The following is a 144179-nucleotide window of genomic DNA, read 5'->3' as shown; positions in this document are numbered from 1 at the left end:
TAGACGTACACCATGTCTTCTTTTTCCATTTATCAGTCAGTCACCAGTCTGGCTCTTCCCAGAGTTCAGCTGCTGTCGGCGATGCTGCTGTAAACATCGGGGTGCAGGTACCCCTTCAAATCAGTATTTTTGTGTTCTTTGGGTAAATACCTGGTACTGCAAATGTTGGGTCATCACGTAGTTCTATGGTAACGTCCTGAGACACCTCCTTCCTCTTTCAGAGTGGTTGTTTTTTTGTCATTAATGGAACATGTTTCTTAATGCTCCTCAGGAAGTGATGAGTGATAAAGCAGAGGAGTCCGCTGTTGGGCCCAAAAGCCAAGTGAAACGTTCTGGAAAATCCATCACTCCGCCTCCATTTAAGAAAAGGCTGAGCATGCCGCTGCTGTCAGTGAGAGAGGAAGGAGAGGGATCATCCCAGCCTGGGGCCTCAGCCGTGTCCTCGGAAGATGGTGAGGATGCCCTGCCCGTCCTCCCCTCCTCTCCCTGACCTGGCCCAGGGCAGCCCCTCCTCTGGCTCCTCCATGCCTCGGGGTCAGTTCTGATCAAGGTCACTGGCTTTGGGTGAGGCTGCCATTAATTTCCCAGCCACACTGGACCAGGTGATCACTCTGTCCTTCATGGAGACATTCCTGGCTCCCCAGACTCTGCATTCTACAGATGTTCTTCTCCTTTCTGATCTCCTTTCTCTCCTCTTAACACTGTCGCAGTTCCTGAGTCCCACCGTTATACTGTCCCTCATTCCACACTGCCTCATCACTCAGCCAGGTGTTCCAGAGCTTCTGAGCTCGCGTCCTGCTTCCCCGCCTGAACGTGTGTAGCCCATTTGTTGCCGTGTACCCAGGGTGACCGTGTCCACACAGAAATCAGATCATCACATGCATATCCTGAAACCCATCATTAATTCCCGAAGCGCTCGGAACAGAGTCTGAGCTCCTGACGCTGGTCTCCAGACCTTGCACCTCCTGACCCTGCCATCCTCTCCTGCCATCTCATGTCCTCTCCGTGTCTTCCTTGCTCTCTCTGCCTCTGACCTTTGTTCCATGGCCCAGGCTTGTCCCTTTATAGGGTTCATGCGTAGCCTTCATGGAAGTCAGACCGCCTCCTCTGCATGCGCACAAGCCAGCTCTGTCTCTTGCTCCTAGCTCTGCCCCGGGGTCACCTCTTCAGAGCACCCTGCCGGACCATGCATCATGGAGGCCTCCTCTCCCACTCTGGCTCATATCCCTGCTGACTTCTTCCTAACACAAAATCAAATTGTGTTATTCCCTTTGCTCATTGTACATGTACTTTTTGACATCCACAGTAGTTATAACTTCCAAAAGGAAAGGGTTCTTCTTTTGGTTCACTGCTGATCCCCATTGTTGTCTTGATGTTTGGCACAGAGGAGCATGAGTGAATGAAGTAGATATGTCAAACTTGGAGTAAAATAATTTGTGTTCTGAAACAAAAAAGCCAGATGATGAAGATCATTAACTGACTGAGATTTCTAGTTATTTAGTGCTAATATCAGCCATCGTGACATCAAGTGACACGTTCAGCTCTTCCCCTTGTAGAGCGCATCAAGGGAACATTGAATCCCGAGTCCCGGGGCTCTGTGAATGTTTGTTGATTAGTTATATTGTCCAATTCTGTTTCTGGGTGTATGTGTAGTGACAAGAATAGAAGAGTCTTCTTTGTTGTATTGTTTTTCCTGAGGTCAAATTTCATACCTGATACATATATCTTGTACATTATCCTGCTATGAAAAGAAATATTAGAGACTGTGAAGCACATGGATGTGCGTATGGGGTTGTTGAAATGCACATCATTGCAGCTCCTCATTCAGTGAGGTTTCCAGATGCACCTGTCGTTCACAGTATGCAGGGGGAGGGGAGGGAAAGTGGTTGATCCCCACATGATGGCTTCTGGTCAAAATCTGATCTCCAGAGCTTTTGAATATGGCAGGAGATAGTAGTTGACACAGTTAGATTCTTTGTATCGTGATGTAGCCAGAGTCAACAAGGGTGGGCTGATTCACAGACCTGGTAGTGATGCACTGGTGGGAAGAATCATTCCCAGCTGTGTCTCTGCAGATGAGCCCAAGGTCACAGCAATGTCTGTGTTGGGAGATGTGCCAGATCAACTACCGATACCAGTGAGAATCAATATGGAAATAAAGGAGCGAATAAGGAACGAAATTCAACAGTTTGGAGGAAGTAAGTAAAATAAGAATTTCTGTCCATGAAACAACAGGAAATCATTCCCATTCTATGAATCAGAATAGATTCAACTGACATCTTGAGTTTCATCCTTTGCCAGAATTTGGTTTTCCCAGTTAGAATAGTTCCTCTTCGTTTTGACTGAAATGTCCCAGTAAACCTTTTTCTCTTGTTCTTTGGTATTTCTTAATTGGTTATTGTGTACTAGATTCCATTTCTGGGTATGCTCAGATGTCTGAAAGTAAGGATGGAACGCACAGGTACTCTGTAACATTTTAGCCCTAGAATGAGCTCTGAGTCTCCAAGATTGAGTTCTATCTCCTCTTTGTACTTTAGAAATACTGAATTTTTTCCCTAAATATCTTCAGAATATGAAAATATCCTCAAATTGCTTGAAGGAATGCAAGGATCTCCCGAAGTGCAGAAAAAATTTCTTGTATATGCCATGAAGGAAGCGGCAAGGTGAGTGTAGGAGGAACTGTCCAGTAATGTTTCACTGCAGGGCCAGTGCACTGCTCAGTGAGGGGTGGAGTTGGGCCCTGCCTGACTTTTCTCAAACCCTGATCCTCACTCAGAGTTCGTGTTGTCTCCAGTTTTTAGATTGCTATTATATGAGTCTCACTCGTTCTTCCAAGCTCAAGGAAACTTCTGGTCACACCTGAGTTTGAGGTGGGCCTTGACCTTGAACTGGCACTCTCTGTATTTACTGGTTTGTCTCTTACCATGCATATGTGTTTTTGGTTCTCCTAGAAACTGAGATTCTCTTTGCATTTTCTATAGAGCACCCTGCAACATCGGTTCTTTGGGTATCATTTGGTTAACAACTTGTCTCTTTATTTTCAGATATGAAAGACAAGACTTAATAAGTCAACTTGGGAATGCTCTAGATAAACTAGAATGTGACCAGTTTCTCAAGAAAGATATTGGTTCCCTAAACTTATAGTCCTGTTATCACAATCATCCATGAGAAAGCAGAACCAGTTGGCTGTCTTGGAATGTAACCAGATATTGTTGACTCCTCCTAGCAAGAGTTAGCTAAGAAAATGTCTTCTTGATGCTAAGAAAAAGCACTGCAACTTCCATGTTACAAGTTTCTGTTAGTAAATGTTGGGTTTTTGCCCTAAGCATTTTGTCTGAATGGCTAAACTGGTGTTTTTCTGTTTCTTTTCCACTGCGTTTGGGGATATTATTAAGTCACCAAGTAAATATTTTTCTTTTCATTGGCATGCTCTGGAACTCACTGGTAGTTATGGCTGGGTACTGTCTAACTATTTCTTATTCCCTTTGTCTGGGACAACCTCTCAGCTGGTTCTGGTGCTTGTCTTGAGGGGATGACTCATACCTTAATTCCTGGAGGGTCTGGACCAGTAGGTGTTCTTCCTGGATTGTATTGTTGAAATATCGCATTAACTAATCACAGACACCTGGGAGTACCAAGAAGAGCTCTAGACATTTCACACATACTCCTTATTAGGCCATCTGTATTGGCAATCCAGCTTCCTTTGATAGTCACGTTCCATGTCTCCACACCACAGAGGAATGCAACGTGGTTCTTTGGGCAGTCTCAATCTGCATTGCAGGGGAGTCAGTGAGGTTACATGTTGAAAACAATTCTCCACTTGCTGATCTTAACCTTGTGGGGAAGAGAAAGAAAATTTTGCTCCTAGATACATAAGCAGCAATAATGAGCAGACGTCTTTATGCTGTTATCCTTTGCTTGCTGAAGACAAGAGTTGTGTCTGTTACGGGAACAGCTCCATCTATCTGACCCTAAGATAGGGCATTCCACTTCCCAGGTTATATTGTCCCCATCGCACACAGCACTGCCACCATGGTCCAACCATAACTGAGGCTTCAGAAGATCATACCACAGTTCAACTGAACCATCATTTCAGGATGATAGGAAACACAATAGCTGTGAGATCCATGAGCATGTTACCTGGGAAGCAAGTTCCATGTTTATAAGTTCCAAGTTTATAAGTTCCATGTTTATAAGTGGAATTCCATGATGTTGGGAAGGAATTTTCTAAGTCCACACATGGTGTTCTACAAAGTACCCTGGGTGAGAAAGAAAACCCCTACCCAGAATAAATAAACCAATAAAGGTTCATGTACAAAGAGCTGCCCTCTCCCCAGTATTTTTGAAGCAGACCAGAATCATCAATCTGCCACTGGTAGTTAGCTGACTGACCCCGTGGGGGTATGGTACCATAGCAGGTGCTCAGTGTTGGTGTGTGCTGCTGGCAGATGGAGCAGTCATCAGTATCTGCAACACCATGAGTCTTGCTGAGTGGGAGTTCATGTTTATGTTCCATCACAATCTTCATTCCTGCTTCCATGATCATGATGCACCATTACTGTGTGGAAGATGGAGGGGTGCACCTCGGGAAGTATGAGGGTGCTCCTCGGAGCTCAGAGTGGCCTCAGCTGAGAGACAGCAGGGAAATGGGGACCTCAGTGTTACAGCCTTAAGAAACTACACCTGCCAATAACCTGAAAGGGCTTGGAAGTTGTTTCTCTCCATGACTCTCCAGTTAATGACCCAGCATGGTCAACATTTTGACTTCAATTCCATGTGACCCAGTCACGAAGAGAACCTAATCAAGCCTGCCTGGACTTCTCAGCTATAGAACTCTTTGAGAATATATTTATCTAGTTCTAAGCTGTTAAATGTGTGCTGATTGATATGTAGGAATAGAGGTCTAAAATCGGTTGGGCCTGCATATTGGGAAGTAAGAACTGGAAATCACACATGATATTCCTTCTTTTCCAGTCAAGTGGTCACTGGAATGTACGTGAGGTCATATTAGAGAACTTTTTCTTGTTCTGGGCCCCACTCCAAGCTGGTAGGTTTTCAGGTCACTTGAAGATGCGTGCCACACTCCTGTGAGTTCTGTGTTACATTCAGCCCCTGAGGTAAGAAGTGGCTTATTGCCAGCCTTTCAAGCTGAAGCCAAACTCTGGTGGTATTTACTGATAGGGGAAAAACCATTTTCCCCCTCAGTAACATATGCCGGGTACCTTGGCAGATGTTTGATTGCTAAAACAACAAAAGCACACGTAAAACAAGCAGCTGTACTTGAAATATTCATGTGGTGAGGGTTATTATAATTGCCTTTCCTTCTCCAAGGTCTGTCTGTTTCTGGACCAGACATACAGGTAGGTTGCAAGGGATGTCCTAGAATCACGACCTGCCCCTTTCAAATCTCAATGCTATATAATCAGTCCATTCCCTCCAAGGTGAAATGTTGCATTTTCTTTTACTATCTTCATAGGTAGGTAGTTCTCATGGCTTCTACTTGGCCTTTCCGACCATAGCAGCCTTCATTTCACAGGTCAGAGAGCCAACATGGGAATTCTATCATCTTCTGACTCTTCTAACTATACACTCTGAATTAGAGGAAATTAATAACCAGACAGTGGATTCAGGGACCAATTGCTGAGATGGGCTTGAGGTAAAACCATATTGATTCAATGATTTCCATGAGCCATTTCTGTAACCCGTGAAGTTTTAGTTCTCAAATATTAGTGTCAGTTCAGAGCCAGTATCAAATCTTCTCTTACAATTTGGATTACTAACTTTCTATCATGAGTTGTCACCCTATTAATTGGCCACAGGTCTGTTGGGGGAAGGTTGCAATAATGATTAACAGCATAAATATTTGGCAGTGTAGTATGGTCCTTCCTCGAGGGCAAGCCCACAGTGACTTCTGACCAACAGAGAAGAGAAATGCCACCATGGAGCTCTTCACAGATGTCTGGGCTCCCCTTAGAAAGCAATTTACCACAGACTTGGTGACAGCATCGTCCAGATCTCCCAAAGTGAGTGAACACCATCTTATATGGTGAATTCACTCTGATGTTCCAATCTCCTTAAGCCTTTCGCTTTCTTCCTTTGTAGTACACCAGGAAAGATCTTGCATTTCTTCTTAAGTCCTTTGGGACTTTCCCAGTAAACCAAGGGTGGAAGACTAAATGTTTTAGGGGTCCCCCAACAAATTCATGTTGAAATCCTCACGCCCGATTCAATAGTATTAGAATGTGGGATCTTTGGGAAATGATGGGGTCAGTAGGGTGGAGCCCTCATAAGTGGCATTAGTGCCCTTATGAAAGAGAACCTGGAGAGTTCCCTTGCCCCTTCCAACACGTGAGGACACAGCAAGAAGATGGCCATCTGTGACCAGGAAATGGGCCCTCTTCAGACATCAGATCTGCAGATGCTTTGATCTTAGACTTCCCAGACTCCAGATCCATGATAAATACATGTTTGTTTCTTATGCCACCCAGTCTGGAGTCGTTTTCTTAGTGCAGCCTGAATACACCAAGACAGCAATGAAGCAAACAATGAGAGGCTTGCTTAACCCTGAAGCAAAAGCATTTCATCCAGAGTCAGTAACTGTGGTCTGATTCAACTCGATTTTCCTTCTACCTCCACACCCCACTTCAAGGAACGATGCTCATGCAAATCCCCAGTATTTTGTGTATATGGATTTTAAAATGATGGAGATCTTTGCGTGACTTTTCTATCTCTGCAAGTGTCACATTTTGCTTTACAATACATGGCCTGTGGGAATATGAGACTTGTTAAGGGAATTGGAAGGAAAGTGAAGCAGTGGGTGTAGCTTCTGGGGCAGATCAGCAGGGCCCCACAAGGGTGCTACCTCAGGCAGGACCTTCACTGCTTCTCAGGCTAAGGGGAAATAACCTCCTCAGACAGGAGGAAGATTTGCTTCTACTGGCAAATTATCTCACAGAATTTAGCCGTTCAAATTCCTCAGCTTCCTCAGAGTCGGCATCTGGGTCCCACTCCAGGTGTCAGGATCCCAGCCATTACTTATCAGTGCCCTAATCTGAAGGCCAGAGACCTTGGGAATATGAGCATTCACATTGTGTGGTAAGCCAGCCAGTCACAGGACTAGACTTTGGCTAGGGTTTGCCCACATCTTGACCGTGAAGTGACAAGAGATAACTGGAGCCAGTTCACTGAAGCTTTCTGATCCTTATGTGGACCTTGAAGTGGGACTTTCAGGACCTGTGCGTATTTCATCCCTTAGTTCCCCAGTGGATTTAGAAGCAATCATTGATTTCAGTTATACCCCTTATTTGACAAGTGTGTTCACAGGTAGCTTCTAGTTGCTCACATGTACCTTTGCCTTTTATAGGGACTTCATTATAGGTACCCAAATGTGATAATTTGAGACACTTATTTGCTGCTTGCAATGGACTATCAATCCCCATTAAAAACTGGAATAAACGTCACTAAGGGCTTTATTTTTTCCTACATGTTCACAGCTAACACTTCTTTTGTTTTACTTGAGTTATTTAGATTTTAGTAACATTTAAAAATAGAAACAATTAGGATTTTTTATTTTTATTTTTTTTTTATTTTTTTTTTTAAATTTTTTATTTTTTATAAACATATATTTTTTATATACATATATTTTTATCCCCAGGTCTGTGAATCACCGGGTTTACACACTTCACAGCACTCACCAAATCACATACCCTCCCCAATGTCCATAATCCCACCCCCTTCTCCCCAACCCCTTCCCCCCGGCAACCCTCAGTTTGTTTTGTGAGATTAAGAGTCACTTATGGTTTGTCTCCCTCCCAATCCCATCTTGTTTCATTTATTCTTCTACCCACTTAAGCCTCCATGTTGCATCACCACTTCCTCATATCAGGGAGATCATATGATAGTTGTCTTTCTCTGCTTGACTTATTTCGCTAACCATGATACGCTCTAGTTCCATCCACGTTGTTGCAAATGGCAAGATTTCATTTCTTTTGATGGCTGCATAGTATTCCATTGTGTATATATACCACATCTTCTTGATCCATTCATCTGTTGATGGACATCTAGGTTCTTTCCATAGTTTGGCTATTGTGGACATTGCTGCTATAAACATTCGGGTGCATGTGTCCCTTTGGATCACTACATTTGTATCTTTAGGGTAAATACCCAATAGTGCAATTGCTGGGTCATAGGGCAGTTCTATTTTCAACATTTTGAGGAACCTCCATGCTGTTTTCCAGAGTGGCTGCACTAGCTTGCATTCCCACCAACAGTGTAGGAGGGTTCCCCTTTCTCCGCATCCTCGCCAGCATCTGTCATTTCCTGACTTGTTGATTTTAGCCATTCTGACTGGTGTGAGGTGATATCTCATTGTGGTTTTGATTTGTATTTCCCTGATGCCGAGTGATATGGAGCACTTTTTCATGTGTCTGTTCGCCATCTGGATGTCTTCTTTGCAGAAATGTCTGTTCATGTCTTCTGCCCATTTCTTGATTGGATTATTTGTTCTTTGGGTGTTGAGTTTGCTAAGTTCTTTATAGATTCTGGACACTAGTCCTTTATCTGATATGTCGTTTGCAAATATCTTCTCCCATTCTGTCAGTTGTCTTTTGATTTTGTTAACTGTTTCCTTTGCTGTGCAAAAGCTTTTGATCTTGATGAAATCCCAGTAGTTCATTTTTTCCCTTGCTTCCCTTGCCTTTTGCGTTGTTCCTAGGAAGATGTTGCTGCGGCAGAGGTCGAAGAGGTTGCTGCCCGTGTTCTCCTCAAGGATTTTGATGGATTCCTTTCGTACATTGAGGTCCTTCATCCATTTTGAGTCTATTTTTGTGTGTGGTGTAAGGAAATGGTCCAATTTCATTTTTCTGCATGTGGCTGTCCAATTTTCCCAGCACCATTTATTGAAAAGGCTGTCTTTTTTCCATTGGACATTCTTTCCTGCTTTGTCGAAGATTAGTTGACCATAGAGTTGAGGGTCTATTTCTGGGCTCTCTATTCTGTTCCATTGATCTATGTGTCTGTTTTTGTGCCAGTACCATGCTGTCTTGATGATGACAGCTTTGTAATAGAGCTTGAAGTCCGGAATTGTGATGCCACCAACGTTGGCTTTCTTTTTCAATATCCCTTTGGCTATTCGAGGTCTTTTCTGGTTCCATATAAATTTTAGAATTATTTGTTCCATTTCTTTGAAAAAGATGGATGGTACTTTGATAGGAATTGCATTAAATGTGTAGATTGCTTTAGGTAGCATAGACATTTTCACAATATTTATTCTTCCAATCCAGGAGCATGGAACATTTTTCCATTTCTTTGTGTCTTCCTCAATTTCTTTCATGAGTACTTTATAGTTTTCCGAGTATAGATTCTGTGTCTCTTTGGTTAGGTTTATTCCTAGGTATCTTATGGTTTTGGATGCAATTGTAAATGGGATTGACTCCTTAATATCTCTTTCTTCTGTCTTGCTGTTGGTGTAGAGAAATGCAACTGATTTCTGTGCATTGATTTTATATCCTGACACTTTACTGAATTCCTGTATAAGTTCTAGCAGTTTTGGAGTGGAGTCTTTTGGGTTTTCCACATATAGTATCATATCATCTGCGAAGAGTGATAATTTGACTTCTTCTTTGCCTATTTGGATGCCTTTAATTTCCTTTTGTTGTCTGATTGCTGAGGCTAGGACCTCTAGTACGATGTTGAATAGCAGTGGTGATAATGGACATCCCTGCCGTGTTCCTGACCTTAGCGGAAAAGCTTTCAGTTTTTCTCCATTGAGAATGATATTTGCGGTGGGTTTTTCATAGATGGCTTTGATGATATTGAGGTATGTGCCCTCTATCCCTACACTTTGAAGAGTTTTGATCAGGAAGGGATGTTGTACTTTGTCAAATGCTTTTTCAGCATCTATTGAGAGTATCATATGGTTCTTGTTCTTACTTTTATTGATGTGTTGTATCACATTGACTGATTTGCGGATGTTGAACCAAACTTGCAGCCCTGGAATAAATCCCACTTGGTCGTGGTGAATAATCTTTTTAATGTACTGTTGAATCCGATTGGCTAGTATTTTGTTGAGTATTTTCGCATCTGTGTTCATCAAGGATATCGGTCTATAGCTCTCTTTTTTGGTGGGATCCTTGTCTGGTTTTGGGATCAAGGTGATGCTGGCCTCATAAAATGAGTTTGGAAGTTTTCCTTCCATTTCTATTTTTTGGAACAGTTTCAGGAGAATAGGAATTAGTTCTTCTTTAAATGTTTGGTAGAATTCCCCCGGGAAGCCGTCTGGCCCTGGGCTTTTGTTTGTTTGGAGATTTTTAATGACTGTTTCAATCTCCTTACTGGTTATGGGTCTCTTCAGGCTTTCTATTTCTTCCTCGTTCTGTTGTGGTAGTTTATATGTTTCTAGGAATGCATCCATTTCTTCCAGATTGTCAAATTTATTGCCGTAGAGTTGCTCATAGTATGTTCTTATAATAGTTTGTATTTCCTTGGTGTTAGTTGTGATCTCTCCTCTTTCATTCATGATTTTATTTATTTGGGTCCTTTCTCTTTTCTTTTTGATAAGTCGGGCCAGGGGTTTATCAATTTTATTAATTCTTTCAAAGAACCAGCTCCTAGTTTCGTTGATTTGTTCTATTGTTTTTTTGGTTTCTATTTCATTGATTTCTGCTCTGATCTTTATGATTTCTCTTCTCCTGCTGGGCTTAGGGTTTCTTTCTTGTTCTTTCTCCAGCTCCTTTAGGTGTAGGGTTAGGTTGTGTACCTGAGACCTTTCTTGTTTCTTGAGAAAGGCTTGTACCGCTATATATTTTCCTCTCAGGACTGCCTTTGTTGTGTCCCACAGATTTTGAACCGTTGTATTTTCATTATCATTTGTTTCCATGATTTTTTTCAATTCTTCTTTAATTTCCCGGTTGACCCATTCATTCTTTAGAAGGATACTGTTTAGTCTCCATGTATTTGGGTTCTTTCCAAACTTCCTTTTGTGGTTGAGTTCTAGCTTTAGAGCATTGTGGTCTGAAAATATGCAGGGAATGATCCCAATCTTTTGATACCGGTTGAGTCCTGATTTAGGACCGAGGATGTGATCTATTCTGGAGAATGTTCCATGTGCACTAGAGAAGAATGTGTATTCTGTTGCTTTGGGATGAAATATTCTGAATATATCTGTGATGTCCATCTGGTCCAATGTGTCATTTAAGGCCTTTATTTCCTTGCTGATCTTTTGCTTGGATGACCTGTCCATTTCAGTGAGGGGAGTGTTAAAGTCCCCTACTATTATTGTATTGTTGTTGATGTGTTTCTTTGATTTTGTTATTAATTGGTTTATATAGTTGGCTGCTCCCACGTTGGGGGCATAGATATTTAAAATTGTTAAATCTTCTTGTTGGACAGACCCTTTGAGTATGATATAGTGTCCTTCCTCATCTCTTATTACAGTCTTTGGCTTAAAATCTAATTGATCTGATATAAGGATTGCCACTCCTGCTTTCTTCTGATGTCCATTAGCATGGTAAATTCTTTTCCACCCCCTCACTTTAAATCTGGAGGTGTCTTCGGGCTTAAAATGTGTTTCTTGGAGGCAACATATAGATGGGTTTTGTTTTTTTATCCATTCTGATACCCTGTGTCTTTTGACAGGGGCATTTAGCCCATTCACATTCAGGGTAACTATTGAGAGATATGAATTTAGTGCCATTGTATTGCCTGTAAGGTGACTGTTACTGTATATGGTCTCTGTTCCTTTCTGATCTACCACTTGTAGGCTCTCTCTTTGCTTAGAGGACCCCTTTCAATATTTCCTGTAGAGCTGGTTTGGTATTTGCAAATTCTTTCAGTTGTTGTTTGTCCTGGAAGCTTTTAATCTCTCCTTCTATTTTCAATGATAGCCTAGCTGGATATAGTATTCTTGGCTGCATGTTTTTCTCGTTTAGTGCTCTGAAAATATCATGCCAGCTCTTTCTGGCCTGCCAGGTCTCTGTGGATAAGTCAGCTGCCAATCTAATATTTTTACCATTGTATGTTACAGACTTCTTTTCCCGGGCTGCTTTCAGGATTTTCTCTTTGTCATTGAGACTTGTAAATTTTACTATTAGGTGACGGGGTGTGGGCCTATTCTTATTGATTTTGAGGGGCATTCTCTGAACCTCCTGAATTTTGATGCTCGTTCCCTTTGCCATATTGGGGAAATTCTCCCCAATAATTCTCTCCAGTATACCTTCTGCTCCCCTCTCACTTTCTTCTTCTTCTGGAATCCCAATTATTCTAATGTTGTTTCGTCTTATGGTGTCACTTATTTCTCGAATTCTCCCCTCGTGGTCCAGTAGCTGTTTGTCCCTCTTTTGATCAGCTTCTTTATTCTCTGTCATTTGGTCTTCTATATCACTAATTCTTTCTTCTGCCTCATTTATCCTAGCAGTGAGAGCCTCCATTTTTGATTGCACCTCATTAATAGCTTTTTTGATTTCAACTTGGTTAGATTTTAGTTCTTTTATTTCTCCAGAAAGGGCTTTTATATCTCTCGAGAGGGTTTCTCTAATATCTTCCATGCCTTTTTCGAGCCCGGCTAGAACCTTGAGAATTGTCATTCTGAACTCTAGATCTGACATATTACCGATGTCTGTATTGATTAGGTCCCTAGCCTTCGGTACTGCCTCTTGTTCTTTTTTTTGTGGTGAATTTTTACGTCTTGTCATTTTGTCCAGATAAGAGTAAATGAAGGGGCAAGTAAAAATTCAATTAGGATTTTTTAAAGGAAATCAAATAGTGGACACTGTAGGAGTATTATTATTAGTCCATTTTCTCTCAGATCATAGCACTATAAGTATTGCATTTCAGCTCCCAAATGTTATCTTTTGTAATCTGATTATCTACCTCTACCTCCACCTCTTTATAACAAGTCATTTCCTTTATTTTTTTCCTCTCTGTTTTTGATGTGTTTTTTCTTCCAAATTTTTATTAAAATTCTTATTTTGCTAACCCATAGTTTAATAGTAGTTTCAGGAGTAGAATTTAGTGATTTCTCACTTACATATAACACCCAGTGCTCAACACAACAAGTGCCCTCCTTAGTCCCCATCACCTATTTACCCTGTCCCCTACCCACGTCCCTCCATCAATTCTCAGTTTGTTCTCTATCATTAAGAGTCTCCTATGGTTCGCCTCCCAACTCCTCTTTTTTTCCCTTGAATATATTTATCTGCTTTGTTTCCTAAATTGCACATGTAAGTGAAATCATATGGTATTTGTCTTTCTCTGACTGACATATTTCGCTTACACAATATGCTCTAGCTCTGTCCAAATTGTTGCAAATGAGAAGATTTTGTTCTTTTTCATGGCTGAGTAATATTCCATTATATATGTGTATGTGTGTGTGTGTGTGTGTGTATACACACACACATACAGAGAGAGAGAGAGAGAGAGAGAGAGAGAGAGAACTTCTTATATCCACTTATCAGTCAATGCACATTTGGATATTCTCCATAGTTTGGCTGTTGTTGATAATGCTACTATAAACATAAGGGTGCATTTACCCCTTAGAATATGTACTTTTCTAACCTTTGGGTAAATACCTAATAGTGCAATTTCTTAATTGTGGGATAGATATTTTTAACTTCTTGAGGAACCTCCATGCTGATTTCTGGAGACTACTGGCTTTAAATCTAATCAGATTAAAGAAAGAATTCCAGAACCCAGAACAATTCCACAGAAGTCATCCTTATATTTGTTCTTTGTTCTCTAGAAACTCTGTCAGTATGTGTGTGTACATATATGTGTGTTTCATGGATTTGAAACTTCATAAGGAAGTGGTCTTATGCAAAGTTGTAACTCATTGAACAGTCTATAAGGTTGGTGTCTCCCTGTTGGACACCAGAGCAGCTCAGACACTCAGGAAGAAAAGATCACACTCAGGCCTAAACCCAAAGGTATGAGTTGGAACCCCCACAAAGATTTAACTGAAACTCATGTCTTGTCTTTTGCTTTCACCTTGAGAAAAAGGATAATCTGCAGAAACCTGGGCGTTTCACAATACAAAGCCCTTTCCTCTGATTCAGGTTACATGACTGACCTTCAGAGAGACCTTCCCTGACCACCAAATTCAAAGTACCATCTACTTGTGTTCCTTCTCTTCACCTGACTTCAACATTTTTCAATGCACTTACATCATGTGAGAGTCCCTCTGATTGTTTGGTGTTATCTCCCAACTGGAATGGAAGAGCCACTAGAAGAGTGTCCAGTTCACTGTTCTTTCACACCTAGATAAGCAGCTTCCACTTAGATGGTTTAGAGCAAATACCGAATGAATTACTTTTGACCCTCACAACCAGTCTGGGAGGTTGATGCTGTCAGGGGCCTCGGTTTGTAGGAGGGGATGTGGAAACACAGAAAGGTTCGGCATATAACCCCAGGCGATGAACAATATATGCTCATGGGTGGACCTGGAGCAGCCACGCAGAACCAGGGCTGGCTTGAAGCCAAGCTCTTCCCACTGCTCCAGGGCTGCCCCCAGACTTCACAGCCTCCAGCTACTCCTGACCCACAGTCTGCCATTGGTCCTTATTTGTCATCTGACCCTGGCTCTGGAACATTCTCTGCTCACTCTCCCTCCCTGACAGGAGCTCCCAGAAGAGGGGGGTCTTGCTTTCACCTGCCTCAAGCTCTCCCTTAGCTCTTCAGCCCTGAGGGCTTTCAGGAAGAGCTACCCTGTCAGACAGGGCTAAACTTCGGTCCCTCAGCAAATCCCTGGCCCACAGGGGAGTCTGCTGTCTGTATGCTCTCCAAATGAGATCACTGACCCCCAGTGAATGGCCCACGCAGTACTTTTCTCTGGCCCAGAGCCTGTAGCCTCTCTGAGGTATTGGGCGATGCTTGTCTCCTATAGGCAGCACCAAGCCTGAGCAGAACCTTTCCCAAGCACCTCAAACATGCCAGGGTAGACTTTGGTTTCTTACTATCCTTCTCACCACAACCCCACAGCCACCTAATGAGGCAGAGGTCACAATTTCCACTTAACACCTGAAGACCCTGACCCTGCAGAGAGCCTGTCCTTTCTCCAGGTCTAAGAGCTGGCTGGGAGCTGACACCAGAGTGATTCCCAGTGTCCCTCAAGCCATAGCGTGTGCTCACGGTGCGTGTACAGCACCTTGCCCCTGCTTCACAAAAGGGAACATGGATTCCTTACTAAACTGAGATCTACAGACTAACGAGTGCCAGGACTTTGTTTCCCAAGTGAAGAAGTTGTGAACCTTAAAAATAAATCTGTTGGGCCACCGAGGTGGCTCAGTTGGTTAAGCATCTGACTTTGGTTTGGGTCATGATTTCAGGGCTCTTGGATCAAGCCCAGTTTGATCTATGCTCAATGGGGAGTCTGCAACTCCCTAGCCCTCTGATCCTGCCCCTGTTCATGCTCTCCCTTTCTCATATTAATTAATAAAATCTTAAAACAAATAAAACTGTCAGTTATTGTGCCAACAAAATGCATTTATTTGGAGAAAACAGAGAATTGCAATCAAGAACAAACAAGTTGGGGCGCCTGGGTGGCTCGGTGGGTTAAAGCCTCTGCTTTCAGCTCAGGTCATGATCCCAGGGTCCTGGGATCGAGCCCCACATTGGGCTCTCTGCTCAGCAGGGAGCCTGCTGCCCCCCCCCTCTCTGCTTGCTTCTCTGCCTACTTGTGATCTCTCTCTGTCCAATAAATAAATAAAATCTTAAAAAAAAATAAAAGAACAAACAAGTTACAGCAAAACCGTTGGCAAGTCTGGAGAACAAAGGAGAAGGCTCTTTTATTAGGGGAGAATGGACCTTTGGAAGGCTGTTACAAAAGAAAAGTCCACAGCAGTAAACTGGGATTTGAATGTACAGCAGCTTCTCATTGGCTGAGCTGTGAGTGTTCCACTTTGTCTGGGCTGTTGCTGGGGGAGGAGGAAAATCTTTCTTCCTCCTGCTGGGATAGTAAGGGAGCAGCTGAAGTAGAATGGACTTGCATGGTAAATTTCCCCTATGGGTGTGCAATGGATAACCAGGGGTAGCGCCTCAGTGCTTCCCCTACTGGCCCCCCTTGAATCCAGTTTGGTGACCTTATGCTTTATAGGTCTTGTTTTTGTTTTTTTTTTTTTTTTTTTTTTTTTTTTTTTTTTTTTTTTTTTTTTTTTTGGTACGTTTTTATAAGTTTCATAGAGTGCATGGCAAGACCCCCCTTTCATGTCCATGTACAGCAAGATTCCCTCCACGGTTCAAGACAAGCACGTAAGGATTCTAGAAAAGGTTGTCTATGCAGTCCGTAGTGGGCTGTATATACTTGCCTTTAAACCGTTTTAAACAGTTTAAGCTATTTCAAACAGCTTAGCCATTCAGCCAGGAAGGACTGACAAGTGCAATCACGCAAGGGGCGCCTGAAAAGGGTGGGTAATTGGGGGAGACCGGTGGGGGAGACGAAGCATGAGAGACTGTGGACTCTGAGAAACAAACTGAGGGTTTTGGAGGGGAGGAGCTGGGGGGTTGGGTGAGCCTGGTGGTGGGCATTAAGGAGTGCATGGATTGCATGGAGCGCTGGGTGTGGTGCATAAGCAATGAATCTTGGAACACTGAGGAAATAAAATAAAAATTTTTTTAAAAAGGAAAAAGAGCTGATAGGCTGCCGCAACATTAGAAGTAAGTCTTATATGTGAACGAAAAAGGATCCCTTATGGGTCATAAGCGCTTATTCTGCAAGTAAATAATGTGTGTCTTTAGACTGATTTTCAATGCAAATCTTTTGAACAAACATCTGATTCTGGCCAAATAAATAAATAAAAAGAAAAGGAAAAAGAAAAGAGAAAGAGAAAGAAAAGAGCGGTGTAACTGTGCAGGCACCCTTGGGACCCCCAGCGCTTCCCCCATCCCTGCTCTGCAGCCACCCCAGCTTCCTACTTCCCTGCACTGGCAGCCCGAGCCCCAGCCCTTCCGGGGTCTCTGCAGCTGGGCTTCCTGCTGCCTCAGTTGTGCTCCCCAGGTCTTGTCGCCCTTCGCCTCTCTCCTCAAATGCCACTTCCTCACTGAGGGGCCTGTCACCCCATCTGAAGTGAGAGCCTCCGTCGTTGTCCTTCCGCCCCTTTTCCGTCCGCGCTACCACGACGTGCAGACAACGGGTCCGCTCCCTGGTGCTGCGTGGGTTCTGCGTGGAGCGCGACTGCGATCCCCTCGCCCGTGCTCCTGAGCCCTTTCTTCCTCATACGCAAACCCTGCCTTCGAGGGGCCACGGGAGGCCTTTCGCAAGATGTAGGCACCGCCTCTACGAGTTTCCTTCCACAAAAAAGGGAAACAGTGTAAATAGTTGACGGTCGGATACACTGGAGTGATACTTAGTATAAGACGCAGCCTATACGAGGAGGCACATGTCTGGGTCGGTGGAGGCAGGGCCTGCGAGAATCCACTCCCGCGTACAGGCAAGGAGAACACGGGCCAATCCTGCCGAATCAACGGGCTGCAGAGCCGTGCATCAGTCCATCCGAGCTCGGCACGAACCGGAAGTGCGTTCACTCCGGAAAGATGGCTCCGTCCCACTGGGGACGGTGGGCTTTGGGCCGTTGTGAGGAGCGCTACTCCTACTGCCCTGTCCTCAGCTCCGGGGTGGCCTTGAAACCAAGGACCTCACGTCCACAGTAGCTCGGAACACCAGCGACAGTCAGCCACGGGAGGGGACTAAACTGATGGGAGCTCCCCGCAAATCTCTGTTCCCACACAATTGTTACTATTTAATGTGCTTGGTGACTCCCTGAAAAGCACCGCTCCTGGGACTCGACCAACACAGAGCAGTCTAGAGCTCTCTCTGTGGGCACAGCCCTGTCGCCATCTTAAGGTGCCAGGCAGGAGCCCTGCAGGGAGTGTTGAATAGAAGGGATGACGGTGAGCAGCCTTGTCTTCCTTTCATTTTATGTGCAAGAAGTACTTGAAATGTTTCTCCTCCAAGAAAAACCTGCAAAGCAGAAGTGTGTAGACAAATTTTTACCAAATGCTCTTAAGTGTTCCTCAGGATTACGATGATGAAATAATCCCCTTCTGTTTCTGTTAAAACAATGGGCCACCTTTTTATTTGTGCACTCTCAGCTTTAAACACAACAAGCCTTTCACCTATTATGGGGAAAACATTCTGGTTCCGGGGCGCCTGGGTGGCTCAGTGGGTTAAGCCTCTGCCTTCGGCTCAGGTCATGATCCCAGGGTCCTGGGATCGAGCCCCGCATCGGGCTCTCTGCTCATCAGGGGGCCTGCTTCCTCCTCTCTCTCTGCCTGCCTCTCTGCCTGCTTGTGATCTCTCTCTCTCTTTCTGTCAAATGAATAACGAATAAAATCTTAAAAAAAAAAAAAAATTCTGGTTCCTAGAAACGCCTTTTCTTCTGGTCTGTGTGGCCGAGTTCTGCCTGTAGGGGGCGCCTGAGCCGCGGCCGGAAAGACTTGCTTCCTGGTTCTGGGCAGCGGGCACAGCTGGCCCCTGGGGGGCAACAGGCTTCTCCAGCACCTGGTTCCGCACGGCACACAGCTTCTCGGGGGGTCGGGCTGCTGCAGGGCAGTGTGGCCAACAGCCCGCCAAGTCGTGGAAACGCCCTTACACCTCCCCGGGGCAGTAAAAAGAAGTAGATCAGCCTTCTGGCCGGACAGCTGTGTGTGCGCACCGCTCCCAGATCCCCTAGGGGGCGGATGTCCAGAGGTTTCCCAGGGGGCACCTTTCTGCACAGTCCCACCTGAGAGGCACCACGACGTCCCTGCCATTCTTGTTTCCAGGCGCCTGGAACGAGGTCAGGATTTTAACCCTGGGACAGTGGGTTCTGTCCCCTGGCGCTCTCCCTGGGCCCTGAAAGTGCCTCTCCCTTGGCTGTGGTGTCTTCCTGAGGGGGATCTACCTCAGCTCTGTGGAGAGACGTGGGTGGGTTCTGACCTCAGCACCCGGGAGGCATTTTCTGGGCAGCTTGTCTCAGCCATGTTGGAGAAGAGGCAGTCCTTGGTGGTGTCTTGAGTTCTGTGAGGGACTCTGCTTACGTAATTCTGTCAGCACTGGCGAGGGGACATGTCTTTGGGTGATCCCCTCAGTCCTACGTGAGGGACGGGGGGAGTGGTTCCTGGCTCTCGGTTCAAGCTCTGTGAGGGGATGTTTCCTGGGCTGCACCAGCTCAGCCCTCGGATTCCTGTCCCTGAGGGCTTCTACCTCAGCCTGCGAGACAGTCGCCTTGGGGTGGAGCTCAGCCCGAGGGGGCATTTTCCCGGGGTGCTCTGTCTCAGCCATGGTGGGGCTGGGCTTCCGTGGTGCTCTGCTGGTCCCTGGTGAGGACTCGTAGTCCTGGGGAGACTTGCGTGGGGGCTCTGTCCCCTCCTATGGGGGTGCCGTTCCTCCGATGGGTTAAGACGATGGGGAAGCTGTCCCCGGGGGGCTCCGTCTGAGCCGGGCGTGGCCGGGAGAGAACTTCACCTTGGATGCTCGCTCGGCACTGGGGGTTTGGGCTCTTTCTTGGCGCTCCCGCTGCCGTCTGGGGAGCCGAGGCTCTTCCTCGGAAGGTCCATCTCCGCCCAGAAGCGGGCTTCTCCTTGAGTGCTCCCTCCCAGCCCTGGGTGGAGGGTTCCTTGGGCACTTGGTCCCCCTTATGGAGGTGGGCGGCTCTTCCTCGGCCGCCCTGTCTCAGCCGTTGCCCGGGGGGGGGGGGCATTCTGGGGGCTCTGCTCAGGGGGTGCACTCTCCCTCGTGTGGTCTGTCTCACTCAGCCTTTGGGGTGAATTCTTACTCGGGGGCTCTCGGGCACTTGGGGTGGTTTGCTCTTGCTTGGATGCTCTGTCTCAGCCCGGGGTGGGGTAGTTTCCCTGGGTTTCTGTATCTCAGTCTCTCAGGGGTTCTATCTAACCTTCTATGGGTGACCGTGGTCATCAAAGTGGGAATCTGGGGCGGACAGTACATAAGAGTTGGCTGCTTTCCATATGCAGAAACACTTGCTATAGGGCGTCTTCAATCTCAGTGCCCTGGTGGGTGTGTGGGGGCCTCTCATTCTGTGTACATGTGCATTTTGTACTGGTTAATGTGCTTTACTGGCCATTTTTGTATGTCTTTTGAAGAGACATTCCAGGACGTGCATCCACATCTTACTGAGATATCTGTAGTTTTTTTATTATTATTATTTCTTTTCAGCTTAACACTATTCATTGTTTTTGCAGCACACCCAGTGCTCCATGCAATCGGTGCCCTCCCTAATACCCACCACCTGGTTCCCCCAACCTCCCACTCCCGCCCCTTCAAACCCCTCAGGTTGTTTTTCAGAGACCATAGTCTCTCATGGTTCACCTCCCCTTCCAATTTCCCTCAACTCCCTTCTCCTCTCCATCTCCCCATGTGCTCCATGCTATTGGTTATGCTCCACAAATAAGTGAAACCATATGATAATTGACTCCCTCTGCTTGAATTATGAGATATCTGTAGTTTTAAAATTGATTTGCTGTTCAACATATGTTTATATTTATACATATACTTAAAAATATAATTTTCTGTGTCTTCTGCTGATCTGTTTTGTTTTCTCACTCTCTTTTTTGAGAGGGAGAGAGAAGGCATGCACACAAAAAGCAGGGAGTGACAGAGGGAGAGGGAGAGAGAGAATCATAAGCAGGTTGGCCACCCAGCACAGAGCCCAGGTTGGAGCCCAGGTTGGGGCTCAATCTCACCACCTTGAGATCATAACCTTATCCAAAGTCAAGTGTCAGATGCTTAACCAACTGAGCCACACAGGTGCCCTAAGTCGTTGCCTTCTTAGTATATTTTTGATGCACTGAAATTCTCAGTTTAATTAAGTCTAATTAGTCAACCTATTCATCATGGTCAGTGATTTCATTCTTTTTAAAAGCTTTACCTTTTAAAACCATGAACGTACTATCCTACGTGTCCTTCTATCTCTCCTATTCATGGGAGATCAATGTTATATGGACAGGAAGGGGATCAGAGCAGAATTGCTGTTCTCCGCAGGGAGCAGGTGGACTTACTGAATGGACCACAAAGGCTTGAAGGCCCCAGTGTCAACAATCTAGCACCCGCTAGATTTCCCGAGTCATGTCTAGACTCCCTGTCCTGTCGCACGGGCGTATCCGCCCACCCTTGCTCCATCCAACTCCACAGCGTTGTCATGGCTCCTACGTCTGCTGTCTGGCCGTGTGCATCTTCCAACCTGGTGCTTTTGCCTAAATAGGGTCTCAGCTATTCTAGGCCCTTCGATATCCATATACTCTGTAGTATCAGCTCATGAGTTATCCCCAATATTAACAGGGAGATTTTAAAGTTTTAATAAAAAAATTACTTAGATTTAAGCACGATGCAATAATTATTCTGGGCAGAATTGGCAACAATGACTTAATAATGAGTCTTCCCATCCACACGGTATGTATGTATCCACACGGCCCATTTACTGAGGCCTTTGATTTCTGTCCATCAGGTTTATGTTTCATGGGTAGTGCTTAGGCACACCTGTGGTTAGCTTTGTTCTATAGGTTTTGATTTTTAAAAAAAAAATTTTTATTTGTGAGTAATCTCTTCACCCAACATGGGGCTTGAACAGACAACCCCAAGATCAACCGTCCCACCATCCACTGACTGAGCCAACCAGGTGCCCCTAGATGTGCTTGACACTGTTCTAATGGTATTTTGAATATCTTTTTCTAATCGGATTGTTATTTCACAGAAATACACAGGTTTTTGATTCTTGCTCTTGCATCCAGTAACTTGGCTACTGTACACTTATTAATTCTCTGTATTTTACATCCTTTTGGATATTCTACATATAGAACATGTCCACTGTGAACAATGACAGCCTCAGTCCTTCTTCTCCAAAATGTATACTTCTTATTGTTTACTGACAGTTTTCAGTTCCTCCAGTATGTCCTTGAAAACACAGCGGACACCATGTCTTATTTCAAACTCAAGAAGAAAGAGTTGGGCATGTCGCCATTAAATACAGCTCTTGTGTGCATTTTGCAGGGGGTGGGGGAGGGGGGGAAGATAAGCTTTCTTAGGTTAAAGAAGTTGCCTTTCATCCAAAGTTGCTGAGGATTTTTACTGTGAATAAGTATCCAGCATCAACCCACTTATTACAATGGCGCTGTGCGTTTTGCCCGGTTTTTGCTGTTTATGTAGCACATTTCACGGATAAATTTTCCAGGGTGAAACCAGTCTTCCTTCCAGCAATAGACCCAACTACCCCATGACCTTTAGGGTTTGTTTGTTTGTTTTTTAATGTCCTGTTTAATTTTACTTGCTAACGAGTTGTTTAGGAGTTGTGGGTCTATATTCAGGAGAGCGATCTGGGTCTTTTGCTTTCCTTTTCTTCCAGTGTTTTTGGTAGATGTTAGTAACACATTTATCTTGGCGTCACAAAATGAGTAGGGAACTCGCACCCTTTCTTCTCTTCTCTGAAAGCGTTTGCGTAAGACTGGTATTATATCCCCCCTGAATGTTTGAGGGACTCCCCAGGAAAGCCTTTAGAATGGAAAGGCTCATCATTTGGTACTAAACGTTGGACCACATACAGGGGTGTTCAGATTTTCTGTTTCTTCTTGGTGACTTTTGGAATGTTTCCTTGCTCTAGGACAGTGTCTATGTCGTCTCAGTTCCCAAATTTACTATAAAGTCACTCTGGGTGTTCCCACTGTCTTTCACAGAGCTCCCTTCTGGATACAGGGCTCGGACTCCTGCTTGGTGGACAGTATTGTTAATCTGTGGCTAAGTTGTCCTTGATAATCATGCCAAGGAGCCATCTTGGTCTGTTCAGGCTGCCATAGCACCATGGCAGAAGCTGGGAAGGTGACTGGGACAGAAATGTGTTGTCCAGAGCTGGGGAGGCTGGGGCACCAGGACCAGGCTGCTGGCACCAGGGAGATGTAGGGAGGTCCGTGGCCTAGTTCAGAGTCAGGCACCCTCATTCTGCCCCGTGGGAGGGCTTGGGGTCTCTGCAGCCTCCTTTCTGAAGTACTAATCCAGCTCAGGAGTGGGCCACTGTCTGCACCTCAGCACCCGCCAAAGGACCCGGATGCCTCCTGATATCAGCTTCCCTGGGGGTTTGGATTTCAACACAGGCTGTTGGGGAGACACAAGTGTCAACACACAGCATAGCTCTCACTATAGTCTTTTTGCCTCTTCCTCCAGGGACAGACCTCATTTATTTGTAGCAATGTTTCTTTTCTAACAGAATGTGAAGTTGTAAGCTCCCCGCCCCCCTCCATTTCATGTCTCCCACAGAATCAGTCATGTGATGTTTTCTTAGACTTCAATAGTGAGTATTGATTTAGAAGTATGTTACAAACTTTTGGAGTACCTTTTGTTGTGTTGGCAAGAAGTACTTTTTTAATTTCATTTTGTTTAGATATCATAGTCTACATGAAATTAAGGATTGGGGTTTTGGTGTCACCATTGCCAATGTTTGCCTGCTTGAGTAGAAATTATATTCTTTTTAAAAAAATTTTATTTATTTTCAGAAAAACAGTATTCATCATTTTTTCACCACACCCAGTGCTCCATGCAATCCGTGCCCTCTATAATACCCACCACCTGGTACCCCAACCTCCCACACCCCCGCCACTTCAAACCCCTCAGATTGTTTTTCAGAGTCCATAGTCTCTCATGATTCACCTCCCCTTCCAATTTACCCCAACTCCCTTCTCCTCTCTACCACCCCTTGCCCTCCATGATATTTGTTATGCTCCACAAATAAGTGAAACCATATGATCATTGACTCTCTCTGCTTGACTTATTTCACTGAGCATAATCTCTTCCAGTCCCGTCCATGTTGCTACAAAAGTTGGGTATTCGTCCTTTCTGATGGAGGCATAATACTCCATAGTGTGTATGGACCACATCTTCCTTATCCATTCGTCCGTTGAAGGGCATCTTGGTTCTTTCCATAGTTTGGCGACCGTGGCCATTGCTGCTATAAACATTGGGGTACAGATGGCCCTTCTTTTCACGACATCTGTATCTTTGGGGTAAATACCCAGGAGTGCAATGGCAGGGTCATAGGGAAGTTCTATTTTTAATTTCTTGAGGAATCTCCACACTGTTCTCCAAAGAGGCTGCACCAACTTGCATTCCCATCAACAGTGTAAGAGGGTGCCCCTTTCTCCACATCCTCTCCAACACATGTTGTTTCCTGTTTTGTTAATTTTGGCCATTCTAACTGGTATAAGGTGATATCTCAATGTGGTTCTAATTTGAATCTCCCTGAGGGCTAATGATGATGAACATTTTTTCATGTGTCTGATAGCCATTTGTATGTCTTGATTGGAGAAGTGTCTGTTCATAGCTTCTGCCCATTTTTTGATATGTTTGCCTGTTTCGTGTGTGTTGAGTTTGAGGAGTTCATTATAGATCCTGGATATCAACCTATTGTCTGTACTGTCATTTGCAAATATCTTCTCCCATTCCATGGGTTTCCTCTTTGTTTTGTTGACTGTTTCCTGTGCTGTGCAGAAGCTTTTGATTTCGATCAGGTGGGATTCATCCCTGGGCTACAAGGATGGCTCAACATTCGCAAATCAATCAATGTGATACAGCAAATTAATATGAGAAGAGTGAAGAACCACATGGTCCTCTCAATTGATGCAGAAAAAGCATTTGACAAAATCCAGCATCCGTTCCTGATTAAAACGCTTCAAAGTATAGGGATAGAGGGAACATTCCTGAACCTCATCAAATCTATCTATGAAAGACCCACAGCAAATATCATCCTCAATGGGAAAAAGCTTGCAGCCTTCCCGTTGAGATCAGGAACAAGACAAGGATGCCCACTCTCACCACTCTTGTTCAACATAGTATTAGAAGTCCTAGCAACGGCAATCAGACAACAAAGAGAAATAAAAGGTATCCAAATTGGCAATGAAGAAGTCAAACTCTCTCTCTTCGCAGATGACATGATTCTTTATATGGGAAACCCAAAAGACTCCGCCCCCAAACTACTAGAACTCATACAGCAATTCAGCAACGTGGCAGGATACAAAGTCAATGTGCAGAAATCAGTGGCTTTCTTATACCCTAACAAGGAAAATACAGAAAGGGAAATGAGAGAATCGATTCCATTTACTATAGCACCAAGAACCATAAGATACCTGGGAATAAACCTAACCAAAGAGGTAAAGGATCTGTACTCGAGGAACTACAGAACACTCATGAAGGAAATTGAAGAAGACACAAAAAGATGGAAGACCATTCCATGCTCTTGGATCGGAAGAATAAACATTGTTAAAATGTCTATAATGCCTAGAGCAATATATACTTTTAATGCCATTCCAATCAAAATTCCACCGGTATTCTTCAAAGAGCTGGAGCAAATAATCCTAAAAATTTGTATGGAATCAGAAGAGACCCCGAATCGCTAAGGAAATGTTGAGAAACAAAAATAAAGCTGGGGGCATCACGTTACCTGATTTCAAGCATTACTACAAAGCTGTGATCACCAAGACAGCATGGTACTGGCATAAAAACAGACGCATAGACCAGTGGAACAGAGTAGAGAGCCCAGATATGGGTCCTCAACTCTATGGTCAATTAATCTTCGACAAAACAGGAAAAAAATATACAGTGGAAAAAAGACAGTCTCTTCAATAAATGGTGCTGGGAAAACTGGACAGCTATATGTAGAAGAAGGAAACTCGACCATTCTCTTACACCGTACACAAAGATAAACTCAAAATGGATAAAAGACCTCAGCGTGAGACAGGAATCCATCAGAATCCTAGAGGAGAACATAGGCAGTAATCTCTTCGATATCAGCCACGGCAACTTCTTTCAAGATATGTCTCCAAAGGCAAAGGAAACAAAAGCGAAAATAAAGTTTGGGGACTTCATCAAAGAAATTATATTCTGATTAATGAATACAGGATCCTATGTGAGGCCATGGTCAACCCTATCAGGGGTGGTATCTTTCAATCTATGCACTTGCTGTCTGGGGCCTGAGCCGAGGAAATTGTCACATTCTGATTGATGCCCCCCCCCCCCCCCCCGTAGAGCAAAATGATCGTTGGAGGCAGACATGTGCACAGAAGGATTCCATCACAGCAAACCTTAGGACTTCCTGTGGGAATGCGACAGAAGGATGTAACCTCATTCTTCTGCTACACAGGACTTGAGTAGCAGGTAGCTGAGGAGCCCTGGCATCCACTTTGCAATCATGAGGAGGAGCCAGAACTCGGATGACGTGGCTTCAAAATGCAGAAGAGAAACCTGGGGAAGGGACCAGGCCCTTGGTCATATTATTGATACAGGATTCAGCTCATTTGATGGTAACCTCCACTTAGCTGTTGGCTTCTTGTATCATTTTAGCCAAAACAGGAGAGGTTTATGGCCCTGTGATTGAAAGCACCTTATGCAAAACAGTGTTCATGGTGGCAAGCAAAGGAGCAAAACACAAGACACATTTGGGAATGGAAGAAATTGTACCAGCTGGCAACAACCACTTTTCACATTCAGTATGCCCAAAGCCTGGCTTCTCCTCATAAAACGGCAATGTTCTTGTTAGATTTGGATCTCAGTGTGAAAAACGTCCCATTTGCCAATGCTCCCCCAGGGTGCACAGGCTCCACTTTTCACAATTCAGAGCCCGCAGAGCAGCTGTGAGAAGGAGAAGGGCTCAATCTGTCCTTCTGTAGATGGGTACCATGGAGGATGCCAGGAGGGAAGCCTGAGAAACTAAAGGAGGGGCGGCTCCTGGGCTGGACCGGACTCAGCTTTGAGGACGAATCAGCTTCCTGTGCTGCTCAACCCTCACGTGCTCACATTAGCCCGGGCCCCGACCATCAACATTTCTGGTTCCAGTGCAAAGAAAATGTTGCATGTAAAGGGAAATGCAATGAAACTTTTGTAGTTAAAATGTTACTGAGGAAGTTGGCAGGGGGCGATAGTTCTCAGAAAAAATGGATTCACACCCAGCAAGGTCAGAAGACACAGACAGATAAAGAAGCACTGTGGGATGTGGGAAGTAGCCTCAAGCCGACCGCACTGCTTTTCCACCGGTGGCTCCTGCTTCGTGGTTCCTTGTGAATGTGGGGAACACAGCTGTTGGGGGCTCAGGCCACGGATTTCAGTGTCCCTCGGTCCTCCTTCTGACCCCTCTTAACGTGACCTGCCCCTCCCTCATCTCGTCGCTTTACTCTGCCGAGTAAAGGCATTTTGATGAAGGATGGTACTGCAGGCTGGGGGCTAGTGAGGCGGGAGAAGGCACCTGCGCCTGGCCAGCCACCCTTCATGGGAATCTTTGTGCTGGCTGATTGCTCCTGAGCCCCACACCTACCCTTCCTTACCTTGTATCCAGTTTTTGCCAGAATTCTGCCTTGGTTGGGGGAGTTTCTGAGAGCACGTGGCCTCCTGTTGACCCCAAGTTGGCCGCGGGCTATCGGAAGGCCCTCATCCCTTCCCCTGTCCTTGAACGTAAGTTCCTCTCCGTCGTGGGAGCTGTCACACAGTTCCAGCTTCAAGAGGGAGTGTTGTTGGGCCCATGTGGACAGTGCCTGGGATGAAGCCCACGCAGGCGACTATATAAACTTGAAGGGCCCTGCCTGGCAGTGCGCAGATCTCCTCGTGGGGCCGCCCAGGACCAGCCTGGTATGTATGTTCCTTGCTTCTTAGACCTGCCAGGACCCAGGAGGAGTGGCCTGCCTCCTTCGTGGTCTGTCCTTGTCTTCCCTGTCAGGGGCCAGTGGCTGATTTCGCCCAGATGCTCAGCAGCGAGCTCTCAGGGGCCAGAGGCCAGGTGAGCAGAGACATGGGTCTGGACCTTTCTACAGGGAGGCCACTCCTAGACAGCAGAGGAAGCAATCCAACTGTGGGTGTAGGCAGAGAGCCCCCAAAGGAGCCACGTGCATGCTGAAGAAATGCCTGGCTGATGGCTCAGGACACATTGTGGAGGAGGGAAGGTGCAAGATTGTGAGAGCCGGTCTGGACGGGTGGAATGCTTGCATGGCTTCTCACGTTTTTCTTGAAGCTCCAGTTAGGTAACACAGAGATGCTATTAGTGTCAGGTGTAGAACTGAGTGATTCCACACGTGTCTGTACGACAGCCAGTGCTCATCACACAAGGGCCCTCCCTCATCCCTGTCACACACATGTCCCCAAGCCCACCTCCCCTCCAGGACCCTGAGTTTGTTCTCTGCGCTTAGGAGTCTGTTTTCTGGTTTGCCCTTCTTTCCCTCGCCCCGTGGTCATCTGTTTGTTTCTTAAATTCTGCATGTGAGCAAACTCGTTTGCTGTTTGCCTTTCTCTCACGGACTTACTGTGCTTAGCATTCTGCTCTCTAGCTGCACCCACGTCATTGCGCATGGCAAGATTTCATTGTTTTTGACAGCAGAGTAATATTCTGCTGTAGACGTACACCATGTCTTCTTTTTCCATTTATCAGTCAGTCACCAGTCTGGCTCTTCCCAGAGTTCAGCTGCTGTCGGCGATGCTGCTGTAAACATCGGGGTGCAGGTACCCCTTCAAATCAGTATTTTTGTGTTCTTTGGGTAAATACCTGGTACTGCAAATGTTGGGTCATCACGTAGTTCTATGGTAACGTCCTGAGACACCTCCTTCCTCTTTCAGAGTGGTTGTTTTTTTGTCATTAATGGAACATGTTTCTTAATGCTCCTCAGGAAGTGATGAGTGATAAAGCAGAGGAGTCCGCTGTTGGGCCCAAAAGCCAAGTGAAACGTTCTGGAAAATCCATCACTCCGCCTCCATTTAAGAAAAGGCTGAGCATGCCGCTGCTGTCAGTGAGAGAGGAAGGAGAGGGATCATCCCAGCCTGGGGCCTCAGCCGTGTCCTCGGAAGATGGTGAGGATGCCCTGCCCGTCCTCCCCTCCTCTCCCTGACCTGGCCCAGGGCAGCCCCTCCTCTGGCTCCTCCATGCCTCGGGGTCAGTTCTGATCAAGGTCACTGGCTTTGGGTGAGGCTGCCATTAATTTCCCAGCCACACTGGACCAGGTGATCACTCTGTCCTTCATGGAGACATTCCTGGCTCCCCAGACTCTGCATTCTACAGATGTTCTTCTCCTTTCTGATCTCCTTTCTCTCCTCTTAACACTGTCGCAGTTCCTGAGTCCCACCGTTATACTGTCCCTCATTCCACACTGCCTCATCACTCAGCCAGGTGTTCCAGAGCTTCTGAGCTCGCGTCCTGCTTCCCCGCCTGAACGTGTGTAGCCCATTTGTTGCCGTGTACCCAGGGTGACCGTGTCCACACAGAAATCAGATCATCACATGCATATCCTGAAACCCATCATTAATTCCCGAAGCGCTCGGAACAGAGTCTGAGCTCCTGACGCTGGTCTCCAGACCTTGCACCTCCTGACCCTGCCATCCTCTCCTGCCATCTCATGTCCTCTCCGTGTCTTCCTTGCTCTCTCTGCCTCTGACCTTTGTTCCATGGCCCAGGCTTGTCCCTTTATAGGGTTCATGCGTAGCCTTCATGGAAGTCAGACCGCCTCCTCTGCATGCGCACAAGCCAGCTCTGTCTCTTGCTCCTAGCTCTGCCCCGGGGTCACCTCTTCAGAGCACCCTGCCGGACCATGCATCATGGAGGCCTCCTCTCCCACTCTGGCTCATATCCCTGCTGACTTCTTCCTAACACAAAATCAAATTGTGTTATTCCCTTTGCTCATTGTACATGTACTTTTTGACATCCACAGTAGTTATAACTTCCAAAAGGAAAGGGTTCTTCTTTTGGTTCACTGCTGATCCCCATTGTTGTCTTGATGTTTGGCACAGAGGAGCATGAGTGAATGAAGTAGATATGTCAAACTTGGAGTAAAATAATTTGTGTTCTGAAACAAAAAAGCCAGATGATGAAGATCATTAACTGACTGAGATTTCTAGTTATTTAGTGCTAATATCAGCCATCGTGACATCAAGTGACACGTTCAGCTCTTCCCCTTGTAGAGCGCATCAAGGGAACATTGAATCCCGAGTCCCGGGGCTCTGTGAATGTTTGTTGATTAGTTATATTGTCCAATTCTGTTTCTGGGTGTATGTGTAGTGACAAGAATAGAAGAGTCTTCTTTGTTGTATTGTTTTTCCTGAGGTCAAATTTCATACCTGATACATATATCTTGTACATTATCCTGCTATGAAAAGAAATATTAGAGACTGTGAAGCACATGGATGTGCGTATGGGGTTGTTGAAATGCACATCATTGCAGCTCCTCATTCAGTGAGGTTTCCAGATGCACCTGTCGTTCACAGTATGCAGGGGGAGGGGAGGGAAAGTGGTTGATCCCCACATGATGGCTTCTGGTCAAAATCTGATCTCCAGAGCTTTTGAATATGGCAGGAGATAGTAGTTGACACAGTTAGATTCTTTGTATCGTGATGTAGCCAGAGTCAACAAGGGTGGGCTGATTCACAGACCTGGTAGTGATGCACTGGTGGGAAGAATCATTCCCAGCTGTGTCTCTGCAGATGAGCCCAAGGTCACAGCAATGTCTGTGTTGGGAGATGTGCCAGATCAACTACCGATACCAGTGAGAATCAATATGGAAATAAAGGAGCGAATAAGGAACGAAATTCAACAGTTTGGAGGAAGTAAGTAAAATAAGAATTTCTGTCCATGAAACAACAGGAAATCATTCCCATTCTATGAATCAGAATAGATTCAACTGACATCTTGAGTTTCATCCTTTGCCAGAATTTGGTTTTCCCAGTTAGAATAGTTCCTCTTCGTTTTGACTGAAATGTCCCAGTAAACCTTTTTCTCTTGTTCTTTGGTATTTCTTAATTGGTTATTGTGTACTAGATTCCATTTCTGGGTATGCTCAGATGTCTGAAAGTAAGGATGGAACGCACAGGTACTCTGTAACATTTTAGCCCTAGAATGAGCTCTGAGTCTCCAAGATTGAGTTCTATCTCCTCTTTGTACTTTAGAAATACTGAATTTTTTCCCTAAATATCTTCAGAATATGAAAATATCCTCAAATTGCTTGAAGGAATGCAAGGATCTCCCGAAGTGCAGAAAAAATTTCTTGTATATGCCATGAAGGAAGCGGCAAGGTGAGTGTAGGAGGAACTGTCCAGTAATGTTTCACTGCAGGGCCAGTGCACTGCTCAGTGAGGGGTGGAGTTGGGCCCTGCCTGACTTTTCTCAAACCCTGATCCTCACTCAGAGTTCGTGTTGTCTCCAGTTTTTAGATTGCTATTATATGAGTCTCACTCGTTCTTCCAAGCTCAAGGAAACTTCTGGTCACACCTGAGTTTGAGGTGGGCCTTGACCTTGAACTGGCACTCTCTGTATTTACTGGTTTGTCTCTTACCATGCATATGTGTTTTTGGTTCTCCTAGAAACTGAGATTCTCTTTGCATTTTCTATAGAGCACCCTGCAACATCGGTTCTTTGGGTATCATTTGGTTAACAACTTGTCTCTTTATTTTCAGATATGAAAGACAAGACTTAATAAGTCAACTTGGGAATGCTCTAGATAAACTAGAATGTGACCAGTTTCTCAAGAAAGATATTGGTTCCCTAAACTTATAGTCCTGTTATCACAATCATCCATGAGAAAGCAGAACCAGTTGGCTGTCTTGGAATGTAACCAGATATTGTTGACTCCTCCTAGCAAGAGTTAGCTAAGAAAATGTCTTCTTGATGCTAAGAAAAAGCACTGCAACTTCCATGTTACAAGTTTCTGTTAGTAAATGTTGGGTTTTTGCCCTAAGCATTTTGTCTGAATGGCTAAACTGGTGTTTTTCTGTTTCTTTTCCACTGCGTTTGGGGATATTATTAAGTCACCAAGTAAATATTTTTCTTTTCATTGGCATGCTCTGGAACTCACTGGTAGTTATGGCTGGGTACTGTCTAACTATTTCTTATTCCCTTTGTCTGGGACAACCTCTCAGCTGGTTCTGGTGCTTGTCTTGAGGGGATGACTCATACCTTAATTCCTGGAGGGTCTGGACCAGTAGGTGTTCTTCCTGGATTGTATTGTTGAAATATCGCATTAACTAATCACAGACACCTGGGAGTACCAAGAAGAGCTCTAGACATTTCACACATACTCCTTATTAGGCCATCTGTATTGGCAATCCAGCTTCCTTTGATAGTCACGTTCCATGTCTCCACACCACAGAGGAATGCAACGTGGTTCTTTGGGCAGTCTCAATCTGCATTGCAGGGGAGTCAGTGAGGTTACATGTTGAAAACAATTCTCCACTTGCTGATCTTAACCTTGTGGGGAAGAGAAAGAAAATTTTGCTCCTAGATACATAAGCAGCAATAATGAGCAGACGTCTTTATGCTGTTATCCTTTGCTTGCTGAAGACAAGAGTTGTGTCTGTTACGGGAACAGCTCCATCTATCTGACCCTAAGATAGGGCATTCCACTTCCCAGGTTATATTGTCCCCATCGCACACAGCACTGCCACCATGGTCCAACCATAACTGAGGCTTCAGAAGATCATACCACAGTTCAACTGAACCATCATTTCAGGATGATAGGAAACACAATAGCTGTGAGATCCATGAGCATGTTACCTGGGAAGCAAGTTCCATGTTTATAAGTTCCAAGTTTATAAGTTCCATGTTTATAAGTGGAATTCCATGATGTTGGGAAGGAATTTTCTAAGTCCACACATGGTGTTCTACAAAGTACCCTGGGTGAGAAAGAAAACCCCTACCCAGAATAAATAAACCAATAAAGGTTCATGTACAAAGAGCTGCCCTCTCCCCAGTATTTTTGAAGCAGACCAGAATCATCAATCTGCCACTGGTAGTTAGCTGACTGACCCCGTGGGGGTATGGTACCATAGCAGGTGCTCAGTGTTGGTGTGTGCTGCTGGCAGATGGAGCAGTCATCAGTATCTGCAACACCATGAGTCTTGCTGAGTGGGAGTTCATGTTTATGTTCCATCACAATCTTCATTCCTGCTTCCATGATCATGATGCACCATTACTGTGTGGAAGATGGAGGGGTGCACCTCGGGAAGTATGAGGGTGCTCCTCGGAGCTCAGAGTGGCCTCAGCTGAGAGACAGCAGGGAAATGGGGACCTCAGTGTTACAGCCTTAAGAAACTACACCTGCCAATAACCTGAAAGGGCTTGGAAGTTGTTTCTCTCCATGACTCTCCAGTTAATGACCCAGCATGGTCAACATTTTGACTTCAATTCCATGTGACCCAGTCACGAAGAGAACCTAATCAAGCCTGCCTGGACTTCTCAGCTATAGAACTCTTTGAGAATATATTTATCTAGTTCTAAGCTGTTAAATGTGTGCTGATTGATATGTAGGAATAGAGGTCTAAAATCGGTTGGGCCTGCATATTGGGAAGTAAGAACTGGAAATCACACATGATATTCCTTCTTTTCCAGTCAAGTGGTCACTGGAATGTACGTGAGGTCATATTAGAGAACTTTTTCTTGTTCTGGGCCCCACTCCAAGCTGGTAGGTTTTCAGGTCACTTGAAGATGCGTGCCACACTCCTGTGAGTTCTGTGTTACATTCAGCCCCTGAGGTAAGAAGTGGCTTATTGCCAGCCTTTCAAGCTGAAGCCAAACTCTGGTGGTATTTACTGATAGGGGAAAAACCATTTTCCCCCTCAGTAACATATGCCGGGTACCTTGGCAGATGTTTGATTGCTAAAACAACAAAAGCACACGTAAAACAAGCAGCTGTACTTGAAATATTCATGTGGTGAGGGTTATTATAATTGCCTTTCCTTCTCCAAGGTCTGTCTGTTTCTGGACCAGACATACAGGTAGGTTGCAAGGGATGTCCTAGAATCACGACCTGCCCCTTTCAAATCTCAATGCTATATAATCAGTCCATTCCCTCCAAGGTGAAATGTTGCATTTTCTTTTACTATCTTCATAGGTAGGTAGTTCTCATGGCTTCTACTTGGCCTTTCCGACCATAGCAGCCTTCATTTCACAGGTCAGAGAGCCAACATGGGAATTCTATCATCTTCTGACTCTTCTAACTATACACTCTGAATTAGAGGAAATTAATAACCAGACAGTGGATTCAGGGACCAATTGCTGAGATGGGCTTGAGGTAAAACCATATTGATTCAATGATTTCCATGAGCCATTTCTGTAACCCGTGAAGTTTTAGTTCTCAAATATTAGTGTCAGTTCAGAGCCAGTATCAAATCTTCTCTTACAATTTGGATTACTAACTTTCTATCATGAGTTGTCACCCTATTAATTGGCCACAGGTCTGTTGGGGGAAGGTTGCAATAATGATTAACAGCATAAATATTTGGCAGTGTAGTATGGTCCTTCCTCGAGGGCAAGCCCACAGTGACTTCTGACCAACAGAGAAGAGAAATGCCACCATGGAGCTCTTCACAGATGTCTGGGCTCCCCTTAGAAAGCAATTTACCACAGACTTGGTGACAGCATCGTCCAGATCTCCCAAAGTGAGTGAACACCATCTTATATGGTGAATTCACTCTGATGTTCCAATCTCCTTAAGCCTTTCGCTTTCTTCCTTTGTAGTACACCAGGAAAGATCTTGCATTTCTTCTTAAGTCCTTTGGGACTTTCCCAGTAAACCAAGGGTGGAAGACTAAATGTTTTAGGGGTCCCCCAACAAATTCATGTTGAAATCCTCACGCCCGATTCAATAGTATTAGAATGTGGGATCTTTGGGAAATGATGGGGTCAGTAGGGTGGAGCCCTCATAAGTGGCATTAGTGCCCTTATGAAAGAGAACCTGGAGAGTTCCCTTGCCCCTTCCAACACGTGAGGACACAGCAAGAAGATGGCCATCTGTGACCAGGAAATGGGCCCTCTTCAGACATCAGATCTGCAGATGCTTTGATCTTAGACTTCCCAGACTCCAGATCCATGATAAATACATGTTTGTTTCTTATGCCACCCAGTCTGGAGTCGTTTTCTTAGTGCAGCCTGAATACACCAAGACAGCAATGAAGCAAACAATGAGAGGCTTGCTTAACCCTGAAGCAAAAGCATTTCATCCAGAGTCAGTAACTGTGGTCTGATTCAACTCGATTTTCCTTCTACCTCCACACCCCACTTCAAGGAACGATGCTCATGCAAATCCCCAGTATTTTGTGTATATGGATTTTAAAATGATGGAGATCTTTGCGTGACTTTTCTATCTCTGCAAGTGTCACATTTTGCTTTACAATACATGGCCTGTGGGAATATGAGACTTGTTAAGGGAATTGGAAGGAAAGTGAAGCAGTGGGTGTAGCTTCTGGGGCAGATCAGCAGGGCCCCACAAGGGTGCTACCTCAGGCAGGACCTTCACTGCTTCTCAGGCTAAGGGGAAATAACCTCCTCAGACAGGAGGAAGATTTGCTTCTACTGGCAAATTATCTCACAGAATTTAGCCGTTCAAATTCCTCAGCTTCCTCAGAGTCGGCATCTGGGTCCCACTCCAGGTGTCAGGATCCCAGCCATTACTTATCAGTGCCCTAATCTGAAGGCCAGAGACCTTGGGAATATGAGCATTCACATTGTGTGGTAAGCCAGCCAGTCACAGGACTAGACTTTGGCTAGGGTTTGCCCACATCTTGACCGTGAAGTGACAAGAGATAACTGGAGCCAGTTCACTGAAGCTTTCTGATCCTTATGTGGACCTTGAAGTGGGACTTTCAGGACCTGTGCGTATTTCATCCCTTAGTTCCCCAGTGGATTTAGAAGCAATCATTGATTTCAGTTATACCCCTTATTTGACAAGTGTGTTCACAGGTAGCTTCTAGTTGCTCACATGTACCTTTGCCTTTTATAGGGACTTCATTATAGGTACCCAAATGTGATAATTTGAGACACTTATTTGCTGCTTGCAATGGACTATCAATCCCCATTAAAAACTGGAATAAACGTCACTAAGGGCTTTATTTTTTCCTACATGTTCACAGCTAACACTTCTTTTGTTTTACTTGAGTTATTTAGATTTTAGTAACATTTAAAAATAGAAACAATTAGGATTTTTTATTTTTATTTATTTTTTATTTTTTTTTTTAAATTTTTTATTTTTTATAAACATATATTTTTTATATACATATATTTTTATCCCCAGGTCTGTGAATCACCGGGTTTACACACTTCACAGCACTCACCAAATCACATACCCTCCCCAATGTCCATAATCCCACCCCCTTCTCCCCAACCCCTTCCCCCCGGCAACCCTCAGTTTGTTTTGTGAGATTAAGAGTCACTTATGGTTTGTCTCCCTCCCAATCCCATCTTGTTTCATTTATTCTTCTACCCACTTAAGCCTCCATGTTGCATCACCACTTCCTCATATCAGGGAGATCATATGATAGTTGTCTTTCTCTGCTTGACTTATTTCGCTAACCATGATACGCTCTAGTTCCATCCACGTTGTTGCAAATGGCAAGATTTCATTTCTTTTGATGGCTGCATAGTATTCCATTGTGTATATATACCACATCTTCTTGATCCATTCATCTGTTGATGGACATCTAGGTTCTTTCCATAGTTTGGCTATTGTGGACATTGCTGCTATAAACATTCGGGTGCATGTGTCCCTTTGGATCACTACATTTGTATCTTTAGGGTAAATACCCAATAGTGCAATTGCTGGGTCATAGGGCAGTTCTATTTTCAACATTTTGAGGAACCTCCATGCTGTTTTCCAGAGTGGCTGCACTAGCTTGCATTCCCACCAACAGTGTAGGAGGGTTCCCCTTTCTCCGCATCCTCGCCAGCATCTGTCATTTCCTGACTTGTTGATTTTAGCCATTCTGACTGGTGTGAGGTGATATCTCATTGTGGTTTTGATTTGTATTTCCCTGATGCCGAGTGATATGGAGCACTTTTTCATGTGTCTGTTCGCCATCTGGATGTCTTCTTTGCAGAAATGTCTGTTCATGTCTTCTGCCCATTTCTTGATTGGATTATTTGTTCTTTGGGTGTTGAGTTTGCTAAGTTCTTTATAGATTCTGGACACTAGTCCTTTATCTGATATGTCGTTTGCAAATATCTTCTCCCATTCTGTCAGTTGTCTTTTGATTTTGTTAACTGTTTCCTTTGCTGTGCAAAAGCTTTTGATCTTGATGAAATCCCAGTAGTTCATTTTTTCCCTTGCTTCCCTTGCCTTTTGCGTTGTTCCTAGGAAGATGTTGCTGCGGCAGAGGTCGAAGAGGTTGCTGCCCGTGTTCTCCTCAAGGATTTTGATGGATTCCTTTCGTACATTGAGGTCCTTCATCCATTTTGAGTCTATTTTTGTGTGTGGTGTAAGGAAATGGTCCAATTTCATTTTTCTGCATGTGGCTGTCCAATTTTCCCAGCACCATTTATTGAAAAGGCTGTCTTTTTTCCATTGGACATTCTTTCCTGCTTTGTCGAAGATTAGTTGACCATAGAGTTGAGGGTCTATTTCTGGGCTCTCTATTCTGTTCCATTGATCTATGTGTCTGTTTTTGTGCCAGTACCATGCTGTCTTGATGATGACAGCTTTGTAATAGAGCTTGAAGTCCGGAATTGTGATGCCACCAACGTTGGCTTTCTTTTTCAATATCCCTTTGGCTATTCGAGGTCTTTTCTGGTTCCATATAAATTTTAGAATTATTTGTTCCATTTCTTTGAAAAAGATGGATGGTACTTTGATAGGAATTGCATTAAATGTGTAGATTGCTTTAGGTAGCATAGACATTTTCACAATATTTATTCTTCCAATCCAGGAGCATGGAACATTTTTCCATTTCTTTGTGTCTTCCTCAATTTCTTTCATGAGTACTTTATAGTTTTCCGAGTATAGATTCTGTGTCTCTTTGGTTAGGTTTATTCCTAGGTATCTTATGGTTTTGGATGCAATTGTAAATGGGATTGACTCCTTAATATCTCTTTCTTCTGTCTTGCTGTTGGTGTAGAGAAATGCAACTGATTTCTGTGCATTGATTTTATATCCTGACACTTTACTGAATTCCTGTATAAGTTCTAGCAGTTTTGGAGTGGAGTCTTTTGGGTTTTCCACATATAGTATCATATCATCTGCGAAGAGTGATAATTTGACTTCTTCTTTGCCTATTTGGATGCCTTTAATTTCCTTTTGTTGTCTGATTGCTGAGGCTAGGACCTCTAGTACGATGTTGAATAGCAGTGGTGATAATGGACATCCCTGCCGTGTTCCTGACCTTAGCGGAAAAGCTTTCAGTTTTTCTCCATTGAGAATGATATTTGCGGTGGGTTTTTCATAGATGGCTTTGATGATATTGAGGTATGTGCCCTCTATCCCTACACTTTGAAGAGTTTTGATCAGGAAGGGATGTTGTACTTTGTCAAATGCTTTTTCAGCATCTATTGAGAGTATCATATGGTTCTTGTTCTTACTTTTATTGATGTGTTGTATCACATTGACTGATTTGCGGATGTTGAACCAAACTTGCAGCCCTGGAATAAATCCCACTTGGTCGTGGTGAATAATCTTTTTAATGTACTGTTGAATCCGATTGGCTAGTATTTTGTTGAGTATTTTCGCATCTGTGTTCATCAAGGATATCGGTCTATAGCTCTCTTTTTTGGTGGGATCCTTGTCTGGTTTTGGGATCAAGGTGATGCTGGCCTCATAAAATGAGTTTGGAAGTTTTCCTTCCATTTCTATTTTTTGGAACAGTTTCAGGAGAATAGGAATTAGTTCTTCTTTAAATGTTTGGTAGAATTCCCCCGGGAAGCCGTCTGGCCCTGGGCTTTTGTTTGTTTGGAGATTTTTAATGACTGTTTCAATCTCCTTACTGGTTATGGGTCTCTTCAGGCTTTCTATTTCTTCCTCGTTCTGTTGTGGTAGTTTATATGTTTCTAGGAATGCATCCATTTCTTCCAGATTGTCAAATTTATTGCCGTAGAGTTGCTCATAGTATGTTCTTATAATAGTTTGTATTTCCTTGGTGTTAGTTGTGATCTCTCCTCTTTCATTCATGATTTTATTTATTTGGGTCCTTTCTCTTTTCTTTTTGATAAGTCGGGCCAGGGGTTTATCAATTTTATTAATTCTTTCAAAGAACCAGCTCCTAGTTTCGTTGATTTGTTCTATTGTTTTTTTGGTTTCTATTTCATTGATTTCTGCTCTGATCTTTATGATTTCTCTTCTCCTGCTGGGCTTAGGGTTTCTTTCTTGTTCTTTCTCCAGCTCCTTTAGGTGTAGGGTTAGGTTGTGTACCTGAGACCTTTCTTGTTTCTTGAGAAAGGCTTGTACCGCTATATATTTTCCTCTCAGGACTGCCTTTGTTGTGTCCCACAGATTTTGAACCGTTGTATTTTCATTATCATTTGTTTCCATGATTTTTTTCAATTCTTCTTTAATTTCCCGGTTGACCCATTCATTCTTTAGAAGGATACTGTTTAGTCTCCATGTATTTGGGTTCTTTCCAAACTTCCTTTTGTGGTTGAGTTCTAGCTTTAGAGCATTGTGGTCTGAAAATATGCAGGGAATGATCCCAATCTTTTGATACCGGTTGAGTCCTGATTTAGGACCGAGGATGTGATCTATTCTGGAGAATGTTCCATGTGCACTAGAGAAGAATGTGTATTCTGTTGCTTTGGGATGAAATATTCTGAATATATCTGTGATGTCCATCTGGTCCAATGTGTCATTTAAGGCCTTTATTTCCTTGCTGATCTTTTGCTTGGATGACCTGTCCATTTCAGTGAGGGGAGTGTTAAAGTCCCCTACTATTATTGTATTGTTGTTGATGTGTTTCTTTGATTTTGTTATTAATTGGTTTATATAGTTGGCTGCTCCCACGTTGGGGGCATAGATATTTAAAATTGTTAAATCTTCTTGTTGGACAGACCCTTTGAGTATGATATAGTGTCCTTCCTCATCTCTTATTACAGTCTTTGGCTTAAAATCTAATTGATCTGATATAAGGATTGCCACTCCTGCTTTCTTCTGATGTCCATTAGCATGGTAAATTCTTTTCCACCCCCTCACTTTAAATCTGGAGGTGTCTTCGGGCTTAAAATGTGTTTCTTGGAGGCAACATATAGATGGGTTTTGTTTTTTTATCCATTCTGATACCCTGTGTCTTTTGACAGGGGCATTTAGCCCATTCACATTCAGGGTAACTATTGAGAGATATGAATTTAGTGCCATTGTATTGCCTGTAAGGTGACTGTTACTGTATATGGTCTCTGTTCCTTTCTGATCTACCACTTGTAGGCTCTCTCTTTGCTTAGAGGACCCCTTTCAATATTTCCTGTAGAGCTGGTTTGGTATTTGCAAATTCTTTCAGTTGTTGTTTGTCCTGGAAGCTTTTAATCTCTCCTTCTATTTTCAATGATAGCCTAGCTGGATATAGTATTCTTGGCTGCATGTTTTTCTCGTTTAGTGCTCTGAAAATATCATGCCAGCTCTTTCTGGCCTGCCAGGTCTCTGTGGATAAGTCAGCTGCCAATCTAATATTTTTACCATTGTATGTTACAGACTTCTTTTCCCGGGCTGCTTTCAGGATTTTCTCTTTGTCATTGAGACTTGTAAATTTTACTATTAGGTGACGGGGTGTGGGCCTATTCTTATTGATTTTGAGGGGCATTCTCTGAACCTCCTGAATTTTGATGCTCGTTCCCTTTGCCATATTGGGGAAATTCTCCCCAATAATTCTCTCCAGTATACCTTCTGCTCCCCTCTCACTTTCTTCTTCTTCTGGAATCCCAATTATTCTAATGTTGTTTCGTCTTATGGTGTCACTTATTTCTCGAATTCTCCCCTCGTGGTCCAGTAGCTGTTTGTCCCTCTTTTGATCAGCTTCTTTATTCTCTGTCATTTGGTCTTCTATATCACTAATTCTTTCTTCTGCCTCATTTATCCTAGCAGTGAGAGCCTCCATTTTTGATTGCACCTCATTAATAGCTTTTTTGATTTCAACTTGGTTAGATTTTAGTTCTTTTATTTCTCCAGAAAGGGCTTTTATATCTCTCGAGAGGGTTTCTCTAATATCTTCCATGCCTTTTTCGAGCCCGGCTAGAACCTTGAGAATTGTCATTCTGAACTCTAGATCTGACATATTACCGATGTCTGTATTGATTAGGTCCCTAGCCTTCGGTACTGCCTCTTGTTCTTTTTTTTGTGGTGAATTTTTACGTCTTGTCATTTTGTCCAGATAAGAGTAAATGAAGGGGCAAGTAAAAATTCAATTAGGATTTTTTAAAGGAAATCAAATAGTGGACACTGTAGGAGTATTATTATTAGTCCATTTTCTCTCAGATCATAGCACTATAAGTATTGCATTTCAGCTCCCAAATGTTATCTTTTGTAATCTGATTATCTACCTCTACCTCCACCTCTTTATAACAAGTCATTTCCTTTATTTTTTTCCTCTCTGTTTTTGATGTGTTTTTTCTTCCAAATTTTTATTAAAATTCTTATTTTGCTAACCCATAGTTTAATAGTAGTTTCAGGAGTAGAATTTAGTGATTTCTCACTTACATATAACACCCAGTGCTCAACACAACAAGTGCCCTCCTTAGTCCCCATCACCTATTTACCCTGTCCCCTACCCACGTCCCTCCATCAATTCTCAGTTTGTTCTCTATCATTAAGAGTCTCCTATGGTTCGCCTCCCAACTCCTCTTTTTTTCCCTTGAATATATTTATCTGCTTTGTTTCCTAAATTGCACATGTAAGTGAAATCATATGGTATTTGTCTTTCTCTGACTGACATATTTCGCTTACACAATATGCTCTAGCTCTGTCCAAATTGTTGCAAATGAGAAGATTTTGTTCTTTTTCATGGCTGAGTAATATTCCATTATATATGTGTATGTGTGTGTGTGTGTGTGTGTATACACACACACATACAGAGAGAGAGAGAGAGAGAGAGAGAGAGAGAGAACTTCTTATATCCACTTATCAGTCAATGCACATTTGGATATTCTCCATAGTTTGGCTGTTGTTGATAATGCTACTATAAACATAAGGGTGCATTTACCCCTTAGAATATGTACTTTTCTAACCTTTGGGTAAATACCTAATAGTGCAATTTCTTAATTGTGGGATAGATATTTTTAACTTCTTGAGGAACCTCCATGCTGATTTCTGGAGACTACTGGCTTTAAATCTAATCAGATTAAAGAAAGAATTCCAGAACCCAGAACAATTCCACAGAAGTCATCCTTATATTTGTTCTTTGTTCTCTAGAAACTCTGTCAGTATGTGTGTGTACATATATGTGTGTTTCATGGATTTGAAACTTCATAAGGAAGTGGTCTTATGCAAAGTTGTAACTCATTGAACAGTCTATAAGGTTGGTGTCTCCCTGTTGGACACCAGAGCAGCTCAGACACTCAGGAAGAAAAGATCACACTCAGGCCTAAACCCAAAGGTATGAGTTGGAACCCCCACAAAGATTTAACTGAAACTCATGTCTTGTCTTTTGCTTTCACCTTGAGAAAAAGGATAATCTGCAGAAACCTGGGCGTTTCACAATACAAAGCCCTTTCCTCTGATTCAGGTTACATGACTGACCTTCAGAGAGACCTTCCCTGACCACCAAATTCAAAGTACCATCTACTTGTGTTCCTTCTCTTCACCTGACTTCAACATTTTTCAATGCACTTACATCATGTGAGAGTCCCTCTGATTGTTTGGTGTTATCTCCCAACTGGAATGGAAGAGCCACTAGAAGAGTGTCCAGTTCACTGTTCTTTCACACCTAGATAAGCAGCTTCCACTTAGATGGTTTAGAGCAAATACCGAATGAATTACTTTTGACCCTCACAACCAGTCTGGGAGGTTGATGCTGTCAGGGGCCTCGGTTTGTAGGAGGGGATGTGGAAACACAGAAAGGTTCGGCATATAACCCCAGGCGATGAACAATATATGCTCATGGGTGGACCTGGAGCAGCCACGCAGAACCAGGGCTGGCTTGAAGCCAAGCTCTTCCCACTGCTCCAGGGCTGCCCCCAGACTTCACAGCCTCCAGCTACTCCTGACCCACAGTCTGCCATTGGTCCTTATTTGTCATCTGACCCTGGCTCTGGAACATTCTCTGCTCACTCTCCCTCCCTGACAGGAGCTCCCAGAAGAGGGGGGTCTTGCTTTCACCTGCCTCAAGCTCTCCCTTAGCTCTTCAGCCCTGAGGGCTTTCAGGAAGAGCTACCCTGTCAGACAGGGCTAAACTTCGGTCCCTCAGCAAATCCCTGGCCCACAGGGGAGTCTGCTGTCTGTATGCTCTCCAAATGAGATCACTGACCCCCAGTGAATGGCCCACGCAGTACTTTTCTCTGGCCCAGAGCCTGTAGCCTCTCTGAGGTATTGGGCGATGCTTGTCTCCTATAGGCAGCACCAAGCCTGAGCAGAACCTTTCCCAAGCACCTCAAACATGCCAGGGTAGACTTTGGTTTCTTACTATCCTTCTCACCACAACCCCACAGCCACCTAATGAGGCAGAGGTCACAATTTCCACTTAACACCTGAAGACCCTGACCCTGCAGAGAGCCTGTCCTTTCTCCAGGTCTAAGAGCTGGCTGGGAGCTGACACCAGAGTGATTCCCAGTGTCCCTCAAGCCATAGCGTGTGCTCACGGTGCGTGTACAGCACCTTGCCCCTGCTTCACAAAAGGGAACATGGATTCCTTACTAAACTGAGATCTACAGACTAACGAGTGCCAGGACTTTGTTTCCCAAGTGAAGAAGTTGTGAACCTTAAAAATAAATCTGTTGGGCCACCGAGGTGGCTCAGTTGGTTAAGCATCTGACTTTGGTTTGGGTCATGATTTCAGGGCTCTTGGATCAAGCCCAGTTTGATCTATGCTCAATGGGGAGTCTGCAACTCCCTAGCCCTCTGATCCTGCCCCTGTTCATGCTCTCCCTTTCTCATATTAATTAATAAAATCTTAAAACAAATAAAACTGTCAGTTATTGTGCCAACAAAATGCAACATGGAGGCTTAAGTGGGTAGAAGAATAAATGAAACAAGATGGGATTGGGAGGGAGACAAACCATAAGTGACTCTTAATCTCACAAAACAAACTGAGGGTTGCCGGGGGGAGGGGGTTGGGGAGAAGGGGGTGGGATTATGGACATTGGGGAGGGTATGTGATTTGGTGAGTGCTGTGAAGTGTGTAAACCTGGTGATTCACAGACCTGGGGATAAAAATATATGTATATAAAAAATATATGTTTATAAAAAATAAAAAATAAAAAAAAAAAAAAAAAAAAAAAAAAAAATGCATTTATTTGGAGAAAACAGAGAATTGCAATCAAGAACAAACAAGTTGGGGCGCCTGGGTGGCTCGGTGGGTTAAAGCCTCTGCTTTCAGCTCAGGTCATGATCCCAGGGTCCTGGGATCGAGCCCCACATTGGGCTCTCTGCTCAGCAGGGAGCCTGCTGCCCCCCCCCTCTCTGCTTGCTTCTTTGCCTACTTGTGATCTCTCTCTGTCCAATAAATAAATAAAATCTTAAAAAAAAATAAAAGAACAAACAAGTTACAGCAAAACCGTTGGCAAGTCTGGAGAACAAAGGAGAAGGCTCTTTTATTAGGGGAGAATGGACCTTTGGAAGGCTGTTACAAAAGAAAAGTCCACAGCAGTAAACTGGGATTTGAATGTACAGCAGCTTCTCATTGGCTGAGCTGTGAGTGTTCCACTTTGTCTGGGCTGTTGCTGGGGGAGGAGGAAAATCTTTCTTCCTCCTGCTGGGATAGTAAGGGAGCAGCTGAAGTAGAATGGACTTGCATGGTAAATTTCCCCTATGGGTGTGCAATGGATAACCAGGGGTAGCGCCTCAGTGCTTCCCCTACTGGCCCCCCTTGAATCCAGTTTGGTGACCTTATGCTTTATAGGTCTTGTTTTTGTTTTTTTTTTTTTTTTTTTTTTTTTTTTTTTTTTTTTTTTTTTTTTTTTTTTTGGTACGTTTTTATAAGTTTCATAGAGTGCATGGCAAGACCCCCCTTTCATGTCCATGTACAGCAAGATTCCCTCCACGGTTCAAGACAAGCACGTAAGGATTCTAGAAAAGGTTGTCTATGCAGTCCGTAGTGGGCTGTATATACTTGCCTTTAAACCGTTTTAAACAGTTTAAGCTATTTCAAACAGCTTAGCCATTCAGCCAGGAAGGACTGACAAGTGCAATCACGCAAGGGGCGCCTGAAAAGGGTGGGTAATTGGGGGAGACCGGTGGGGGAGACGAAGCATGAGAGACTGTGGACTCTGAGAAACAAACTGAGGGTTTTGGAGGGGAGGAGCTGGGGGGTTGGGTGAGCCTGGTGGTGGGCATTAAGGAGTGCATGGATTGCATGGAGCGCTGGGTGTGGTGCATAAGCAATGAATCTTGGAACACTGAGGAAATAAAATAAAAATTTTTTTAAAAAGGAAAAAGAGCTGATAGGCTGCCGCAACATTAGAAGTAAGTCTTATATGTGAACGAAAAAGGATCCCTTATGGGTCATAAGCGCTTATTCTGCAAGTAAATAATGTGTGTCTTTAGACTGATTTTCAATGCAAATCTTTTGAACAAACATCTGATTCTGGCCAAATAAATAAATAAAAAGAAAAGGAAAAAGAAAAGAGAAAGAGAAAGAAAAGAGCGGTGTAACTGTGCAGGCACCCTTGGGACCCCCAGCGCTTCCCCCATCCCTGCTCTGCAGCCACCCCAGCTTCCTACTTCCCTGCACTGGCAGCCCGAGCCCCAGCCCTTCCGGGGTCTCTGCAGCTGGGCTTCCTGCTGCCTCAGTTGTGCTCCCCAGGTCTTGTCGCCCTTCGCCTCTCTCCTCAAATGCCACTTCCTCACTGAGGGGCCTGTCACCCCATCTGAAGTGAGAGCCTCCGTCGTTGTCCTTCCGCCCCTTTTCCGTCCGCGCTACCACGACGTGCAGACAACGGGTCCGCTCCCTGGTGCTGCGTGGGTTCTGCGTGGAGCGCGACTGCGATCCCCTCGCCCGTGCTCCTGAGCCCTTTCTTCCTCATACGCAAACCCTGCCTTCGAGGGGCCACGGGAGGCCTTTCGCAAGATGTAGGCACCGCCTCTACGAGTTTCCTTCCACAAAAAAGGGAAACAGTGTAAATAGTTGACGGTCGGATACACTGGAGTGATACTTAGTATAAGACGCAGCCTATACGAGGAGGCACATGTCTGGGTCGGTGGAGGCAGGGCCTGCGAGAATCCACTCCCGCGTACAGGCAAGGAGAACACGGGCCAATCCTGCCGAATCAACGGGCTGCAGAGCCGTGCATCAGTCCATCCGAGCTCGGCACGAACCGGAAGTGCGTTCACTCCGGAAAGATGGCTCCGTCCCACTGGGGACGGTGGGCTTTGGGCCGTTGTGAGGAGCGCTACTCCTACTGCCCTGTCCTCAGCTCCGGGGTGGCCTTGAAACCAAGGACCTCACGTCCACAGTAGCTCGGAACACCAGCGACAGTCAGCCACGGGAGGGGACTAAACTGATGGGAGCTCCCCGCAAATCTCTGTTCCCACACAATTGTTACTATTTAATGTGCTTGGTGACTCCCTGAAAAGCACCGCTCCTGGGACTCGACCAACACAGAGCAGTCTAGAGCTCTCTCTGTGGGCACAGCCCTGTCGCCATCTTAAGGTGCCAGGCAGGAGCCCTGCAGGGAGTGTTGAATAGAAGGGATGACGGTGAGCAGCCTTGTCTTCCTTTCATTTTATGTGCAAGAAGTACTTGAAATGTTTCTCCTCCAAGAAAAACCTGCAAAGCAGAAGTGTGTAGACAAATTTTTACCAAATGCTCTTAAGTGTTCCTCAGGATTACGATGATGAAATAATCCCCTTCTGTTTCTGTTAAAACAATGGGCCACCTTTTTATTTGTGCACTCTCAGCTTTAAACACAACAAGCCTTTCACCTATTATGGGGAAAACATTCTGGTTCCGGGGCGCCTGGGTGGCTCAGTGGGTTAAGCCTCTGCCTTCGGCTCAGGTCATGATCCCAGGGTCCTGGGATCGAGCCCCGCATCGGGCTCTCTGCTCATCAGGGGCCTGCTTCCTCCTCTCTCTCTGCCTGCCTCTCTGCCTGCTTGTGATCTCTCTCTCTCTTTCTGTCAAATGAATAACGAATAAAATCTTAAAAAAAAAAAAAAATTCTGGTTCCTAGAAACGCCTTTTCTTCTGGTCTGTGTGGCCGAGTTCTGCCTGTAGGGGGCGCCTGAGCCGCGGCCGGAAAGACTTGCTTCCTGGTTCTGGGCAGCGGGCACAGCTGGCCCCTGGGGGGCAACAGGCTTCTCCAGCACCTGGTTCCGCACGGCACACAGCTTCTCGGGGGGTCGGGCTGCTGCAGGGCAGTGTGGCCAACAGCCCGCCAAGTCGTGGAAACGCCCTTACACCTCCCCGGGGCAGTAAAAAGAAGTAGATCAGCCTTCTGGCCGGACAGCTGTGTGTGCGCACCGCTCCCAGATCCCCTAGGGGGCGGATGTCCAGAGGTTTCCCAGGGGGCACCTTTCTGCACAGTCCCACCTGAGAGGCACCACGACGTCCCTGCCATTCTTGTTTCCAGGCGCCTGGAACGAGGTCAGGATTTTAACCCTGGGACAGTGGGTTCTGTCCCCTGGCGCTCTCCCTGGGCCCTGAAAGTGCCTCTCCCTTGGCTGTGGTGTCTTCCTGAGGGGGATCTACCTCAGCTCTGTGGAGAGACGTGGGTGGGTTCTGACCTCAGCACCCGGGAGGCATTTTCTGGGCAGCTTGTCTCAGCCATGTTGGAGAAGAGGCAGTCCTTGGTGGTGTCTTGAGTTCTGTGAGGGACTCTGCTTACGTAATTCTGTCAGCACTGGCGAGGGGACATGTCTTTGGGTGATCCCCTCAGTCCTACGTGAGGGACGGGGGGAGTGGTTCCTGGCTCTCGGTTCAAGCTCTGTGAGGGGATGTTTCCTGGGCTGCACCAGCTCAGCCCTCGGATTCCTGTCCCTGAGGGCTTCTACCTCAGCCTGCGAGACAGTCGCCTTGGGGTGGAGCTCAGCCCGAGGGGGCATTTTCCCGGGGTGCTCTGTCTCAGCCATGGTGGGGCTGGGCTTCCGTGGTGCTCTGCTGGTCCCTGGTGAGGACTCGTAGTCCTGGGGAGACTTGCGTGGGGGCTCTGTCCCCTCCTATGGGGGTGCCGTTCCTCCGATGGGTTAAGACGATGGGGAAGCTGTCCCCGGGGGGCTCCGTCTGAGCCGGGCGTGGCCGGGAGAGAACTTCACCTTGGATGCTCGCTCGGCACTGGGGGTTTGGGCTCTTTCTTGGCGCTCCCGCTGCCGTCTGGGGAGCCGAGGCTCTTCCTCGGAAGGTCCATCTCCGCCCAGAAGCGGGCTTCTCCTTGAGTGCTCCCTCCCAGCCCTGGGTGGAGGGTTCCTTGGGCACTTGGTCCCCCTTATGGAGGTGGGCGGCTCTTCCTCGGCCGCCCTGTCTCAGCCGTTGCCCGGGGGGGGGGGCATTCTGGGGGCTCTGCTCAGGGGGTGCACTCTCCCTCGTGTGGTCTGTCTCACTCAGCCTTTGGGGTGAATTCTTACTCGGGGGCTCTCGGGCACTTGGGGTGGTTTGCTCTTGCTTGGATGCTCTGTCTCAGCCCGGGGTGGGGTAGTTTCCCTGGGTTTCTGTATCTCAGTCTCTCAGGGGTTCTATCTAACCTTCTATGGGTGACCGTGGTCATCAAAGTGGGAATCTGGGGCGGACAGTACATAAGAGTTGGCTGCTTTCCATATGCAGAAACACTTGCTATAGGGCGTCTTCAATCTCAGTGCCCTGGTGGGTGTGTGGGGGCCTCTCATTCTGTGTACATGTGCATTTTGTACTGGTTAATGTGCTTTACTGGCCATTTTTGTATGTCTTTTGAAGAGACATTCCAGGACGTGCATCCACATCTTACTGAGATATCTGTAGTTTTTTTATTATTATTATTTCTTTTCAGCTTAACACTATTCATTGTTTTTGCAGCACACCCAGTGCTCCATGCAATCGGTGCCCTCCCTAATACCCACCACCTGGTTCCCCCAACCTCCCACTCCCGCCCCTTCAAACCCCTCAGGTTGTTTTTCAGAGACCATAGTCTCTCATGGTTCACCTCCCCTTCCAATTTCCCTCAACTCCCTTCTCCTCTCCATCTCCCCATGTGCTCCATGCTATTGGTTATGCTCCACAAATAAGTGAAACCATATGATAATTGACTCCCTCTGCTTGAATTATGAGATATCTGTAGTTTTAAAATTGATTTGCTGTTCAACATATGTTTATATTTATACATATACTTAAAAATATAATTTTCTGTGTCTTCTGCTGATCTGTTTTGTTTTCTCACTCTCTTTTTTGAGAGGGAGAGAGAAGGCATGCACACAAAAAGCAGGGAGTGACAGAGGGAGAGGGAGAGAGAGAATCATAAGCAGGTTGGCCACCCAGCACAGAGCCCAGGTTGGAGCCCAGGTTGGGGCTCAATCTCACCACCTTGAGATCATAACCTTATCCAAAGTCAAGTGTCAGATGCTTAACCAACTGAGCCACACAGGTGCCCTAAGTCGTTGCCTTCTTAGTATATTTTTGATGCACTGAAATTCTCAGTTTAATTAAGTCTAATTAGTCAACCTATTCATCATGGTCAGTGATTTCATTCTTTTTAAAAGCTTTACCTTTTAAAACCATGAACGTACTATCCTACGTGTCCTTCTATCTCTCCTATTCATGGGAGATCAATGTTATATGGACAGGAAGGGGATCAGAGCAGAATTGCTGTTCTCCGCAGGGAGCAGGTGGACTTACTGAATGGACCACAAAGGCTTGAAGGCCCCAGTGTCAACAATCTAGCACCCGCTAGATTTCCCGAGTCATGTCTAGACTCCCTGTCCTGTCGCACGGGCGTATCCGCCCACCCTTGCTCCATCCAACTCCACAGCGTTGTCATGGCTCCTACGTCTGCTGTCTGGCCGTGTGCATCTTCCAACCTGGTGCTTTTGCCTAAATAGGGTCTCAGCTATTCTAGGCCCTTCGATATCCATATACTCTGTAGTATCAGCTCATGAGTTATCCCCAATATTAACAGGGAGATTTTAAAGTTTTAATAAAAAAATTACTTAGATTTAAGCACGATGCAATAATTATTCTGGGCAGAATTGGCAACAATGACTTAATAATGAGTCTTCCCATCCACACGGTATGTATGTATCCACACGGCCCATTTACTGAGGCCTTTGATTTCTGTCCATCAGGTTTATGTTTCATGGGTAGTGCTTAGGCACACCTGTGGTTAGCTTTGTTCTATAGGTTTTGATTTTTAAAAAAAAAATTTTTATTTGTGAGTAATCTCTTCACCCAACATGGGGCTTGAACAGACAACCCCAAGATCAACCGTCCCACCATCCACTGACTGAGCCAACCAGGTGCCCCTAGATGTGCTTGACACTGTTCTAATGGTATTTTGAATATCTTTTTCTAATCGGATTGTTATTTCACAGAAATACACAGGTTTTTGATTCTTGCTCTTGCATCCAGTAACTTGGCTACTGTACACTTATTAATTCTCTGTATTTTACATCCTTTTGGATATTCTACATATAGAACATGTCCACTGTGAACAATGACAGCCTCAGTCCTTCTTCTCCAAAATGTATACTTCTTATTGTTTACTGACAGTTTTCAGTTCCTCCAGTATGTCCTTGAAAACACAGCGGACACCATGTCTTATTTCAAACTCAAGAAGAAAGAGTTGGGCATGTCGCCATTAAATACAGCTCTTGTGTGCATTTTGCAGGGGGTGGGGGAGGGGGGGAAGATAAGCTTTCTTAGGTTAAAGAAGTTGCCTTTCATCCAAAGTTGCTGAGGATTTTTACTGTGAATAAGTATCCAGCATCAACCCACTTATTACAATGGCGCTGTGCGTTTTGCCCGGTTTTTGCTGTTTATGTAGCACATTTCACGGATAAATTTTCCAGGGTGAAACCAGTCTTCCTTCCAGCAATAGACCCAACTACCCCATGACCTTTAGGGTTTGTTTGTTTGTTTTTTAATGTCCTGTTTAATTTTACTTGCTAACGAGTTGTTTAGGAGTTGTGGGTCTATATTCAGGAGAGCGATCTGGGTCTTTTGCTTTCCTTTTCTTCCAGTGTTTTTGGTAGATGTTAGTAACACATTTATCTTGGCGTCACAAAATGAGTAGGGAACTCGCACCCTTTCTTCTCTTCTCTGAAAGCGTTTGCGTAAGACTGGTATTATATCCCCCCTGAATGTTTGAGGGACTCCCCAGGAAAGCCTTTAGAATGGAAAGGCTCATCATTTGGTACTAAACGTTGGACCACATACAGGGGTGTTCAGATTTTCTGTTTCTTCTTGGTGACTTTTGGAATGTTTCCTTGCTCTAGGACAGTGTCTATGTCGTCTCAGTTCCCAAATTTACTATAAAGTCACTCTGGGTGTTCCCACTGTCTTTCACAGAGCTCCCTTCTGGATACAGGGCTCGGACTCCTGCTTGGTGGACAGTATTGTTAATCTGTGGCTAAGTTGTCCTTGATAATCATGCCAAGGAGCCATCTTGGTCTGTTCAGGCTGCCATAGCACCATGGCAGAAGCTGGGAAGGTGACTGGGACAGAAATGTGTTGTCCAGAGCTGGGGAGGCTGGGGCACCAGGACCAGGCTGCTGGCACCAGGGAGATGTAGGGAGGTCCGTGGCCTAGTTCAGAGTCAGGCACCCTCATTCTGCCCCGTGGGAGGGCTTGGGGTCTCTGCAGCCTCCTTTCTGAAGTACTAATCCAGCTCAGGAGTGGGCCACTGTCTGCACCTCAGCACCCGCCAAAGGACCCGGATGCCTCCTGATATCAGCTTCCCTGGGGGTTTGGATTTCAACACAGGCTGTTGGGGAGACACAAGTGTCAACACACAGCATAGCTCTCACTATAGTCTTTTTGCCTCTTCCTCCAGGGACAGACCTCATTTATTTGTAGCAATGTTTCTTTTCTAACAGAATGTGAAGTTGTAAGCTCCCCGCCCCCCTCCATTTCATGTCTCCCACAGAATCAGTCATGTGATGTTTTCTTAGACTTCAATAGTGAGTATTGATTTAGAAGTATGTTACAAACTTTTGGAGTACCTTTTGTTGTGTTGGCAAGAAGTACTTTTTTAATTTCATTTTGTTTAGATATCATAGTCTACATGAAATTAAGGATTGGGGTTTTGGTGTCACCATTGCCAATGTTTGCCTGCTTGAGTAGAAATTATATTCTTTTTAAAAAAATTTTATTTATTTTCAGAAAAACAGTATTCATCATTTTTTCACCACACCCAGTGCTCCATGCAATCCGTGCCCTCTATAATACCCACCACCTGGTACCCCAACCTCCCACACCCCCGCCACTTCAAACCCCTCAGATTGTTTTTCAGAGTCCATAGTCTCTCATGATTCACCTCCCCTTCCAATTTACCCCAACTCCCTTCTCCTCTCTACCACCCCTTGCCCTCCATGATATTTGTTATGCTCCACAAATAAGTGAAACCATATGATCATTGACTCTCTCTGCTTGACTTATTTCACTGAGCATAATCTCTTCCAGTCCCGTCCATGTTGCTACAAAAGTTGGGTATTCGTCCTTTCTGATGGAGGCATAATACTCCATAGTGTGTATGGACCACATCTTCCTTATCCATTCGTCCGTTGAAGGGCATCTTGGTTCTTTCCATAGTTTGGCGACCGTGGCCATTGCTGCTATAAACATTGGGGTACAGATGGCCCTTCTTTTCACGACATCTGTATCTTTGGGGTAAATACCCAGGAGTGCAATGGCAGGGTCATAGGGAAGTTCTATTTTTAATTTCTTGAGGAATCTCCACACTGTTCTCCAAAGAGGCTGCACCAACTTGCATTCCCATCAACAGTGTAAGAGGGTGCCCCTTTCTCCACATCCTCTCCAACACATGTTGTTTCCTGTTTTGTTAATTTTGGCCATTCTAACTGGTATAAGGTGATATCTCAATGTGGTTCTAATTTGAATCTCCCTGAGGGCTAATGATGATGAACATTTTTTCATGTGTCTGATAGCCATTTGTATGTCTTGATTGGAGAAGTGTCTGTTCATAGCTTCTGCCCATTTTTTGATATGTTTGCCTGTTTCGTGTGTGTTGAGTTTGAGGAGTTCATTATAGATCCTGGATATCAACCTATTGTCTGTACTGTCATTTGCAAATATCTTCTCCCATTCCATGGGTTTCCTCTTTGTTTTGTTGACTGTTTCCTGTGCTGTGCAGAAGCTTTTGATTTCGATCAGGTGGGATTCATCCCTGGGCTACAAGGATGGCTCAACATTCGCAAATCAATCAATGTGATACAGCAAATTAATATGAGAAGAGTGAAGAACCACATGGTCCTCTCAATTGATGCAGAAAAAGCATTTGACAAAATCCAGCATCCGTTCCTGATTAAAACGCTTCAAAGTATAGGGATAGAGGGAACATTCCTGAACCTCATCAAATCTATCTATGAAAGACCCACAGCAAATATCATCCTCAATGGGAAAAAGCTTGCAGCCTTCCCGTTGAGATCAGGAACAAGACAAGGATGCCCACTCTCACCACTCTTGTTCAACATAGTATTAGAAGTCCTAGCAACGGCAATCAGACAACAAAGAGAAATAAAAGGTATCCAAATTGGCAATGAAGAAGTCAAACTCTCTCTCTTCGCAGATGACATGATTCTTTATATGGGAAACCCAAAAGACTCCGCCCCCAAACTACTAGAACTCATACAGCAATTCAGCAACGTGGCAGGATACAAAGTCAATGTGCAGAAATCAGTGGCTTTCTTATACCCTAACAAGGAAAATACAGAAAGGGAAATGAGAGAATCGATTCCATTTACTATAGCACCAAGAACCATAAGATACCTGGGAATAAACCTAACCAAAGAGGTAAAGGATCTGTACTCGAGGAACTACAGAACACTCATGAAGGAAATTGAAGAAGACACAAAAAGATGGAAGACCATTCCATGCTCTTGGATCGGAAGAATAAACATTGTTAAAATGTCTATAATGCCTAGAGCAATATATACTTTTAATGCCATTCCAATCAAAATTCCACCGGTATTCTTCAAAGAGCTGGAGCAAATAATCCTAAAAATTTGTATGGAATCAGAAGAGACCCCGAATCGCTAAGGAAATGTTGAGAAACAAAAATAAAGCTGGGGGCATCACGTTACCTGATTTCAAGCATTACTACAAAGCTGTGATCACCAAGACAGCATGGTACTGGCATAAAAACAGACGCATAGACCAGTGGAACAGAGTAGAGAGCCCAGATATGGGTCCTCAACTCTATGGTCAATTAATCTTCGACAAAACAGGAAAAAAATATACAGTGGAAAAAAGACAGTCTCTTCAATAAATGGTGCTGGGAAAACTGGACAGCTATATGTAGAAGAAGGAAACTCGACCATTCTCTTACACCGTACACAAAGATAAACTCAAAATGGATAAAAGACCTCAGCGTGAGACAGGAATCCATCAGAATCCTAGAGGAGAACATAGGCAGTAATCTCTTCGATATCAGCCACGGCAACTTCTTTCAAGATATGTCTCCAAAGGCAAAGGAAACAAAAGCGAAAATAAAGTTTGGGGACTTCATCAAAGAAATTATATTCTGATTAATGAATACAGGATCCTATGTGAGGCCATGGTCAACCCTATCAGGGGTGGTATCTTTCAATCTATGCACTTGCTGTCTGGGGCCTGAGCCGAGGAAATTGTCACATTCTGATTGATGCCCCCCCCCCCCCCCGTAGAGCAAAATGATCGTTGGAGGCAGACATGTGCACAGAAGGATTCCATCACAGCAAACCTTAGGACTTCCTGTGGGAATGCGACAGAAGGATGTAACCTCATTCTTCTGCTACACAGGACTTGAGTAGCAGGTAGCTGAGGAGCCCTGGCATCCACTTTGCAATCATGAGGAGGAGCCAGAACTCGGATGACGTGGCTTCAAAATGCAGAAGAGAAACCTGGGGAAGGGACCAGGCCCTTGGTCATATTATTGATACAGGATTCAGCTCATTTGATGGTAACCTCCACTTAGCTGTTGGCTTCTTGTATCATTTTAGCCAAAACAGGAGAGGTTTATGGCCCTGTGATTGAAAGCACCTTATGCAAAACAGTGTTCATGGTGGCAAGCAAAGGAGCAAAACACAAGACACATTTGGGAATGGAAGAAATTGTACCAGCTGGCAACAACCACTTTTCACATTCAGTATGCCCAAAGCCTGGCTTCTCCTCATAAAACGGCAATGTTCTTGTTAGATTTGGATCTCAGTGTGAAAAACGTCCCATTTGCCAATGCTCCCCCAGGGTGCACAGGCTCCACTTTTCACAATTCAGAGCCCGCAGAGCAGCTGTGAGAAGGAGAAGGGCTCAATCTGTCCTTCTGTAGATGGGTACCATGGAGGATGCCAGGAGGGAAGCCTGAGAAACTAAAGGAGGGGCGGCTCCTGGGCTGGACCGGACTCAGCTTTGAGGACGAATCAGCTTCCTGTGCTGCTCAACCCTCACGTGCTCACATTAGCCCGGGCCCCGACCATCAACATTTCTGGTTCCAGTGCAAAGAAAATGTTGCATGTAAAGGGAAATGCAATGAAACTTTTGTAGTTAAAATGTTACTGAGGAAGTTGGCAGGGGGCGATAGTTCTCAGAAAAAATGGATTCACACCCAGCAAGGTCAGAAGACACAGACAGATAAAGAAGCACTGTGGGATGTGGGAAGTAGCCTCAAGCCGACCGCACTGCTTTTCCACCGGTGGCTCCTGCTTCGTGGTTCCTTGTGAATGTGGGGAACACAGCTGTTGGGGGCTCAGGCCACGGATTTCAGTGTCCCTCGGTCCTCCTTCTGACCCCTCTTAACGTGACCTGCCCCTCCCTCATCTCGTCGCTTTACTCTGCCGAGTAAAGGCATTTTGATGAAGGATGGTACTGCAGGCTGGGGGCTAGTGAGGCGGGAGAAGGCACCTGCGCCTGGCCAGCCACCCTTCATGGGAATCTTTGTGCTGGCTGATTGCTCCTGAGCCCCACACCTACCCTTCCTTACCTTGTATCCAGTTTTTGCCAGAATTCTGCCTTGGTTGGGGGAGTTTCTGAGAGCACGTGGCCTCCTGTTGACCCCAAGTTGGCCGCGGGCTATCGGAAGGCCCTCATCCCTTCCCCTGTCCTTGAACGTAAGTTCCTCTCCGTCGTGGGAGCTGTCACACAGTTCCAGCTTCAAGAGGGAGTGTTGTTGGGCCCATGTGGACAGTGCCTGGGATGAAGCCCACGCAGGCGACTATATAAACTTGAAGGGCCCTGCCTGGCAGTGCGCAGATCTCCTCGTGGGGCCGCCCAGGACCAGCCTGGTATGTATGTTCCTTGCTTCTTAGACCTGCCAGGACCCAGGAGGAGTGGCCTGCCTCCTTCGTGGTCTGTCCTTGTCTTCCCTGTCAGGGGCCAGTGGCTGATTTCGCCCAGATGCTCAGCAGCGAGCTCTCAGGGGCCAGAGGCCAGGTGAGCAGAGACATGGGTCTGGACCTTTCTACAGGGAGGCCACTCCTAGACAGCAGAGGAAGCAATCCAACTGTGGGTGTAGGCAGAGAGCCCCCAAAGGAGCCACGTGCATGCTGAAGAAATGCCTGGCTGATGGCTCAGGACACATTGTGGAGGAGGGAAGGTGCAAGATTGTGAGAGCCGGTCTGGACGGGTGGAATGCTTGCATGGCTTCTCACGTTTTTCTTGAAGCTCCAGTTAGGTAACACAGAGATGCTATTAGTGTCAGGTGTAGAACTGAGTGATTCCACACGTGTCTGTACGACAGCCAGTGCTCATCACACAAGGGCCCTCCCTCATCCCTGTCACACACATGTCCCCAAGCCCACCTCCCCTCCAGGACCCTGAGTTTGTTCTCTGCGCTTAGGAGTCTGTTTTCTGGTTTGCCCTTCTTTCCCTCGCCCCGTGGTCATCTGTTTGTTTCTTAAATTCTGCATGTGAGCAAACTCGTTTGCTGTTTGCCTTTCTCTCACGGACTTACTGTGCTTAGCATTCTGCTCTCTAGCTGCACCCACGTCATTGCGCATGGCAAGATTTCATTGTTTTTGACAGCAGAGTAATATTCTGCTGTAGACGTACACCATGTCTTCTTTTTCCATTTATCAGTCAGTCACCAGTCTGGCTCTTCCCAGAGTTCAGCTGCTGTCGGCGATGCTGCTGTAAACATCGGGGTGCAGGTACCCCTTCAAATCAGTATTTTTGTGTTCTTTGGGTAAATACCTGGTACTGCAAATGTTGGGTCATCACGTAGTTCTATGGTAACGTCCTGAGACACCTCCTTCCTCTTTCAGAGTGGTTGTTTTTTTGTCATTAATGGAACATGTTTCTTAATGCTCCTCAGGAAGTGATGAGTGATAAAGCAGAGGAGTCCGCTGTTGGGCCCAAAAGCCAAGTGAAACGTTCTGGAAAATCCATCACTCCGCCTCCATTTAAGAAAAGGCTGAGCATGCCGCTGCTGTCAGTGAGAGAGGAAGGAGAGGGATCATCCCAGCCTGGGGCCTCAGCCGTGTCCTCGGAAGATGGTGAGGATGCCCTGCCCGTCCTCCCCTCCTCTCCCTGACCTGGCCCAGGGCAGCCCCTCCTCTGGCTCCTCCATGCCTCGGGGTCAGTTCTGATCAAGGTCACTGGCTTTGGGTGAGGCTGCCATTAATTTCCCAGCCACACTGGACCAGGTGATCACTCTGTCCTTCATGGAGACATTCCTGGCTCCCCAGACTCTGCATTCTACAGATGTTCTTCTCCTTTCTGATCTCCTTTCTCTCCTCTTAACACTGTCGCAGTTCCTGAGTCCCACCGTTATACTGTCCCTCATTCCACACTGCCTCATCACTCAGCCAGGTGTTCCAGAGCTTCTGAGCTCGCGTCCTGCTTCCCCGCCTGAACGTGTGTAGCCCATTTGTTGCCGTGTACCCAGGGTGACCGTGTCCACACAGAAATCAGATCATCACATGCATATCCTGAAACCCATCATTAATTCCCGAAGCGCTCGGAACAGAGTCTGAGCTCCTGACGCTGGTCTCCAGACCTTGCACCTCCTGACCCTGCCATCCTCTCCTGCCATCTCATGTCCTCTCTGTGTCTTCCTTGCTCTCTCTGCGTCTGACCCTTATTCTGTGGCCCAGGCTTGTCCCCTTGCACAGGCAGTGCATGGCCTTCATGGCAGCCAGGCCGCCTCCGCTGTGTGTGCACGGGCCGGCTCTGTCTCCTGCTCCTGGCTCTGCCCAGGGCTCACCTCTTCAGACCGCCCTGCCCGACCACGCATCATGGAGGCCTCCTCTCCCACTCTGGCTCACATCCCTGCTGACTTCTTCCTAACACAAAATCAAACCATGTTATTCCCTTTGCCCATTGTACATGTACTCTCTGATGTCCACAGTGGTTGTAACTTCTAAAGGGAAAGGGTTCTTCTGTCTGGTTCACTGCTGATCCCCACTCCTGGCTTGATGCTTGGCACAGAGGAGCATGAGTGAATGAAGTAGATGCGTCAGACTTGGAGTAAAAAAAAAAAAAAAATTATCTCCTGAGACAAAAAAAAAAAAAAAAAAAAAAAAAAAAGCCAGATGAGGAAGATCATTTACTGACTGGGATCTCTAGTGATTTAGTGCCAGTATCAGGCATCGTGACATCAAGTGACATCAAGTGACACGTTCAGCTCTTCTCCTTGTAGAGTGCATCAAGGGAACATTGAATCCTGAGTCCCAGGGCTCTGTGAATGTTTGTTGATTAGTTGTATTGTCCAAGTCTGTTTCTGTGTGTATGCGTAGTGACAAGAATAGAAGAGGCTTCTCTGTTGTATTATTTTTCATGAGGTCAAATTTTCAGTACTGATACATCTAGCTGGTGTATTGTCCTGCTGCGAAAAGAAATATTAGAGACTGTGAAGCACATGGATGTGCGTATGGGGTTGCTGAAATGCCCATCATTGCAGCTCCGCCTTCAGTGAGGTTTCCAGGGGCACCTGCCATTCACAGTATGCACGGGGCGGGGAGGGGAAGTGGTCGATCCCCACCTGATGGCTTCTGGTCAAAATCTGATCTCCAGAGCATGTGAGCGTGGCAGGAGACGGTACTCCACACAATTAGATTCTTTGTGTCCTGACTTAGCCAGGGTCAACAAGGGTGGGCCGATTCACAGACCTGGTAGTGATGCCCTGGTGGGAGGAATCTTTCCCAGCTGTCTCTCTGCAGATGAGCCCAAGGGCACAGCAACGTCTGTGTGGGAAGATGTGCCAGATCAACTGCCAATACCAGTGAAAATCAATATGGAAATAAAACTGCAATTGAAGAAGGAAATCCGATATTTTGAAGGAAGTAAGTCGAGTAACAATTTCTGTCCATGAAACCACAGGAAGTCTTTCCCATTCTCTGATCCAGACTAGATTCCATTGACCTCATGCTTTGCCAGAACTGGGTTTTCCCAATTAGAATGGTTCGTCTTTATTTTGACTGAAATGTCCCAGTAAACCTTTTTCTCTTGTTCTTTTGTATTTCTTAATTGGTTATTGTGTACTAGATTCCGTTGGTGGATATATTCGGATGTCTGAAAGTAAGGATGGAACGCACAGGTACTCTGTAACATTCTAGCCCTTGAATGATCACCGAGTCTCCAAGACTGAGTTCTGTCTCCTCTTTGTACTTTAGAAATACTGAAGGGTGTTTTTTTTTTTCTCTAAATATCTTCAGAATATGGAAAAATCCTCAAATTGCTTGAGGGAGTGCAAGGACCTCCGGAAGTGCACAAAAAATTTGCTGTATATGCCATGAAGGAAGCGGCAAAGTGAGTGTAGGAGGACGTGTCCAGAATGTTTCACGGCGGGGCCAGTGGGCTGCTGGGTGAGGGGTGGGTTTGGGCCCTGCCTGACTTTTCTCAAACCCTGATCCTCACTCAGAGTCCATGTTGTCTCCACTTATTTTGATTGATATTATCTGAGTCTCACTCATTCTTGCAAGCTCAAGGAACCTTCTGTTCACACCCGAGTTTGAGGTGGGCCTTGACCTTGAACTGGCACTCTGTATTTACTGGATTGTCCCATACCATGCAGATGTGTTTTCTGTTCTCCTGTAAACTGAGCTTCTCTCTGTATTTTGCACAGTGCGTCCTACAACATGGGTTGTTTGGGTATCATTCGGTTAACGGCTTGTCTCTTTATTTTCAGATTTAAAAGAGAAGGCTTAATAAGTCACCTTGAGAAGGTACTAGAGAAAATAGAACGCGACCAGTTTCTCAACAAAGGTGATGGCTCCCCAAGCTTTTAATCCCGTTATGGCAATCATCAATGAGAAAGCAGAGCCAATTGGCTGTCCTGGAATGCGACCAGATATTGTTGATGGCTCCTAGCATGATTAGCTAAGAAATCGTCTTCTTGGGGCTAAGGAAAAGCGTTGCAACTTTCATGTTATAAGTTTCTGTTAGTAAAAGTTGGCCTTTTGCCCTAAGCGTTTTGTCTCAATGCATTGTTTGTTTGTTTGTTTTCCTTCTGTTTAGTCATGAGGGTACACTACATCCTAGGTTCTCTGCAGGTCACAAGTATGTATTTGGTATTTATTGTCATCTTCTATACCAGCCATTTCTTTTTCTTTCTTTCTTTTTTTCGTTCTTTTAAGAGAGGGAGGGCCATGAGGGGCAGAAGGAGAGGAAAAAGTATATTTTTAAGCAGGTTCCACATGTAACACACATCCTAAGGTAGAGCTTGATCTCACACACCTAAGATAATGACCTGAGTCTAAATCAAGAGTCAGTTGCTTAACTGACTGAACCACCTGGTCACCCTGGTTTTTTTTTTTTTTTAATTTTATTTAAGTAATGTGTACTCCTAGTGTGGGGCTGGATCTCATAACCCTGAGATCAAGAGTCACATGGCTTGGCCTGAGGGCACAATGATTCACCACTTACTTAGTAATATACCTGACCATTAGATGTCCTGCCTGAACTGAGTTGTTACAGTATTCCTTTGACTTCAGTCACCAACATGACAGTGCTGAGAAAAACCCAAACATCATAGACAGTCCTCCTCTGGGTCTTGCGTCATGGCAGCCCTGTGTCCTTACCAGTCAGGTTCCATTTCCCCACACTGTGCAGGACCCCATATTTGCCTGATGACTGAGGGAGAGGAGCAATCCAGCCTGAACCCTTGGCAGTTTCGCTGTCACTAGATTGCTGACAGTCAGTGAATGACCCATCTTGAAGTTCTTGGTGCCCCAGAGCTTATAGCTTCTCCTGAGTAGTGGATCATGAGTGTTTCCTATAAGCAGTGCTACTGCAGGGAACATGTTGCCAAGCACTTCAGATGCGCCAGGGTTGGCTTTGGCTTCTTACCATCCTTCTCACCTCAACCCCACAGCCACGTTATGCGGCAGCAGCCACAACGCCCAGTTAACACCTGAAGAAACTGAGCCCCCAGAGAGCATGTCCTTTGTCCAGGTCAGATAACTGGTTGGAAGCTGAAGTCAGGGTTGACCCTAGGCCTTTTTGATTTCCTGTACTGCAATTGAACATTTGGGAGGGATCCTCTCCTCCCAGCACCAAGTCATTCTCATACACCAGCAGGGGATCTGAGAATTCAACTCAACGCTGACACAATCCACTCAGAGCTAGAATCAGATTCCACAAGTTAAGGGTTCTGTCCTCCAAGACTGCTCCAACCCCCAGTTCAGACATGAGTTGCAAGCTCCAGGCTGTTTATCTATGCTTCTGACTGGCTATGGATTGGAGATTCCAATGACCTCCTTAGGTTTGGTTAATTTGTTAGAGCAGCTCACACAATTCAGCGAAACAGTCATAAGTTTCAAGCCTCTAATTGTGTGGTTAGTCCTCCTGGCAATCAGCCTCTGCCCTTGGGTAGAGTCCAAAAGTCACCTTCATTAATAAGACGCATTTCTCCTTATGGCTCTGAAGTGTTCTTAGGAACTGTGGATGAGGACCAACTATATCTGAGAAATATATTTTAGTCACTGGAATGACCAAATATATATCCATTATCAATTATTACATTGTACTAGCTGTCCATCATTCTATTTCCAACGATCTTGAAAATGGTGCAGTACCACACCTATGCTTCAAAAAAGGGAACCTGGGTTCCTTATTAAGTTGATATCTAAACACTGAAAAGTTTGAGGACTTGGCCTTTCCAAGGGAAGAAGGGCACGGCAGACCCCCTTTCATCTGCAAGTACAGCAGGAGGCCTCCCTGATTCAAGAGATCAGCACAGAAGGCTGAGTGCTCCTAGACAGACAATTTCTGCAACATGGAGTGGGTGAAGGGAGAAGGTCTGCTGAAAGCTAAAGCCCACATCCCCTTAGGGATGGTGTTTCCTCCCCGCCAAGAGCATGCCAGCTTATGGCTAGCTCTCTGCACATTGAGAGTGTCTCCCCTGTGCTTTAGGTTCCCCAGAGTCCGTCTCCATGTAGTGGTCACACAGCATTAAGGAGCCCAGTGGTCACTTCTCATCACCCTCAACATGAACCCACAAATTTCTGGGTGCCACTGAGTCCAGGCCCTGAACACACTCGGAATGTTCAACCTCTTCTACTCCTTCTTAATGTCCGTGGAGGAGATATTATTCAGCCCTTCTGTTGTGACAAAATTCAGGCCAAGGAAGGGGAGAGCACAATCAAGGTGGCCCTCTCAGTAAGTGGTAATCTCGCCACTCTGTCTTCATGCCAAAAAGAGCTTTTACATGAAAAACAGATCTTCTCCAAAGGTCAAAAAGACCCCCACACAGCTTTGCCCAGAGATGTGAAGCAGGTTCCTGTTTATACCTGATGTTCTGCTTCAAGCCATATTTCACAAATGTTTATGTAATTGATGCAATGTTTAATCTCTGAATCAGAATTAAGGAGTTTGTGAGCCAGATGTTATGGAATATAAAATTATGTAGACACTGGTCTTTCCATCTGAGACAGTTCCATATGTTCTGCATGCTTGTGACCCAGATTATGAAAAGCATTTCCCAAGGAAATGCAAAGCAGACAGTATGTTTGTTCCCTTCTACCAATGTCTATTGTGAAGTCAGAAGTGGGCTGCACAAGCCTGTAGTTTGAGCCCCTTTAAACATACACTTAACCCAGCCCCTGGCAACCACATTTCTGCTTTCTGTTTTTATAAATTTGACTACTCTAGTAATTTGTAGAGTTGTAGCACATGTCAAAATTTCTTCTTTTCCTAAGGCTGAATAATATGCCTTTGTATGCTTATACTGCATTTTTTTTTTTCCCAGTTCATCTATCGATGGACAATTGAGTGTCTTCTATCTTTTGGCTATTTTGAATAATGCTATTAGCATGGGTGTACAAATATCTCTTTGAAATCCTGATTTCAATTCTTTTAGATGTCTGCCCAGAAGCAGGATTCTGGATCATCTGGCAGTTTTATTTTTGGAATTTTTTGAGGAATTAAGATACCGTTTCCCATAGCAGCTGCACCATGCTATTTCACACCAATAATGCACAAGTGTGCATTATTGTTCTAATTTCTAAGTGTTCTAATTTCATAAGTGTTCTAATTTCTCCACTTCCTCAACAATACTTGTTCTTTTTGTTTTGTTTTTGTTTAAAGATTTATTTATCTATTTTAGAGACACAGAGAGAACATGAGCACAAGGGGCACAGGGAGAGGGAGACATAATCTCAACCTAACTCAGCACTCAGCGTGGAGCCTGATGTAGGGCTTGATCTCACAACCCTGAGATCATGACCTGAGCTGAAACCAAGAGTTAGATACCTAACTGACTCCCATCCAGGCACTCCTTTTTTTTTTTTTTTTTTTTTTTATGGTAGCCATCCTAACGGGTGTGAGGTAATATCTCAGTATGGTTTTTTTAAAATTTTTTATTTTTTATAAACTTATATTTTTATCCCCAGGGGTACAGGTCCATGAATCGCCAGGTCCACACACCCCACAGCACTCACCAAAGCACACACCCATGTCCACAACCCCCCCCTTCTCCCAACCCCCCTCCTCCCAGCAACCTCAGTTTGTTTTGTGAGATTAAGAGTCACTTATGGTTTGTCTCCCTCCCAATCCCATCTTGTTTCATTTATTCTTCTCGTACCCACTTAGGCCCCCATGTTGCATCACCACTTCCTCATATCAGGGAGATCATATGATAGTTGTCTTTCTCCGCTTGACTTATTTTGCTAAGCATGATACGCTCTAGTTCCATCCATGTTGTCGCAAATGGCAAGATTTCATTTCTTTTGATGGCTGCATAGTATTCCATTGTGTATATATACCACATCTTCTTGATCCATTCATCTGTTGATGGACATCTAGGTTCTTTCCATAGTTTGGCTATTGTGGACATTGCTGCTATAAACATTCGGGTGCACGTGCCCCTTCGGATCACTACGTTTGTATCTTTAGGGTAAATACCCAGTAGTGCAATTGCTGGGTCATAGGGCAGTTCTATTTTCAACATTTTGAGGAACCTCCAAGCTGTTTTCCAGAGTGGTTGCACCAGCTTGCATTCCCACCAACAGTGTAGGCGGGTTCCCCTTTCTCCGCATCCTCGCCAGCATCTGTCATTTCCTGACTTGTTGATTTTAGCCATTCTGACTGGTGTGAGGTGATATCTCATTGTGGTTTTGATTTGTATTTCCCTGATGCCGAGTGATATGGAGCACTTTTTCATGTGTCTGTTGGCCATCTGGATGTCTTCTTTGCAGAAATGTCTGTTCATGTCCTCTGCCCATTTCTTGATTGGATTATTTGTTCTTTGGGTGTTGAGTTTGCTAAGTTCTTTATAGATTTTGGACACTAGCCCTTTATCTGATATGTCATTTGCAAATATCTTCTCCCATTCTGTCAGTTGTCTTTTGATTTTGTTAACTGTTTCCTTTGCTCTGCAAAAGCTTTTGATCTTGATGAAATCCCAATAGTTCATTTTTGCCCTTGCTTCCCTTGCCTTTGGCGATGTTCCTAGGAAGATGTTGCTGCAGCTGAGGTCGAAGAGTTTGCTGCCTGTGTTCTCCTCAAGGATTTTGATGGATTCCTTTCTCACATTGAGGTCCTTCATCCATTTTGAGTCTATTTTTTATGTGTGGTGTAAGGAAATGGTCCAATTTCATTTTTCTGCATGTGGCTGTCCAATTTTCCCAACACCATTGATTGAAGAGGCTGTTTTTTTTCCACTGGATATTCTTTCCTGCTTTGTCGAAGATTAGTTGACCATAGAGTTGAGGTTCTATTTCTGGGCTCTCTATTCTGTTCCATTGATCTATGTGTCTGTTTTTGTGCCAGTACCATGCTGTCTTGATGATGACAGCTTTGTAATTGAGCTTGAAGTCCGGAATTGTGATGCCACCAACTTTGACTTTCTTTTTCAATATCCCTTTGGTTATTCGAGGTCTTTTCTGGTTCCATATAAATTTTAGAATTATTTGTTCCATTTCTTTGGAAAAAAAAAAGGATGGTATTTTGATAGGAATTGCATTAAATATGTAGATTGCTTTAGGTAGCATAGACATTTTCATAATATTTATTCTTCCAATCCAGGAGCATGGAACATTTTTCCATTTCTTTGTGTCTTCCTCAATTTCTTTCATGAGTACTTTATAGTTTTCTGAGTATAGATTCTGTGCCTCTTTGGCTAGGTTTATTCCTAGGTATCTTATGGTTTTGGGTGCAATTGTAAATGGGATTGACTCCTTAATTTCTCTTTCTTCTGTCTTGTTGTTGCTGTAGAGAAATGCAACTGATTTCTGTGCATTGATTTTATATCCTGACACTTTACTAAATTTCTGTACAAGTTCCAGCAGCTTTGGAGTGGAGTCTTTTGGGTTTTCCACATATAGTATCATATCATCTGTGAAGAGTGATAATTTGACTTCTTCTTTGCCAATTTGGATGCCTTTAATTTCCTTTTGTTGTCTGATTGCTGAGGCTAAGACTTCTAGTACTATGTTGAATAGCAGTGGTGATAATGGACATCCCTGCCGTGTTCCTGACCTTAGCGGAAAAGCTTTCAGTTTTTCTCCATTGAGAATGATATTTGCGGTGGGTTTTTCATAGATGGCTTTGATGATATTGAGGTATGTGCCCTCTATCCCTACACTTTGAAGAGTTTTGATCAGGAAGGGATGCTGTACTTTGTCAAATGCTTTTTCAGCATCTATTGAGAGTATCATATGGTTCTTGTTCTTTCTTTTATTGATGTGTTGTATCACATTGACTGATTTGTGGATGTTGAACCAACCTTGCAGCCCTGGAATAAATCCCACTTGGTCGTGGTGAATAATCCTTTTAATGTACTGTTGAATCCTATTGGCTAGCATTTTGGTGAGAATTTTCGCATCTGTGTTCATCAAGGATATTGGTCTATAGCTCTCTTTTTTGATGGGATCCTTGTCTGATTTTGGGATCAAGGTGATGCTGGCCTCATAAAATGAGTTTGGAAGTTTTCCTTCCATTTCTATTTTTTGGAACAGTTTCAGGAGAATAGGAATTAGTTCTTCTTTAAATGTTTGGTAGAATTCCCCCGGGAAGCCATCTGGCCCTGGGCTTTTGTTTGTTTGGAGATTTTTAATGACTGTCTCAATCTCCTTACTGGTTATGGGTCTGTTCAGGCTTTCTATTTCTTCCTGGTTCAGTTGTGGTAGTTTATATGTTTCTAGGAATGCATCCATTTCTTCCAGATTTTCAAATTTGTTGGCGTAGAGTTGCTCATAGTATGTTCTTATAATAGTTTGTATTTCTTTGGTGTTAGTTGTGATCTCTCCTCTTTCATTCATGATTTTATTTATTTGGGTCCTTTCTCTTTTCTTTTTGATAAGTCTGGCCAGGGGTTTATCAATTTTACTAATTCTTTCAAAGAACCAGCTCCTAGTTTCGTTGATTTGTCCTATTGTTTTTTTGGTTTCTATTTCATTGATTTCTGCTCTGATCTTTATGATTTCTCTTCTCCTGCTGGGCTTAGGGTTTCTTTCTTGTTCTTTCTCCAGCTCCTTTAGGTGTAGGGTTAGGTTGTGTACCTGAGACCTTTCTTGTTTCTTGAGAAAGGCTTGTACCGCTATATATTTTCCTCTCAGGACTGCCTTTGTTGTGTCCCACAGATTTTGAACTGTTGTATTTTCATTATCATTTGTTTCCATGATTTTTTTCAATTCTTCTTTAATTTCCTGGTTGACCCATTCATTCTTTAGAAGGATGCTGTATCTCAGTATGGTTTTAATTTGCATTTACCTAATTATTAGTGATGTTGAACATCTTCTCATATGCTCGATGGTCTTTTGTATATACCAAGGGAAATTGTTTAATGGATGTAGAGTTTCAGTTTTACAAGATGGAAAAGCTCTGAAGAAAGTTTGCACAACTGTGGGTTGCACAATTGAAAGGTGCAAACTTAGCACCACTGAGTGGTACGTTAGAAATAGTTGAAATGGTTCGTTTTATGTTACCTATTTTTTACCACAACTTTAAAAAAAATGACAGGGCTGAACCTCACCCCCAGAAATTAGACTACTCCCCAGGAAATGCTAGTGTGCAGTGAAGGTTTAAAACTGCGCTTCTCAGAAACCCGTGTATGCCAGAATCACCTGGAGGGCTTTTGGGGGCAGGGAGTACAGATTTTCAGATCACATCCATGGAGATTATATTCTGGCAGTCTGGGCGCAGGGCCTGAGAATATGCATCCCTGGAAAGTTCCCAGGTGATTTTGATACTGCTCATATGAGGACTATGTTTTGACTGGCAAGGTTTTATAGACTAGTGTGACCCGAACTGTGTTTCAACAATGTAGCCCCCTCACCCTCTAATAATTCTGATGCACTCTGAAGTTGGAGAAGAGCTGATGGAGACTTTTTGGCATATCTATGCCCAAAAAGGAACCCAGCTCAACCTCCCTAGCCTGGGCTGAGAGGAGACCTTGGTGCACAGGAGGAATCCTGGTCTTTGGAATGTGGAGAACCATTCTTCGGTTCCCAGGGGACCAGGCAGCCCGCATTTGCTGGACATGAGACAGGTATGATATGGAAGTCTGAAGTGCCTTTTCTTGGCCCAGACCAGATGAGCTTTACTCCATCTTGTGAACTGTCAGAAGCAGGAATATCTATGAAATCATTCTCTCATGCTTTGTGCAGAATAAGAGTTACTACCAAATCTTGTTAACACCTGCAGCTGCTGGAAAGAGAGGGCTATTGCTGCCAGTCACCAAGCTCTCACTCCCCAGTCTCCAGTGAGTTGTTTGCTGCCTTGGTTTTCCGGGAAACACAGTAACCTGGAACTGCTCCCACAGGGCCCTTGCGTGCCTGAGTTTATAGTGAAAAATGACCAGAAAGGCAGAAGCATCACTGTGTTCTTTTATTCCTTCTATCCGCATTCATTTGGGCAAATGTTTCTTAGGTGCTGTCCGTGCACCAGGCCATGTGTCACACGCGAACCAGACAGAAAGCTGCCTCCAGGATGCTCCTCTTGCAACATGTCTGTGGAACTTCAGAGCCCCGGGAGGGTCATGGGGCTTTGGGAAACTTAGCCCCCCATCATGGCTCTGTTCTCTCTAAAATGAGAAGATCAAGAAAATATATCCTACCCGGAGCCATGCCCACCAAGGTGCTGATCACATCAGAACTATCTTAGCCACAAGAGATGTTAGCAGGACTGGGAAGGACTTAGGATGGATAAGTGTGCCCAGGACCCAGTGACCTGCCATCTAACAGGACTGAGGTTGCTAGCCTGTGGACCCTTGGGGTGTCAGCAATGGCCACACAGTTTCCTAAGTAGATCACTAAGGGCCCCCAAAGTGGACTTGCTGGGGGAGTCCAATACAGTTGGTGACCCTGGGCCAGTCCCTTCCAAAAAAGAGGGAAGAGAATATGACATATAAAAAGCAGGTTTGGGTCTTTTATGCAAAAATACATGCAAGGTTTCGTAGACTCCATGTTTCATAGGGCCCTGGGTGCTGGGCAGGGAAACTGAATCAGAAGGGCAATGACATAGACCTGGACCATTTCCAAAAAAAGAGTCTTTAGGGACTGCTGGGAGTAGGTTAGGCTGCACGACCCACCCCATGCAGCAGATGCTGGAGAAACTGGAAGGGATCATGGGCCTCTGCCCTGGTCAGGCCTGCCTCTAGGATGGGCAGGGAGAACACTGTGGGTAGAGCCCCAAAAGCATACCCGTGAACCATTCAGCTACGACAGACTGACAAGTGCAATCACAGAAGGGGCAGTTTAAAAGAGCCATGCATGTGTCCAAGCATACTCAGGACCCCAGTGCTCCCCCCATCCCCGTGCTGCCGCCATCCCGGCCTCCTGTTTCCCTGCACGGGGCAGCCCATGCCCATTCGGGAGCCTTTGCAGCTGGACTTCCCACTGCTTCAACTCCCCTTCCCACATCCTGTCACCTTTCCCCTCTCTCCCTAAATGCCACCTCCTCATTGAGGTGCTGTGTCACCCCATCTAAAGTAAAAGTCTCCGTAGTTCCCCCCTCCGCCCTTTTTCTGTCAGTGCTATGACAACATGCAGATAACGGGTTCACTCCCTGGTTCTGCGTGGGTTCTGCATGGGGAGGGACAGCCACCTGTCCACGCATGCACACTTCCTTCTCCTCCTCACTGACGGAACCCTGACTTTGTCATGGGTGGCCATCCTTCACCCTGTTGTGGGTGTCTGTCCTTCAATAAATACGCCCCTTCTCAGACTTCTTTCCATTGAGAGATGGCCCTTTGACACTGTTCTGGACAATAAGATGTCAGCTGAGAATGGTCAGGGCAATCTCTGCTTTCAGAGCTTACATTTGCCTATTTCCATGGAGGAGTCCGGGTGTCTGGAAGTGGAGAGCCCGAAACCCCCGTGAGCCGGTCATATCACAGCCTGAGGCTCAGAGAAGGTATGTGCCCCTATGTACATGTTTTATGAAATTTTATCATAATTATTTTTTCCCACAACATCAAAGTTGTTGAAAATACATTGGAAAAGTTGAAAATTAGGTGTACCTAAATTCACATTATCATTTTCAATTTAAATATTTTTTGTACCCTAAACAGAATTGATTCCAATTTTACGTTCTGATTTTCATAGTATTTTCAACATATACTTTGTCCATCTCATTTTTTAAAGTAGGATCCACACCCAGTGCAGAGCCTAACGTGGGGCTTGAACTCACAACCCCAAGATAAAGATCAAGAGATCAAGAGTCGGTAGCTCATCCAACTGAGTCACACGTCTCATTTTTGATGAGAGAATTGCCAACTGAGACAAATTTTGCCAAGTGATGAACTATAATGATTTCTAAGATATTTATTTTTCTTTCTTTTTTCTTTTTTTAAAATTTCTTTTCAGTGTTCCAGAATTCATTGTTTATGCACCACACCCAGTGCTCCATGCAATACATGCCCTCCATAATACCCACCACCAGTCTCACCCAACCTCCCACCCCCCTCCCCTCTAAAACCCTCAGTTCCTTTCTCAGAGTCCAGAGTCTCTCATGGTTCATCTCCCCCTCCAATTTCCCAAACTCCCTTCTCCTCTCCATTTCCCCATGTCCTCTGTGTTATTCCTTATGCTCCACAAATAAGCAAAACCATATAATTGACTCTGCTTGATTTACTTCACTCGTCATAATCTCTTCCAGTCCTGTCCATGTTGATACAAAAGTCGGGTATTCATCCTTTCTGATGGAGGCACAATAGTCCATAGTATATATGGACCATATCTTCTTTATCCACTCATCCGTTTAAGGACAAGGTGGTGCTGGGAAAATAAATGGTGCTGGGAAAACTGGACAGCTATATGTAGAAGAATGAAATTCGAACATTCTCTTACACCATACACAAAGATAAACTCAAAATGGATAAAAGGCCACAACGTGAGGGGAGGGGGGTGGGAGGTTGGGTGAGCCTGGTCGTGGATATTATGGAGGGCATGTAGCACTGGGTGTGGTGCATAAAAGTGACACCAAGGAAGTAGAAACAATCATCAGAAGTTATTATCAACAGTTATATGCCAATAAGCTAAGCAACCTAGATGAAATGGATGCATTCCTGGAAAACTATAAACTCCCAAAATTGAACCAGGAAGAAATTGACAACCTGAACAGACCAATATCTAGTAACGAGATTGAAGCAGTGATCAAAAACCTCCCAAAAAACAAGAGCCCAGGACCTGACGGATTCCCTAGGGAATCTGTCAAAGAAGAAGAAATAAACCTATTCTCCTGAAGCTGTCAAAGAAGAAATCACACCTATTCTCCTGAAGCTGTTTCAAAAAATTGAAGCAGAAGGAAAACTTCCAGACTCTTTCTAGGAAGCCAGCATTGCCGTGATCCCCAAAACAGGAAAAGACCCTACCAGAAAGGAGAATTTCAGACCAATATCACTGATGAATATGGATGCTAGGATTCTAAACAAGAACTAGCAAACGGGATCAAACAGCACATTAAAAATATTATCCACCATGACCAGGTGAGATTCATCCCTGGGCTACAAGGATGGTTCAACATTCGCAAATCAATCAATGTGATACAGCAAATCAATAAGCAAAGAGAGAAGAACCACATGGTCCTCTCAATTAATGCAGAAAAAGCATTTGACAAAATCCAGCATCCGTTCTTGATTAAAACGCTTCAAAGTATAGGGATAGAGGGAACATTCCTGAACCTCATCAAATCTATCTATGAAAGACCCACAGCAAATATCATCCTCAATGGAAAAAAAATTGCCGCCTTCGCATTGAGATCAGGAACAAGACAAGGATGCCCACTCTCATCACTCTTGTTCAACATAGTATTAGAAGTCCTAGCAACAGCAATCAGACAACAAAGAGAAATAAAAGGTATCCAAATTGGCAATGAAGAAGTCAAACTCTCTCTCTTCGCAGATGACATAATTCTTTACATGAAAAACCCAAAAGACCCCACGCCCAAACTACTAGAACTCATACAGCAATTCAGTAACGTGGCAGGATACAAAGTCAACGTACAGAAAACAGTGGCTTTCTTATACACTAACAAGGAAAATACAGAAAGGGAAATTAGAGAATCGATTCCATTTACTATAGCACAAAGAACCATAAGATACCTGGGAATAAACCTAACCAAAGACGTGAAGGATCTGTACTCAGGGAACTACAGAACACTCATGAAAGAAATTGAAGAAGACACAAAAAGATGGAAGACCATTCCATTCTCTTAGATCGGAAGAATAAACATTGTTAAAATGTCTATAATGCCTAGAGAAATATATACTTTTAATGCCATTCCAATCAAAATTCCACCGGTATTCTTCAAAGAGCTGGAGCAAATAATCCTAAAATTTGTATGGAATCAGAAGAGACCCCGAATCGCTAAGGAAATGTTGAAAAACAAAAATAAAGCTGGGGGCATCACGTTACCTGATTTCAAGCTTTATTACAAAGCTGTGATCACCAAGACAGCATGGTACTGGCATAAAAACAGACGCATAGACCAGTGGAACAGAGTAGAGAGCCCAGATATGGACCCTCAACTCTATGGTCAATTAATCTTCGACAAAACAGGAAAAAATATACAGTGGAGAAAAGACAGTCTCTTCAATAAATGGTACCGGGAAAACTGGACAGCTATATGTAGAAGAATGAAACTCGACCATTCTCTTACACCATACACAAAGATAAACTCAAAATGGATAAAAGACCTCAACGTGAGACAGGAATCCATCAGAATCCTAGAGGAGAACACAAGCAGTAAACTCTTCAATATCAGCCACAGCAACTTCTTTCAAGATATGTCTCCAAAGGCAAAAAAAAACAAAAGCGAAGATGAACTTTTGGGACTTCATCAAAATCAAAAGCTTCTGCACAGCAAAGGAAACAGTCAACAAAACAAAGAGGCAACCCATGGAATGGGAGAAGATATTTGCAAACGACAGTACAGACAAAAGGTTGATATCCAGGATCTATAAAGAACACCTCAAACTCAACACACACAAAACAGACAAGCATATCAAAAAATGGGCAGAAGCTATGAACAGACACTTCTCCAATGAAGACATACAAATGGCTATCAGACACATGAAAAAATGTTCATCATCACTAGCCATCAGGAAGATTCAAATTAAAACCACATTGAGATACCAACTTACACCAGTTACAATGGCCAAAATTAGCAAGACAGGAAACAACATGTGTTGGAGGGGATGTGGAGAATGGGGAACCCTCTTATACTGTTGGTGGGAATGCAAGTTGGTGCAGCCACTTGGGAAAATGGTGTGGAGATTCCTCAAGAAATTAAAACTACAGCTTCCCTATGACCCTGCCATTGCACTCCTGGGTATTTACCCCAAAGATACAGATGTCGTGAAAAGAAGGGCCATCTGTACCCCAATGTTTATAGCAGCAATGGCCACGGTCGCCAAACTGTGGAAAGAACCAAGATGCCCTTCAACGGACGAATGGATGAGGAAGATGTGGTCCATATACACTATGGAGTATTATGCCTCCACCAGAAAGGACGAATACCCAACTATTGTAGGAACATGGACGGGACTAGAAGAGATTATGTTGAGCGAAATACATCAAGCAGAGAAAGTCAATTATCATATGGTTTCACTTATTTGTAGAGCATAACAAATATCATGGATGACAAGGGGAGATGGAGAGGAGAAGGGAGTTGAGGGAAAGTGGAAGGGGAGGTGAACCATGAGAGACTATGGACACTGAAAAACAATCTAAGGGTTTTGAAGGGGCGGGGGTGGGAGGTTGGGGGATCCAGTTTGTGGGTATTAGGGAGGGCACGGATTGCATGGAGGACTGGGTGTGGTGCAAAAATAATGAATAGAGTTACGCTGAAAAAATTAAAGAAAATTAAAATATATAATTTTTCCTCTCCTTCGGCCCCTCATGGCCCTCCCTCTCTTAAAAGAACGAAAAAAAGAAAGAAAGAAAAAGAAATGGCTGGTATAGAAGATGACAATAAATACCAAATACATACTTGTGACCTGCAGAGAACCTAGGATGTAGTGTACCCTCATGACTAAACAGAAGGAAAACAAACAAACAAACAATGCATTGAGACAAAACGCTTAGGGCAAAAGGCCAACTTTTACTAACAGAAACTTATAACATGAAAGTTGCAACGCTTTTCCTTAGCCCCAAGAAGACGATTTCTTAGCTAATCATGCTAGGAGCCATCAACAATATCTGGTCGCATTCCAGGACAGCCAATTGGCTCTGCTTTCTCATTGATGATTGCCATAACGGGATTAAAAGCTTGGGGAGCCATCACCTTTGTTGAGAAACTGGTCGCGTTCTATTTTCTCTAGTACCTTCTCAAGGTGACTTATTAAGCCTTCTCTTTTAAATCTGAAAATAAAGAGACAAGCCGTTAACCGAATGATACCCAAACAACCCATGTTGTAGGACGCACTGTGCAAAATACAGAGAGAAGCTCAGTTTACAGGAGAACAGAAAACACATCTGCATGGTATGGGACAATCCAGTAAATACAGAGTGCCAGTTCAAGGTCAAGGCCCACCTCAAACTCGGGTGTGAACAGAAGGTTCCTTGAGCTTGCAAGAATGAGTGAGACTCAGATAATATCAATCAAAATAAGTGGAGACAACATGGACTCTGAGTGAGGATCAGGGTTTGAGAAAAGTCAGGCAGGGCCCAAACCCACCCCTCACCCAGCAGCCCACTGGCCCCGCCGTGAAACATTCTGGACACGTCCTCCTACACTCACTTTGCCGCTTCCTTCATGGCATATACAGCAAATTTTTTGTGCACTTCCGGAGGTCCTTGCACTCCCTCAAGCAATTTGAGGATTTTTCCATATTCTGAAGATATTTAGAGAAAAAAAAAACACCCTTCAGTATTTCTAAAGTACAAAGAGGAGACAGAACTCAGTCTTGGAGACTCGGTGATCATTCAAGGGCTAGAATGTTACAGAGTACCTGTGCGTTCCATCCTTACTTTCAGACATCCGAATATATCCACCAACGGAATCTAGTACACAATAACCAATTAAGAAATACAAAAGAACAAGAGAAAAAGGTTTACTGGGACATTTCAGTCAAAATAAAGACGAACCATTCTAATTGGGAAAACCCAGTTCTGGCAAAGCATGAGGTCAGTGGAATCTAGTCTGGATCAGAGAATGGGAAAGACTTCCTGTGGTTTCATGGACAGAAATTGTTACTCGACTTACTTCCTTCAAAATATCGGATTTCCTTCTTCAATTGCAGTTTTATTTCCATATTGATTTTCACTGGTATTGGCAGTTGATCTGGCACATCTTCCCACACAGACGTTGCTGTGCCCTTGGGCTCATCTGCAGAGAGACAGCTGGGAAAGATTCCTCCCACCAGGGCATCACTACCAGGTCTGTGAATCGGCCCACCCTTGTTGACCCTGGCTAAGTCAGGACACAAAGAATCTAATTGTGTGGAGTACCGTCTCCTGCCACGCTCACATGCTCTGGAGATCAGATTTTGACCAGAAGCCATCAGGTGGGGATCGACCACTTCCCCTCCCCGCCCCGTGCATACTGTGAATGGCAGGTGCCCCTGGAAACCTCACTGAAGGCGGAGCTGCAATGATGGGCATTTCAGCAACCCCATACGCACATCCATGTGCTTCACAGTCTCTAATATTTCTTTTCGCAGCAGGACAATACACCAGCTAGATGTATCAGTACTGAAAATTTGACCTCATGAAAAATAATACAACAGAGAAGCCTCTTCTATTCTTGTCACTACGCATACACACAGAAACAGACTTGGACAATACAACTAATCAACAAACATTCACAGAGCCCTGGGACTCAGGATTCAATGTTCCCTTGATGCACTCTACAAGGAGAAGAGCTGAACGTGTCACTTGATGTCACTTGATGTCACGATGCCTGATACTGGCACTAAATCACTAGAGATCCCAGTCAGTAAATGATCTTCCTCATCTGGCTTTTTTTTTTTTTTTTTTTTTTTTTTTGTCTCAGGAGATAATTTTTTTTTTTTTTTTACTCCAAGTCTGACGCATCTACTTCATTCACTCATGCTCCTCTGTGCCAAGCATCAAGCCAGGAGTGGGGATCAGCAGTGAACCAGACAGAAGAACCCTTTCCCTTTAGAAGTTACAACCACTGTGGACATCAGAGAGTACATGTACAATGGGCAAAGGGAATAACATGGTTTGATTTTGTGTTAGGAAGAAGTCAGCAGGGATGTGAGCCAGAGTGGGAGAGGAGGCCTCCATGATGCGTGGTCGGGCAGGGCGGTCTGAAGAGGTGAGCCCTGGGCAGAGCCAGGAGCAGGAGACAGAGCCGGCCCGTGCACACACAGCGGAGGCGGCCTGGCTGCCATGAAGGCCATGCACTGCCTGTGCAAGGGGACAAGCCTGGGCCACAGAATAAGGGTCAGACGCAGAGAGAGCAAGGAAGACACAGAGAGGACATGAGATGGCAGGAGAGGATGGCAGGGTCAGGAGGTGCAAGGTCTGGAGACCAGCGTCAGGAGCTCAGACTCTGTTCCGAGCGCTTCGGGAATTAATGATGGGTTTCAGGATATGCATGTGATGATCTGATTTCTGTGTGGACACGGTCACCCTGGGTACACGGCAACAAATGGGCTACACACGTTCAGGCGGGGAAGCAGGACGCGAGCTCAGAAGCTCTGGAACACCTGGCTGAGTGATGAGGCAGTGTGGAATGAGGGACAGTATAACGGTGGGACTCAGGAACTGCGACAGTGTTAAGAGGAGAGAAAGGAGATCAGAAAGGAGAAGAACATCTGTAGAATGCAGAGTCTGGGGAGCCAGGAATGTCTCCATGAAGGACAGAGTGATCACCTGGTCCAGTGTGGCTGGGAAATTAATGGCAGCCTCACCCAAAGCCAGTGACCTTGATCAGAACTGACCCCGAGGCATGGAGGAGCCAGAGGAGGGGCTGCCCTGGGCCAGGTCAGGGAGAGGAGGGGAGGACGGGCAGGGCATCCTCACCATCTTCCGAGGACACGGCTGAGGCCCCAGGCTGGGATGATCCCTCTCCTTCCTCTCTCACTGACAGCAGCGGCATGCTCAGCCTTTTCTTAAATGGAGGCGGAGTGATGGATTTTCCAGAACGTTTCACTTGGCTTTTGGGCCCAACAGCGGACTCCTCTGCTTTATCACTCATCACTTCCTGAGGAGCATTAAGAAACATGTTCCATTAATGACAAAAAAACAACCACTCTGAAAGAGGAAGGAGGTGTCTCAGGACGTTACCATAGAACTACGTGATGACCCAACATTTGCAGTACCAGGTATTTACCCAAAGAACACAAAAATACTGATTTGAAGGGGTACCTGCACCCCGATGTTTACAGCAGCATCGCCGACAGCAGCTGAACTCTGGGAAGAGCCAGACTGGTGACTGACTGATAAATGGAAAAAGAAGACATGGTGTACGTCTACAGCAGAATATTACTCTGCTGTCAAAAACAATGAAATCTTGCCATGCGCAATGACGTGGGTGCAGCTAGAGAGCAGAATGCTAAGCACAGTAAGTCCGTGAGAGAAAGGCAAACAGCAAACGAGTTTGCTCACATGCAGAATTTAAGAAACAAACAGATGACCACGGGGCGAGGGAAAGAAGGGCAAACCAGAAAACAGACTCCTAAGCGCAGAGAACAAACTCAGGGTCCTGGAGGGGAGGTGGGCTTGGGGACATGTGTGTGACAGGGATGAGGGAGGGCCCTTGTGTGATGAGCACTGGCTGTCGTACAGACACGTGTGGAATCACTCAGTTCTACACCTGACACTAATAGCATCTCTGTGTTACCTAACTGGAGCTTCAAGAAAAACGTGAGAAGCCATGCAAGCATTCCACCCGTCCAGACCGGCTCTCACAATCTTGCACCTTCCCTCCTCCACAATGTGTCCTGAGCCATCAGCCAGGCATTTCTTCAGCATGCACGTGGCTCCTTTGGGGGCTCTCTGCCTACACCCACAGTTGGATTGCTTCCTCTGCTGTCTAGGAGTGGCCTCCCTGTAGAAAGGTCCAGACCCATGTCTCTGCTCACCTGGCCTCTGGCCCCTGAGAGCTCGCTGCTGAGCATCTGGGCGAAATCAGCCACTGGCCCCTGACAGGGAAGACAAGGACAGACCACGAAGGAGGCAGGCCACTCCTCCTGGGTCCTGGCAGGTCTAAGAAGCAAGGAACATACATACCAGGCTGGTCCTGGGCGGCCCCACGAGGAGATCTGCGCACTGCCAGGCAGGGCCCTTCAAGTTTATATAGTCGCCTGCGTGGGCTTCATCCCAGGCACTGTCCACATGGGCCCAACAACACTCCCTCTTGAAGCTGGAACTGTGTGACAGCTCCCACGACGGAGAGGAACTTACGTTCAAGGACAGGGGAAGGGATGAGGGCCTTCCGATAGCCCGCGGCCAACTTGGGGTCAACAGGAGGCCACGTGCTCTCAGAAACTCCCCCAACCAAGGCAGAATTCTGGCAAAAACTGGATACAAGGTAAGGAAGGGTAGGTGTGGGGCTCAGGAGCAATCAGCCAGCACAAAGATTCCCATGAAGGGTGGCTGGCCAGGCGCAGGTGCCTTCTCCCGCCTCACTAGCCCCCAGCCTGCAGTACCATCCTTCATCAAAATGCCTTTACTCGGCAGAGTAAAGCGACGAGATGAGGGAGGGGCAGGTCACGTTAAGAGGGGTCAGAAGGAGGACCGAGGGACACTGAAATCCGTGGCCTGAGCCCCCAACAGCTGTGTTCCCCACATTCACAAGGAACCACGAAGCAGGAGCCACCGGTGGAAAAGCAGTGCGGTCGGCTTGAGGCTACTTCCCACATCCCACAGTGCTTCTTTATCTGTCTGTGTCTTCTGACCTTGCTGGGTGTGAATCCATTTTTTCTGAGAACTATCGCCCCCTGCCAACTTCCTCAGTAACATTTTAACTACAAAAGTTTCATTGCATTTCCCTTTACATGCAACATTTTCTTTGCACTGGAACCAGAAATGTTGATGGTCGGGGCCCGGGCTAATGTGAGCACGTGAGGGTTGAGCAGCACAGGAAGCTGATTCGTCCTCAAAGCTGAGTCCGGTCCAGCCCAGGAGCCGCCCCTCCTTTAGTTTCTCAGGCTTCCCTCCTGGCATCCTCCATGGTACCCATCTACAGAAGGACAGATTGAGCCCTTCTCCTTCTCACAGCTGCTCTGCGGGCTCTGAATTGTGAAAAGTGGAGCCTGTGCACCCTGGGGGAGCATTGGCAAATGGGACGTTTTTCACACTGAGATCCAAATCTAACAAGAACATTGCCGTTTTATGAGGAGAAGCCAGGCTTTGGGCATACTGAATGTGAAAAGTGGTTGTTGCCAGCTGGTACAATTTCTTCCATTCCCAAATGTGTCTTGTGTTTTGCTCCTTTGCTTGCCACCATGAACACTGTTTTGCATAAGGTGCTTTCAATCACAGGGCCATAAACCTCTCCTGTTTTGGCTAAAATGATACAAGAAGCCAACAGCTAAGTGGAGGTTACCATCAAATGAGCTGAATCCTGTATCAATAATATGACCAAGGGCCTGGTCCCTTCCCCAGGTTTCTCTTCTGCATTTTGAAGCCACGTCATCCGAGTTCTGGCTCCTCCTCATGATTGCAAAGTGGATGCCAGGGCTCCTCAGCTACCTGCTACTCAAGTCCTGTGTAGCAGAAGAATGAGGTTACATCCTTCTGTCGCATTCCCACAGGAAGTCCTAAGGTTTGCTGTGATGGAATCCTTCTGTGCACATGTCTGCCTCCAACGATCATTTTGCTCTACGGGGGGGGGGGGGGGGCATCAATCAGAATGTGACAATTTCCTCGGCTCAGGCCCCAGACAGCAAGTGCATAGATTGAAAGATACCACCCCTGATAGGGTTGACCATGGCCTCACATAGGATCCTGTATTCATTAATCAGAATATAATTTCTTTGATGAAGTCCCCAAACTTTATTTTCGCTTTTGTTTCCTTTGCCTTTGGAGACATATCTTGAAAGAAGTTGCCGTGGCTGATATCGAAGAGATTACTGCCTATGTTCTCCTCTAGGATTCTGATGGATTCCTGTCTCACGCTGAGGTCTTTTATCCATTTTGAGTTTATCTTTGTGTACGGTGTAAGAGAATGGTCGAGTTTCCTTCTTCTACATATAGCTGTCCAGTTTTCCCAGCACCATTTATTGAAGAGACTGTCTTTTTTCCACTGTATATTTTTTCCTGTTTTGTCGAAGATTAATTGACCATAGAGTTGAGGACCCATATCTGGGCTCTCTACTCTGTTCCACTGGTCTATGCGTCTGTTTTTATGCCAGTACCATGCTGTCTTGGTGATCACAGCTTTGTAGTAATGCTTGAAATCAGGTAACGTGATGCCCCCAGCTTTATTTTTGTTTCTCAACATTTCCTTAGCGATTCGGGGTCTCTTCTGATTCCATACAAATTTTTAGGATTATTTGCTCCAGCTCTTTGAAGAATACCGGTGGAATTTTGATTGGAATGGCATTAAAAGTATATATTGCTCTAGGCATTATAGACATTTTAACAATGTTTATTCTTCCGATCCAAGAGCATGGAATGGTCTTCCATCTTTTTGTGTCTTCTTCAATTTCCTTCATGAGTGTTCTGTAGTTCCTCGAGTACAGATCCTTTACCTCTTTGGTTAGGTTTATTCCCAGGTATCTTATGGTTCTTGGTGCTATAGTAAATGGAATCGATTCTCTCATTTCCCTTTCTGTATTTTCCTTGTTAGGGTATAAGAAAGCCACTGATTTCTGCACATTGACTTTGTATCCTGCCACGTTGCTGAATTGCTGTATGAGTTCTAGTAGTTTGGGGGCGGAGTCTTTTGGGTTTCCCATATAAAGAATCATGTCATCTGCGAAGAGAGAGAGTTTGACTTCTTCATTGCCAATTTGGATACCTTTTATTTCTCTTTGTTGTCTGATTGCCGTTGCTAGGACTTCTAATACTATGTTGAACAAGAGTGGTGAGAGTGGGCATCCTTGTCTTGTTCCTGATCTCAACGGGAAGGCTGCAAGCTTTTTCCCATTGAGGATGATATTTGCTGTGGGTCTTTCATAGATAGATTTGATGAGGTTCAGGAATGTTCCCTCTATCCCTATACTTTGAAGCGTTTTAATCAGGAACGGATGCTGGATTTTGTCAAATGCTTTTTCTGCATCAATTGAGAGGACCATGTGGTTCTTCACTCTTCTCATATTAATTTGCTGTATCACATTGATTGATTTGCGAATGTTGAGCCATCCTTGTAGCCCAGGGATGAATCCCACCTGATCGAAATCAAAAGCTTCTGCACAGCACAGGAAACAGTCAACAAAACAAAGAGGAAACCCATGGAATGGGAGAAGATATTTGCAAATGACAGTACAGACAATAGGTTGATATCCAGGATCTATAATGAACTCCTCAAACTCAACACACACGAAACAGGCAAACATATCAAAAAATGGGCAGAAGCTATGAACAGACACTTCTCCAATCAAGACATACAAATGGCTATCAGACACATGAAAAAATGTTCATCATCATTAGCCCTCAGGGAGATTCAAATTAGAACCACATTGAGATATCACCTTATACCAGTTAGAATGGCCAAAATTAACAAAACAGGAAACAACATGTGTTGGAGAGGATGTGGAGAAAGGGGCACCCTCTTACACTGTTGATGGGAATGCAAGTTGGTGCAGCCTCTTTGGAGAACAGTGTGGAGATTCCTCAAGAAATTAAAAATAGAACTTCCCTATGACCCTGCCATTGCACTCCTGGGTATTTACCCCAAAGATACAGATGTCGTGAAAAGAAGGGCCATCTGTACCCCAATGTTTATAGCAGCAATGGCCACGGTCGCCAAACTATGGAAAGAACCAAGATGCCCTTCAACGGACGAATGGATAAGGAAGATGTGGTCCATACACACTATGGAGTATTATGCCTCCATCAGAAAGGACGAATACCCAACTTTTGTAGCAACATGGACGGGACTGGAAGAGATTATGCTCAGTGAAATAAGTCAAGCAGAGAGAGTCAATGATCATATGGTTTCACTTATTTGTGGAGCATAACAAATATCATGGAGGGCAAGGGGTGGTAGAGAGGAGAAGGGAGTTGGGGTAAATTGGAAGGGGAGGTGAATCATGAGAGACTATGGACTCTGAAAAACAATCTGAGGGGTTTGAAGTGGCGGGGGTGTGGGAGGTTGGGGTACCAGGTGGTGGGTATTATAGAGGGCACGGATTGCATGGAGCACTGGGTGTGGTGAAAAAATGATGAATACTGTTTTTCTGAAAATAAATAAAATTTTTTTAAAAAGAATATAATTTCTACTCAAGCAGGCAAACATTGGCAATGGTGACACCAAAACCCCAATCCTTAATTTCATGTAGACTATGATATCTAAACAAAATGAAATTAAAAAAGTACTTCTTGCCAACACAACAAAAGGTACTCCAAAAGTTTGTAACATACTTCTAAATCAATACTCACTATTGAAGTCTAAGAAAACATCACATGACTGATTCTGTGGGAGACATGAAATGGAGGGGGGCGGGGAGCTTACAACTTCACATTCTGTTAGAAAAGAAACATTGCTACAAATAAATGAGGTCTGTCCCTGGAGGAAGAGGCAAAAAGACTATAGTGAGAGCTATGCTGTGTGTTGACACTTGTGTCTCCCCAACAGCCTGTGTTGAAATCCAAACCCCCAGGGAAGCTGATATCAGGAGGCATCCGGGTCCTTTGGCGGGTGCTGAGGTGCAGACAGTGGCCCACTCCTGAGCTGGATTAGTACTTCAGAAAGGAGGCTGCAGAGACCCCAAGCCCTCCCACGGGGCAGAATGAGGGTGCCTGACTCTGAACTAGGCCACGGACCTCCCTACATCTCCCTGGTGCCAGCAGCCTGGTCCTGGTGCCCCAGCCTCCCCAGCTCTGGACAACACATTTCTGTCCCAGTCACCTTCCCAGCTTCTGCCATGGTGCTATGGCAGCCTGAACAGACCAAGATGGCTCCTTGGCATGATTATCAAGGACAACTTAGCCACAGATTAACAATACTGTCCACCAAGCAGGAGTCCGAGCCCTGTATCCAGAAGGGAGCTCTGTGAAAGACAGTGGGAACACCCAGAGTGACTTTATAGTAAATTTGGGAACTGAGACGACATAGACACTGTCCTAGAGCAAGGAAACATTCCAAAAGTCACCAAGAAGAAACAGAAAATCTGAACACCCCTGTATGTGGTCCAACGTTTAGTACCAAATGATGAGCCTTTCCATTCTAAAGGCTTTCCTGGGGAGTCCCTCAAACATTCAGGGGGGATATAATACCAGTCTTACGCAAACGCTTTCAGAGAAGAGAAGAAAGGGTGCGAGTTCCCTACTCATTTTGTGACGCCAAGATAAATGTGTTACTAACATCTACCAAAAACACTGGAAGAAAAGGAAAGCAAAAGACCCAGATCGCTCTCCTGAATATAGACCCACAACTCCTAAACAACTCGTTAGCAAGTAAAATTAAACAGGACATTAAAAAACAAACAAACAAACCCTAAAGGTCATGGGGTAGTTGGGTCTATTGCTGGAAGGAAGACTGGTTTCACCCTGGAAAATTTATCCGTGAAATGTGCTACATAAACAGCAAAAACCGGGCAAAACGCACAGCGCCATTGTAATAAGTGGGTTGATGCTGGATACTTATTCACAGTAAAAATCCTCAGCAACTTTGGATGAAAGGCAACTTCTTTAACCTAAGAAAGCTTATCTTCCCCCCCTCCCCCACCCCCTGCAAAATGCACACAAGAGCTGTATTTAATGGCGACATGCCCAACTCTTTCTTCTTGAGTTTGAAATAAGACATGGTGTCCGCTGTGTTTTCAAGGACATACTGGAGGAACTGAAAACTGTCAGTAAACAATAAGAAGTATACATTTTGGAGAAGAAGGACTGAGGCTGTCATTGTTCACAGTGGACATGTTCTATATGTAGAATATCCAAAAGGATGTAAAATACAGAGAATTAATAAGTGTACAGTAGCCAAGTTACTGGATGCAAGAGCAAGAATCAAAAACCTGTGTATTTCTGTGAAATAACAATCCGATTAGAAAAAGATATTCAAAATACCATTAGAACAGTGTCAAGCACATCTAGGGGCACCTGGTTGGCTCAGTCAGTGGATGGTGGGACGGTTGATCTTGGGGTTGTCTGTTCAAGCCCCATGTTGGGTGAAGAGATTACTCACAAATAAAAATTTTTTTTTTAAAAATCAAAACCTATAGAACAAAGCTAACCACAGGTGTGCCTAAGCACTACCCATGAAACATAAACCTGATGGACAGAAATCAAAGGCCTCAGTAAATGGGCCGTGTGGATACAAACATACCGTGTGGATGGGAAGACTCATTATTAAGTCATTGTTGCCAATTCTGCCCAGAATAATTATTGCATCGTGCTTAAATCTAAGTAATTTTTTTATTAAAACTTTAAAATCTCCCTGTTAATATTGGGGATAACTCATGAGCTGATACTACAGAGTATATGGATATCGAAGGGCCTAGAATAGCTGAGACCCTATTTAGGCAAAAGCACCAGGTTGGAAGATGCACACGGCCAGACAGCAGACGTAGGAGCCATGACAACGCTGTGGAGTTGGATGGAGCAAGGGTGGGCGGATACGCCCGTGCGACAGGACAGGGAGTCTAGACATGACTCGGGAAATCTAGCGGGTGCTAGATTGTTGACACTGGGGCCTTCAAGCCTTTGTGGTCCATTCAGTAAGTCCACCTGCTCCCTGCGGAGAACAGCAATTCTGCTCTGATCCCCTTCCTGTCCATATAACATTGATCTCCCATGAATAGGAGAGATAGAAGGACACGTAGGATAGTACGTTCATGGTTTTAAAAGGTAAAGCTTTTAAAAAGAATGAAATCACTGACCATGATGAATAGGTTGACTAATTAGACTTAATTAAACTGAGAATTTCGGTGCATCAAAAATATACTAAGAAGGCAACGACTTAGGGCACCTGTGTGGCTCAGTTGGTTAAGCATCTGACACTTGACTTTGGATAAGGTTATGATCTCAAGGTGGTGAGATTGAGCCCCAACCTGGGCTCCAACCTGGGCTCTGTGCTGGGTGGCCAACCTGCTTATGATTCTCTCTCTCCCTCTCCCTCTGTCACTCCCTGCTTTTTGTGTGCATGCCTTCTCTCTCCCTCTCAAAAAAGAGAGTGAGAAAACAAAACAGATCAGCAGAAGACACAGAAAATTATATTTTTAAGTATATGTATAAATATAAACATATGTTGAACAGCAAATCAATTTTAAAACTACAGATATCTCATAATTCAAGCAGAGGGAGTCAATTATCATATGGTTTCACTTATTTGTGGAGCATAACCAATAGCATGGAGCACATGGGGAGATGGAGAGGAGAAGGGAGTTGAGGGAAATTGGAAGGGGAGGTGAACCATGAGAGACTATGGTCTCTGAAAAACAACCTGAGGGGTTTGAAGGGGCGGGAGTGGGAGGTTGGGGGAACCAGGTGGTGGGTATTAGGGAGGGCACCGATTGCATGGAGCACTGGGTGTGCTGCAAAAACAATGAATAGTGTTAAGCTGAAAAGAAATAATAATAATAAAAAAACTACAGATATCTCAGTAAGATGTGGATGCACGTCCTGGAATGTCTCTTCAAAAGACATACAAAAATGGCCAGTAAAGCACATTAACCAGTACAAAATGCACATGTACACAGAATGAGAGGCCCCCACACACCCACCAGGGCACTGAGATTGAAGACGCCCTATAGCAAGTGTTTCTGCATATGGAAAGCAGCCAACTCTTATGTACTGTCCGCCCCAGATTCCCACTTTGATGACCACGGTCACCCATAGAAGGTTAGATAGAACCCCTGAGAGACTGAGATACAGAAACCCAGGGAAACTACCCCACCCCGGGCTGAGACAGAGCATCCAAGCAAGAGCAAACCACCCCAAGTGCCCGAGAGCCCCCGAGTAAGAATTCACCCCAAAGGCTGAGTGAGACAGACCACACGAGGGAGAGTGCACCCCCTGAGCAGAGCCCCCAGAATGCCCCCCCCCCCGGGCAACGGCTGAGACAGGGCGGCCGAGGAAGAGCCGCCCACCTCCATAAGGGGGACCAAGTGCCCAAGGAACCCTCCACCCAGGGCTGGGAGGGAGCACTCAAGGAGAAGCCCGCTTCTGGGCGGAGATGGACCTTCCGAGGAAGAGCCTCGGCTCCCCAGACGGCAGCGGGAGCGCCAAGAAAGAGCCCAAACCCCCAGTGCCGAGCGAGCATCCAAGGTGAAGTTCTCTCCCGGCCACGCCCGGCTCAGACGGAGCCCCCCGGGGACAGCTTCCCCATCGTCTTAACCCATCGGAGGAACGGCACCCCCATAGGAGGGGACAGAGCCCCCACGCAAGTCTCCCCAGGACTACGAGTCCTCACCAGGGACCAGCAGAGCACCACGGAAGCCCAGCCCCACCATGGCTGAGACAGAGCACCCCGGGAAAATGCCCCCTCGGGCTGAGCTCCACCCCAAGGCGACTGTCTCGCAGGCTGAGGTAGAAGCCCTCAGGGACAGGAATCCGAGGGCTGAGCTGGTGCAGCCCAGGAAACATCCCCTCACAGAGCTTGAACCGAGAGCCAGGAACCACTCCCCCCGTCCCTCACGTAGGACTGAGGGGATCACCCAAAGACATGTCCCCTCGCCAGTGCTGACAGAATTACGTAAGCAGAGTCCCTCACAGAACTCAAGACACCACCAAGGACTGCCTCTTCTCCAACATGGCTGAGACAAGCTGCCCAGAAAATGCCTCCCGGGTGCTGAGGTCAGAACCCACCCACGTCTCTCCACAGAGCTGAGGTAGATCCCCCTCAGGAAGACACCACAGCCAAGGGAGAGGCACTTTCAGGGCCCAGGGAGAGCGCCAGGGGACAGAACCCACTGTCCCAGGGTTAAAATCCTGACCTCGTTCCAGGCGCCTGGAAACAAGAATGGCAGGGACGTCGTGGTGCCTCTCAGGTGGGACTGTGCAGAAAGGTGCCCCCTGGGAAACCTCTGGACATCCGCCCCCTAGGGGATCTGGGAGCGGTGCGCACACACAGCTGTCCGGCCAGAAGGCTGATCTACTTCTTTTTACTGCCCCGGGGAGGTGTAAGGGCGTTTCCACGACTTGGCGGGCTGTTGGCCACACTGCCCTGCAGCAGCCCGACCCCCCGAGAAGCTGTGTGCCGTGCGGAACCAGGTGCTGGAGAAGCCTGTTGCCCCCCAGGGGCCAGCTGTGCCCGCTGCCCAGAACCAGGAAGCAAGTCTTTCCGGCCGCGGCTCAGGCGCCCCCTACAGGCAGAACTCGGCCACACAGACCAGAAGAAAAGGCGTTTCTAGGAACCAGAATTTTTTTTTTTTTTTTAAGATTTTATTCGTTATTCATTTGACAGAAAGAGAGAGAGAGATCACAAGCAGGCAGAGAGGCAGGCAGAGAGAGAGGAGGAAGCAGGCCCCCTGATGAGCAGAGAGCCCGATGCGGGGCTCGATCCCAGGACCCTGGGATCATGACCTGAGCCGAAGGCAGAGGCTTAACCCACTGAGCCACCCAGGCGCCCCGGAACCAGAATGTTTTCCCCATAATAGGTGAAAGGCTTGTTGTGTTTAAAGCTGAGAGTGCACAAATAAAAAGGTGGCCCATTGTTTTAACAGAAACAGAAGGGGATTATTTCATCATCGTAATCCTGAGGAACACTTAAGAGCATTTGGTAAAAATTTGTCTACACACTTCTGCTTTGCAGGTTTTTCTTGGAGGAGAAACATTTCAAGTACTTCTTGCACATAAAATGAAAGGAAGACAAGGCTGCTCACCGTCATCCCTTCTATTCAACACTCCCTGCAGGGCTCCTGCCTGGCACCTTAAGATGGCGACAGGGCTGTGCCCACAGAGAGAGCTCTAGACTGCTCTGTGTTGGTCGAGTCCCAGGAGCGGTGCTTTTCAGGGAGTCACCAAGCACATTAAATAGTAACAATTGTGTGGGAACAGAGATTTGCGGGGAGCTCCCATCAGTTTAGTCCCCTCCCGTGGCTGACTGTCGCTGGTGTTCCGAGCTACTGTGGACGTGAGGTCCTTGGTTTCAAGGCCACCCCGGAGCTGAGGACAGGGCAGTAGGAGTAGCGCTCCTCACAACGGCCCAAAGCCCACCGTCCCCAGTGGGACGGAGCCATCTTTCCGGAGTGAACGCACTTCCGGTTCGTGCCGAGCTCGGATGGACTGATGCACGGCTCTGCAGCCCGTTGATTCGGCAGGATTGGCCCGTGTTCTCCTTGCCTGTACGCGGGAGTGGATTCTCGCAGGCCCTGCCTCCACCGACCCAGACATGTGCCTCCTCGTATAGGCTGCGTCTTATACTAAGTATCACTCCAGTGTATCCGACCGTCAACTATTTACACTGTTTCCCTTTTTTGTGGAAGGAAACTCGTAGAGGCGGTGCCTACATCTTGCGAAAGGCCTCCCGTGGCCCCTCGAAGGCAGGGTTTGCGTATGAGGAAGAAAGGGCTCAGGAGCACGGGCGAGGGGATCGCAGTCGCGCTCCACGCAGAACCCACGCAGCACCAGGGAGCGGACCCGTTGTCTGCACGTCGTGGTAGCGCGGACGGAAAAGGGGCGGAAGGACAACGACGGAGGCTCTCACTTCAGATGGGGTGACAGGCCCCTCAGTGAGGAAGTGGCATTTGAGGAGAGAGGCGAAGGGCGACAAGACCTGGGGAGCACAACTGAGGCAGCAGGAAGCCCAGCTGCAGAGACCCCGGAAGGGCTGGGGCTCGGGCTGCCAGTGCAGGGAAGTAGGAAGCTGGGGTGGCTGCAGAGCAGGGATGGGGGAAGCGCTGGGGGTCCCAAGGGTGCCTGCACAGTTACACCGCTCTTTTCTTTCTCTTTCTCTTTTCTTTTTCCTTTTCTTTTTATTTATTTATTTGGCCAGAATCAGATGTTTGTTCAAAAGATTTGCATTGAAAATCAGTCTAAAGACACACATTATTTACTTGCAGAATAAGCGCTTATGACCCATAAGGGATCCTTTTTCGTTCACATATAAGACTTACTTCTAATGTTGCGGCAGCCTATCAGCTCTTTTTCCTTTTTAAAAAAATTTTTATTTTATTTCCTCAGTGTTCCAAGATTCATTGCTTATGCACCACACCCAGCGCTCCATGCAATCCATGCACTCCTTAATGCCCACCACCAGGCTCACCCAACCCCCCAGCTCCTCCCCTCCAAAACCCTCAGTTTGTTTCTCAGAGTCCACAGTCTCTCATGCTTCGTCTCCCCCACCGGTCTCCCCCAATTACCCACCCTTTTCAGGCGCCCCTTGCGTGATTGCACTTGTCAGTCCTTCCTGGCTGAATGGCTAAGCTGTTTGAAATAGCTTAAACTGTTTAAAACGGTTTAAAGGCAAGTATATACAGCCCACTACGGACTGCATAGACAACCTTTTCTAGAATCCTTACGTGCTTGTCTTGAACCGTGGAGGGAATCTTGCTGTACATGGACATGAAAGGGGGGTCTTGCCATGCACTCTATGAAACTTATAAAAACGTACCAAAAAAAAAAAAAAAAAAAAAAAAAAAAAAAAAAAAAAACAAGACCTATAAAGCATAAGGTCACCAAACTGGATTCAAGGGGGGCCAGTAGGGGAAGCACTGAGGCGCTACCCCTGGTTATCCATTGCACACCCATAGGGGAAATTTACCATGCAAGTCCATTCTACTTCAGCTGCTCCCTTACTATCCCAGCAGGAGGAAGAAAGATTTTCCTCCTCCCCCAGCAACAGCCCAGACAAAGTGGAACACTCACAGCTCAGCCAATGAGAAGCTGCTGTACATTCAAATCCCAGTTTACTGCTGTGGACTTTTCTTTTGTAACAGCCTTCCAAAGGTCCATTCTCCCCTAATAAAAGAGCCTTCTCCTTTGTTCTCCAGACTTGCCAACGGTTTTGCTGTAACTTGTTTGTTCTTTTATTTTTTTTTAAGATTTTATTTATTTATTGGACAGAGAGAGATCACAAGTAGGCAGAGAAGCAAGCAGAGAGGGGGGGGGGCAGCAGGCTCCCTGCTGAGCAGAGAGCCCAATGTGGGGCTCGATCCCAGGACCCTGGGATCATGACCTGAGCTGAAAGCAGAGGCTTTAACCCACCGAGCCACCCAGGCGCCCCAACTTGTTTGTTCTTGATTGCAATTCTCTGTTTTCTCCAAATAAATGCATTTTGTTGGCACAATAACTGACAGTTTTATTTGTTTTAAGATTTTATTAATTAATATGAGAAAGGGAGAGCATGAACAGGGGCAGGATCAGAGGGCTAGGGAGTTGCAGACTCCCCATTGAGCATAGATCAAACTGGGCTTGATCCAAGAGCCCTGAAATCATGACCCAAACCAAAGTCAGATGCTTAACCAACTGAGCCACCTCGGTGGCCCAACAGATTTATTTTTAAGGTTCACAACTTCTTCACTTGGGAAACAAAGTCCTGGCACTCGTTAGTCTGTAGATCTCAGTTTAGTAAGGAATCCATGTTCCCTTTTGTGAAGCAGGGGCAAGGTGCTGTACACGCACCGTGAGCACACGCTATGGCTTGAGGGACACTGGGAATCACTCTGGTGTCAGCTCCCAGCCAGCTCTTAGACCTGGAGAAAGGACAGGCTCTCTGCAGGGTCAGGGTCTTCAGGTGTTAAGTGGAAATTGTGACCTCTGCCTCATTAGGTGGCTGTGGGGTTGTGGTGAGGAGGATAGTAAGAAACCAAAGTCTACCCTGGCATGTTTGAGGTGCTTGGGAAAGGTTCTGCTCAGGCTTGGTGCTGCCTATAGGAGACAAGCATCGCCCAATACCTCAGAGAGGCTACAGGCTCTGGGCCAGAGAAAAGTACTGCGTGGGCCATTCACTGGGGGTCAGTGATCTCATTTGGAGAGCATACAGACAGCAGACTCCCCTGTGGGCCAGGGATTTGCTGAGGGACCGAAGTTTAGCCCTGTCTGACAGGGTAGCTCTTCCTGAAAGCCCTCAGGGCTGAAGAGCTAAGGGAGAGCTTGAGGCAGGTGAAAGCAAGACCCCCCTCTTCTGGGAGCTCCTGTCAGGGAGGGAGAGTGAGCAGAGAATGTTCCAGAGCCAGGGTCAGATGACAAATAAGGACCAATGGCAGACTGTGGGTCAGGAGTAGCTGGAGGCTGTGAAGTCTGGGGGCAGCCCTGGAGCAGTGGGAAGAGCTTGGCTTCAAGCCAGCCCTGGTTCTGCGTGGCTGCTCCAGGTCCACCCATGAGCATATATTGTTCATCGCCTGGGGTTATATGCCGAACCTTTCTGTGTTTCCACATCCCCTCCTACAAACCGAGGCCCCTGACAGCATCAACCTCCCAGACTGGTTGTGAGGGTCAAAAGTAATTCATTCGGTATTTGCTCTAAACCATCTAAGTGGAAGCTGCTTATCTAGGTGTGAAAGAACAGTGAACTGGACACTCTTCTAGTGGCTCTTCCATTCCAGTTGGGAGATAACACCAAACAATCAGAGGGACTCTCACATGATGTAAGTGCATTGAAAAATGTTGAAGTCAGGTGAAGAGAAGGAACACAAGTAGATGGTACTTTGAATTTGGTGGTCAGGGAAGGTCTCTCTGAAGGTCAGTCATGTAACCTGAATCAGAGGAAAGGGCTTTGTATTGTGAAACGCCCAGGTTTCTGCAGATTATCCTTTTTCTCAAGGTGAAAGCAAAAGACAAGACATGAGTTTCAGTTAAATCTTTGTGGGGGTTCCAACTCATACCTTTGGGTTTAGGCCTGAGTGTGATCTTTTCTTCCTGAGTGTCTGAGCTGCTCTGGTGTCCAACAGGGAGACACCAACCTTATAGACTGTTCAATGAGTTACAACTTTGCATAAGACCACTTCCTTATGAAGTTTCAAATCCATGAAACACACATATATGTACACACACATACTGACAGAGTTTCTAGAGAACAAAGAACAAATATAAGGATGACTTCTGTGGAATTGTTCTGGGTTCTGGAATTCTTTCTTTAATCTGATTAGATTTAAAGCCAGTAGTCTCCAGAAATCAGCATGGAGGTTCCTCAAGAAGTTAAAAATATCTATCCCACAATTAAGAAATTGCACTATTAGGTATTTACCCAAAGGTTAGAAAAGTACATATTCTAAGGGGTAAATGCACCCTTATGTTTATAGTAGCATTATCAACAACAGCCAAACTATGGAGAATATCCAAATGTGCATTGACTGATAAGTGGATATAAGAAGTTCTCTCTCTCTCTCTCTCTCTCTCTGTATGTGTGTGTGTATACACACACACACACACACATACACATATATAATGGAATATTACTCAGCCATGAAAAAGAACAAAATCTTCTCATTTGCAACAATTTGGACAGAGCTAGAGCATATTGTGTAAGCGAAATATGTCAGAGAAAGACAAATACCATATGATTTCACTTACATGTGCAATTTAGGAAACAAAGCAGATAAATATATTCAAGGGAAAAAAAGAGGAGTTGGGAGGCGAACCATAGGAGACTCTTAATGATAGAGAACAAACTGAGAATTGATGGAGGGACGTGGGTAGGGGACAGGGTAAATAGGTGATGGGGACTAAGGAGGGCACTTGTTGTGTTGAGCACTGGGTGTTATATGTAAGTGAGAAATCACTAAATTCTACTCCTGAAACTACTATTAAACTATGGGTTAGCAAAATAAGAATTTTAATAAAAATTTGGAAGAAAAAACACATCAAAAACAGAGAGGAAAAAAATAAAGGAAATGACTTGTTATAAAGAGGTGGAGGTAGAGGTAGATAATCAGATTACAAAAGATAACATTTGGGAGCTGAAATGCAATACTTATAGTGCTATGATCTGAGAGAAAATGGACTAATAATAATACTCCTACAGTGTCCACTATTTGATTTCCTTTAAAAAATCCTAATTGAATTTTTACTTGCCCCTTCATTTACTCTTATCTGGACAAAATGACAAGACGTAAAAATTCACCACAAAAAAAAGAACAAGAGGCAGTACCGAAGGCTAGGGACCTAATCAATACAGACATCGGTAATATGTCAGATCTAGAGTTCAGAATGACAATTCTCAAGGTTCTAGCCGGGCTCGAAAAAGGCATGGAAGATATTAGAGAAACCCTCTCGAGAGATATAAAAGCCCTTTCTGGAGAAATAAAAGAACTAAAATCTAACCAAGTTGAAATCAAAAAAGCTATTAATGAGGTGCAATCAAAAATGGAGGCTCTCACTGCTAGGATAAATGAGGCAGAAGAAAGAATTAGTGATATAGAAGACCAAATGACAGAGAATAAAGAAGCTGATCAAAAGAGGGACAAACAGCTACTGGACCACGAGGGGAGAATTCGAGAAATAAGTGACACCATAAGACGAAACAACATTAGAATAATTGGGATTCCAGAAGAAGAAGAAAGTGAGAGGGGAGCAGAAGGTATACTGGAGAGAATTATTGGGGAGAATTTCCCCAATATGGCAAAGGGAACGAGCATCAAAATTCAGGAGGTTCAGAGAATGCCCCTCAAAATCAATAAGAATAGGCCCACACCCCGTCACCTAATAGTAAAATTTACAAGTCTCAATGACAAAGAGAAAATCCTGAAAGCAGCCCGGGAAAAGAAGTCTGTAACATACAATGGTAAAAATATTAGATTGGCAGCTGACTTATCCACAGAGACCTGGCAGGCCAGAAAGAGCTGGCATGATATTTTCAGAGCACTAAACGAGAAAAACATGCAGCCAAGAATACTATATCCAGCTAGGCTATCATTGAAAATAGAAGGAGAGATTAAAAGCTTCCAGGACAAACAACAACTGAAAGAATTTGCAAATACCAAACCAGCTCTACAGGAAATATTGAAAGGGGTCCTCTAAGCAAAGAGAGAGCCTACAAGTGGTAGATCAGAAAGGAACAGAGACCATATACAGTAACAGTCACCTTACAGGCAATACAATGGCACTAAATTCATATCTCTCAATAGTTACCCTGAATGTGAATGGGCTAAATGCCCCTGTCAAAAGACACAGGGTATCAGAATGGATAAAAAAACAAAACCCATCTATATGTTGCCTCCAAGAAACACATTTTAAGCCCGAAGACACCTCCAGATTTAAAGTGAGGGGGTGGAAAAGAATTTACCATGCTAATGGACATCAGAAGAAAGCAGGAGTGGCAATCCTTATATCAGATCAATTAGATTTTAAGCCAAAGACTGTAATAAGAGATGAGGAAGGACACTATATCATACTCAAAGGGTCTGTCCAACAAGAAGATTTAACAATTTTAAATATCTATGCCCCCAACGTGGGAGCAGCCAACTATATAAACCAATTAATAACAAAATCAAAGAAACACATCAACAACAATACAATAATAGTAGGGGACTTTAACACTCCCCTCACTGAAATGGACAGGTCATCCAAGCAAAAGATCAGCAAGGAAATAAAGGCCTTAAATGACACATTGGACCAGATGGACATCACAGATATATTCAGAATATTTCATCCCAAAGCAACAGAATACACATTCTTCTCTAGTGCACATGGAACATTCTCCAGAATAGATCACATCCTCGGTCCTAAATCAGGACTCAACCGGTATCAAAAGATTGGGATCATTCCCTGCATATTTTCAGACCACAATGCTCTAAAGCTAGAACTCAACCACAAAAGGAAGTTTGGAAAGAACCCAAATACATGGAGACTAAACAGTATCCTTCTAAAGAATGAATGGGTCAACCGGGAAATTAAAGAAGAATTGAAAAAAATCATGGAAACAAATGATAATGAAAATACAACGGTTCAAAATCTGTGGGACACAACAAAGGCAGTCCTGAGAGGAAAATATATAGCGGTACAAGCCTTTCTCAAGAAACAAGAAAGGTCTCAGGTACACAACCTAACCCTACACCTAAAGGAGCTGGAGAAAGAACAAGAAAGAAACCCTAAGCCCAGCAGGAGAAGAGAAATCATAAAGATCAGAGCAGAAATCAATGAAATAGAAACCAAAAAAACAATAGAACAAATCAACGAAACTAGGAGCTGGTTCTTTGAAAGAATTAATAAAATTGATAAACCCCTGGCCCGACTTATCAAAAAGAAAAGAGAAAGGACCCAAATAAATAAAATCATGAATGAAAGAGGAGAGATCACAACTAACACCAAGGAAATACAAACTATTATAAGAACATACTATGAGCAACTCTACGGCAATAAATTTGACAATCTGGAAGAAATGGATGCATTCCTAGAAACATATAAACTACCACAACTGAACGAGGAAGAAATAGAAAGCCTGAAGAGACCCATAACCAGTAAGGAGATTGAAACAGTCATTAAAAATCTCCAAACAAACAAAAGCCCAGGGCCAGACGGCTTCCCGGGGGAATTCTACCAAACATTTAAAGAAGAACTAATTCCTATTCTCCTGAAACTGTTCCAAAAAATAGAAATGGAAGGAAAACTTCCAAACTCATTTTATGAGGCCAGCATCACCTTGATCCCAAAACCAGACAAGGATCCCACCAAAAAAGAGAGCTATAGACCGATATCCTTGATGAACACAGATGCGAAAATACTCAACAAAATACTAGCCAATCGGATTCAACAGTACATTAAAAAGATTATTCACCACGACCAAGTGGGATTTATTCCAGGGCTGCAAGTTTGGTTCAACATCCGCAAATCAGTCAATGTGATACAACACATCAATAAAAGTAAGAACAAGAACCATATGATACTCTCAATAGATGCTGAAAAAGCATTTGACAAAGTACAACATCCCTTCCTGATCAAAACTCTTCAAAGTGTAGGGATAGAGGGCACATACCTCAATATCATCAAAGCCATCTATGAAAAACCCACCGCAAATATCATTCTCAATGGAGAAAAACTGAAAGCTTTTCCGCTAAGGTCAGGAACACGGCAGGGATGTCCATTATCACCACTGCTATTCAACATCGTACTAGAGGTCCTAGCCTCAGCAATCAGACAACAAAAGGAAATTAAAGGCATCCAAATAGGCAAAGAAGAAGTCAAATTATCACTCTTCGCAGATGATATGATACTATATGTGGAAAACCCAAAAGACTCCACTCCAAAACTGCTAGAACTTATACAGGAATTCAGTAAAGTGTCAGGATATAAAATCAATGCACAGAAATCAGTTGCATTTCTCTACACCAACAGCAAGACAGAAGAAAGAGATATTAAGGAGTCAATCCCATTTACAATTGCATCCAAAACCATAAGATACCTAGGAATAAACCTAACCAAAGAGACACAGAATCTATACTCGGAAAACTATAAAGTACTCATGAAAGAAATTGAGGAAGACACAAAGAAATGGAAAAATGTTCCATGCTCCTGGATTGGAAGAATAAATATTGTGAAAATGTCTATGCTACCTAAAGCAATCTACACATTTAATGCAATTCCTATCAAAGTACCATCCATCTTTTTCAAAGAAATGGAACAAATAATGCTAAAATTTATATGGAACCAGAAAAGACCTCGAATAGCCAAAGGGATATTGAAAAAGAAAGCCAACGTTGGTGGCATCACAATTCCGGACTTCAAGCTCTATTACAAAGCTGTCATCATCAAGACAGCATGGTACTGGCACAAAAACAGACACATAGATCAATGGAACAGAATAGAGAGCCCAGAAATAGACCCTCAACTCTATGGTCAACTAATCTTCGACAAAGCAGGAAAGAATGTCCAATGGAAAAAAGACAGCCTTTTCAATAAATGGTGCTGGGAAAATTGGACAGCCACATGCAGAAAAATGAAATTGGACCATTTCCTTACACCACACACAAAAATAGACTCAAAATGGATGAAGGACCTCAATGTACGAAAGGAATCCATCAAAATCCTTGAGGAGAACACGGGCAGCAACCTCTTCGACCTCTGCCGCAGCAACATCTTCCTAGGAACAACGCAAAAGGCAAGGGAAGCAAGGGAAAAAATGAACTACTGGGATTTCATCAAGATCAAAAGCTTTTGCACAGCAAAGGAAACAGTTAACAAAATCAAAAGACAACTGACAGAATGGGAGAAGATATTTGCAAACGACATATCAGATAAAGGACTAGTGTCCAGAATCTATAAAGAACTTAGCAAACTCAACACCCAAAGAACAAATAATCCAATCAAGAAATGGGCAGAAGACATGAACAGACATTTCTGCAAAGAAGACATCCAGATGGCGAACAGACACATGAAAAAGTGCTCCATATCACTCGGCATCAGGGAAATACAAATCAAAACCACAATGAGATATCACCTCACACCAGTCAGAATGGCTAAAATCAACAAGTCAGGAAATGACAGATGCTGGCGAGGATGCGGAGAAAGGGGAACCCTCCTACACTGTTGGTGGGAATGCAAGCTAGTGCAGCCACTCTGGAAAACAGCATGGAGGTTCCTCAAAATGTTGAAAATAGAACTGCCCTATGACCCAGCAATTGCACTATTGGGTATTTACCCTAAAGATACAAATGTAGTGATCCAAAGGGACACATGCACCCGAATGTTTATAGCAGCAATGTCCACAATAGCCAAACTATGGAAAGAACCTAGATGTCCATCAACAGATGAATGGATCAAGAAGATGTGGTATATATACACAATGGAATACTATGCAGCCATCAAAAGAAATGAAATCTTGCCATTTGCAACAACGTGGATGGAACTAGAGCGTATCATGGTTAGCGAAATAAGTCAAGCAGAGAAAGACAACTATCATATGATCTCCCTGATATGAGGAAGTGGTGATGCAACATGGAGGCTTAAGTGGGTAGAAGAATAAATGAAACAAGATGGGATTGGGAGGGAGACAAACCATAAGTGACTCTTAATCTCACAAAACAAACTGAGGGTTGCCGGGGGGAAGGGGTTGGGGAGAAGGGGGTGGGATTATGGACATTGGGGAGGGTATGTGATTTGGTGAGTGCTGTGAAGTGTGTAAACCCGGTGATTCACAGACCTGGGGATAAAAATATATGTATATAAAAAATATATGTTTATAAAAAATAAAAAATTTAAAAAAAAAAATAAAAAAAAAATAAAAATAAAAAATCCTAATTGTTTCTATTTTTAAATGTTACTAAAATCTAAATAACTCAAGTAAAACAAAAGAAGTGTTAGCTGTGAACATGTAGGAAAAAATAAAGCCCTTAGTGACGTTTATTCCAGTTTTTAATGGGGATTGATAGTCCATTGCAAGCAGCAAATAAGTGTCTCAAATTATCACATTTGGGTACCTATAATGAAGTCCCTATAAAAGGCAAAGGTACATGTGAGCAACTAGAAGCTACCTGTGAACACACTTGTCAAATAAGGGGTATAACTGAAATCAATGATTGCTTCTAAATCCACTGGGGAACTAAGGGATGAAATACGCACAGGTCCTGAAAGTCCCACTTCAAGGTCCACATAAGGATCAGAAAGCTTCAGTGAACTGGCTCCAGTTATCTCTTGTCACTTCACGGTCAAGATGTGGGCAAACCCTAGCCAAAGTCTAGTCCTGTGACTGGCTGGCTTACCACACAATGTGAATGCTCATATTCCCAAGGTCTCTGGCCTTCAGATTAGGGCACTGATAAGTAATGGCTGGGATCCTGACACCTGGAGTGGGACCCAGATGCCGACTCTGAGGAAGCTGAGGAATTTGAACGGCTAAATTCTGTGAGATAATTTGCCAGTAGAAGCAAATCTTCCTCCTGTCTGAGGAGGTTATTTCCCCTTAGCCTGAGAAGCAGTGAAGGTCCTGCCTGAGGTAGCACCCTTGTGGGGCCCTGCTGATCTGCCCCAGAAGCTACACCCACTGCTTCACTTTCCTTCCAATTCCCTTAACAAGTCTCATATTCCCACAGGCCATGTATTGTAAAGCAAAATGTGACACTTGCAGAGATAGAAAAGTCACGCAAAGATCTCCATCATTTTAAAATCCATATACACAAAATACTGGGGATTTGCATGAGCATCGTTCCTTGAAGTGGGGTGTGGAGGTAGAAGGAAAATCGAGTTGAATCAGACCACAGTTACTGACTCTGGATGAAATGCTTTTGCTTCAGGGTTAAGCAAGCCTCTCATTGTTTGCTTCATTGCTGTCTTGGTGTATTCAGGCTGCACTAAGAAAACGACTCCAGACTGGGTGGCATAAGAAACAAACATGTATTTATCATGGATCTGGAGTCTGGGAAGTCTAAGATCAAAGCATCTGCAGATCTGATGTCTGAAGAGGGCCCATTTCCTGGTCACAGATGGCCATCTTCTTGCTGTGTCCTCACGTGTTGGAAGGGGCAAGGGAACTCTCCAGGTTCTCTTTCATAAGGGCACTAATGCCACTTATGAGGGCTCCACCCTACTGACCCCATCATTTCCCAAAGATCCCACATTCTAATACTATTGAATCGGGCGTGAGGATTTCAACATGAATTTGTTGGGGGACCCCTAAAACATTTAGTCTTCCACCCTTGGTTTACTGGGAAAGTCCCAAAGGACTTAAGAAGAAATGCAAGATCTTTCCTGGTGTACTACAAAGGAAGAAAGCGAAAGGCTTAAGGAGATTGGAACATCAGAGTGAATTCACCATATAAGATGGTGTTCACTCACTTTGGGAGATCTGGACGATGCTGTCACCAAGTCTGTGGTAAATTGCTTTCTAAGGGGAGCCCAGACATCTGTGAAGAGCTCCATGGTGGCATTTCTCTTCTCTGTTGGTCAGAAGTCACTGTGGGCTTGCCCTCGAGGAAGGACCATACTACACTGCCAAATATTTATGCTGTTAATCATTATTGCAACCTTCCCCCAACAGACCTGTGGCCAATTAATAGGGTGACAACTCATGATAGAAAGTTAGTAATCCAAATTGTAAGAGAAGATTTGATACTGGCTCTGAACTGACACTAATATTTGAGAACTAAAACTTCACGGGTTACAGAAATGGCTCATGGAAATCATTGAATCAATATGGTTTTACCTCAAGCCCATCTCAGCAATTGGTCCCTGAATCCACTGTCTGGTTATTAATTTCCTCTAATTCAGAGTGTATAGTTAGAAGAGTCAGAAGATGATAGAATTCCCATGTTGGCTCTCTGACCTGTGAAATGAAGGCTGCTATGGTCGGAAAGGCCAAGTAGAAGCCATGAGAACTACCTACCTATGAAGATAGTAAAAGAAAATGCAACATTTCACCTTGGAGGGAATGGACTGATTATATAGCATTGAGATTTGAAAGGGGCAGGTCGTGATTCTAGGACATCCCTTGCAACCTACCTGTATGTCTGGTCCAGAAACAGACAGACCTTGGAGAAGGAAAGGCAATTATAATAACCCTCACCACATGAATATTTCAAGTACAGCTGCTTGTTTTACGTGTGCTTTTGTTGTTTTAGCAATCAAACATCTGCCAAGGTACCCGGCATATGTTACTGAGGGGGAAAATGGTTTTTCCCCTATCAGTAAATACCACCAGAGTTTGGCTTCAGCTTGAAAGGCTGGCAATAAGCCACTTCTTACCTCAGGGGCTGAATGTAACACAGAACTCACAGGAGTGTGGCACGCATCTTCAAGTGACCTGAAAACCTACCAGCTTGGAGTGGGGCCCAGAACAAGAAAAAGTTCTCTAATATGACCTCACGTACATTCCAGTGACCACTTGACTGGAAAAGAAGGAATATCATGTGTGATTTCCAGTTCTTACTTCCCAATATGCAGGCCCAACCGATTTTAGACCTCTATTCCTACATATCAATCAGCACACATTTAACAGCTTAGAACTAGATAAATATATTCTCAAAGAGTTCTATAGCTGAGAAGTCCAGGCAGGCTTGATTAGGTTCTCTTCGTGACTGGGTCACATGGAATTGAAGTCAAAATGTTGACCATGCTGGGTCATTAACTGGAGAGTCATGGAGAGAAACAACTTCCAAGCCCTTTCAGGTTATTGGCAGGTGTAGTTTCTTAAGGCTGTAACACTGAGGTCCCCATTTCCCTGCTGTCTCTCAGCTGAGGCCACTCTGAGCTCCGAGGAGCACCCTCATACTTCCCGAGGTGCACCCCTCCATCTTCCACACAGTAATGGTGCATCATGATCATGGAAGCAGGAATGAAGATTGTGATGGAACATAAACATGAACTCCCACTCAGCAAGACTCATGGTGTTGCAGATACTGATGACTGCTCCATCTGCCAGCAGCACACACCAACACTGAGCACCTGCTATGGTACCATACCCCCACGGGGTCAGTCAGCTAACTACCAGTGGCAGATTGATGATTCTGGTCTGCTTCAAAAATACTGGGGAGAGGGCAGCTCTTTGTACATGAACACACCTTTATTCTGGGTGGGGGTTTTCTTTCTCACCCAGGGTACTTTGTAGAACACCATGTGTGGACTTAGAAAATTCCTTCCCAACATCATGGAATTCCACTTATAAACATGGAACTTATAAACTTGGAACTTATAAACATGGAACTTGCTTCCCAGGTAACATGCTCATGGATCTCACAGCTATTGTGTTTCCTATCATCCTGAAATGATGGTTCAGTTGAACTGTGGTATGATCTTCTGAAGCCTCAGTTATGGTTGGACCATGGTGGCAGTGCTGTGTGCGATGGGGACAATATAACCTGGGAAGTGGAATGCCCTATCTTAGGGTCAGATAGATGGAGCTGTTCCCGTAAGACACAACTCTTGTCTTCAGCAAGCAAAGGATAACAGCATAAAGACGTCTGCTCATTATTGCTGCTTATGTATCTAGGAGCAAAATTTTCTTTCTCTTCCCCACAAGGTTAAGATCAGCAAGTGGAGAATTGTTTTCAACATGTAACCTCACTGACTCCCCTGCAATGCAGATTGAGACTGCCCAAAGACCCAAGTTGCATTCCTCTGTGGTGTGGAGACATGGAACGTGACTATCAAAGGAAGCTGGATTGCCAATACAGATGGCCTAATAAGGAGTATGTGTGAAATGTCTAGAGCCCTTCTTGGTACTCCCAGGTATCTGTGATTAGTTAATGGGATATTTCAACAATACAATCCAGGCAGAACACCTACTGGTCCAGACCCTCCAGGAATTAAGGTATGAGTCATCCCCTCAAGACAAGCACCAGAACCAGCTGAGAGGTTGTCCCAGACAAAGGGAATAAGAAATAGTTAGACAGTACCCAGTCATAACTACCAGTGAGTTCCAGAGCATGCCAATGAAAAGAAAAATATTTACTTGGTGACTTAATAATATCCCCAAACGCAGTGGAAAAGAAACAGAAAAACACCAGTTTAGCCATTCAGACAAAATGCTTAGGGCAAAAACCCAACATTTACTAACAGAAACTTGTAACATGGAAGTTGCAGTGCTTTTTCTTAGCCTCAAGAAGACAATTTCTCAGCAAACTCATGCTAGAGGCATCAACAATATCTGGTCACACTCCAGGACAGCCAACTGGATCTGCCTTCTCACTGATGATTGTGATAACAGGATTATAAGTTTGGAGTGTCATTATCTTTTTTGAGAAACCGGAGAGATTACAATTTTTTTGGTACCTTCTTCAGGTGCCTTATTAAGTCTCGTCTTTTAAATCTGAAAATAATGAGACAAGTAATTAAACAAATGATACCCCAAGAACCTATGTTGCAGGATGCTCTATAGAAAAATGTGAAGAGAAGCTCAGTTTACAGCACAAAAGAAAACACCCCTACACAGTAAGGGACAATCCAGTAGATACAGAGAGTGCCAGTTCAAGGTCAAGGCCCACCTCAAACTTGGGTGTGAACAGAAGGTTCCTTGAGCTTGCAAGAACTAGTGAGACTCAGATAATATCAATCTAAATAAGTGGAGACAGCATGAACTCTGAGTGAGGATCAGGGTTTGAGAAAAGTCCGGCAGGGCCCAAATCCACCCCTTGCCCAGCAGCCCACTGGCCCTGCTGTGAAAGATTCTGGACAGTTCCTCCTGCACTCACCTTGCTGCTTCCTTCATGGCATATACAAAAAATTTTTTCTGTACTTCTGGAGGTCCTTGCACTCCTTCAAGCAATTTGGAGACTATTTCATATTCTGTAGATATTAGAAAAACAATATCATCAACATTTCTGAAGAACAAAGAAAAGGTAGAAAATCTTGAAGTTTCAGTGATCATTCAAGGGCTAGAATGTTACAGAGTACCTGTGCGTTCCATCCTTACTTTCAGGTATCTCAACATATCCACCAATAGAATAACAAATTAAGAAATACAAAAGAACAAAAAAAATTACTGAGACATTTCAGTCAAGATAAAGAGGAACCATTCTAATTGGGAAAACCCAGTTCTGGCAAGGGATGAGCCTCAAGAAGTGAGTGGAATCTAGTCTGGATCATAGAATGGAAAAGACTTCCTGTGGTTTCACTGAGAAAAATTCTTATCCTACTTACTTCCTCCAAAATGTCGAATTTCCTTCTTTAATTGATCTTTTATTTCCATATTGATTTTCACTGGTATTGGCAGTTGATCTGGCACATCTTCCCACACAGACGTTGCTGTGCCCTTGGGCTCATCTGCAGAGAGACAGCTGGGAAAGATTCCTCCCACCAGGGCATCACTACCAGGTCTGTGAATCGGCCCACCCTTGTTGACCCTGGCTAAGTCAGGACACAAAGAATCTAATTGTGTGGAGTACCGTCTCCTGCCACGCTCACATGCTCTGGAGATCAGATTTTGACCAGAAGCCATCAGGTGGGGATCGACCACTTCCCCTCCCCGCCCCGTGCATACTGTGAATGGCAGGTGCCCCTGGAAACCTCACTGAAGGCGGAGCTGCAATGATGGGCATTTCAGCAACCCCATACGCACATCCATGTGCTTCACAGTCTCTAATATTTCTTTTCGCAGCAAGACAATACACCAGCTAGATGTATCAGTACTGAATATTTGACCTCATGAAAATAATACAACAGAGAAGCCTCTTCTATTCTTGTCACTACGCATACACACAGAAACAGACTTGGACAATACAACTAATCAACAAACATTCACAGAGCCCTGGGACTCAGGATTCAATGTTCCCTTGATGCACTCTACAAGCAGAAGAGCTGAACGTGTCACTTGATGTCACGATGCCTGATACTCGCACTGAATCACTAGAGATCCCAGTCAATAAATGAGCTTCCTCACCTGGCTTTTCTGTCTCAGGAGGTCAATTTCTTTTTACACCAAGTCTGACACCGGTACAGCCTTTACTCCTCCTCCTTTATGCCAGGCATGTGCCAAAAACTGGGAGATCAGCAAGGACCCAGACAGACAGAACAGACAAAGACAATCACAAACCTTATGAAACTTAACATCCTCATGGGGAAGGCAGACAAGCACACAATGGACAAAGGGAACAAAACACTTTGACTTGGTGTTAGGAAGGAAGTCAGCAAGGATGTGAGCAAGAGCAGGAGGAGAAGCCTCCATGAAGCCTTACTTAAACAGGACCCTCTGAAGAGCTGACCCCTGGGCAGAGCCAGGAGCAGGAGACAGAGCCGGCCCATGCACACACACAGGAGGAGGCCTGGCTGCCATGAAGGCCGTGCACAGCCCATACAAGGGAACAAGCCTGGGCCATGGAACAAAGGTCAGAGTTAGAGAGAGCAAGGATAAAACAGAGAGGACATGAGTTGGCAGGAGAGGATGGCAAGGTCAGGTCGTGCATGGCATGGAGACCAGTGTTGGGAGCTCAGACTCTGTTCTGAGCGCTTGTGGAATTAATGGTGGGTTTCAGGATATGCATGTGATGATCTGATTTCTGTGTGGACATGGTCACCCTGGGTGCATGGAAACAAATGGGCTACACAAGGTCAAGTGGGAAGCAGGACCTGAGCTCAGAAGCTCCTGGAGAAACTTGCTGAGTGACGAGGCAGTGTGGAATGAGGGACAGTGTAACAGTGGGACTCAAGAGCAATGATATTGTTAAAGGAGAGAAAGGAGATCAGAAAAGAAAAGGAAACCAGTAGAGTGTGGAGTTTGGGAAGCCAAGAATGTCTCCATGAAGGACAGAGTGAACACCTGGTCCAGTGTGCTGAGAAATTAATGGCAGCCTCACCCAAAGCCAGTGACCTTGATCAGAACTGACCCTGAGGCATGGAGGAGCAGGAGGTAGTGCTGCCCTGGGTCTGGTCATAGAGGGGTGTGGAGGACGGGCATCCTCACCATCTTCCAAAGACATGGCTGAGCCCTCAGGCTGGGATGATCTCTCTACTTCCTCTCTCATTGAAAGCAGCACCATGGTCAGCCTTTTCTTGAATGGAAGTTCAGTGATGGGTTTTCCACAATGTTTCATTTGGATTTTGGGCCCAACAGCGGACTCCTCTGCTTTATCACTCATCACTTCCTGAGGAGCATTAAGAAACATGTTCCATTAATGACAAAAAAGCAACCACTCTGAAAGAGGACAGAGGTCTCTCAGGACGTTACCATAGAACTACGTGATGACCCAACATTTGCAGTACCAGGTATTTACCCAAAGAACACAAAAATACTGATTTGAAGGGGTACCTGCACCCCGATGTTTACAGCAGCATCGCCAACAGCAGCTGAACTCTGGGAAGAGCCAGACTGGTGACTGACTGATAAATGGAAAAAGAAGACATGGTGTACATCTACAGCAGAATATTACTCTGCTGTCAAAAACAATGAAATCTTGCCATGCGCAATGACGTGGGTGCAGCTAGAGAGCAGAATGCTAAGCACAGTAAGTCCGTGAGAGAAAGGCAAACAGCAAACGAGTTTGCTCACATGCAGAATTTAAGAAACAAACAGATGACCACGGGGCGAGGGAAAGAAGGGCAAACCAGAAAACAGACTCCTAAGTGCAGAGAAAAAACTCAGGGTCCTGGAGGGGAGGTGGGCTTGGGGACATGTGTGTGACAGGGATGAGGGAGGGCCCTTGTGTGATGAGCACCGGCTGTCGTACAGACACGTGTGGAATCACTCAGTTCTACACCTGACACTAATAGCATCTCTGTGTTACCTAACTGGAGTTTAAAGAAAAACATGAGAAACCATGCAAGCATTCCACCTGTAGGGCCTGGCTCTTACAATCTTGCACCTTCCCTCCTCCACAATGCGTCCTGAGCCATCAGCCAGGCATTTCTTCAGCATGCACGTGGCTCCTTTGGGGGCTCTCTGCCTACACCTACAGTTGGATTGCTTCCTCTGCTGACCAGGAGTGACCACCCTGTAGAAAGGTCTTTGCATCTGGGGCCCATTCTGTCACCAGACACCAGAGAAGTTGTAGAAGTCCAAGGCAGAAAGGCAGGTGAGCCAGAGCTTGAATGGGAAGGGACTCCCCTTGTGCAAGATTCGCACTTGTGGCCTGGCTTGTTCATGTTAATGTGGCTATAGCATCAGGAACTTGACCTGCTTGTGCATCTCACACAGGCTGGTCAGGGAAGGCAGCACAGTCAGGCAAGAGGAAAAGGACCAGAAGTGGGATCCGCCAGAGCAGGACCCCACCTTCTCCCCTCTAACAGTGGTGTGTGCTCCAGTCCAGGTATGGCGCATCTCAGCAGGCCAGCAGGACCCCAGAGGGCGTGGAGCCGTTTCCTCTCACCCACAGCTGGGAAGAAACACGCCCCATCCTAGCTATACATCCCTTGGCAAGTTCCGGAAGATCATGCCTCTCTCGCCCCCTATGGGGCTTGGTGTGCTGAGCAGCAAAGCACAGGAATCCACATGGAGAAGCAGGAAAATGGCTGTGTCCTAAGACTTCCATAGCTTTCTTGGGTGGGTGTCTCAGCAGGGGACCCCAGCTGGGGGATGGGGTAACAAATAGACCTTACTGTGTGGTCATTCAAGGGTATTCAAACCTAGGACAGTACTGAAGTCCACCAGACCAAGGTGGTTCTACTGTTGGGAATGTAATCTGCTGCTTATATCTGCCAATCTTACATTCTACTATCTTGCCTCCCACAGGTTGCTAGAGGTTGGGAACCTCCACTCCATGTCATGTTCCTTTGCCCAGTTCCTAAAACCATCAATAATATGGCCCAGGGACTGGTCCCTTCCCCAGGTTTCTCTTCTGCATTTTGAAGCCACGTCATCCGAGCTCTGGCTCCTCCTCATGATTGCAAAGTGGCTGCCAGTGCTCCTCAGTTACCTGCTACTCAAGTCCTGTGTAGCAGAAGAATGAGGTTATATCCTTCTGTAGCACTCCCACAAGAAGTCCTAAGGTTTGCTGTGATGGAATCCTTCTGTGCACATATCCGCCTCCAACAATCATTTTGCTCTATGGGGGGCATCAATCAGAATGTGACAATTTCCTCGGCTCAGGCCCCAGACAGCAATTGCATAGATTGAAAGGTACCACCTCCAATATGTTTGACCATGGCCTCACATAGAATCCTGTATTCATTAATCAGAACATAATTTCTTCTCAAGCAGGCAAACATTGGCAATGGTGACACCAAAACCCCAATCCTTAATTTCATGTAGACTATGATATCTAAACAAAATGAAATTAAAGAAGTACTTCTTGCCAACACAACAAAAGGTACTCCAAAAGTTTGTAACATACTTCTAGATCAATACTCACTATTGAAGTCTAAGAAAACATCACATGACTGATTCTGTGGGACACATGAAATGGGGAGGGGGAGCTTACAACTTCACATTCTGTTAGAAAAGAAACATTGCTGCGAATGAATGAGGTCTGTCCCTGGAGGAAGAGGCAAAAAGACTATAGTGAGATCTATGCTGTGTTTTGACACTTGTGTCTCCCCAACAGCCTGTCTTGAAATCCAACCCCCCAGGGAAGCTGATATCAGGAGGCATCCACGTCCTTTGGTGGGTGCTGAGGTGCAGACAGTGGCCCACTCTTGAACCAGAAAGGAAGCTGCAGAGACACCAAGCCTTCCAACAGGGCAGAATGAGGGCGCCTGACCCTAGTACACGGACCTCCCTAGATCGCCCTGGTGCCAGCAGACTGGTCCTGGTTTCCCAGCTTCCCCAGCCCTAGGCAACACTTTTCTGTTCCTGTCACCATTCCAGTTTCTGCCATGGTGCTATGGCAGCCTGAACAGACCAAGATGGCTCTTTCGCATGATTATCGAGGACAATTTAGCCACAGATAAACAATACTAGCCACCAAGCAGGAGTCTGAGTCCTGCATTCAGAAGGGAGCTCTGTGAAAGACAGCGGGAACACCCAGAGTGACTTTATAGTAAATCTGGGAACTGAGATGACATAGACACTGTCCTAGAACAAGGAAACATTCCAAAAGTCACCAAGAAGAAACAGAAAATCTAAACACCTAAAGGCTCTCTTGAAGAGTGCTTCAGACATTCCGGATGGATATAATACCAGTATGCAAACTGTTTCAGAAAAGGGAAGAAAGGGTGTGAGTTCCCTACTCATTTTGTGACGCCAATATAAATGTGTTACTAACATCTACCAAAAGCACTGGAAGAAAAGGAAAACGAGAGACCCAGATCTCTTTCCTGAATACAGAGACACAACTCCTCAACAATTGGTTAGCAAATGAAATTACACAGGACATTAAAAAAAAAACAAAAAACAAAAAACAAAAACACCCAAAGGTCATGGGGTTGTTGGGTCTATTGCTTGAAGGAAGACTGGTTTCACCCTGGAAAATTTATCCGTGAAATGTGCTACATAAACAGCAAAAACTGGGGAAAATGCACAGCGACATTGCAATAAATGGGTTGATGCCGAATACTTACTCATGGTAAAAATCTTCAGCAAATTCGGATGAAAGGCAACTTCTTTAAACTAAGAAAGCTTATCCCCACCCCATGCAAAATGTACACAAATGTTCTATTTAATGATGACCCAACTCTTTTTTCTTGAGTTTTAAATAAGACATGGTGTCTGCTGTGTTTTCAAGAACATATTGGAAGAACTGAAAACTGTCAGTAAACTATAATAAGTATACATTTTGGAGAAGGACTGATGTTGTCATTGTTCACAGTGGACATGTTCTATATGTAGAATATCCAAAAGGATGTAAAATACCGAGAATTAATAAGTGTACAGTAGCCAAGTTACTGGATGCAAGAGCAAGAATAAAAAACGTGTATTTCTGTATAATAAAAATCCAATTAGAAAAAGATATTTAAAATACCATTAGAACAGTGAAAAGCACATCAAGGGGCAACTGGTTGGCTCAGTGGATGGTGGGACTGTTGATCTTGGGGTTGTGTGTTCAAGCCCAATGTTGGGTGAAGAGATTACTTACAAATGAAAAAAAAATTTTTAATCAAAACCCATACTTTTAATTTCTTGAGGAATCTCCACACTGTTCTACAAAGTGGCTGCACCAACTTGCATTCTCACCAACAATGTAAGAGGGTTCCCCTTTCTCTACATCCTCTCCAACACATGTTGTTTCCTGTCTTGTTAATTTTGGCCATTCTAACTGGTATAAGGTGGTATGTCAATGTGATTTTAATTTGAATCTCCCTGATGGCTAGTGATGATGAACATTTTTTCATGTGTCTGATAGCCATTTGTATGTCTTCATTGGAGAAGTGTCTGTTCATATCTTCTGCAAATTTTTTGATATGATTATCTGTTTTTTGTGTGTGGAATTTGAGAAGTTCTTTATAGATCCTGGATATCAACCTTTTGTCTGTACTGTCACTTGCAACTATCTTCTCCCATTCCGCGGGTTGCTTCTTTGTTTTCTTGACTGTTTCCTTCACTGTGCAGAAGCTTTTGATCTTGATGAAGTCCCAAAAGTTTATTTTTGCTTTTGTTTCCTTTGCCTTTGGAGACATATCTGGAAAGAAGTTGCTGTGGCTGATATCGAAGAGATTACTGCCTATGTTCTCCTCTAGGATTCTGATGGATTCCTGTCTCATGTTGAGGTCTTTTATCCATTTCGAGTTTATCTTTGTGTGTGGTGTAAGAGAATGGTAGAGTTTCCTTCTTCTACATATAGCTGTCCAGTTTTCCCAGCACCATTTATTGAAGAGACTGTCTTTTTTCCACTGTATATTTTTTCCTGTTTTGTCGAAGATTATTTACCCATAGTGTTGAGGGACCATATCTGGGCTCTCTACTCCATTCCACTGGTCCATGTGTCTGTTTTTATGCCAGTACCATGCTGTCTTGGTGATCACAGCTTTGTAGTAAAGCTTGAAATCAGGTAACGTTATACTGCCAGTTTAGTTTTTGTTTTTCAACATTTCCTTAGCAATTCAGGGTCTTTTCTGATTCCATACAAATTTTTGGATTATTGCCCCAGCTCTTTGAAAAATACTGGTGGAATTTGATTGGAATGGCATTAAAGATATAGATTGCTCTAGGCAGCATAGACATTTTAACAATGTTTATTCTTCTTACCCAAGGGCATGGAATGTTTTTCCATCTTTTTGTGTCTTCTTCAATTTCTTTCATGAGTGTTCTGTAGTTCCTTTAGTACAGATCCTTCACCTCTTTGGTTAGGTTTATTCCCAGGTATCTGGGAATCTGGTTCTTGGTGCTATAGTAAATGGAATCGATTGTCTAATTTCCCTTTCTGTATTTTCATTGTTAGTGTATAAGAAAGCCACTGATTTCTGTACATTGACTTTGTATCCTGCCACGTTACTGAATTGCTGTATGAGTTCTAGTAGTTTGGGGGTGGAGTCTTTTGGATTTTCCATATAAAGAATCATGTCATTTGCAAAGATAGAGAGTTTGACTTCTTCATTGCCAATTTGGATACCTTTAATTTCTCTTTGTTGTCTGATTGCTGTTGCTAGGACTTCTAATACTATGTTGAACAAGAATGGTGAGAGTGGGCATCCTTGTCGTGTTCCTGATCTCAACGGTAAGGCTGCAAGCTTTTTCCCATTGAGGATGATATTTGCTGTGGGTCTTTCATAGATAGATTTGATGAAGTTCAGGAATGTTCCCTCTATCCCTATCCTTTGAAGTGTTTTAATCAGGAACGGATGCTGGATTTTGTCAAATGCTTTTTCTGTATCAATTGAGAGGACCATGTGGTTCTTCTCTCTTCCTTATTGATTTATCCTATCACATTTATTGATTTGTGAATGTTGAACCCCTCTTGTAACCCAGAGAACAGTGTGAGATTCCTCAAGAAATTAAAAATAGAGCTTCCCTATGGCCCTGCAATTGCACTAATGGGGATTTACCCCAAAGATACGGATGTAATGAAAAGAAAGGCCATCTGTACCCCAATGTTTATAGTAGCAATGGCCACGGTCGCCAAACTGTGGAAAGAACCAAGATGCCCTTCAACGGACGAATGGATAAGGAAGATGTGGTCCAAGTACACTATGGAGTATTATGCCTCCATCAGAAAGGATGAGTACCCAACTTTTGTAGCAACATGGACAGGACTGGAAGAGATTATTCTGAGTGAAATAAGTCAAGCAGAGAAAGTCAATTATCATATGGTTTCACTTATTTGTGGAGCATAGCAAATAACATGGAGGACAAGGGGAGATGGAGAGAAGGGAGTTGAGGGAAATTGGAAGGGGAGGTGAACCATGATAGACTATGGTCTCTGAAAAACAATCTGAGGGTTTTGAAGGGGCGGGGGGTGGGTGGTTGAGGGAACCAGGTGGTGGGTATTAGGGAGGGCATGTATTGCATGGAGCACTGGGTGTGGTGCAAAAACAATGAATACTGTTAGGCTGACAAGAAATTAAAAAAAAAAATCAAAACCCATAGAATAAAGCTAACCATGGGTGTGCTGAAGCACTACCCATGAAACATAAACCTGATGGAAAGAAATCAAAAGCCTCAGTAAATGGGGAGAAATACATACCGTGTGGATGGGAAGACTCGTTATTGTCATTATTGCCATTTCTGGCCAGAATAATTATTGCATCATGTTTAAATGTAAATATTTTTTATTTAAAATTTTTAAATCTCCCTGTTAATATTGGGGATAATTCATGAGCTGATATTAAAGAGTATATGGATATCAAAGGGCCCCAAAGAGCTGAGACCCTATTTAGGCAAAAGCACCAGGTTGAAAGATGCACATGGCAAGAGAGCAGACATAGGAGCCATGACAATGCCGTGGGGTTGGAGCAAGGGTGAGCGGATAAACCAGTGAGACAGGACAGGGAGTCTAGACATAATTCGGGAAACAGCAGGTGCTAGATCATTGACAATGGGGCAGGCAAACATTTGTGGTCCATTCAGTAAGTCCACCTGTTCCCTGTGGGGAATGGCACCTCTGCTCTGATCCCTTCTTGTCCATATAACACTGATCTCCCATGAATAGGAGAGCTAGAAGGACATGTAGGATATTACCTTCATGGTTTTAAAAGGTAAAGCTTTTGAAAAGAATGAAAGCACTGACCATGATGAATAAATTGACTAATTGGACTTAACTATACTGAGAATTTCGGTGCATCAAAAATATACTAAGAAGGCAATGACTTAGGGCACTTAAGCATCTGACACTTGACTTTGGATAAGGTCATGATATCAAGGTGGTGAGATTGAGCCCCAACCTGGGCTTCCAAGTTGGGCTCTCTGCTGGGTGGGGAACATGCTTACGATTTTCTCTCTCCCTCTCCCTCTGTCACTCCCTGCTGCTCGTGTGCATGCCTTCTCTCTCCCTCTCAAAAAAGAGAGTGACAAAACAAAACAGATCAGCAGAGACACAGAAAATTTTATTTTAAGTTATATGTATAAATATAAATATATGTTGAACAGCAAATCAATTTTAAAACTACAGATATCTCAGTAAGAGGTGGATGCAAGTCCTGGAATGTCTCTTCAAAAGACATACATAAATGGCCAGTAAAGCACATTAACCAGTACAAAATGCACATGTACACAGAATGAGAGGCCCCCACACACCCACCAGGGCACTGAGATTGAAGACGCCCTATAGCAAGTGTTTCTGCATATGGAAAGCAGCCAACTCTTATGTACTGTCCGCCCCAGATTCCCACTTTGATGACCACGGTCACCCATAGAAGGTTAGATAGAACCCCTGAGAGACTGAGATACAGAAACCCAGGGAAACTACCCCACCCCGGGCTGAGACAGAGCATCCAAGCAAGAGCAAACCACCCCAAGTGCCCGAGAGCCCCCGAGTAAGAATTCACCCCAAAGGCTGAGTGAGACAGACCACACGAGGGAGAGTGCACCCCCTGAGCAGAGCCCCCAGAATGCCCCCCCCCCCGGGCAACGGCTGAGACAGGGCGGCCGAGGAAGAGCCGCCCACCTCCATAAGGGGGACCAAGTGCCCAAGGAACCCTCCACCCAGGGCTGGGAGGGAGCACTCAAGGAGAAGCCCGCTTCTGGGCGGAGATGGACCTTCCGAGGAAGAGCCTCGGCTCCCCAGACGGCAGCGGGAGCGCCAAGAAAGAGCCCAAACCCCCAGTGCCGAGCGAGCATCCAAGGTGAAGTTCTCTCCCGGCCACGCCCGGCTCAGACGGAGCCCCCCGGGGACAGCTTCCCCATCGTCTTAACCCATCGGAGGAACGGCACCCCCATAGGAGGGGACAGAGCCCCCACGCAAGTCTCCCCAGGACTACGAGTCCTCACCAGGGACCAGCAGAGCACCACGGAAGCCCAGCCCCACCATGGCTGAGACAGAGCACCCCGGGAAAATGCCCCCTCGGGCTGAGCTCCACCCCAAGGCGACTGTCTCGCAGGCTGAGGTAGAAGCCCTCAGGGACAGGAATCCGAGGGCTGAGCTGGTGCAGCCCAGGAAACATCCCCTCACAGAGCTTGAACCGAGAGCCAGGAACCACTCCCCCCGTCCCTCACGTAGGACTGAGGGGATCACCCAAAGACATGTCCCCTCGCCAGTGCTGACAGAATTACGTAAGCAGAGTCCCTCACAGAACTCAAGACACCACCAAGGACTGCCTCTTCTCCAACATGGCTGAGACAAGCTGCCCAGAAAATGCCTCCCCGGTGCTGAGGTCAGAACCCACCCACGTCACTCCACAGAGCTGAGGTAGATCCCCCTCAGGAAGACACCACAGCCAAGGGAGAGGCACTTTCAGGGCCCAGGGAGAGCACCAGGGGAAAGAATCCCCTCTCCCAGGGTTAAAATCCTGACCTTGTTCCAGGATCCTGGAAGCACCTCACACGATGGCAGTAAAGTTGTGGTGCCTCTCACATGGAACTTTCTAGAAATGTGCCCCCTGGGAGTTGCTGGAAATACGCCCCCTAGGGGGTCTGGAAGTGGTGTGCACAGAGAGCTACCTGGCCAGTAGACTGATCTATTATTACTGCCCCAGGGAGGTGTAAGGGCATCTACAGGACTTGGGGTGCTGTTGGCCACACTGCCCTGCAGCCTGCAGCAGCGTGACTCCCAAGAAGCTGTGTGAGGTGCGGTTCTCCTTCCTGGAAAAGCCTCATGCGCCCCCAGGAGCCTGCTGTGCCTGCTGCGCAGAATAGAGAATCAAGTGGTCCCGGCCACGTCTCAGGCGCCCCCTGGAGGCAGAACTCGGTCACACAGGCCACAGGAAAAAACATTTCCAGGAACCAGAATTTTTTTTTATGTATCAGGCGAAAAGTTTCTGTTCGAAGCTGAGATTGAATAAATCAAAAACTGCTCCTTGTTTTAACAGAGAAAGAGGAGGAATACTTGGTGATCATAAACCTGAGGAAAAATTAAAAACATTTCATAAAATTTTCTTATACAAATCTGCTTTGCCCATTATTCCTGGGGAGAAATATATGAAATATTTCTTGCTCATAAAATGAAAGAAAGACAAGATGCTCACTGTCGTCCCTTCTATTCAACACTCCTTACAGGTGTTCTGCCTGGCACCTTAAGATAGTGAACAGGGCTGTGCCTACAGAGCAAGCTCTCAGACTGTTCCAAGATGAAAGAGCCCAGGAGCAGTCCTTTTCAGGAAGTCACCAGGCACATCAAATAATGACAATTGTCTGGGAATCAGTTTAGTCCCCTCCAGTGGCTGACAGGTCACTGGTGTTCCGAGTACTGTGGACGTGAGGTCATTGGTTTCAAGGCCAGCACAGATCTGAGGAGGGGGCAGTAGGAACAGTGCTGGCGACAACAACCCAAAGCTCACTCTCCCTACTGGGATGGAGTCATCTTTCTTGATGGGACACTCTTCCGGTTTTTGCTGGGCTTGGGTTAATTTTCATGGTTCTGAAACCAGTTAATTATACAGGATTTGCTGTATGCCTGTATGCTGGAGTGGATTTTCACAGGCCCTGCCTCCACCAACCCAGACATGCCTCCTCATATAGGTTACATCTTAAATGAGGTTTAACTCCACTTCATCTGACTGTAAATCATTTATATTGCTTTCCTTTTTGTTCTGGAAGGAAACTAGTATAGGCAGTGCCTGCATATTATGAAAACTACCTGTAAACCAAGCCTCCTGAGTTGCTTCTCTAGACAACTGGTTCTGTGAAATGCACATGAGGACAAGGGTGCAGATTCAGAGAGTGTACTGGTTTTTAATTTTGTGTAACAAATTACCCAAATTCAGTGGCTTCAAAAGTTCTCCCAAATATGGTGGGTGAAACCCATTTCTTCCTTCTTCTCTCATTATTCTGTAGCTCAGAATTCAGGATCATCTTGACTGGGGTCTCTGCTTCAGGGCTTAAAAAGCTGACATCATGACTGTGGTCAAGCCAAGTCATACTGTGGAAGGCCTGCGGGGACACTGGCCTCCACACTCGGTCAGGATTGTGGCACAACCCAGTTTCCTGCCACGTGAGAGTATCATCTTTGTTTTCTAGAAGACCATGAGCTGCAGGCCACTCTCACCTCTCAGAGCCTGCCATCAGGTCCCCCTCCTGGGACATCTTAGAGGTGGCATGGGCACTGGCCACATTGTCTCCATTCAAACCTGTGCTTTCTTGCAAATGTTCAGTTTCATACAGGATACAGGACGATTGGCAGAAGGTGATCAGGGTAGAAGACAAAGAAAGCAGTTGAGTATTGTGGAATGAAATCAGAAGTTGATGCGTTGTGCACAAAATAATTGATTCTCCTAAAAGATCCCAGGAAATGACTAAAAGTCCAAATGCTTTAGAATATTACAATTGATTTGAACTCATAGGTCATTATAACATTGACACTATATTTCTATTGTATACTGTTGATATAACTGCTAAATTAGCTGACTATAAAAAACCCTTCTGGTGGTGATGCAACATGGAGGATTGGGGGGTAGGAAAAGAATAAATGAAACAAGATGGGATCAGGAGGGAGACAAACCATAAGAGACTCTTATCTCACAAAACAAACTGAGGGTTGCTTAGGGTTGGGGGTTCGGGAGAGGGTGGTGGGGTTATGGAATTGGGGATGGTATGTGCTATGGTGATGCTTTGAAGTGTGTAAACCTGGTGATTCACAGACCTGTACCCCTGGGGCTAATAATACATTATTTATTTAAAAATTTAATAAAAAAAACTTCTGTATCATCTTTCTCTTATAAAATTATAAACAAATATTTCACACTTCTAGGAAAACATTTTAAATGTGGCATGTTATTGAGAATAAAAGAAGCAAAATGTGTATGTTCTTGCCTCTTGATTGTACACCAGATTTTATTCATCCCAACCAAAATTTCTGATTATTATGTATGTTCACACTAAGAATAATGTCACAACAGTAAATAGTTTTGTTGACTTGGTTGAAATGAAGAGGAGCTGATCACAGGGGGCCTGAGTGGCTCAATCTTTTGGGCATCTCCCTTCATCTCGGGTCATGATTCCCAGCTCCTGGGATGGAGCCCCAAAAGCAGATTCCCTGCTCGGAGAGGAGTCTGCTTCTCCCTCTCCCTCTGCTGCTCCTCCTGTTTGTGTGCTCTCTCTCTCTCTCTCTCAAATAAATAAATAAATTTTTCTTAAAAAAAAAAAGCTGACCACAGCCTAGGGGATAAAAATTTTCATACACTGTAAGATGATGACAATGGCATTAAAATGCACAGGACAGAGACATGATAAGGAACCAAGTATTATGACAGGCATGTACAAGTGTGCATAGAGGCCATTATGCCCACTGAAATGATTGTGTCAAGTCTGTATCTTGATGGGCTCAATTTTTGATGAAAACAACTGGCTGAGTAATATTCTTTCTGTCAAGATAAAGTGTATTTGAGTAAAAATGGAGACATGATAAGACATCAGACCAAAGGCAATCAAGATACTATTGCACACACATTAGGGACTTCCACAAAAGTTTTGTAATTTTTATTTATTTATTTGAGAGAGAGAATGCATGCATGCTAGCAGGGCATGGGGAGGTGCAGAGAGAGAGAGAGAGAGAGAGAGAGAGAGAATCTGAAGCAGACTCTCTACTGAGTCCAGAGCCCATTGCAGGGCTGCATCTCATGACCCTGAGATCATAACCTGAACCAAAATCAGGAGTCAGACACTCAACTGACTGAGCTGCTCAGGTGCCCTGAGACTTGTACAAAGTTCTAAAAGGTATGATATCAGATGACATAAAGACATTATACCAAAGCAAAAGCATATCATCAAATGGACTATGATTTCTTACATAACTTGTATAAGCAGGATCATATTATGAAAAAAATTGAGAAGGTTAATAAAGCTCTACAACCATAAACTATGGCTGTACATAAAGCCATTTCCTTTTAAAAAGAAAAGGTCTATTCCCTTGATTTCATGAATGAAAGTAACTTTGAAAGTGTGTTTGATGCTTATGTAGCCATAGCAAAGATGGGAATATATTTCCTGAGTACTCAGTGAAGGGAAGATAAGTATAGAACTTAGAAATGCACAAATCACCACATGATAGGGGGGGTGCATATCAAGTAGAAATTAGGAAGTTACAAATGTACTAATTTCACATTCAAATGGAGATATTTCAAATTAAATGAAGTGTTCTCAAGGCTTGGAATTTTTAACAGAAAAACACTCTGTATGACTACATCTGATTTACAAAAAGAAGTAACTGCTATGATTCATAAATGTGATGACAATGTAAGTTCTGTAGAAATTTCATTGATAGCAATTAGTTTAAAGCAGGGACAGTATCTGGACTTTGTAACACATCAGAATTGTGTTTGGATCTTAGAAATCTGACTTATGAATTTTCCTTTGTCTACTCTTGTCAAAATGTAGAACTAGCCTTGAAATTTGTACTGAACACCAATCACAGCAGCATCCTGCAAAAGAACTTCCAGCAAGCTGAAGTTAAATAAAAATCATTAGAGATCATCAGTTGGCAGGAGAGGTTGGCACACATGGCAATTTTCTCATCAAAAAGGACATTGGACAAGAAGTATAGGTTGAAAATATGATTGATGAGGCTACCATGAAAGCCAGAAAGCCAAATTATAACAAATTCTATTTGGGTACAAAAATATTCAAATCGAAAATAGTATTGTGAGTTAGGGTACACAAATCTTTCAATTTTACAATATCTTTTCAAGGACTTTCAAAAATATATTTTTACTTCCTTAATTCCAATATAATTAAAATAGTGATAAATGAGTTCTAGGTTTATATAGTGATTCTTTGATTCTGTACATTACTCACTGCTCATCATGATAAGTGGACTCTTAATCCCCTTCACCTATTTCACCTACCCCCCTCCTTTTGGTACCCACCAGGTTGTTCTCTATTCTTAAGTGTCTGCTCTTGGTTTGTCTCTTTTTTTCTTTGTTCATTTGTTTTGTGTCTTAAATTGAACATATGGGGGAAATCGTGTTATCTGACTTTTTTTTGACAAATGGATAGAGAAGATGTGGTATATACAACTGAGGGTTTTACTTTAGATGGGACGACACAGTGCCTCTCTGAGGAGGTGACATTTAAGGAGAGAGAGGAAGGATGACAAGACATTGGAAGGGAGATTGAGGCAGTGGGAAGTCCACTGCAAAGACCCCCAATGGGCGCAGGCTGCCACATGCTGAGAAGCTACAGGCCAGGGTGGCTGTAGTGCAGGGACGGGGGGGAGGTGGGGGCCCAAAGTGTGCTTGGACACAGGCATGAATCTTTTCAACTGGCCCTTCCATGATTGCATTTGCCAGTCCTTCATGGCCAAATGGTTCAAGATCATGGTTAAAACAGTTTAAACACAGGTCTGTGGAGCCCACAGCTCCCCACAAAAGGCACTTTTGATAGAAGGGGATAACTCTATTCCCCTTTTATGTTCCCTGACCATCACTTTTAATGATTACACGAATTGGATAATGACATCATGGAAAGTCGACTTAAAGCAGGCGACCAGCTGTAAGTGGAGGCCTGCTGCACATCCAGGGGCACAATCATGTGGGACCCTGATTTTTGATCTTCAGAGATGACCTACTCATTATGTGCAAGCTCTTTCCTGAACCATCAGGGTAAGTTGTCATGGAAGCAGGGTGGGAAGATGAGCATCCAGGGTTAATCACACCCCCCTCATCAAGGCTCCTAAAAACATTCTCGGCCTCCAGAGACCCTGCTGCTTCTCTGTCCCTAATCAGTAAGAGTTGGCTTTATCACTTCCTCACAACAGAAGAGCCGAATCATCTCTACTCCACAGATGGTAAGAAGGAGTAGAAGAGGTTGCACATTCCAAGTGTGTTGCTGGACTCAGTGGCACCCAGAAATCTGTGGGTTCGTGCTGAGGGTGATGAGGAGTGATCGCTGGGGTCCCTAATGCTGTGTGATCACTACATGGAGACGGACTCTGGGGAACCCAGAGACACTCTAAATGGGAGACACTCTAAATGTGCAGAGAGCTAGCCACAGGTTGACATGCTCTTGTGGGGCAGGAACACCCTCCCTAAGGGGATGTGGGCTTTAGCTTTCAACAGGCTCTCCACTGTTAATGTGAACTTGTTTTCAGTTCACATCAGTCCCCTTGAGGGAAGAATTTGTTGGTCCAGGTGCAGGCTTTCAGAATTAAAGCCATCCTTTCTTCCTTGATCCACTCCATGTTGCAGAAACTGCCTAGAGGCACTCAACCTTCTGTCCTGGTCTCTTGAACCCAGGAAGTCTCCTGCTATACTTGGAGATCAAAGGAGGTCTTGTCATGCACTTTATGAAAATTAATAAAGGGAAACTTCACTAAACCAGGGTCAAGAGGCGAGAATGGGGAGCTCTCACACCCTACTATCTGTAGCCAATTGGGAATCCAACAGGAAGACAGGAAATTTGCAAGTCCATACTAACTCAACTACTGCTTTACTGTCTCAGCAGGAGGAAGAAAGATTTTCCTGCTCCATCCAGCAAGAGCCCAACCAGTGAAGGACAGTCATAGCCCAACCAATGAGAAGCTGCTGTACTTCCAAATCCCAGTTTCTTCCAGTGGACTCTTGTTTACAACTGCCCCCTCTCATCTATACAAGAGCTTCCTCTCCTTTGTTCTCTGGGACCTGCTTATGGTTTTGCTGTAATTTGCTTGTCCTAGATTGTAAGTCTCTGCTTTTCCCAAATAAATTTTGCTGGCAAAATGACTGACAGTTTTGTTTTTAAGGCTCACAACTTTTTCACTTGGGAAGGCAAAGTCCTGACACTTGTTAGTCTATAGATCTAAATATAGTAATGACTATAGGTTCCCCTTTTTGAAGCAGGGGCATGGTGCTCTACAGTTCTCAAGAGCACACGCTATGGCCTGAGGGACACTGGGAATCACTCTGGCGTCAGCTCCCAGCCAGCTCTTAGACCTGGAGAAAGGACTGGCTCTTTGTGTGGTCAGTGTCTTTAGGTGTTAAGTGGAAATTGTGACCTCTGCCTCATTAGGTGGCTGTGGGGTTGTGGTGAGGAGGATGGTAAGGAACCAAAGTCTACCCTGGCATGTTTGAGGTGCTTGGGAAAGGTTCTGCTCAGGCTTGGTGCTGCCTATAGGAGACAAGCATGGCCCAATACCTCAGAGAGGCTACAGGCTCTGGGCCAGAGAAAAGTACTGCGTGGGCCATTCATTGGGGGCCAGTCATCTCATTTTGGGAGCACACAGACTGCAGACTCCCCCTTGGGCCAGGGATTTGCTGAGGGACCGAAGTTTAGCCCTGTCTGACAGGGTAGCTCTTCCTGAAAGCCCTCAGGGCTGAAGAGCTAAGGGAGAGCTTGAGGCAGGTGAAAGCAAGACTCCCCTCTTCTGGGAGCTCCTGTCAGGGAGGGAGAGTGAGCAGAGAATGTTCCAGAGCCAGGGTCAGATGACAAATAAGGACCAATGGCAGACTGTGGGTCAGGAGTAGCTGGAGGCTGTGAAGTCTGGGGGCAGCCCTGGAGCAGTGGGAAGAGCTTGGCTTCAAGCCAGCCCTGGTTCTGCATGGCTGCTCCAGGTCCACCCATGAGCATATATTGCTCATGACCTGGGGTTATATGCTGAACCTTTCTGTTTCCACATCCCCTCCTACAAACCGAGGCCCCTGACAGCATCAACCTCCCAGACTGGTTGTGAGGGTCAAAAGTAATTCATTCGGTATTTGCTCTAAACCATCTAAGTGGCAGCTGCTTATCTAGGTGTGAAAGAACAGTGAACTGGACACTCTTCTCATGGTTCTTCCATTCCAGCTTGGAGATAACAATACTACACAAGCAGAGCGACTGTCAATTAATATCAGCACAATGTAAAAAAGTTGAAATTGGAGAAGAGATGTGAAATGAGTGGTGTGGAGCATGTCCAATGGTGAGCAACAATGTGTGACAGCTACTCTTTCCTACCATTATAATGGGCTGGAAGAAGAAATGAGACTTGTTGGTTCTAGTGCTAATGTATTCCTCATTATTGTGTATTAGGAACCCTTTGTCAAGTAACCTGAAAACCCACTAGTTTTGAGTGGGCCCTAGGACATGAAAAAGTCCTCTGCTCCTACACCTATGACATCCAGAGGAGTCTTCTATGAACAGGTGGCTGGAGAACAAAACTAAACACCTCTCGCCTAGATTATTGGTATTCCTTCACTGTAGGCAGCAACACTATATTGATTTTATATTGCTACACAAGAAATCATCACAAGCAGAACATCTTAGAACACCACACATCATGGCCTCACAGTTCTGGACGTGGAAAGACCCAGAAGGCTCATCTAGCATCTCTGCTGGATGACTCACAAACTCAAGTGAAAGCCTTAACTCATTTGGTGCTTATCTAGAAGCTCTGGAATCATCCACTTCAACTCACTGAGGGTGTTGACAAGTCTACCTTCTGAAGGGTGGAGAACGAGGTCCACAGTTCCTTGAAGCTGTCAGCCAACAGGAACAAGGTCCCCATTTCCTTGCAGCTGTCAGGCAAGAGGTGCTATACAGTCCTACAGCCATCTTCATGCCTTCTTAGGAGTGCTTCTTTATCCTCACCTTGGTCATTGTGTGCCACATGCTTTTTGTGCTTTGAGTCTCTCTGACCTCCTCCTCCATTCCTTGATGGGGAAAACTTTGAAAGGATCCCCTGAGTGGGTCAGGCCCATCCATATTCTCTCTATATCTCAGGGTCAACTGACTTGGGATCTTAATTACATCAGCAAAATCCCACCAGAATGGTACTCACACATGGTATTTCTGTGTTTGATAGAAGAGATGGGAAAATGGGAGGGCATGATTAAAATCTTGCTGTGTTAGTCTGCTCATGCTGCTTTAACAAAATATAGTAGACTGGGAGGCTTCAACCACAGAAATCAATTTCTCACTGTTCTGGAGGCTGGGAAGTCCAAGATCAAGGTTGTGGCAGGTTCACTTTCAGGTGAGGGCTCTTTTACTGGCTTGCAGACAGCTGCTACTGCCATGGTCTGAATGTTTATGTCCCCCACCCCAAATTCATATGTTGAAATCTTAATCCCCCAATGTGATGGTACTTTGAGGTAGGTGCCTATCTTTCTGGGCTCAGTGGCTGGGAGGGACTGTCCCTTGTTGATGCTTGGAGTCAGGCAGGGAGTCAGTAGATGAAAGGGGTGGCTACTCCTCTCTACATCAACATCATGTACTTTGAAATGGGGTCTTCAGCAGATATACATGAACAGGATTTTTGCCCTTCTAAAAGAGATTCCAGAGGTGCCTGGGTGGCTCAGTTGGTTGGGCATCCAACTCTTAATTTCAGCTCAGGTCACGATTTCAGAGCCTGTGATCAAACCCTGCCTGGGGCTCCACTCTCAACAGGGAGTCTGCTTGAGATTCTCTCTCTCCCTCTGCCCCCACTCATGGATCTCTCTCTCCCTTTCTCTCTCTCAAATAAATAAATCTTAAAAAAAAATAAAAGAGGCTCTAGAGTATTCCCTCATTCCTTCAGCCTTGTGAGGACACAGTGAAAAGACAGCTGTTTGTGAACCAAGAAGCAAGTTCTAACCACATACTGAATCTGCCTGTGCCTGATCATGGACTTCCCAGCCTCCAGAATGGTGAAAAATACATTTCTGTTGCTTTCAAGTTACCCAGTCTATGATGTTTTGTTATAGCTGCCCTAATAGACTAAGATAGGTGCCATCTTGCTGTGTCCTCACATCGTGAAGGAAGAGACCAAGCTCTCTGGTTTCTTCTTATAAGGACACTAATATCATCATGAGGGCTCCACCCCCATGACCTCATCTAAACCTAATTACTTCCCAAAGGCTCACTTCCAAATACCCTCACATTGTGGGTTAGGACTTCAACATATGAATTAGGGGAAAGACACAAACATTTAGTCATAACACTTGCCTACCACACAGGCCAAATGTGGACAACATCCATACTACAGTCTCACCTGGGACTTCCCTGAAGGAGACCGGTGAAGGGTAAGCCAGAGGGTAGATTTGAGCAGAAGTACAAGTGTATGGTCCTGTACAAGCTGTGTTCAAGTCATTGGCTGAATGGTCAGGGACTTTGATGGTATGTGACTGATAATTTGTGACAAGGAGGACTGAGAAGGAGGTATGTGGATACACCCATCCATCCAGACATATGAAGATAAGTGTGTCAAAGGGGAGGAGTCAAGATGGCGGAGAAGTAGCAGGCTGAGACTACTTTAGGTAGTAGTAGATCAGCTAGATAGCTTATCTAAAGATTGCAAACACCCACAAATCCAACGGGAGATCGAAGAGAAGAACAGCAATTCTAGAAACAGAAAATCAACCACTTTCTGAAAGGTAGGACTAGCGGAGACGTGAATCCAAAGCCACGGGAAGATAGACCCCGGGGGGAGGGGCCGGCTCCCGGCAAGCGGCGGAGCAACGGTGCACAAAATCAGGACTTTTAAAAGTCTGTTCCACTGAGGGACATCGCTCCAGAGGCTAAATCCGGACGAAGCCCACGCGGGGTCAGCGTGGCCTCAGGTCCCGCAGGGTCACAGAAGGATCGGGGGTGTCTGAGTGTCGCGGAGCTTGCGGGTATTGGAACAGGAAAGCTGGCTACAGAGACAGAGCTGAGGAGTGAGCTTGCAGCTCGGAGTTACCTTGAACCGGTCACAGGCTCGGTGAGCTCGGAGCGTGGCCGGAGGTCAGGCAGACGGGAGTAATTGGGCGCTGTTCTCTGAGGGCGCACTGAGAAGTGGGGCCCCGGGCTCTCGGCTTCTCCGGGCCGGAGACCAGGAGGCCGCCATTTTCACTCCCGTCCTCCGGAACTCTACGGAAAGCGCTCAGGGAATAAAAGCTCCTGAAAGCAAACCTGAGCGGATTACTCAGCCCGGCCCCTGGTAAGTGTGGGCAATTCCGCCTGGGGCAAAGACACTTGAGAATCACTACACCAGGCCCCTCCCCCAGAAGATCAACAAGAAATCCAGCCGAGACCAAGTTCACCTACCAAGGAGCACAGGTTCAATACCAAGGAGAGCGGCGGAATTCCAGAGGAGGAGAAAGCAAAGCACGAACTCATGGCTTTCTCCCCATGATTCCTTAGTCTTGCAGTTAATTTAATTTTTTATTTTTTAAATTTTTTTTCTTCTTTTTCAAATTTTTTCTTCTGCTGCTAATTTTTTTTAACTTTTACCCTTTTCTAACTTTTAAACTAGTTTATCTTATATATATTTTTTTCTTTTTTATATTTTTTCTTTATTCGTTTTCTTTTTTTAATTGTTTCTTTTTTTTTCTCTGAACCTCTTTTTATCCCCTTTCTCCCCACCACGATTTAGGATCTCTTCTGATTTGGCTAAAGCATATTTTCCTGGGGTCTTTGCCACCCTTTTAGTATTTTACTTGCTCCTTCATATACTCTTACATGGACAAAATGACAAGGTGGAAAAATTCACCACAAAAAAAGGAACAAGAGGCAGTACTGAAGGCTAGGGACCTAATCAATACAGACAGTAGTAATATGTCAGATATAGAGTTCAGAAGGACAATTCTCAAGGTTCTAGCCAGGCTCGAAAAAGGTATGCAAGATATTAGAGAAACCCTCTCAGGAGATATAAAAGCCCTTTCTGGAGAAATAAAAGAACTAAAATCTAACCAAGTTGAAATAAAAAAAGCTATTAATGAGGTGCAATCAAAAATGGAGGCTCTCACTGCTAGGATAAATGAGGCAGAAGGAAGAATTAGTGATATAGAAGACCAAATGACAAAGAATAAAGAAGCTGAGCAAAAGAGGGACAAACAGCTACTGGACCACGAGGGGAGAATTCGAGAGTTAAGTGACACCATAAGATGAAACAACATTAGAATAATTGGGATTCCAGAAGAGGAAAAAAGAGAAAGGGGAGCAGAAGGTATATTGGAGAGAATTATTGGAGAGACTTTCCCCAATATGGCAAAGGGAAAAAGCATCAAAATCCAGGAGGTTCAGAGAACCCCATCAAAATCAACAAGAATAGGTCCACACCCCGTCATTCAATAGTAAAATTTACAAGTCTTAGTGACAAAGAGAAAATCCTGAAAGCAGCCCGGGAAAAGAAGTATGTAACATACAATGGTAAAAATATTAGATTGGCAGCAGATTATCCATAGAGACCTGGCAGGCCAGAAAGAGCTGGCATGGTATATTCAGAGCACTAAACGAGAGAAACATGCAGCCAAGAATACTATATCCAGCTAGGCTATCATTGAAAATAAAAGGAGAGATTAAAAGCTTCCAAGACAAACAAAAACTGAAAGAATTTGCAAACACCAAACCAGCTCTACAGGAAATATTGAAAGGGTCCTCTAAGCAAAGAGAGAGCCGAAAAGTACTAGATCAGAAAGAAACAGAGACAATATACAGTAACAGTCACCTTACAGGCAATACAATGGCAATAAATTCATATTCTCAATCATTACCCTGAATGTTAATGGGCTAAATGTCCCAATCAAAAGACACAGGGTATCAGAATGGATTTAAAAAACAAAACCCTTGTTGCCTACAAGAAACTCATTTTAGACCCAAAGACACCTCCAGATTTAAAGTGAGGGGGTGGAAAACAATTTACCATGCTAATGGACATCAGAAGAAAGCAGGGGTAGCAATCCTTACATCAGATCAAATAGATTTTAATCCAAAGACTATAATAAGAAATGAGGAAGGACACTATATCATACTCAAAGGATCTGTCCAACAAGAAGATCTAACAATGTTAAATATCTATGCCCCTAAGTGGGAGCAACCAACTATATAAACCAATTAACAACAAAATCAAAGAAACACATCAACAATAATACAATAATAGTAGGGGACTTTAACACTCCCTCCCACTGAAATGGACAGATCATCCAAGCAAAAGATCAACAAGGAAATAAAGCCCTTAAATGACACACTGGACCAGATATATTCAGAACATTTAATCCCAAAGCAACAGAATACACATTCTTCTCTAGTGCACATGGAACATTCTCCAGAATAGATCACATCCTCAGTCCTAAATCAGGTCTCAACTGGTATCAAAAGATTGGGATCATTCCCTGCATATTTTCAGACCACAATGGTCTGAAGCTAGAACTCAATCACAAGAGGAAATTTGGAAAGAACCCAAATACATGGAGACTAAACAGCATCCTTCTAAAGAATGAATGGGTCAAACAGGAAATTAAAGTAGAATTGAAAAAATTCATGAAAACAAATGATAATGAAAACACAACGGTTCAAAATCTGTGGGACACAACAAAGGCAGTCCTGAGAGGAAAATATATAGTGGTACAAGCCTTTCTCAAGAAACAAGAAAGGTCTCAGGTACACAATGTGACCCCACACCTAAAGGAGCTGGATAACGAATAAGAAAGAAACCCTAAACCCAGCAGGAGAAGAGAAATCATAAAGATCAGAGCAGAAATCAATGAAATAGAAACCAAAAAAACAACAGAACAAATCAATGAAACTAGGAGCTGGTTCTTTGAAAGAATTGATAAGATTGATAACCCCCTGGCCAGACTTATCAAAAAGAAAAGAGAAAGGACCCAAATAAATAAAATCATGAATGAAAGAGGAGAGATCACAACTAACACTAAAGAAATACAGACAATTATAAGAACATACTATGAGCAAATCCACGCCAACAAATTTGACAGTCTGGAAGAAATGGATGCATTTCTAGAGACATATAAACTACCACAACTGAACCAGGAAGAAATAGAAAGCCTGAACAGACCCATAACCAGTAAGGAGATTGAAACAGTCATCAAAAATCTCCAAACAAACAAAAGCCCAGGGCCAGATGGCTTCCCGGGGGAATTTTACCAAACATTTAAAGAAGAACTAATTTCTATTCTCCTGAAACTGTTCCAAAAAATAGAAATGGAAGGAAAACTTCCAAACTCATTTTATGAGGCCAGCATCACCTTGATCCCAAAACCAGACAAGGATCCCATCAAAAAAGAGAACTGCAGACCAATATCCTTGATGAACACAGATGTGAAAATTCTCACCAGAATACTAGCCAATAGGATTCAACAGTACATTAAAGGATTATTCACCACGACCAAGTGGGATTTATTCCAGGGCTGCAAGGTTGGTTCAACATCCACAAATCAATCAATCTGATACAACACATTAATAAAAGAAAGAACAAGAACCATATAATACTCTCAATAGATGCTGAAAAAGCATTTGACAAAGTACAGCATCCCTTCCTGATCAAAACTCTTCAAAGTGTAGGGATAAAGGGCACATACCTCAATATCATCAAAGCCATCTGTGAAAAACCCACTGCAAATATCATTCTCAATGGAGAAAAACTGAAAGCTTTTCTGCTAGGGTCAGGAACATGGCAGGGATGTCCATTATCACCACTGCTATTCAACATAGTACTAGAAGCCCTAGCCTCAGCAATCAGACAAAAAAAGGAAATTAAAGGCATCCAAATCAGCAAAGAAGAAGTCAAACTATCACTGTTTGCATATAATATGATACTATATGTGGAAAACCCAAAAGACTCCACTCCAAAGCTGCTGGAACTTGTACAGAAATTTAGTAAAGTGTCAGGATATAAAATCAATGCACAGAAATCAGTTGCATTTCTCTACACCAACAACAAGACAGAAGAAAGAGAAATTAAGGAGTCAATCCCATTTACAATTGCACCCAAAACTATAAGATACCTAGGAATAAACCTAACCAAAGAGGCACAGAATCTATACTCAGAAAACTATAAAGTACTCATGAAAGAAATTGAGGAAGACACAAAGAAATGGAAAAATGTTCCATGCTCCTGGATTGGAAGAATAAATATTATGAAAATGTCTATGCTACCTAAAGCAATCTACATATTTAATGCAATTCCTATCAAAATACCATACTTTTTTTTTTTCAAAGAAATGGAACAATTAATCCTAAAATTTACATGGAACCAGAAAAGACTTCAAATAGCCAAAGGAATATTGAAAAAGAAAGCCAAAGTTGGTGGCATCACAATTCCAGACTTCAAGCTCAATTACAAAGCTGTCATCCTCAAGACAGCATGGTACTGGCACAAAAACAGACACATAGATCAATGGAACAGAATAGAGAGCCCAGAAATAGACCCTCAACTCTATGGTCAACTCATCTTCGACAAAGCAGGAAAGAATGTCCAATGTAAAAAAGACAGCCTCTTCAACAAATAGTGTTGGGAAATATGGACAGCCACATGCAGAAAAATGAAATTGAACCATTTCCATGCACCACACATGAAAATAGACTCAAAATGGATGAAGAACCTCAATGTGAGAAAGGAATCCATCAAAATCCTTGAGGAGAACACAGGCAGCAACCTCTTCGATCTCAGCCGCAGCAACATCTTCCTAGGAACATCGCCAAAGGCAAGGGAAGCAAGGGCAAAAGTGAATTATTGGGATTTCATCAAGATCAAAAGCTTTTGCACAGCAAAGGAAACAGTTAACAAAACCAAAAGACAACTGACAGAATGGGAGAAGATATTTGCAAACGACATATCAGATAAAGGGCTGGTGTCCAAAATATATAAAGGTCTTAGCAAACTCAACACCCAAAGAATGAATAATCCAATCAAGAAATGGGCAGAGGACATGAACAGACATTTCTGCAAAGAAGACAGCCAGATTGCCAACAGACACATGAAAAAGTGCTCCATATCACTCAGCATCAGGGAAATACAAATCAAAACCACAATGAGACATCACCTCACACAGTCAGAATGGCTAAAATTAACAAGTCAGGAAAAGACAGATGCTGGCGAGGATGTGGAGAAAGGGGAACCCCCGTACACTGTTGGTGGGAATGCAAGCTGGTGCAGCCACTCTGGAAAACAGCATGGAGGTTCATCAAAATGTTGAAAATAGAACTACCCTATGACCCAGCAATTGCACTACTGAGTATTTACCCTAAAGATACAAACGTAGTGATCTGAAGGGGCACGTGCACCCAAATGTTTATAGCAGCAATGTCCACAATAGCCAAACTATGGAAAGAACCTAGATGTCCATCAACAGATGAATGGATAAAGAAGATGTGGTATATATACACAATGGGATACTATGCAGCCATCAAAAGCAATGAAATTTTGCCATTTGCGATGACGTGGATGGAACTAGAGGGTATCATGCTTAGCAAAATAAGTCAAGCGGAGAAAGACAACTATCATATGATCTCCCTGATATGAGGAAGTGCAAATGCAACATGGGGTGTTAAGGGAGTAGGAGAAGAATAAATGAAACAAGATGGGATTGGGAGGGAGACAAACCATAAGTGACTCGCAGTTTCACAAAACAAACTGAGGGTTGCTGGGGGGAGAGGGGTTGGGAGAGGGTGGTCGGGTTATGGACATCGGGGAGGGTATGTGCTGGGGTGAGTGCTGTGAAGTGTGTAAACCTGGCGATTCACAGACCTGTACCCCTGGGGATAAAAATATATGTTTATAAAAAATAAAAATTAAAAAAAAAAGATAAGTGTGTCGCATGGGTGATCAGCAAATAACCTTGCTGGTGCAGAAGTTTAATAATCTAATGAATAAGGTATTCATTATCTAGGTATCAATCAGCTTCTTTCTACAGCATTTGTATCATCCCCAGTGAGCTCAAGTGCAAAGTCACCAAAGTGGCAGGGATGAAGATTATGCCAGAAATCATGACTTCTCAGAAACAGTATCTATTGTATATCAGCATCCAGCATAATTTGATTTTTCTCCTACAGTCAGGATTCATGGGTCTTGAAATCCAGGGGTGAAAAATGGAAGAGCCTCATGTCATAGTTTATCCCTAAATTCTTCCCACCTTTATGACATCAGGCTTAGCCAAACCAAAGGTCTTCATCCCAGAGGGAGACATGATTTCACCAAGGAACACACCAGTGATGCCAATGAGAGGGAACTGGGACTGCCAGCTAGACATTTTGGTCCCCTCAGCCGTCTCAATCCAGAGGCAAAGAAGGGAGTCCCCTACTGGCTGGCAATCAAAGAGTATCTGGGTTCCTGCTACACAAGGAACTAAGAGGGGGTACGCCCAATGTGTCTGGAGAGCTTCTTACTACTCTCTCATTTTGTGTTTCAAGTTTGTGGAAAATGGCAACAACCCATTTAAGGAAGGACATCAAATGGCCCAGACCCTTCAGCAATGAAGTCTTGAGTCACTCTATCAGCCAAAGCACCATGACCAGCTGAGGTTCTGACTCAGGGCAAAAAGAATAAGAGGTGGGCAGTGAAAGGAAGCAGTTACAAATTCCAGCTACAACCATGTGACCTGCTACAGAACCCAGGACTATAATATCATTGAGCTTGGTAAGTTAATAACATCCCCCTCCTCAGGTAAGAGAACAAAGAAAAAAACAAACAACAAACTGCTTTCATGGAAAATTGTTAGGGCTACAGCCCAACTTATACTGAGAGAGAACCATAAAATTTCAAATCTCCACTGCCTTTTTTCTTAGCCTTTTCTTGACTACAATTTTCTTGACTACAACGTTTTAGGAGGGCTTCAGCATTATCTCATTCCATCATACAGCATAGAAAGTTCATCCTTGTTTCTCACTGGTCTTTGCAAGAACACAATTTTTTTTTCTTTCCTGGTGGTTAACTTTCTTGAGATGGGGGCAGGATTCTATTTTTTCTAATACCTTCTCAAGTTGCTGAATTAAGACACCTCTTTAAAACCTGAAAGTAAAGACAAATACAAGTACAGAGGCTATCTAACACATCTCTAATATGTAAGAGATAGTAGTGGATACACAATAGAGCTTACAGTCTCCATGGGAATAGGAAAATGCGTCTTCTTGGAAAAATGTCAAGAGTGTCAATTGAGGGCCTATGCCCACACCAGTTATAGTGAACAGGGATATTCTATGGGCTTGAAAGAATAGGTTAGACTAGGATAATATTCACCAATATGCTTAGGGAAATGAGCATGAACTATGATTGAGTGCTGGGGCTTTTTTGTGACCCTGTTCAGCACTGAACACAACTGTTTGAAAAAATTGGAGAGTTTAAAAAAAAAAAAAAAGAAAGTGGAGAGTTCTTTGTTTATACCTACCTTGCAGCTTCCATGATGGTGAATTCAACAAATTGTTTCTTGACTGCAAGAGGTCCTTGCACTTCTTCAATCAAAGTGAAAATCCTTTCATACTCTGAAAATCATTTTTTTAAAAATTCAACATTTTTAAAAACATGAAGATGGTCTAGAATTCCACCTTAGTGCATCCACTCTGTCAGTAATCATTCCTCATGGGCTAGAGGGATACATGGTGTTTGTGTTTTGAATGCTTACTAAGGAAACGATTGTAAACACTAACCAAGCAAAGTGTACTTAGGAATTTTGAGACCAATTCAAGAGAAATCACCCTAAATTATATAAAAGCCCAATATGGTCAAAGGATGAGTTCAAGAGGTGGGTTGAATATTCTAAATCATGGAATGAGACAGACTTCCCATGGTTTTATTAGAGCCATTCTTTCACTACTTGCTTCGCCCAAACTTCTGAACTTCCTTCATTAATTGATATTTTATCTCATCATTAATTTTCTTTGCCACAGCAGGACTTATTTGCAATGTATTTGGCACTGCTCCTGGTGAAGACATTGCTGGACCTTTTGGGTCACCTGCAGAGCCTCTGCAGTTTTTGGTTCCTCCTCCAAGTGAATTACTGCCAGGTTTGGGAATCAGGCCATCTTTAGTGAAGTCATCAGTGGGAGATTCCAGTTGGTTGGGTGGAATACCAGCTCCTGCCCTGTTCGTAACTTCTGGCGCAGCAGCTTTTGGCAAGAATCCATCAGGTGGGGTTGGATGACTTTCTGTCTTCTTTTCATGGACATCGTGAGTGACAGTAGCACCTGGAAACCAGTTAAGAGATTGAGCTCTGAGGTAGGTGTATTTTTTCACTCCCACAGGGACATCCCTGTCCTCTGCAGTTTTGAGAAAATTATTTATTTCATAAAGCAGGAGTATGTACCAAGTGGAAATGTCAGATCCCACAAATAGGGCTCTGTAAAGATTATACAATAAATCATCTTTTCTCTCTTGGCACTATGAATTCATACAAAAATGTGGTTGGACAGCACAACTAATAAATACACATTCACAGAGCCCAGGCACTCATGATTTAATGCCTCCTTGATGCCCTTTACAAGGTGGAAAGCTGAACATCTCACTTGATGTCAAGATGTCTGATTTTGGCACTCTATCACCAAAAATCCCAGTCAGTATATGATCTTCCTCATTTGTCTTTTCTGTTTCAAAAAGGTGAATTCCCTTTTACTCCAAGTCCAACACCTCTACTTCAAATGCTCAGCCTTCTCTGTGCCAGGAACCTTGCCAAATGCTGGGAGATCAGCAGGGAACCAGACAGACAGAAACAGTCCCTACCCTTATGGAACTTGCATCCTCATGGGGAAGTCAGAGGACATCAAAGAAAGCTGGGGTGGCAATCCTTCTATCAAATTAGATTTTAAGCCAAACACTGTAATAAGACATGAGGAAGGACACTATATCATAATTAAAGGGTCTAGCCAAAAAGAATATCTAACAATTGTAAGTATTTATGCCCCTAACATGGGAGCATCCAATTATATAAACCAATTAATAACAAAATCAAAGAAACACATCAATAATAATACAATAATAACAGGGAACAGTAACATCCCACTCACCGCAATGGACAGATCATCCAAGCAGATCAACAAGGAAACAAGGACTTTGAAAGACACACTGGACCAGATGGACTTCACAGATATATTCAGAACAATCCATCTAAAGCAACAGAGTACACATTCTTCTCAAGTGCACATGGAACATTCTCCAGAATAAATCACATACTGGGACACAAATCACATACTGGTACCAAAAGATTGGGATCATTCCCTGCTTATTTTTGGAACACAATGCTTTGAAACAGGAACTCAATCACAAGAAGAAATTTGGAAAGAATTCAAATACATGGAGGCTAAAGAGCATCCTACTAAAGAATGAATGGGTCAGCCAGAAAATTAAAGAAAAACTTTAAAAATTCATGGAAACAAATGAAAATGAAAACACAACTATTCAAAACCTTTGGGGTACAGCAAAGGTGGTACTAAGAGGGAAGTATGTACCTCAATATCATCAAAGCCATCTATGAAAAACCCACGGCAAATATCATTCTCAATGGGGAAAACCAGCTGTTCCTGCTGCTTGTGTGCTTTCTCTCTCTATCCTTCTCTCTCTGATAAATAAATAAATAAAATCTTTAACAAAATTCAAAGTTAAGGAGAAAGTAAGCACAAAGAAATACAAAGAAAAAGCACAAACTAACTTGCTAAATACAAATCCAAATATTATTTGTAATAATAAATATAAACAAAACTAAACTTGCCAATGAAGGTTACCAGTAGAGATTTTTTTTTTAAATTCTACTTATACATTATTTAAAAGAGAAACATTTAAAGTTGAGAACATGGAATGATTGAAATTTAAAAATTAATATTTTATACCTGGCAAATATTTTTATACCTGGCAAATATTAATCAATAGAAAGCAGAGGTAGTTAGTTATATTAATACCAGATAAAAAGAGACTTTAAAATGCATTATTACTGTGCAAAGGTCATGATAAAATAATCAGATTTAATTTTACCAGGAATGTTTAAGAGTTGTCCACTTGCATGAATCTAATATAACAGCCTCAAAAATATATAAAGCAAGAATAAACAGAACTACTGAAGGAAATTGAAAATTTCACCTTCATTGCAGAAGATTTTTAACATAATTCTCTACATTATTGTTAGTTCAAACAGACAAAAGATGAGTAAATGGATAAATGTTAATAATACAATTAGCAAGTTCAATTTATGGCCAAAAATCATAGTATAAATTCTTTTCAAGCATACTTAGAAAAATGGCCACAGCATGGAAGCACTGGGTGTGGTGCATAAACAATGAATTCTGGAACACTGAAAAGAAATTTTAACAAAATAAATAAAAATTTTTTTAAAAATGGCCACAGTCTCATCAATGTTCAAATACATAGTTTCATACAGCCCATACTCTCTAAGCAAAATGAAATTAAATTAGAAGTCAAAAGCAAAAGGAAAATATATTTAGAGGTTTTTAAACACTCTTCTAAACCAATACATAGAAATGAATAAGGAAAATATTATGTAACAGAACTTTCTGGATGCTATGAAAGTGGACCTCAAAGGTATAGCTTTCCGTATGCTCTTTTGTTAAAAATGGGGGAAATGGGGTAACTGGGTGGCTCAGTTGGCTAAGCGTCTGCCTTCGGCTCAGGTCACAATCTCAAGGTTCTGGGATTGGGCCCCACATCAGGCCTTCTGCTTAGCGGGGAGTCTGCTTCTCCCTTTCCCTCTGACCTTCCCCCATCTTGTGCGTTCTCTCTCTCTCTCTCTCTCTCTCTCTCAAATAAATAAATAAAATCTTTAAAAAAAATAAAAATAAAAAAGGAAAAAAAGACTGACAATCAGTTATCATTGTCCAGTGTTAGAAGTTGGAAGAAAGGGGCGCCTGGGTGGCTCAGTGGGTTAAGCGTCTGCCTTCAGCTCAGGTCATGGTCTCAGGGTCCTGGGATCGAGTCCCACATTGGGAATCTCTGCTCAGCAGGGAGCCTGCTTCCTCCTCTGTCTCTCTCTCTGCCTGCCTCTCTGCCTACTTTTGATCTCTCTCTGTTAAATAAATAAATAAAATCTTAAAAAAAGAAGAAGTCGGAAGAAAGGTAGACTAAATCCAGAGAAAGTAGAAAGAAGGAGCTAGTAAAGATAGAGCAGAAATTAATGAAATAGAAAAAGAAACTGCAATAAAGAAAATCAACAAAATCTAAAGTTTGTCCTTTGAGAACAACAAAAACACTGACAAGCCTTTAATGAGGTTAATCAAGAGAAAGATTATCTACCAATAAGTAATACTAGGAATGAAAAGGGAAAGATAACTAAGGATCCAGTAAAGATTTTTTAAGAGGGGATGGTGAGTACTGTGAACTTTATATTAAATTTGAAAATATAGGTGAAATAGAAAAATTCACAGAAAAACATAACTATATATCCTTGTGGAAATTATTTTTTTTAGAGAAAGAGAGAGAATGCATGCCATAGGGAGTGGGGAGCAGAGGGAGAGGAACAGAGAGAATCTTAAGCAGACTCCATGCCCAGCGCAGAGCCCAACAAGGGGCTCAATGTCACGACCGTGAGACCATGACCTGAGCCAAAATCAAGAGTTGGACACTTAACCGACTGAGCTATCCAGGTGCCCTGAGAATCTTTTTATAAGTACACTAGATAAGCATATGGGGAAAATGAACCTTGATCTTTACAACTTTCCATACACAAAATTTATTTCTGATGCATCAGAAATCTAGAAGAAAACTTGTGACATCATCTTCATGACTTTGCGGTAAGCAAAGATTTTTAAACAGGGTACAAATCAAATCTAAATTGATTAATTGGATTTCATTAAGAAATCTTTTCATCAAAAGACATTATTAAGAGAGTGAAAAAGTAAACCAGGAACTCACAGAAGATATATATTCATAGCATATACGTATGAGAAAAGATTTAAGTTCAGAACTTAATTGATAAGACTTAAGTTCAGAAATTGATAAGAAAAAGGCAACCCCCCGCCAAAGATGAACAAATTGCCTGAAAAGGAACTTCATAAGGACATCTGCAAATGACCACTAAACTGACAAATAAGAATAACTCATTAATCAGCAGAGGAATTTAAGTCAAAGCCACAACGAAATGCCATTAAACACCCACCAGAATAGCTATGTTTGTGAGAATTCGATGTAGCTGGAACTCTCATACATTTCTGGATTGACACACAGGTTCCTCTGTGCCTCAGTTGGCACTTAATCACAACCATCCATTGTGACAATGTGAAAAATTGTGGCATCACCACATGCCATGGATTACTTTTATCCCATTGACCACTGGCAAGAAGCAAAGCACTGCCCTCAAGCCCAAAGGCCCCGTGAAACCAACCCCAAAATCTCATCTTAAGGGTCTACCTCCAGGAACCATCCTGCCTGCAGCCCCAGCTCTGTTTCAGAGGGCATCACATCCGTAGAGAGAAATCACAGAGTAATCTGAACATTACTGTTTAAACATTTACATGTTTAATATAAAGAATTATTAACTCAAATAGGGGGGAAAAGAGTAACAAGAGATTGACAGGGAGGAAGTAAGCAGAACTCTAAGTAGAGGAAAAGCAGATACAAGGAGCGGCTACTGTCCCCAGAATTGAAAGAGAGCACTTGCAATGGGCTAAATGTTTGTGCCTACCTCCCTAAATTCATATATGAAATCTTAATCCCAGGATAGCGGTATTTGCAGGTGAGATTTTGGAGAGGTCATTCCGTCATAAGGGCTCCGCTTCCATGGTAATTACATGGCTCCACCTTTGCGGGAGTGAGATTAGGGCCCTTGTAAGAAGAGGTTATTTTTCTGTTGTGTGAGGATAGAAGAAGTCAGCTGTCTGCCACCCGGCAGAGGCCCCTCACCAGAACCTGTCCATGCTGGCACCCTGGTCTTGAACGTCCAGCCTCAGAACTTTAAGAAATACTGTTAAATAAATAAATAAATAAATCTTTAAAAAAGGGGGGGGGGGGTCCGCCTGGGTGACTTAGTGGGTTAAAGCTTCTGCCTTCGGCTCAGGTCATGATCCCAGAGTCCTGGGATCGAGCCCCGCATCGGGCTCTCTGCTCCGCAGGGAGCCTGCTCTCCCCCCCCCCCCCCCGCCCGCCACCGCCTGCCTCTCTGCCTACTTGTGATCTCTATTGAATAAATAAATTAAATCTTTAAAAAAAAAAAAAAAACTGTAAGAAATAAATTGCTGTCGTTTCTTAAGCCACCCAGTCTGTGGGCCTCTGTTGTGGCACCCAAGACACCCTATCCTCCCACTCTTCGCCCGGCCATTGCAGAGATAGAACATTCAAAGAAAAGCCCACTGCCGCTCCCCCCAACCCCCACACAGAACATCATTCCTCGGCTGAGTTAAAACACTCAAGGTGGAATTCCCCAAGGATCGAGTGAGCTCCCGCAAGGAAGACTGCTGCTCAGAGCTGAGAAGGAGCACCCAGGAAGTATCCTGTCGGGGCTGAGAGCACACAAGGCAAAGTCCTGCTCAACCAGAAGACTCTGATCTATTATCACTGCCCCAGGGAGGTGTAAGGGCAGCTGCAGGACTTGGTGTGCTGTTGGCCACGCTGCCCCGCAGCACCCCGACCCCGGAGAAGCTGTGTGCGGTGCACAGCCTGGTGCTGGAGAAGCCTCACGCCCCCAGCAGCCTGCTGTGCCCACTGCCCAGAACGAGAAAGCGAAACTTTTCCCTTGACTTTGGCGCCCTCTACAGGCAGACATTAGTAACAACAGCAACAAGAAAAATTTAAAGGCCCCAGAACATTTCCGCAGAGCAGGACAAGAGTAAATTTGGAGCTTACAGGCAATATAACTAGGCACTCTATTAACACACTACAAAAGGAGTGTAACTTGATCATCCCAAAGAATTAAAAAAAAAACCGGGACAAAAAGCAACAAGAATACATGAAGAAAGAGTTAAAAGCATTTGTTAAGGAGGATATATAAATCTACACAAATTTAAAAAATGAAAATATATCTGCAGAAATCTTCAGCATACATTATTCCTAGGTGAATAATTGGAAGTATTGCTTGTGATATCAGAGACAACTTTGCCCACCACCATCCCTTCTGTCCAACACTCCCTACTGGAACTCCTACCCTGCACCTTCAGATAGTAAATGGCTGTTTGCTCAGAGCGAGCTCTCACACTGGTCAGTGATGGACGAGCCCGGGGGTGGAGTCACCGGGCACGTCAAATAGTGACAAGAGCGTGGGAACAGAGATTTGCGGGGAGGTCCCATTAGGTTAGTCCCCTCCAGTGGCTGACTGTCGCTGGTGTTCCGAGCCACTGTGGACGCGAGGTCCTTGGTTTCAAGGCCACCGCGGTGCTGAGGAGGGGGCAGTGAGAACAGTGCTGGCGACAACAGCCCAAAGCTCCCCGTCTCTAGCGGGACGGAGCCATCTCTCTTGAGTGAAGGCTCTTCTGGTTGTTTGCCAGGCTTGGGTTAACTAGCACGGTTCTGAAACCAGTTAATTAGACAGGATTTGCCCATGTTCTCCTTGCCTGTATGCTGGAGCGGATTTTCACAGGCCCTGCCTCCACCGACCCTGAAATGCCTCCTCCTATAGGCTACATAGTAAACTAAGTATAAAATCCAGTGCCTGAGACTGTAAATTATTTATGCTGTTTCTCTCTTGTTCTGGAAGGAAACTGGAATAGGCAGTGCCTGCATATCAGGAAGAACTCTCTAGAATCCAGGCTGCACGTATTGCTTCTCTAGCCAACTGGCTTTAGCGAAATCCACATGAGCGTATGCGAATCCCCATTCCGGGAGGCTATTTATTCATTTTTTAATTTTGTGTGACAAATTACCCCCACTTTCACGGCTTCAAAAATCATACCAAACTTAGAGGCTTGAAAGAATATTTGTTCTCTCTTCTCGCAGGGTCCTGTAGCTCAGAAGTCTGATTTCAGCCGAGCTGGGCTCTCGTCTGGAAGATCTGGGGTGGAACGCGGTTCCGAATTCATTCGCATCTTTGGCGGAAGTCAAGTCCTTTGTGCTATCAGACAGATGCTGCATTTCTCGCAGGTTGTTAGCAAGGGCTCAGTGTCACCTCTAGAGGTCACTCTCGGGCCCTTTTCATGTGGCTCTGTTGTCTCCAAAGGAGCGATGACACAACAAATTCTTAGGTTTCTAACTCCCTGGGCGCAGCCACCAGCTGGAGGACACTGATTCAAAGGCTCAGGAGGGCGGCTGGGCGCTCCCATTCATCCGACTACAAGGGTCAGATGATCAGTAGTCTCAGTTCCATCTGCGAAGTCACTTTTGTCCTGTAATGTGGGAGAACACCAGAGGGCAAAGGTCATGGGGAACATCTGGGAATTCTCCCGAGCAAGAGAAAGAAGTGAAGGTCGCAGGACTCAGAGCCATGGGTTTGGGGCCACATCCTCATGCAAAGCTCTCATGGCTTCGGGATCTGCTTGGGCTGATCTTGCACACACCACTTCCATTTGGAAAAGGGTGCTTCTGTGCACACCCACGGCGATGACTTGGTGGGTCAGAGAGCACCCGGGTTAGGACGGACAGCTCAGGTGGCATGGGGACGAGGTGTCCCCTGGTCAAGCCTTCAGTCCTACTAAGGCCAGTAGTAAGCCCAGTGTTATTCCAAAGGACCAGAATGATGTTTTGGTTTGTGCTGGTTTTGGAGCCGGGGTCCTCTAATTTGTTCTGGTTTGGAGCCAGGGTCCTCTAATTATGGACAAATCTGATTATTTCTTGTCCCCAACAGATGGTCACCCTGGTAAAGGGATGCAGGCCCCTTTGGGTATGCATGGGAGAAAGATAATAACAGAAAATGTTTTAGAAGGGCGCTTCCTTAAGAAGCCTCCCCCTTCATACACGAGCTTTTGGATCTTTGACCAAGTCAGGTGTGGGGTTTGATTGATTCAGGGACTCTTGGTCAGAAGGGGAGTAAGCAGGTGTATGTGGGCAACACATGAGCTACTCCCATGTCAATACGCCCACATCCACTTACTTTGGTCAATGGAAACTACACCAAGTTAATTCATTCAGGACTGCTAATGGCCATGAACCTTGGAGAGAAAGTTTGGGTCACCCCAATAGGAACAGGACCATCACCAGGCAAGGTGCTTGCTGAGAGCTAAGGGAATGTGGAGTGAGTAATGAGAGAAGTGACCACACAACCATTTGTAGAGTCAAGGACTGTAATAATTATGAATATTACTTCCTTACTTTGATATGAATAAGTTTACATACAGAATAACCAAATGCTTTTTTATTTTTTTAAGATTTTATTTATTTGAAGGATAGAGAGCATGAGCTGGAGGGGAGGAACAGAGGGAGAAGCAGACTCCCCTCTGAGCGGGGAACCTGACACAGGGCTCAATCCCAGGACCCTGGGATCATGATCTGAGCCAAAGGCAGATGCTCAACACCACCCAGGAGCCCCACCCAATATTTTTGGGTTTCATCCCCTCATCCCCTTAGCCACTAACTTAGAATGTGTTAATGTGAAGTAACTTTATTTCTCAGTATTCAAGATGCAGGATATTAAAGGCAGAGGAGGGGCACACCTGGGTGGCTCAGTCGGTTAAGCATCTGCCTTCAGCTCAGGTCATGATCCTAGGATCCTGGGATGGAGCCCTGCATCAGGCTCCCTGCTCAGCGGGGATCCTGCTTCTCCCTCTCCCACTTCCCCTGCTTGTGTTCGTTCTCTCTCTCTCTCTCTCTGTCAATTAAATAAATAAATAAAATCTTAAAAAAAAATAAAGGCAGAGGAGAGGTGCCTGTGTGACTCAGTTGGTTAAGCGTCCGACTCTTGGTTTCAGCTCAGGTCATGATCTCAGGGTCATAAGATTAAGTCCCGCAGCAGGCTCTGTGCTGGGCGTGATTGGGTTAAGGACATTGCAAAGGGTTGTGGTGAGTGCTGTGAAATGTGTAGCCTGACAATTCACAGACCTGTACCCCTGGGGCAAATAATACATTATATGTTAATAAAAATTAAAAAAAAAAAAGATTCTCGGGCACCTGGGTGGCTCAGTGGGTTAAGCCGCTGCCTTCGGCTCAGGTCATGATCTCAGGGTCCTGGGATCGAGCCCCACATCGGGCTCTCTGCTCAACAGGGAGCCTGCTTCCCTCTCTCTCTCTCTGCCTGCCTCTCCGACTACTTGTGATTTCTCTCTGTCAAATAAATAAATAAAATCTTTAAAAAAAAATTCTCTCTCTCCCTCTGCCCCTCCCTAACCCCCCCGCCACCACTCCACCCGGCACTCATCCACTCTTTTCAAAAAAATTTTTTAAAATAAAGGCAGGGGTGATCTAGGCAGCCAAAGAATGACAAAGACCTAAAGGCAAAAATTGAGCTTTGTACCCTCTTTAGGAAAATGGTCAACATGTTCTGTCATAAGCCAGGAATCTGGTTTCGTTACTGCCTTTACGTCAAGATGAAGTGTGGTTTAAAGAGATGTTCACAGGTGCCAAACACACAAGCGGGCGTCGACTGTAATATGTTCACTTGGTCAGATGGCACACATTACAAACGCTTCCACTGGCTATTTCCACTCAGAGTGTGCCACAGGAGGTTTCCAGAGACTGAAGGGCATGGCAGAAGAGGAGCCATCGCCATTTTGTAGCTCACACACATTGTTTCTGGTCTGCTAATTCACCTGTTGGCCAGAGTCAGCAGCTGGCCCTGCCATGTCTCGACTTTATCCTGGATTCTCCCTCAGTTTCTCTATCTCATGGATGTTTCTGTTTAGCCCCATGAGGCTGGGCCCTGTATTCTGCAGATACCCTTGTTACCAAGGTCAGAGGCAACAAGAATGGTAATGCATTTGTTTGTTCCTTTGGGGTTCCAGATCAAGTTTGTGGGTTTTAGTCCATGAGTTTTCCCCCCACCAGAGTTGAGGTGACAGCACCCTTTTAGAGACATCTTAACCACATTCCACAATTGGATAAATAAGACCAATTTTTTGTACCAGCATCACCAGCAACAACAACATATTCATCCCCTACTTTTTCTGCATTTCTAGTTGACTGATACAGACAGGAGGATGACTAGATCTTTTTTTTTTTTTTTTTTAGATTTTATCTATTTATTTGACAGAGATCACAAGTAGGCAGAGAGGCAGGCGGCAAAGAGGGGTGGAGCAAGCTCCCTGTGGAGCAGAGAGCCTAATGCTGGGTTTGATCCCAGGACCCTGGGATCCTGACCTGAGCCAAAGGCAGAGGCTTTAACCCACTGAGCCACCCAGGCATCCCTCAGGATGACTAAATCTTATTAAGCCTCCTTATATCACTGGCTTCTAGAGTCTGGTAGTCTTCCCTATGCTGATATTTTGTAGATAGAAGCACCTTTGAATTTCATCTTTTACAATTTGTTGTTCAATTCAACGTTTCAAATCCAGCATAAACAAATACCATTACTGATTGGCAATGTCTTATTTCAAGTGGCTATAACATGATACCACAGACATGGTGGCTTAAAAACAACATAAATTTATTTCTTGCAGTTCTGGAAGGTGCCAGTCTGAGATCTAGGTGCCAGCATGATTACTCCAGGTTGCAGATTGCTCAATTCTCATTATGTCCTTATGCAACAGAAAGAGCACAAGAGAGCTCTCTGGGGTCTCTTTTATTAAAAATTTAATCCCATTCAGGAGGGCCTCACCCCCATGACTTAGTCACCCCCCCAAAGGCCTGACCTCCTAATCCCACAACCCCACAATGCACAGCCTCCCCTACTATGAGCATCCCCCTCCAGAGTGGGACTTGTGTTACAATTGATGGACCTGCAATGGCGCATCAGTACCACCCAAAGTCCAGAGTTTATGTTAGGGTTCAGTCTTGGTGTGGCACATTCTTTGGGTTTGGGTAAATGTATAATAAATGTATCCACCCTTATAGTATCACACAGAGTATTTTCACTACCTTAAAAGTCCTCTGTGCTGGGGCGCCTGGGTGGCACAGTCAGTTAAGCATCTGAGGCTTGGCTTTGGCTCAAGTCATGATATCGAGGTTGTGAGATGCAGCCTTACATCATGCTCCCCACTCAATGTGGAGTCTGCTTGGGACTCGTTATCTCCCTCTCCCTCTGCCCCTGCCCCCATGCTCTCTCTCTCTCCATATTAAATAAATAAATAATTCTTTTTAAAAATCCTCTGTGCTTGGTCCATTCATTTCTCCTCAATCTCTCCAACCTCGGGCAACCACTATCCATTTTATTGTCTCCAGAGTTTTGCCTTTTCTAAAACGGAGGATAGCGGGAATCATGCAGTAAATGCACTTTTCATATTGGCTGCTTTCACTTATTAATACGCATTTAAGTTTTCTCGATGTATTTTCATACCATGATAGATCATTTCTTTTTAGCACTGATATTCCATTGTGTGAAGGTAGCAGTTTATTTACCCCCTTCACCTACTGAAGGACAATGGTTGCTTCCAAGTTCGGGCAATTAAGGGTAAAACTGCAATAAACACTGACTGAGGTGCAAGTTTTTGTGTGGCCGTAAGCTTTAAACTACTTTGGATAAATGCCAAAGGAGAGTGATTACAAGATGGTATGGCAAGAGTGTGTTTAGTTTTGTAAGAAACTGACAAACTGTCTTCCAAAGTGACTGTACCATTTTGTGTTCCCACAAGCAATGAGTGAGAGTTTCTGTTGCTCCACATCCTTGCCAGCATTTGGTCCAGGTGTCGGTGCTCTGGATTTTGACCTTTCTAGTAGGAGCATAGCAGTATTTCAGAGTTGTTTTCATTTGCAATTTTCTAATGACATAGGACATGAATCATCTTTTCATATACTTATTTGCTACCTGTATATCATCTTTGGTGAAATGTCTGTTATCTCTGGCCCATTTTTTTTTTTTAGTTAGGTTCTATTGTTTTCTTATAATTTTAAGAGTTCTTTTAATGTTTTCAAGAAAAGCCCTTTATCGGGATGCCTGGGTGGCTCAGTGGATTAAGCCTCTGCCTTCAGCTCAGGTCATGATCTCCGGGTCCTGGGATCGAGCACTGC

General features: G+C 44.4%; 2 protein-coding genes across 2 annotated transcripts; one reads left to right on the top strand and one right to left on the bottom strand.

Moving 5' to 3' along the window:
- The first annotated feature begins 55116 nt into the window (after positions 1-55116).
- LOC131821080 (cancer/testis antigen family 45 member A8-like) lies at positions 55117-60321 on the top strand. Its single transcript, XM_059156849.1, has 6 exons — positions 55117-55223; positions 56043-56211; positions 57240-57420; positions 59086-59208; positions 59581-59674; positions 60054-60321. Exons 1-6 carry the CDS (start codon positions 55117-55119, stop codon positions 60151-60153), a joined length of 774 nt encoding a protein of 257 aa, XP_059012832.1. The 3' UTR covers positions 60154-60321.
- A 13577-nt stretch (positions 60322-73898) lies between these two features.
- SAGE1 (sarcoma antigen 1) lies at positions 73899-141859 on the bottom strand. The gene is given in 12 exon segments (XM_059156848.1): positions 73899-74166; positions 74546-74639; positions 75011-75133; positions 76798-76978; positions 78007-78175; positions 102882-102975; positions 105089-105269; positions 131159-131234; positions 131611-131704; positions 132041-132406; positions 138347-138527; positions 141827-141859. Coding segments are annotated over 12 exon segments (1692 nt in total). The 3' UTR covers positions 73899-74066.
- Between the last annotated feature and the right edge of the window lie 2320 nt (positions 141860-144179).

Source organism: Mustela lutreola, chromosome X (assembly GCF_030435805.1).
Source record: "Mustela lutreola isolate mMusLut2 chromosome X, mMusLut2.pri, whole genome shotgun sequence".
Lineage (NCBI taxonomy): Eukaryota > Metazoa > Chordata > Mammalia > Carnivora > Mustelidae > Mustela > Mustela lutreola.
Note: the sequence above shows the minus strand (reverse complement) of the source record. Positions and strands in the feature narration are given on the sequence as shown.

What these genes read in the sequence shown, in the direction of transcription:
- LOC131821080 (XM_059156849.1), top strand. Translation starts at nt 55,117, where the DNA reads ATGTTCTTGTTAGATTTGGATCTCAGTGTGAAAAACGTCCCATTTGCC. An exon ending in GGCCGCCCAGGACCAGCCTG is followed by an intron (nt 56,212 to 57,239) that starts GTATGTATGTTC and finishes AATGCTCCTCAG; the next exon opens with GAAGTGATGAGTGATAAAGC. An exon ending in GCCATGAAGGAAGCGGCAAA is followed by an intron (nt 59,675 to 60,053) that starts GTGAGTGTAGGA and finishes CTTTATTTTCAG; the next exon opens with ATTTAAAAGAGAAGGCTTAA.